General features: G+C 35.8%; 3 protein-coding genes across 7 annotated transcripts; 2 read left to right on the plus strand and 1 right to left on the minus strand.

Moving 5' to 3' along the window:
* Positions 1-9,705: 9,705 nt before the first annotated feature.
* CGGBP1 (CGG triplet repeat binding protein 1) lies at positions 9,706-16,554 on the minus strand. Of its 2 annotated transcripts, none has more exons than XM_033126123.1 (3): positions 16,378-16,554; positions 15,531-15,781; positions 9,706-13,652 (listed from the first exon to the last, which is right to left on the minus strand). In XM_033126123.1, exon 3 carries the CDS (start codon positions 13,631-13,633, stop codon positions 13,130-13,132), a length of 504 nt encoding a protein of 167 aa, XP_032982014.1. In that variant the 5' UTR covers positions 13,634-13,652; positions 15,531-15,781; positions 16,378-16,554; the 3' UTR covers positions 9,706-13,129. The 2 variants fall into 2 exon arrangements, with proteins under 2 accessions (XP_032982014.1, XP_032982005.1); XM_033126114.1 differs by having other exon boundaries at positions 15,578-15,781; positions 16,378-16,552.
* A 260-nt stretch (positions 16,555-16,814) lies between these two features.
* Positions 16,815-100,040, plus strand: ZNF654 (zinc finger protein 654). Of its 3 annotated transcripts, none has more exons than XM_033126133.1 (9): positions 16,815-17,075; positions 46,462-46,607; positions 64,177-64,258; positions 75,993-76,128; positions 78,814-79,016; positions 79,619-79,758; positions 90,628-90,769; positions 94,052-96,395; positions 96,992-100,040. In XM_033126133.1, exons 1-9 carry the CDS (start codon positions 16,887-16,889, stop codon positions 96,997-96,999), a joined length of 3,390 nt encoding a protein of 1,129 aa, XP_032982024.1. In that variant the 5' UTR covers positions 16,815-16,886; the 3' UTR covers positions 97,000-100,040. The 3 variants fall into 3 exon arrangements, with proteins under 3 accessions (XP_032982024.1, XP_032982031.1, XP_032982041.1); XM_033126140.1 differs by having other exon boundaries at positions 90,628-90,727; positions 96,992-100,027; XM_033126150.1 differs by lacking the exon at positions 75,993-76,128 and having other exon boundaries at positions 16,825-17,075.
* Positions 100,041-104,948: 4,908 nt separating this feature from the next.
* On the plus strand, positions 104,949-116,567 carry C2H3orf38 (chromosome 2 C3orf38 homolog). 2 transcript variants are annotated; one of them, XM_033088764.1, is made up of 3 exons: positions 104,949-105,455; positions 107,930-108,171; positions 109,735-116,567. In XM_033088764.1, the coding sequence occupies exons 1-3, from the start codon at positions 105,329-105,331 to the stop codon at positions 110,302-110,304; spliced, it is 939 nt and encodes a 312-aa protein (XP_032944655.1). In that variant the 5' UTR covers positions 104,949-105,328; the 3' UTR covers positions 110,305-116,567. The 2 variants fall into 2 exon arrangements, with proteins under 2 accessions (XP_032944655.1, XP_032944663.1); XM_033088772.1 differs by having other exon boundaries at positions 109,738-116,567.
* Positions 116,568-144,179: the final 27,612 nt, after the last annotated feature.

Genomic DNA, 144,179 nt, shown 5'->3' on the forward strand with positions numbered 1-144,179 from the left:
TCAAAAGATTTATTTAAAAAGAAACTATCAAAACTATATCAAAACTATAATTGGAAAACCCAAGTGATATATCCATGAATAGAAGTTAACTAGAAAAATAAGTGTACTGAAAATAAAACAATGTTATCAATTCTAAGGCCATATCAGTGCCTGCAGAAACTTCTAATCTGAGTATGGCTCATTTGTTGAAGAGAGATTAGCAAGAGATCGAGAGAAGCACAGTATATTATATATTTTATCAATATCTAAAAAGTAATCTTTTCCATTTTATAATTGTTAATTCTATTCTTGATTCTAATATTGTCAAAATTGTTTTGGTTTTCTTAGCATTTGATTAACATATCATTTTCAAATTTTTCATGCAATTTTATTATATTTGTAAGTATTTTCAATCACGGAGTTATTTTTTAATACAATATTCTTTTAATAAAAGACTTTTACATATGATAATGCCAGAGATATTTGAACTTATTCCTGCCATCTCATGTTTTATCTTTTGCTCTACTTTCTTCTTTCATTCCTTTCTTGATTAGTTTGATTGATTGAATTTCTTTTTCTAAATTTCTTTTTCATTACTGTGATTGGAAGTTATAATTCCTGTTCTTTCATTTATATACAAATTTATATTTTTAGTAATCCCTATAGCTAATTATAGAAACATCTAAAAATTTTAATTTTAGCAATACCTAGAGCAAACCTTAACACCGTTTCTGGTTTTATTTACTTTGGATATTGCCCTGTCACTTCATCGCAGTCTCTAAATCTTATTATCAGGAATTTTATGACCATATTTTTTCTCTGTGTTTAAGCATTATACATCAACAATATTAAGACTTAACTGTATATTTGTGTGCTGTTCTTTCCTATATACCACATCTTCTGTTTTCTTGTACTCATTTGAAATTTTTCTGTTTATATATTCTCATGTAATTATTTCAGAGAGGTTCTATGGGTGATACATTTTTGAGCCTATGCAGGTCATAATATTTATTTCTTTTTAATCTCACATTTAAATTCTAGTTTGGACAAATATATACTTGCATTTTCAAAATAATTCATACTGAACGTTTGGAAGGTGTCTTTGGAGTGTTTTCCAGCACCATCAAGCATTTCTCCAATTCTCAGTGGACACTGACTGGTTGTCTTATAAATAAACTCAATTTTGACAATATCTACCTGGAAATAGCATTAAATCCCACCAGTTAAGGGCTCAGTCCCACAAGATTGACTCCACATCAGATGCCAATCACAAGTACAGGTTGTCACTTGTGCTTCGGCCCAACTAGCTATAAATTAGAGGTCCCAAACCCCCTCCTCAGTTCTGTTAATTTGCTAGAGTGTCTCGCAGAACTCGGAGAAACATTTACTCATGTTTTACCACTTTTTTATAAAGGATAGACATGAATAGCCAGATGAAGAGGTACATAGGTGAGGTCTGGAAGGGCCCCCAGGGCTGGCGTGTCTGTCACCATGGAACTGGTGTAAGCCAGCCTCCTGGCATGTGAATGCATTCATCAACTTGGATGCTCATCATGTCTCCTTGGTAAAGAGTTTTTATAAAGCTTAGTCTGTGGCACCCTTCTTCCCCTTCCCAGAGGTTGGTGGGTGAGGCTGAAAGTTTCTGTCTTCTAAATACTTGGTCTTTCTGGTGACCAACCCCATCATCAGGCTATTTAATGCCCCACCCTAAGTCACCTCATTAGTAGATGTGATCCTGGTAAGAATAACCAAAGACACTTCTATTACTTAGGAAATTATAAGGGTTTTAGGAGCTCTGTGCTATGACCAGGGATAAAGACCAGATATATTACTTATTATACCACAGTATTAATCTATTGACTTCTGATACCCTTCTAGAATTAAAGCAGTTCCTGGAAGCATTTCTGACTTTGAGATACAATGCTAGACAATGTCATGGACATGGTATCCCCTGGAGTTTGGAACGAATCAATTCCTGTATGAATAGTATTTTTTCCTTTTGACAAGCTTTTAGCAATTATTCTGAGTCCTAAGAGTTCTGAAATTTCCCAAATAATTGTCTAAGGCAAATATTTTTTTGTCTTAATATTTGGAGCTGTTGAGTTTAAACAAATAGACCAACAGATATTTCTGCAGCAAAATGGGTTTATTTGGGAACAAAGTGTTGCAATTCGGCGCTTGTGGTCTAATGGCGAACTATGTGCACAAGTTCCTCTTTTATAGGGAGAAGAAGAAGTTGGGAGAGCTGTTATAAACATAAGTTGTTCCTGGTGGGCTCTGGGATCTATGGAGGGCGTGAGAGCTCCCCCTTGTGGCCTTCCAATTTCATTTTACATGAGGTTTTTGTTTTTAAATTTTATGGAGCTCTCTTGTAAATCAAAACATTTGTGGTTTTAGACATTATGGAAAAGTTTCTTCAGTTATATATTTGATTATTTGTCCCCTTTACTTTCTCTTTGTCTGTATTCCTGGATCTTTTATTTGATAGACAACATACATGCTGAATTACTCCTTTATATTTTTTAACTTTCCTTACTGTACTATCTCTGTGCCTTTCGCTCTACAACTGTAGAGAGTTCTGTAACTTTACCTTCCAAATCAATCATTTGTTATTGATTAACCATTTATTAAATTTTATTATTTTTAATTTGTAAGACATATGTTTTCCTCTGATTGCGAACTTTTTGTTGCACCCTGTTCTTGTTTTGTGGATAGTATTCTTTTATATGACATCCAATGTGAAGGTAATTAATTAATGTTTCAAGTCTTCTCTTTTGGTTCCTTGGGTCATCTGATTGGTCATCTTGGTCAATCTTGTTAGTACCTTTGGTTTTGTCAAATATCTGGTAAACTTTTTGACTGATGCACTAAGTTGATAAGTGAATGGTATTATGGGTTGAATTGTGTCCTCCATAAAGACATGTTGAAGTCTTAACCCCTGTACCTGTGAATGTGACTTTATTTGGAAATAGGGTCTTTGTAGATGTAATTAAGTTAAGAGGAGGTCATTAGGACATGCCCTAATGCAATATGACTGGTGTCCATATAGTAGATATAAACACACAAATGTATTCATAGCAAAATAAAGAGGATATGCTCATGACAATTACAATCCTCATTTCTGTAATTGGTCATGTGGTCATAGCTGGTATTTGTAACTACTTTCACAACCAACTCTGTCCTCTGTCTTCAGCAAGCTCCTCAAATGGTTTTGGTTTTTCACTTGGTGGGGTGACCAAAAACTTCATTCTTGAAGGGTCTGGGCCATTAGTAGTACTGCCTGTATTAAGTTATTGTAGCTTTCCATTGGTCTTAATTACAGGACACAGGAATACTAAGTGACACCCTTAAGGATCTCTGTATTCCACACATACTCTTGTTTACCTCCACTGTGGAGTAGTAGTCCAATTTCCCATTGGTAGTCAGGATTACTCACCCGAGCCAGCACAGAAACTCCTTTCTTTGCCTGTCGATTCAGAGACATGAGGAGCCCAAAGTAGTTGGGTGGCAGTCTTAACTTCCAGTTCAATTGAAAATCATGGTTGTGTCTCATGCTGGGAGCAGCCCTCTCTTTGGAACTAAGCCCTCCCTCTAGATCAATAGAACATAAAGTTCTGGGAACAAGATGCACAGATTTTGCTAGTGGGTCACTAGGAATAATAGTGAGTGGTACCATCACTGAGTGTGGGAGAAAGAGTACCATATATTGGATGCTGATTCAGAGTGTAGGGAGCCTCCGGGAGAACCTAGCCCCAGCTCTGCAAAAGGTAAGCCACCTAGCTAGCCATTTACCCCGACGTTTACTCAGAGCCAACATCTCCTGTTCTTCATATTTGTTCACTTTGAGCTTGCCATTTTTCTGGATCTGCTATGTATTCAGAAGTGGTTTTCTTCAGGATGTGGGTTTTTTTCAAAGCATCTGGGCCTTGGTTTTTCTCTCTCTCTCACTTCTTAATCAATCTAATGCAATCTACTTTCCATAGTCTGTACAATTAATTGTCCCATGCAGTCAATCTTTCCATCACCCAGATGTTCCTCAAGATGTCTTATCGATTTATGGACCCCTTTATTTTATAACGCCACTCTGAATTTCTTCTCAGATTTTAAGAATTTGAGGCATAAAGGGAAGCCAATACATGAGGTTGGCCTGTCGTATCTATCCACTTTCTGGCTTTGATGTTCAAATGTAACATATTGAGACCAGAAGCAAAGGACTTCTGGTTAAAAATGGTGAATTAACATGTTTTTATCTCTTTTCTCTCGTAAAACTTTACTAAAATAAAAATACATGACTTAAACACGTGTTTGTGTGTGTGTGTATGTGTGTGTATAAAACAAGGACAAATGAAATGGAAAATGACATAATGTATGAGAAAGTTTCTCATATGTATGAGAAATTTTCTTAACTTTCAAAAGATATAATTGGGTGGTAATAAGTGACTGATTGGAGTGGAGGAAATACAGAGTGAGTCAATTCACCCTGCAGAAACCCTCAGGGGCTCAGCACTCACAGGCAGCAGGGAGGCTCCCAGCGGGCTCCAGCCTGACTTCCCTAGACCACACAAGTAGATAACCATTTCCTCACTCACATATCCACACCACTCACCAACCAAGGGACAAGAAGGTTATTCTCTGGATAATTTGAACCAGAGAAGCTCCAGATTCAGGAAAGCCAGTTGAGTAGAGGATTATAATGAAGCAAGAGGCTAACAACATGGGATTAAAATAATTATTACATTTTTGAACCGTAAGCTCTTGTATTAGTTTCATCACACGGCTGTAACAAAGTACCAGAAGCCATAAACTCAGTGGCTTAAGCAATACAAATGTGTTGTCTCAGTCCTGCAGGCTAAAAGTCCAAGATCATGGTTTAGGCAGGACTGACTCCTTCTGAGGACTGTGAGGAGAATCTGTTTCGTATCTCTTAGCCTCTGACAGTTTGCTAGCAATCTTTGACATTCCTTGGCTTCTGCTGCATCACCTCAATCTCTGCCTTTATCCATGGCATTCTCGGGGTGTGTGTGTGTGTGTGTGTGTGTGTGTGTGTGTACCCAAATTTCCCCTTTACACAAGGAGCCAGTCAGATTGGATTAGGGGCCCATCGTATTCCAGTATGGCTTTATCTTAATTAGTTACATCTGCAAATGACTCTATTTCCAAATAAGGTCACATTCTGAGTTACTGGGGTTAGGACAGCAATATATGAATGAATGGTTGGGGGCGGAGGTGGGGAGAGACACAATTCAACTCATCATAGCTCCTGTATGCATCCTGTTCTCGGAATGCCAGTAACTGGGCAGGTTATAAACATCCTTGTCACCCTTCTCACTGTGAGTTTGAAGAAACTGAAAGCACTTAGATAAAAGATTTTCAAAAACTGACATTTGGAGTTCTTCAAAGATTGTGTTTTGCTTCTGATTATGCTACCTCTTGCCAAGTCCCACCCATGCACACAGGATTCCAATCAACAATTTAGTTCTGAAATATGCAAGAGCATCCAAGAATCACTAATAACTTAAATAACGTTCCCAACAGGGAAGAGAGAGACTGAAAGAAGCAGTCAGATGCAGAGGGGCCTAAAGGCAACAGAGACAATGCAAAGCACAAGAAAGCTTTTAAAAAATTACAATTAATAGTCACAGAGAGATAAAAGAAAATACTGCAATCATAAACCTAAAATGGGACGCTATGAAAAAGAAATGTTCGGAAGATAAGGAAGAAGTCTTAAAAGTAAGATAAAACAAATGGAGGAGAGTATACTGTCAAAGAAATAATATAAATATAATACAAAATAATACATATTCCATTTCTTTCCCTGGAGACCTTCCTTCTCAGCCCTTTTTCTTCTTGCTCCACTCTGAATCTGTTTTCTTCCAGGTCCAATACAGCGGTCATCTGGGATGTCTCCTTGCTTTGCTGCTTCTCTGGCAGTAGATATTATAAATATAATATAAAAATAATATAAAAACAACCATATAAATTAAGGAACAAGATTGAGAAAAGCTCTAGATTTCTTAATACAACACTAGACATTGAAAGACAAAGGAGCAATGCCTTAATTTTTTCAAAGAAAATTATTTTCAACCTTTTTAGCCAAAGTTTCAATTAATTGTGAAGGAATGATGAAGTTATTTTAGTCAAGCAAGATATTAAGAAATAAACCTTCCATGTATTTTTTTCTTAGGAAGCTTTTGGAGGATGTGCTTAAGCCAAACAACGGATTAAGCAAAGTACAGGTTGTGGAATACAGGAAAGGAAGGATCTAGCCAGAGAAGCAGCAAAGCAAAGAGACATCCCAGGATGACCACTATTTTGGACCTAGAGAAAAACAGGTTCAGATTTGAGTAGGATGAAAGAATGCTGAGAACGAAGGTCTCTGGGAAAGTAAATGATATGGATAGTTTGACATATTTAAGTGTTTGAAAGATATCTGCCATATATAGGTATATAGGTATTTGCCACATCTCTTAGAAAAAAGAGTAAACAAGCTAATAAAACTTGATAAAATGATAAAGGATAAAACTTTAATTAAAATAAAAAATACGAGGAGATAATCACAGTACAATATTTGGTTCAGTGGTGAAAAAATCATTTACATGGCCATAAAAATGGAAACATTTTCTATTGATTTTAACTACATAAAAATCCTATGGTGAGAAAAAGTATCGGATGGCTAGTGGAAAACAACAGGATCTTTATCTTTAAGCATCATATATTAAATTGATAAGTCAAAATTTTAGTATAAGCATGTAATTCAAAAATATGAAAATACAAGAAGAAACAGATAAAGGGTTTAAAGTAAGGTGACGGGGGGAGCTGAAGAATAGGGAAGGGTGAGAGGGTGAAGCAGGGATTACCGATTATAAATCATTTAGCATTATCTGATCTTTAAAACTATGTGCATGTATTATTTTGACATAAATTTAAAAAGAATAAAGCCGATAAAATGATACCAAAATATGCTAAATATAATTTGAAAACATAGCTGTAAATGTTCTTTCTTTCCTAAATGTAGTCTATTAATATTCCACACAGAGTTAAGAAAACAATTAAGTCAATCAGATGTTTATAGTATTGGCGTCATTGTCAATACCGGTTAACAAAAATCAATGTGACAGACATAATAAAAGACAGCTTAGCGAGTTTAAGGTTAATTGCAGTTAATTGCTGTGGCAGAGAATTTTATTGTAAAACCTATTTCTAAAGAAATGTAGAGTCTGGAGTCAGGTGCATGTATAACTTGGTGAAGATACTAGATACAGCTTTCTGGCAGTACTCGCAGTTTGAATTACAAAAACCCGCACCATTTTATGGGTATACCTAAAAATGTGTATTAATGACTGCAATGGATTCTAGACATGAACTTGCTACTTAAAACTCTTCTGATCTCTCAGCAAGTTGATAATATTTTGTGTTAGCCAAATGTGCAGCATTAAAATCTAGAAAGGGGAGAGCTGAAGAAGCGTTCAGGGAGAAAGAAGGAAATCAGACAGGAAAGAAAGCTTAAGAACATACGGCCATTAGTATGGAAAAAGATTGCACCTTGGTTGTTCTGTGTTACTACTGTACTGAGTAGTAAAGGCATTATTGTTGTGTCAGTAAGTAAGGAGATGCTAGGCCATCCCCCAGGAGAAAGAGTATTCAAAAGACGGTGAGTTCCAAAATAGCAACTTTCATGGGGAGGAATAGTTAGATAACAAATAATTACCAGATATGGAGTTCCAATCCTGATCTAACGCTGGTTTTCTGAAATAAGAAATTAAGGTGTTACAACTTATAAAGAACTACCTAATATTTTGACATTCGTTTTATTCCCATTAATCGACAGATTTTGAAACATGTCTACCAGGTTTTACAGTAGCAGTGATTAAACTTGTGCTTTTTATAGGCATTATTGAAGTACGGTGGAGTAATGTATACAATTACTGTGAAGAACTAGAAAGTTTAGGCAGTTTACAGAAGAAAAGTACAGGGACAGTCAAGTTATAGCTTTGAAATTGACTCCCATTACATATTTAGTAATGAATAACTTGGGAAAAAGAGGTAACAACTTTGTAAATGTGCAACTAAATTTTATGAAAGTAAATTTTAAAGAATTAAGATGTTTTTAAATATTTGTTCAGCAATTAACACTATTTAATATTCTCATTAACAAGGTAGATGAATTATGACATTGCTATTCTTTGCAATTTGGATGTATTGTGTAGTTTTCAATAAAAGTCTACTTTGTATTTGTGTGACAAAGATAACATGTGCTTGTTATAAAGAAGTCAATATACAGGGGTACAATTAAGGAAAAGACGAATATTCTCCCCTGCCCCAAGGTCACTACTTGCCTGTAATCTTAACGTATGGTGTGTGTCGATTAACTCATATAAACATAGTGCACTTATGTAGCATTGTTTTTTTTTCCTCAAAGGTGAGAAAATACAGTAATTCTTAAAAACTTATCAATATCGTAGACATCTCTTCTGATCTGTATTATCAGTTCACTTGACAGTTCCATATATGGATGTGTCAAGACTTTTTGGACCATTCCCCTATAGTATTTGTTTACTATTATGGTATTAAAATGAACTTCCTTTTACATATATCTTCACATATTCGCTCTTTTGTTCTGTAGACTATATTAATAAAAGTGGAATTTGCTGGATTAAAAATAATGCATCAAATTATTATTACTACTATTGAATAGGTACTACATGAGCATAGTAAGAAAAAACTCAAAAGAGGAAAACGGTATATAAAAACGTTTCTCATTACACACTGATTCATTTTATGCTTAAAGTCTGGCGAATCTATCATTTAATATATATAGCAGCCCAAGAGTTTGGATCATGATAACCATTACTGTGTGATTAGGTACACTAGTGACTATTTTGACTGCCACTACTCAATGAAGCTCTTCATTTACCATGAGCATTGAATTAAAATATGTGGCAGGTTCTTATTTTACAGGAATTTAAATCGATTAATCCTGTTACTTAAAAGATTTTAATCTGGAAATTATTTTGTGAATTACAGACTACCAGATTTTCAAAGGATATGCAGACCATTTAATCTGCAAATTTTCAATTTTTATTGCTGTTCTTGTACTCAATAATACTTCGAGAATCAAGATGAAACCAGTGATAACTATTTGGCTGGTAACTAGTCTCATGAGAAATGCTTAAGGAGTTGCTTAGGAAAAACAGTGTGCACCGTCCCCCACCCCCCCATATTATGACAACATCTATGCATTTTTTTGCCTCAAGCGGCAAATAATAACACAGCAAATCTCAAACCCAGTAAAACTTGAGATGCAAATTAGGCCCATCTTTGATAATTGGTATTTCTAAATGAAAAAAATCAAACTGTTTCTAATTAAAAGCACTGATAAAGCTTAAACATTACAAACATTACCTATATAATTTTTTGGGGAAGGGGTTATCTGTAGCTATCCTGTGAATCTGACATGACAGAATACTTGCTTTTATATCAGGAATAAGGACCAATAATCCCAGAGATATAACTAGTAGAAAAATAAAACTCAATTAGTAAAATTCTGTTGATCTTCTGGAATTATGAAATGTTTTTTACTCAAAAAACAAAATGTGCTTTCAAAACTTCTGAAACAAATTTTTTGAAATTTATTTCTAAAAGTCAGAGACACAATTTTAAAAGCAAGACATTTATACTAAGAATACATGCATGGGCAAAAAAAGAAAAAGCATGGGAATACAAAAATGAACATAGTAAAATTTTAATGAATACACTATTCTGGATACAAGTGAAATATGACTAGGTAAGAATTGCATTTACCTCAGAAGGCTATATGATAGTACGGATTGAGATAAACCAAGGTTTAGGATAGCCACCTCACTATTCACATTTTAATCGGTGTTGACCAGAAGCTAAAGCAATTTATTTTAGACTAAGATTTTCAATGAAATCAAAGAACAAATCTCCTATTTAATGAAGGTGATCTGTACTCATTTAAAGGCAGCTGGGGCAAGTCAAACCACGGAGAGCCCTTACAAAAACTAAGCACCAAATGATGAATTGTTTGTGGCTTTTGTTTTGGGTCACCTTAAATTTTATTTTGTTTAAATGTATTTTCCATTAACATTCATATACAAATTCTTTCAGGCAAGTTTTTAACATGGAATTTTCTGCTCAGATATCTTGCCAACTGTTACTTACAATAATTTTTAAGCAATGACTACTTCAGAACAATCCCAAACTTATACTACTTAATTCGTTACAATTCTAAGATGCAGAACTTTTCCTTTAAAGTTTTATGGTCCCTGAAAATTCAGTAGGGCCAAATGCATTAACTGGAAGTAGCATTTGTTTGAAAAAGAAAGTCTTACTCAAAGATGATAATGAATAAAATTTTTTAGGCTCTCATACACAATCTTTCTAAATTTTCACCCTGTAATGATTATAATGCCCTTCAGGCTTGCTATATGCCCCATAGAATCAAAAGAAACTAACGAGAAATTTAACATTTCAACAAGCTAGGAACTATTTACTGTAAGCATATAGTGAAATTCTGGAAAACATACTACCATACTTTGAAAAAACACTATTAACAGGAAAGGATTGTTGAAGAAGGCAGTTTATAAATGAAACATTACAAATCTTGTTTATGCATACAACTTATAAAATAGAAAAAAATGCTATTTTCCCAATAGTATAGCATCACACTAACACTATATAGTTAAGATTGAAAGCTTTGTACACACGTCCACTACACCTCGACAGCAGTATATGCCTCTCAGACATTTCTCATTTGTTATCTAACATATGCCAACTAGTTTCACGGATTTGTACGGTTGAGCAGTCTAAAACAATTATTCTGCTTTATCTATGTAACTATGAGACAAAGTTAACCAGTTTCAGGGAACGAAAAGGTTTATAATCAGTAAAGAAACATTAAACCTCCACAACAGGATGGAAAACGCTTCTAAGGACATGATATAATCCTAACAGGAGGATGGATTATGCCCCTAGATATAGTGTATGTGGGAATAGTTAGGAGCCTGGAGAAATACATTTACATGGGACCTAAATAATCATTAAGTCAGTAATAACTACTAGAAACGAAATGTGAATTATTGGTGTTTTTCCAGTGGAACATTATCCAGTTTACTGCTTTTCACTACTCAAAGCTGTTCTGCCACTACGTGTTTGCTGTCAGGTGCAAAATATCCAAACAACAGGGAGCGGTCTGAATCACAAGGAATTTTGAAAAGTTAGAATGGTTGTGTTATCTAACCTTATTTTTGCATTCCGAAAATAGTGTTGTAAGACTCACTTATTTTCCCAGCTTAGACCTTCTACATAGATAAGTGAAATTAAACATGGTTGCCTGCAAATTCTTTAGAGGAAGGAAAAGCAAAGTACATTTTGGTTGTTTCGCTGCTGGTCTCATGTGCTTCATTGAGAACACTACTCTAGGCATTTATTGTGCTACTTAACTGAACGTGAGAAAAACTGGTAGTTCAAATTTTGACAACTGATTTTTTTTTTTGGAGGGGGAAACAGAGAGGGGGGTCACAGGCTAATTTTAAAACACAAACAAAATATCCACATAAAGTCTAAAATCAGATGGGCACTTTGACAATCTGAACTAGGAGCATAAGTCTATAAAAGAAACTTAGACATGGAAAGCTGTTTCTGAAAAATATAAAATCTAACCTTGTTCATATTCACTTTGGCTTTTTTTTTTTTTAATGAAGATTTGTGGTAAAATGACCTCAAAGATAACTCCTGCTATCACATAGGGCATCATTTGTCAGTACTTTGTAATAGAAATATATTTTACAAGTATTTTAACTTGAGTATTTTCAAAGAATTTGAGATTTTTTTTTTTTTTTAAAGCTCTACTCCAAGTTTTCAGCTGTTTATTTTTTAAAAAATATAACTTGGGTCTCCAACAAGAGGACATAACTGGTTTAAGCTACTTTGGTAACCTTAAAAGATAGTGAGGTTCAGAGAGAGATCATTTCCTGAACATGGCTGACCCTTAACAGAAGTGATTATTTCCTCATCCAAACAGTTATGCAGGATACTGCCAGATCTCTACTACAAAAATCTTGCCAGTATTTTTTAGACAATTGTTTAGCATCCATTTAAAAACCTTGTACCACCAGAGGCAAAGCACATAAAAGTGAAAGTAAACTTGTTTCTAGTCTATTCTAAATAAACTCTTATAAAATCATATGGAAAAATTAATGTATAGAAAGTAATTTCCTTATTATCTATCGGCCAAAAATTACTTACATTCTGTAAAAACAGAAAACTCAATCATAAAATGTCTACCTGTTTAAATTACAATGCCAATCCTGAAGTCTTTTAACATTAAGACCTTAAGAAACAACAACAAAAACCCCCAACAACTTACAAATTCAAGATGATGCTTGAAATGAAAGCTATGGTTCAAAACTTTGTGTTTATAGTAAGAGACTAAAATCATGTCACTGCAAAATTCCCTTTGGCTTTTGGCACTGACATTAAAAGAGATTTTAGTCTTTTGGTCACTGGAAGCTGCTACTAAATACAACGATAAGCCTTTAAAAAGGGGAAAAAAGACAGTGAGGAACTGAAGGATAGTTGAGGTAACTACATCATATACAAGTAAAGCAGTTTGAAATAAACACAGTCACTTTCTGCTAGAGATCTGAAGATACAAGAACAGTTTCTCACAATCCCTTCCTTTTTGAAGAGAATCCTCTAATCAGAAATAATTCTTTTAAGTTACTGTGAGTGGTATTGCCTGGCAGCAGCTTCAATTTCCTAGGCTAGTCTTCAATCCAAGTAATTAAGTAATCTCACAAGGAATAATCATACATGGCAATAGGGTAAAAAAGCAGGGCAGTTCTTCCATGCACAAACATTTCAGGAGAAAAACCATCAATTTTAAAGATAACCATCAGATTTAAGGTATCCTAGCACACTCTAAACCCTAAGTTTTGCTTTACACCATTGGTGACTAAAATTAACAGTAAGTTTTACATTTTTTTTGCCTGCAACTATATACACATTGCAAAACTATTCTGCATCACATGATTTTAAATGAAATAAATATAAAAATGAACCACACAATCAACACATAACTTTAATACTCCACATTATTATCTTGATCACAATGGTAGTAACCTCCTTGTCAACAATCTTGTGAGTTGAGGAGTTGATTCTCATTCTCATATCCATCAGGCAGATATGCTCTCCTCAGCTGGTCTGACTTAGGTATGGAGCCTCCATTCTTCACATGGCGAGACAGGAAAGCACGGACTGCTGGGTGATCAGCCTTCTCAAGTGGGATGTTGGCTTCCAGGCACATTTTCACAAAGTCCTGGATAACACTGACTTTCTCTGTTTGCGCAGTACTGTTGCACTGAAGGGATGCAGTTAGGGGCCTCTGCTTCTTTCTCACATTCTGCTCTTCGAATTCTGCCTTCCTCTTGGTATGAGTCTTTGACTTGAGATGGTCACTAATGGCAGACTTGCGAACATGATTCAGAACCACATTGCAAGAAGTGCAGAAGAGTTTTCCTCCATCTTCGTGTAGCTCACCTCCAAACTCAGTGACTCGATCCAGGGGAGTCACATACAAAGCAGTCTTAGAACGGTTTCGAGCAGGTGGTGCTGTCACTACAAATCTTTCCATTCTGACTTTGAATAAGGTTCTTTCAAGACAAGAGAAACAAAGGTAAGTGTAGTAACAACAGTTCATTAGGGAAGCAATTAACAATAAAAGGAAAGTATAAACACTTTTAAGATTAACAATTACCAAACACTTAATTCAAATTAAAAGACCATGTGTCCATTAAGTCTTAACTTACCTGAAGTAGGTAAGGTAAGGCACAACCAGAGCAAGTTACTAGTAACAATTAGGTCCATTCCTTGATTTTGATGAAATTCGAATAAAACTATGAAAAAATAACTGTAACTATCTCAGATGTCACTATCTTTTAGAAAAACCTAATCACAGGTCAATAGTTAGGTTATTGATTATATTAATTTCATCCAATTTAGATGTGTATTTAAATTTAAAAGAGCTTCTTTTCCTTCACAGCTCTGGGGCAACTGCTTTTAGGAACACAATTGTAGGGAATTGTAAACAAAGTTTGTTCAAACAGGTGGGTAACTACACTGGCATAATTCTATATGAAGATTAATATAAGTTCCAAAATTGCTGAGAAAAAAAGAAAAGAAAGGTAAAAACTAAGACAGACTAAATGCAATTAATATCAATGACTTTAAATGTTAAAACCAATATAGAGTTCAAAGTAAGTCACTTTTTAATGCGTATTTACCTCTACTAGGTTTTCCAAAAGGTGATGATAAAAATATGCAAAGTGCTTTTTCTAACACATTTTCCATGAAAGACTACTACTTACATTTGTTAAATAGTTATTTCACATATTAACTAGCAAGTCAGAACTAAGAACTTATTAACATAGTGCCTAGTATGATAGATGCTCAATCACAATCTGATGATGGAATAAGTAAATGATTATCTTTGCTATTTTTCCAAATATTTAACTTAGAATCTGCTTAATAATTCTAATTTTATCCTAGTAACAAACTTTTATGACCATTGCCAAAATCATGTTATGGGCACTGAAAACTTGAGATACTGAACAAATGTTTCTTATGGTGACCATTTGTTCCCTGGGGCTATGTATTTGGGCTAAGCTCTTCCATTAATCTAGACATAAGAAATTAAAATTAATTTGATGGAATTCAAAATAGAATTGTTTTGTATAAATATGTTAGAGACAAATTCCTAAGTATGCTCTGAAAAAACTATGCTTTATAGGTGTAATCAGAAACAATGGCGTTAATCCATACTAGAGAATTCATAGCTGGGTAACATGTAATCTCTCTCAGAAGAACTACAAATCGCCAATGGGTTAAGACATCTACGGACATAAACTCAGAGAACTTAGTATTTCACAGAAATTCTGTCAAGTATTATAACGTTTAGGTTTTAATAGGTTTAACTCTATTTTTTTCCCATTAAAAATCTGTTTAATGCATGGCTGTCATGTGCTAAATATCGTGTTTGGCTATTGGTTTTCAATGGCAGATAAGACAGATATGATTTTTGCTTAATAAAGAGGGATTTACCATTACACGTTTGCACTTTAATGGCTTGTATTTTATACTCCTATAGCAAATCAGTCCCAATTATGACAAATGGCTCTGAACTAGTTATGAAAAACATATATTTGTGCCCAGTAATGCCTAAATCTTTCTATGTGAAAAGACTTCTGTCTTTAAATATATGGATTTCAAACTTAAAAAAAAAATGTTCGTTATTCTCTGAAGCATAAAAAAATGCTCAATCACTTGTAATAACGCGAAAGGCCTATACATTCCAGTATCTTGTAACTTTAAAAAGTTTGTTTGTGTTACTCCAGAGGCAAATATCCACCCAGTAGAGGATGCTCGAGTTTACAGAACCGAAGAACAAAAGTGTTTTCAATAGAAGATAAAGATATTTTAAACGCGGAAGTTAAAAAGAGCAGGAACTAGTGAACAAACAGCAAATCACTTACTAGATCAAAATAAAAGTCATCAGAAGTTTTCAAGTTTAAATGTTTACCCGATTAGTTTCCAGTTCTTTTCGTCTTGATACTTAATAGTAAAGGGTTCCCAGCGCAAAACCTGAGACACATGAAATCCTGGCACTTTCCGTTTGTTCAAATCGGAGACGCTTTCAAATCAGTTTTTCAACAAGTGGTGGTGGGGAAATAGTTTCTGGGCTTGCACCCTGTTTTCCCTGTGGTGCCGGGAAGTCATGCCTTTACTGTAAAACACGAAAAACAAACGGAAAGAAAAAATGGGGGACGAGGAGGGAAAGAAGGGTGGACGAAGAGATGAACGTCAACAGCCACCATGCAGGTGTCTTTAAGACCGCTTCCTTTAGGAAACTCCAGACCGCATATCCCAGACCAACGTTTACCCCCACACTCCTCAATCCAGCCCCTTCTCAGAAGTCCGCCCCGCTTTGCACCACCTCGCGCGCCCCAGGCCCAGGGTTCGGGAGGGGGAGGGAAAGGCGGGGCGCCGGACGTTCTGGCAGTCTAGACTCCCTCCTCCCGCGCCGACACTAGCACGTCGGCGCCCCACCGCCCCTGCCCCGCTAGCTGGGCAGGGCCGAGTCCCAGCTGCCGGCAGTGGGCCCGGCAACTCGACAGCCGAGTTGGCGGCAGTCTCAGGGGAGGAGGCAGTAGGCGCCTGACGAAGGCGGCCGCTGTCAGGCTTCCCGTCTCCTCCCTCTTCCTCCCGCCGACAACGGCGCCCCGGCTCCGCCCCCGGCTCCCGCTTCGGGACAGAAGGCCCCGGGCCCAAAGCCCGCACCAACGGCCGGGCCCACCCTCGGCCTCCCTAGTTTCTCGGTACCGTAGGATCCTGGCCGCCGCTAGGGGAAGTGGACGAGACCCGGCCGGAAAGGAAAGGAGGAGGAAGAAAAGGAGGAGCAAGGGGGTAAGGAAGGAGGAGGACCCGTCGCCGCCGCCGCCGCCGCCGTCGCAGCCGTAGCCCGGTCGAGCCCCGCGGCGGCCGCCGTGTCCCCCGCCGCGCCCCGTCCTCCTGCGCCGCCTATGGCAAAGCTCGTAGGCGGTCCCCAGCAACCGCCGAGCAGAATTAACCAATGGACAGCGGGTCTATCAAACAGACGGCTCAGTTGGCCAATGGTAGTGAAAATGCGGGTATGTGCATGATTGGCGGCTAGATTTATCCAATAAAAATTGGGGGCGTGGGTGGGCGGAGCCGGAAGTAGAGCCAGACGAGAGGCCCCTGTCGGCCTGAGGGGGGGTAAGGGGGAGGGAACTAGAGGAGGAGGAGGTTAGCCGAGGCAGCTACAGCGGCGGCGGCGCAGGGGCTGGTACGCGCTGGGCGGTGAGAGCCTCATGGCGGAGGAAGAGAGCGACCAAGAGGCCGAACGCCTCGGAGAAGAGCTCGTGGCCATTGTGGAGTCCCCGCCAGGCCCTGCGGGGTTTAGAGTTGCGGGCGACGTCCAAGGCGGCACTGGCGGCAGCAGCTGCAGTGGCGGCGTCGTCGGGATCAGCAGTAGGGATTACTGCCGACGCTTCTGTCAGGTGAGGCGCCCGTCGGCCGCTCGGACTTGTCACCCGGGTTCTGGGCCTTCCTGCGTGTCCTGGCCTTCTCGTCCTCGAGTCAGGGCTATGTCCGGTGGTTGCTCCACCAACCCAACAAGGAGAGTGAGGGTGAAGCTCCCCCCTCCACCTATCCAGCTTGGGGTGGGGGGCGGGGAGCGGGACGGGGATGACCCGCGGGTTTAGGGTTGCTGAGAAAGTGAGAGTTTGTCGGAGGTGGAGGGGCTGGAAAGGAGGGTCAGCTGGCTGGAAAGCTCTGTGGTACTGACATGCCTCCTCTTCCCTAAACAAACCCTTCTGCCCGAGGGTCCCGCCTTCTTGTGTTTCGTACCCTGTTCCTTCTCACCTCATTTGGAATCTGGCAACATTTCCTGCCTTCTCCTTTTGCCCGCCCCTTGCCCCCCGTATTCTCCCCTTTTTCGGAGATAGTAGGAAGCATGCCATCTCTCGCCGGCTCCCTCTCCTGTCATCGCCACCCCTCCCCCTCTGCTAGGGTCTCCTGTCATCCCCTCACAAAATACCGCTGGGCCAATTCTGTTGGTTTAGGCGCTGACCCACGATGATTTAGTTACTTTTTTGGAAGGTGGGGTTGAGACAGTGTGATTGTCATCTTTCTTTTTTTTTCCTTAGCCCCTTCCCCCGACACACGCACTCTTTTCTAATTTACTGCTAATAGAGAAAATAATTTCCCTTAAACTATTGCTCCAGTTACATCACCACCCCCCTCATTCTTTAAATTGCAATGTATTTATTTAGCCTGTAAGATAGTGTCCGAACAAAGTGACAGTAAGTTATTTACTTGGTCGACACTGCCACTACGATTTGATGTAGTTTAAAATGTTTGATGATAATCAAATATTGTAGCACCAAAGTAACTCATGTAGGGATAAAAGTGTAATCTTCATCACATCTATGTAGATGTGATGTTTATTTATAGTTTAAACATTTTGTTCTCATTCACGGTAGTCTTGTTTTGCAAGCTGTTTTGGAAAAAAAGTTTTACTCCTTTTTCACCTCATTCCTTTTTGTTTGTTTATTATCTTGGATGTATAGAGTTCATATTATGGTTCCCTAACTTCCTAGTTGTATTACCTTGGACAAGTTACTTAAACCTCACTGTGCTTTAGTTTCTTTTTCTGTCAAATAGGGATAGTGATTAAATGAGTAAATATGTAAAGGGTTTGGATCCTTTACGTATTAATTAAAGTTAGCTATTAATTTCATTCTGGTAACAAGTAGGAAATAAAGTTAAAAAGAAGTGGGCATCATATTTGTTGAAATTTGAATTTATGCATTTCCAAGCATTGAAAGAAAAAGGATGGAGTTGATAAGTTCAGGTAAGTTTTAATACTTTAAATTGTCTTTTGATTTTGATTTCTCCCCCTCCCCATCGATAAATTGGCTTGAAGGTGGAAATTATCTTCGTGTAAAGGATGTGAGGATGTTGTCATTTTTCTTTGGCATTGCTCTCTATTTAGTGACTTTCTTGAAAATGTATTCTTGCTTATTTTTTTGGTATGGCATTCACTGGATTTAGAGGTTCGTTGTCTTTTACAATACTTGTCTGCTATATGTTTTACATCTAGATACATACATACAGATAACCATGTTATCTGTAAACTTTGTATCTGCAGGAATTTTAAACATTTTAGCATATTCACAGACAAAGTATTTTTTTCTGTTTTGCTTTTGATATCATTAATGAGAAAGTTGGTTTTACCTTTAGCTTTAATTTACTTGATCAGACAACCCTTAATTGGTGCAGAATTTGAAATTTTATTTGAGGGCCAGAACATTTTGGAGAACTTTAACTACTCTTACTCTATTTTTGAAATAAGTTTTAAGAACAAGTGAATAAATTTAGCCTGTGAATTGAACAGTGACAGTGAATTAGTTTAAGAACAAATGAAGTTGACTTTAAAAAACTCCACTACCTCCCAAGTATACAAGGAAATAAATTAAAACTAAACAGGAAGAACTTAACAAATTTTTATTTTACATTGCTAAATTATGAGTTAAGTTATACTGACATACTTTCATGTTACCAATTTTTACCTGAAACCTCTTTACATATATTATAATACTCTGGATTAGAAGTAGATCTGTTCTTAGGGTTCCTGTTCTGGTTCCACCCTGCAGGTGAGCTTTATGAAGTCCTTTTTTGTTTTAAAACTTTAATAAAAGATTTGTATTAAGTTGAATTTTATCCATTGATTAATAAAATTCTAGTAGTATAGTAGTTCTGTTTTATTAGTAAGTAAGGGAAGAGTGGATTAATAATCTAAATTCCTAAAGATTTTTTTTTTAACATTTAATTTCCTAATATTTACTAAGGGTAATGTTAAGTAACTTGCATTCATTAGTAAATGACTTAAGTAATCCATGAAATAGATAACATTCACTTGGGTGGGTGACAGTTAACTGAATATATGACTTATACACACACTGAAAAGGCTCCAATTTATCTTCTGTCTTTTAGAGAGAAATATGAATAAAAATGTCTTGTCAGTTAGTGGAGTGGCTGAAGGGAGAGAGGAAGGAACACTTCTTTTTGAGAGAGGTGGTTATAACTTTTACCACAAAGAAAAGTAAAACAGAAGACAACAGATAATATAAATGATAAATCACTTATGCACTCAGTGCATTTGATGATATACTTCTCTATTTGAGAAACAATACCAGTAATTATAAAATCTCAAACTAAGGGTATAGTCCCTTAGGCTTCAGCTGATTTTTGTGATGATGGATTAGGAAGAATGCAAGTGTTGATGTCCAAATAGTTACATGGTATGATTTTGGAGAAACTGCCCCTATCACATCCTCCCTTGGCTTTTGTCAGTAGACTCTCAACAAATGCTTAAGTACAATTGGCTCTTAATTGATATTTAATTTACTTTGAGGATAAAAGGAAGGGTAAATTAACTTTTACTGAGGGCCTACTAACTCTTAAGGCCTTCAGATAAGTCGTGTTATGCAGGTTGCACAGTTGAAATTGAGCCCTGAACAAGTTATTTTGTCTTAAATTCTGGTAGGTGGATAAACTGGGATTTGAACCTAGCCTTCAGTTTCTACTGACAGGCAGATTGATATTACAAATGAATTCTCAAATAACTATAAAGTGAATTGTTTTTGGCGAGTTATGCAAAGGGGAAAAAAATTACTGGAAGTACTCAGGGAAGCATGGATGAAAAAATTTAAAAGTACTCTTTCATTATGCCACAGTATAAAAATTTTTTCCAGAAACAGTCTGATAATTATTATTTCTCTGACTTGTTAGGTGTGGTGAACATTTCCCCAATTCCTGAAAGTTGTAATAATTCAACTTATTTTGTTGCTAGATAATGTTGAAATGTTTTGATCATAAATTGATTGTAAGCTAAGCAAGTTAAGGTACTTTCTTTTCAGTTCAGTGCCAGAATGAATATAGTGAAAAGTATTTCTGGCAACACTTTGATATGTTGATTAAAATAGACTTTAGAATTGTTTCTTACTACAATGGGGTTAATAATCATCTCATGAGAATGTGATGAGTATAAAATGAGAGAATGAATATGAAGTGCCCAGTACTATACCTGGTAGCACCTAGATAGACTTAAATAAATAGACACTCTTAATAGCCCTCATGTGAAATCCTCTGAAGGTTTATAGTTTTATACTTATAGTTTGTATCCCACAATAAACTGTAGAGAAAATTTAGAAATGTTGTAATTCTAAAATTCTGTCATTTAACTGGAAAAGCCAAACATTCCTGATAAAGCACTAAATGGTTTGCAAAAACAATTATATTTTCTCAGAGATTTTGTTTCCAGCAGGGGACATTTGGCAATGTCTGGATATATTTTTGTTTGTCCTAATTGGGGGTAGGGGATGCTACTGGCATCTAGTGGGTAAGAGGCCAGGGATGCTGTTGAACATCCAATAATGTGCAGGTCAAACTCAACATAAAAGAATTATCTGATCCAAAATATTGATAGTGCCAAAGTTGAGAAACCCTGCTTTACCCTTACGTTGGAATTCTTAGTGGATACTTTGTATCTGTTATGCTGATATATGTGGCAAAAAAAAGTATTTAATGATCCCCAAATAAATTCAAACAACTAATGTGTACCAGGCACTTTAATGGCTGCCTAAGAGAAATCTAACAGAAAAAAGGGTTTGCCTCACCATTTTATAACATACATGCTAATGTCTCTTAACTTAGAGAAATTAAAGTTTAATTGTTTTAGAAAAATACCATCCTGATCACTTAGTCTTGGTATAGAATTTACATAATATTTATAGTTCTTTGAGCAGTTTCTTAGAGTATAATAAAACATTTTAACCATTATTGCTATTCACTGGAATTATTTTAAAATTTACTTTTGCTTTTTATAAATGTTTTATGCATACTTAGTTTAAAAAAATCATGTGAGACTTACATATCAGGAATTACATTTTGCAATAGCAACCTGAGTTAAACAGCTTAAACAATAGCATACGTTTATTACTTATGTGAAAAGATAGTGTAGGGATGTTATGGTGACTTTGTCGTCATTGCACTGTCATTTGCTCTTTCTTTCTTACCAATCAATCTTGTCTTCTTATTGCGTTTGCTTCATGTTCCAATATAGTTGCTGGAGTTCCAGCCATCACATCTGAGTTCCATGTAGCAGATCAGATTATTTCTGGGGTAAGCCCAAACATCCTGCACTAGATTTTAATAAGTACCACTGTCAACTTGTTAGTTATCCCCATGTGAACAGAATATTAGGATTTTTTTTTTTTTGTATTTTTCCCCCTGATAAACATATGTGCATGATTCTCTTAGGAAGGAAGAAACCAAGAATGGATATTGTAGGAGCAACCAGTTATTTTTTCCCCCAAAAGCTTATAATAAAAAATCAATTCATACTCTATGCCTTTCCTTCCCTACATATGCCCCGGAGGCAATCACTTGCAACTCTTTTAGCTCCTATGGTATTTACCTTTATGGCTATAAATATTTTTTTTCTAGTTGTAGATATTATCAGTTAGCCTAGTTGACAGAGTAGGTGGGGACTACCTTACCATTTTACTGTTCAATATGTACACTTTGATTTTACCCTGTGTTCTGTATATCCCCTTTCCTTCTCTCCAGCCCCTTCCTTCCCTGCCCCATTATGGTTCAGCCTCTCCAAAGAATTAGGAGTTTCCGCTGACCTAATAGGGAAAGGGATCAGAGAGAAATGTTCATCTGACTTTTCTGGTTTTGACTTTACTTTCACCTCCACTTTTAGAGATCTGTGGTGTTTCAGATTCCTGAGATTTTTTGTGGGTTCTTCAGCACAAATCAGCTTGTTTTTGAACTCCCTCCTTCCTTCCCAAATAATAGCTACCCAAATGTTGTCATCTCTCCTTTTTCATTGTTTTCCTCTTTTTGGGTTTATGTCTTTTAAAACTAATATATTTTTACTGTTATTGTGGAATTTTTGAGTGAAAGCAGAAGTAAATGTGTGTTCAATCTGCCACATTTAACTAGAAGTCTCAAATTCGTTTTTTAGCTCAATAAAGAACAGTACATATCAGAGACAACGAAAAGTATTGAAATTAATTCACAGTGATTTATTTACTTTTGAAAAAGAGTATCCTACTTCCTGATCTACTCTAGTGAATATTCAGACCTAGAAATAATTTCATCACAAGTTTACTATGTGTTACTTTTAGTAAAATTGTTTTTATTACAAAATTGTAAATTAAAATTTTAGTTTTTTTAAAACCTGTTTTCAAAATTTGACATAGTGGGTTTAATTCCAATGTTCATAAAAGGTGAATTCCATGGGAAAGACATTAACTTATTTATTATAACTAGGAAAAATAAAACAAAATGTACCCTAGATCTTGGTGGCTGTATTTGGGGATCTAAATGCTTTTGTTGTTCAATGTTTCTTTAGGTTGACTTTCAGAACCAAATTGTACTAATTGTTCATAATGATATTATTTGTAATAGGAAATCATTGAAAGTAACCTTAATGATGAAAGTTAAGGGAGTTGTTATGTATAATGGAATATACTATGTTCTCCTCTTAACAATGTTTTAAAAGAATATTCATGTGGGAAATTGTTCATGGTGTAATAACTACTGAAAAGACATAGGAGACACGTAATTTCACTTTTGTAAATAAAAAAGACTGGAAAAAATATACCAAACTGTTAAAAGTTGATAACTTCTTGGTGATATATTTATAGCTGAATTTTATTTTCTACACTTATTTATTTTTTGTGTTTTCTTGATTAAACCTACTGCCTTCATAATCAGAGAAAAAATAAAGTACAATAAAAAAGTACATTTTGTTTTTTTCTGTCCCTCACAGATTGCTTATTTTCTGTGAATAAATGCAAGATTATTTTGAGTATGATGAAATTTTAACTACTTTGTTTCTCAAAAATATGTGAAATGGTGTTTGGTTGTGTGTACTTATGAGGGTTATTTTAGGTTAACCAATGAGATCCTAAACTTAAGTAACTTCTTTATGCACAATCTTGCATTAGATACATGTCCATTATTGCTTCTGAATTACCACCCCATCACATTGGTTGGGGAAAAAAAAACTAACTCAGTTTTCATTTTGTAGAGAAAATGGTAGGGGAAAATATATTTACATTAAGTTCACTGCTTTTAAGTTCTTTAATGATACTATCATTTTGCAGTTCTGCCAAACAGAAGTAAGGCACCAGTTGTACTATTACTGCTGGCACTAAATCTTTTTGAGTTTTCTGCCAAAATATGCTAAACTTTACCTTAGCAATTACAAACAAAAGCAAAACAGAGCACTTTAGGTTAAATTTAAGAAAGCTTTGAAAAGTATATGTCTGGTGAGGTATTTGAAAAAATAAATCAATAAAATATGGTTAATTGATATGCCATTTTAAAGGTATATTAATATGTAATGGTAAGGATATTAGGCCATTTAAAATCTAAGGTAATTTATTTAACTAAATATTCTAACTATGTTGTAAATCAGTTACAGTAGTATCTACTCTAAATTAGAGAGTATTTTTAAGTTTTATAATTTCTGGTAATACAAGATAACCTTCAGCTTTCATGTAATATATTACATTGATTCCTTGGCTCCCTTTTTCTCTGACAGGTTAGTTCATCGTTTCAGCAGTACTCTCTATTCAGTATGGATCTGCTCTCTAAGATGAGACCCAATCAGCATCACATGGTTAGAACCATGATGGGTCCCTGGTAGCAAACTAAATATGAGAGGAGGTCGATTTGTATGTGTTACATAAGATCCTAAAATCCAGTACATTGACACTCTGTAGCAAACACTCAATACTCAACTCTCCAGAGCAGCAGTGAATATGAAAATAGCCGAAAGACTGTCCATCTAAGCAGTAGAAAAATGAGTCGTTGATGTTAGGTTTGAGGCTTGGGCATACAGTTGTAAGCAAAGAGGCATTGCCCCTGTTTCTGTGTTACAACTTTGATAAGTTCTATAAAGAAAAGGTGTACAATATAATAGTCCCCCCTTATCCGCCGGGGATACATTCCAAGACCCCCGGTGGATGCCTGAAACAGTGGAGGGTACCAAGCCCTATATATACCGTATTCTGCCATGTGTAATGTGCACTTTTTTGCCCAAATTTGTGAGGGAAAAATAATGATGCGCATTATACATGGGTAGTACTAATTCTATATGTATATAAATGTTTTTAATTCTTTTATTTCTGTTTATGAGTTAAAAGTGTAACTCTAGAAATCAATAACGATATCCATATGCAAAATAATATCCTGGAAAATGATAATCGGTTTTGTTGAACTTATGATGAACTTGCAACAACGAAGAGTTCTTGGCCTTCTGTGATGCGTAAATATAAATTATCACCAGTACATAAAATTTCTTGTACCTTGTATCTGTTCTTGTGTTTTGTAATTGTTTGTTACATAAAATTTCTTGTACCATAATATGTTAAAAAGTAAATGCTAAAATTCCTTTGTAATACAAAAAACAAGTACCTAAACGTAAACAATAAAAATTTGAATTAAAAAATTGTAACAAAAGATTTTTTTCCCCCTGAAATTTGGGCCAGAATCATGGGTACGCATTATACCTGGGAGCGCATTATACATGGCAAAAGATGGTACTGTGTTTTTTCCTATATATACATATCTACAGTAAAGTTTAATTTATAAGTTAGGGATAGTAAGAGATTAACAACAATAGCTAATAATGAAACAGAACAGTTATAGCAATATTTTGTAATAAAAGTTATGTGCTCTCTCAAAATATTCTTAGTGTACTGTACTCTCCCTTGTGATGCTGTGAGATGATTCAGTGCCTATGTGATGAGATGAAGTGAGGTGAATACACTGGACAAATGGATGATCTACATCCTAGGCGGGAAGGTGCAGGACTGCAAGATTTCATCATGCTATTCAGAATGGCATGCAACTTAAAACTTATGAATAGTTTATTCTGGAATTTTCCATCTGATAGTTTCAGACCACAGTTAACTGTGGGTAAACTGAAACCGCAGAAAGTGAAACCCTGGATGGGGGGGGGATTGCTGTACATAAAATGGGGGCTAATAAGAGGCTTGCCTGTTTTTGGATTCTTGGGCACGTTGCACTCTGCTAAGATTCTTTGGTTTAGTTTGAACATGTTGAATTTAAGGTGACATTCCTCATCCGAGGCGAGATCTTAACGATAGCCGGATTTACAGAATCCAGAGCTCAGAAGGGAGGTCTGGTCATCGAAGTTATGTGGATGGTATTTGAAGTCACGTGTATGAATGAGCTCACATAGACAATCGTGGGAAAAGAAGCAGCTTCAGGAATTCCACTGGGTTAAATGATTGCAGGAAGTGTTGAGTCTTCAAATTAAGTCTGAGAAGGATTAGTTAAAGAGGTTGGAGAAAACCAAGGATCTGTGCTGTCACAGAATACATGGGAAGAGAGTGTTTCAGAATGGTGTAAATGCAAAAGCCATTGAAATGGAACCATTGAATTACATGGAGGTCTTTGGTGACTGTAAGCAGAACCGTTTTGATGTTGTGATGGGAGCAGGAGTCATACTGGAGTAGTTTGAGGAGTGGGAAACAAAGAAATAGAGACAGTAAGTATGTATATGTAACTTATGAAAGAGAGGGAAAGATATGGGTGGGAGCTGGAGAGGTTGTGGATTGAAGGTGAGGAATTGAAAAAAAATTGGTGAGAATTTGGCATGTTTAAAATCTGATGAGACTGATTCATTTGAAAGGAAGAGGTAAATCTACAAAAGAAAGAAGAGAATATATAAAATGAAATTCCAAACAGGGAAGAAAGGATAAGATTCAAAGTACAAATGGAGACGTTGCTTTATAAAGGAGCTTTGGAGTAGGAGGAAAGTTTATCTGTTGAATACCTGGGGCTGGTGAATAGAAGTCTAAAATAGTAGCTTCATAGAGAGGTAGATTGAATTGACCTACAGAACCATATGAGTGCTGATTATAAATGTAGAATGAACACTAGTCTGTACTTTTGTTCAGCAGAGTTTAATCTAGGAGAAGGCATGGAGAACATGATTAGCTATGGTCATTCAGTGTTGAGCAATATACTCTAATTGCCTAGTTAATTAACTTTGAGAAAAAAGGGGACAGGCTCATTTTCTGGCTCCAATCGTGGTAAAACAGTACAGTATAGAGAAGTAAAAGGAGAAATGAGAAGGAAGGGAAGTGGTTCTATCAGTAGATATTAATAGATGGGTACACACCATTGCTCTGTGTACTGTGAAAATATGTGTGTATATATATATATAATGCCCCAATAAATCATGTACATAGTTTATTAATATATGTTTCTATAACTGGAGTTTACTAAAATTAACCAGTATCTGTTTTGGTTACCCCAAAGTTGAACTGTTTTGAATACTCACTAATCACTGTCGCCAATGATTCAGTATGTGTGTGTTATGTTTTTATACCTGGAAGATTTATTTTATTGGAATGCTCTATAGATGTGTATAACTAATATTTTGAGTGTTTTCCATGTATCAGATACTGTGATAAGTCCTTTACCTGTTTTATTTCATCTAATCCACGACCCTACAAGATACGTGCCATTGTTCTCGATTTACAGTTCAGGAAACTAAGATGAGAGAGATTAAATGGCTTGACTAAGTAAACAAAGCTAGTATGTGATAGTCGGATTGGAATTTGGCCAGTCTGACTGTCAAGAACCCGTGTACTTAGCTATTCCAATATGTAATACACATTATATTGTGTTTAGGAATATACATTTGGTATCTATTATAGCATCTGTGTACATCTGTTCAATATATACTATAGCATACTAAAGCAGTTATTGACTGAATAGAAGTGATTTAAAAAGACTCAAGGCAGAACAAATTAAAGATGTTCATGAATGTAAAAGAGAGAGAGAAAAATGAAACCTAAGCTCTCATAAGTTCCTTATAAGAAGTGACTCAGTCCTTTGAGTGGGATATACTTCTCTCAGAAGCAGTGGCTCACTATAGTAGTTATTCTTAAAATGCAAGAGTTATGATGATATAAACCAGTAGAAGTTATTTTATGTTATTTATCTCGTGTTCTTGCAGAAGTGTATGGAATATATTTTAGATGGTTATCTTAAATAATTAAATTTTAAACTTTCAGTCTCTCTATAGTATTTAGATTTAACCTTGAATATCTGGAAATCTTACTAATCCAGAGTACAATGGATATGTATTTAGACTTTATTATCTGTCCTTTTTCCATGCTTTGAAAACACTTGCCAATAATTTCTCAGTTTATAGAACTCATTAGTAAAGTCTAAAATTTATATTCCATGCGCATGAGGGTAGTGAAATGAATGTCTCATTTTGGGCTGGTGGGAGTAAATATCACAGCTTTTCTGAAGTGTGATTCTTCAAAATACATTAGAAATGTTAAAAATAGTTTGTACCTTTTGACTTAGTAATTTTTTATAGCATTAATTTCTGATGAAATACAAATTTGGACAAAGCTATTTGTCATAGCATTGATTATACTTAATAAAAGGAATTAATGGAAAATGGAAAAGAAACCAAAACATCTAAAATGGTTTAGAACTTCTCAAAATTTGGACATAAAGCTATTTGTCATAGCATTGATTATACTTAATAAAAGGAATTAATGGAAAATGGAAAAGAAACCAGAACATCTAAAATGGTTTAGAACTTCTCAACCCTCATAAACTAAAATGTTATTCAGCCTTAAAAATGCTATTTTCAGTGACTGTATATAATGACGAAGGAAAATATAATATAAAAAAAAATGAGACGGAAAAATTTGTTTGTAACAGGATAACGCAATTTGAATGTAGGCTGGTCCATTCCCACTGCACTCACATGCATTTTAGAGGAGCAAAGTGCTGTAAAGAATAAGCTACTTCACTAGGAACAGGATTTCTTGATGATAATCCTTAGGAGCCATTCTATACTTCTTGAAGTCTGTGAACTCTGAAATTACGTGTATTTGCAAAAAGTTATATTTGCATCCTTGGTGAGCAGGTATAAGGTTGCTGTTTTTTATCAGATTCTCTTAAGAATCTCAAAACTTGCTAAACAAACACAACCCAACAACAATCCAAATACACCAAAAGATTATGGATCTTTGCTGTAAGTCATTGTGACACAAGCAGCACTGCCTGTTTTTGCAAATAAAACTTTATTGCTACTCATTTTTATATATTCTGTGTCTACTTTCACGGTATACCAGCAATGTTGAATAGTTAGGATGGAGAAAGTATGGCCCATAAGCTGCTTTAAGAAAAACTATGTCAGATTCTAGATTCTCGTTTATTCTTTACAACAACCCTGTGAAATAGGTACTGTTTTTATCTTCATTTTATGAATGATGCGTCTGAGACTCAGAGAGGTTAAACAGCTAAGACCAAGACATACAGCTAGAAACGGGAAATATACCAAGATGTTAATAGTAATGGTTATATGTGGGTGGTACAATGATGGATTTTTTTTTCATGTATTATTCAAATCTGCTGTGGAGAGTGTACATATGAATCAAGAGGGGAGAAAGTTGTAAAAAAATAGGTAGAACTGAGTTGTGAGAATCTTAAAACTCACTCATGCTTTCTTATTATTTTGATTTCCTACTGTGTTATCCTGTGTTTGTAAACTTAGAGTGGATATACAATTTTTGCTTCCCTTATTGGCACTTAACTCTTACTATACAGCCTCTTAACTCTTGACTTTATGAAAAAAATATTTATACTTTCTTAAAAACTTTCTATATTAACTGAAGCCATTTTGTCTTTTAACTCCTGAGATTCTTTGTCCTTTTTTATTTTGAAGTTAACTTGAACAGCTATTAAGTGCTCATAACTTAATAGGGGCTTATAAAATGCTGCATGTGTCTGTTTGATAGTATTAATATGTAATTTACTTTTTCTTAGTATCAATCAAGTGAATTATCCTTGATTATTTTAGGTATAGATCTGGACAAAGTATAATAAAAGTGTTGTAGAAGGTATTCCCAAAAGAAAAAAATTGACTGTGTACTGTGTGAAAAGTTTCATTCTAATGATTATAGGAGATATACGAGGAAAAGGTCACAAACCCTGCCCTCAGGGAGCTGAATCCTGTATTAGGGAGAAAACGCATATCTGACTACCGTTTTTACTGTTACAACTTTGATCCAAACCACAGTCATCTTTCCCCTGGATTATTTTATTTCCCTGCTTTCAGTTTTTCTGTTTATTCTCTCCACAGCCAAAGCGACGCTTTTAAAGACAAGAGTGAGATCATTTCTAAACCGTCCATGCTTTCTATCTCAGAGTCAAAGCCCAAATCTTTAAAATGGACTGTAGGACTTCATGATCTGGCCGCTGTCTAGCTCTTTGACTGGTCTCCTATTACCTTTGCCTCTATTACTTACCTTCAGTTATGCTAGCATTTTTGCCCCTCCTTCAACTTGAATAAGTGTGCTCCTGCCTCTTGGCTTTTGCACTTGGCTGATGTTTTGTCTGCCAGAAACACTTTTCATTTGGATATCTGTGTGGTTTGCTTTAGGACTTCCGTGCTCAAGTATCCTTTTTTAATGAGATGGAGGCCTTCTCTGAACACTCCAGAGAAAGTATAAAGTAGTACTTCACCTCTAGCATTCCCTTTTCCCCTTGCCTGTGTTGTATTGTTTTTAAAGTACTTAACACCATCCAGTATATATTTGTATGGATTTTCCTTCAACTAAAACAAGGCATCAGGGTACTTGGTACATAGTAAGCACTCAATAAGGTTTGAATAAATGAATGAATATAAATAAACCCTAAAACAGGGTTAGTGATTAGTGCCACTTAAACAATATATATTTAAAATTTTTTTTTCAATTACAGTTGACATTCAATATTTTATATTAGTTTTAGGTGTCTAGCATAGTGGTTAGACATTTATATAATAAAACGATGTATAGTAAGTCCTCTGAAAGTTCACTTTGGGAGAACTTCTAATAGACATCATACACAGTACTCCTAACAGAGATAGATAATTTGGGAAAGTTTTAGTGGATGAGATAACTTTTGAATTGAGTCTTAAAGAATTGTAAGTATTAAAATGGAGGCATGAAAAAGAAAGTGGTGTGAGTAAGAGGACATTATAAGGAGAGCAGATAATTTGTGAAAAGGTAGATGGTATGGTGTATTTATGAATGGAGGTAGTTAATTGTCTAGAGTTGTGGTTCTGAAAAGTGTGATTCCCCAGACCAGCAATAGGAGCATCACTGAGCACCATTAGTAATGTGAGGTCTTGGCTCCCTCCCAGACCTACGGAATCTGAAACTTGAGCTGGAGCCCAGCAATCTGTGTTTTTCATAAGCCTTCCACATAATTCTGATGCATACTAAAGGTAGAGAACCACTGGATTAGAACATATATTCAGAAAATTATTTGTGGGTACTAAGATTAGAAAAATTAATTGGTCCAGATCTTGGTTTTAGGAGTTTGAATTTTGTAGGAAGATATGTAGGTTTAAGGGCAAAGCAGGGTCATCATTAATCTTAAAATACTGTTTTAAGATAGACTAAAGGAGGTAAGGAATGCAAGCCTAGATAAAAAGGGCAATGATTGGAGTATTTCAGAAAACAGGTAATTGAGGGCCTGGCTGGGTAGTGGCAATGGAAATGGAGACACGGAAACAGTTTCAAGAAATATGGAAATGAAGTATTTAGCATCTGGTTGAATGTGGAGACAAGGCACAAAGAATTTTATGAAATTGTATTGGGTTTCTAGTGTAAATGACTGGCACTATGGTTGTGGTATTAACAGTAAATGGTAGAAGGAACAATTAAGGGATCTAAATGAACCGTAGAGTTTTGACTGTTGGGTTTGAAAAATGAGTGCATTCTGAATAAAACAAAGAACGGAGATAGTTAATTGTTAATTATTAGCCACAATGGACATTTTTATTAATCTTGAGGATACTCATCCCCTATTTAAGAATAATGCATTTTCAGGTAACTGATGATAAAGCTTATGGAAAATAAAGAACTCAAAATTTATCTCTTTTTGTCAGTACTTAGAGTGTAAGGCTTTTTAATAGAGGCTGCTTCTTTATTTGAGAGTTATTTACATATGATAGTTTACAAGTTTAAAATTTAATTTTAGGTTTTAATTTAGGGACGGGACCAAATATCCATAAAAATAATAATGTATCAAATTAAAGTCTAGAGTCTAAAGAGGTTCCCCAAACCCTCCTTTCCCAGAATATTGCTTAGTCAGAGCCAATGGATCTCTCATATGTCTCTATGGTTAGAGCTGGGGATTTTCCAGGAGCTGTAACTTGGGTTGTTTTCCTCTGATTGGGAGTGGCTTCTTTTGTACTTCTAAAGGATTATTTAACCCCCAATCTCTTTTGTGTCTTTCTTAGGAATCCAGAAGTCAGTAGGGTAAGCATTTATTACTCTACTCAGCCCAATGCCCATTAAATTTAGAAACACTAGTAATTTCTTGAACTTAGTACAGTTGGCTCTCACATTACTTTTTTTTTTAATGTTTCTTTTTTTTTTAAGATTTTAATTAAAAATATAGCTAACATACAATAATATATATTAGTGTCAGGTGTGCAACATAGTTATTCAGCATTTATATACCTAAAGAAGTGATCACCATGGTAAGCCCGGGAACCATCTGACACTGTATATAACTATCACAGTATTATTGACTATATTCCCTATGCTATACATTATATCCCTATGACTTGTTTTATACTGGGAAATTTGCGCCTCTTATTCCTCTTCACTTTTTTCCTTTTTAAAATTTTCAATTCCAGTTGACATTCAGTATTATATTAATTAAAGGTGTACAGCATAGTGGTTAGACATTTGTATAATTTAAGAAGTGATCCTCCTGATTAGTCTAGTACATACCCAGCAGTATACGTGGTTATTACCATATTATTGACTATATTCCCTTTGCTTTACTTTACATCCCCATGACTATTTTGTAATTCCCAATTTGTACTTTTTTTTTTATTAGTTTGAGGTATACAAAGCAATGTAACCATTAGACATTTAAACCCCTCATAAAGTGATAACCCACCCCCCAAGCTACTACCCCTCAGACATTTTATATAGCTATTACAATACCATCGACTATCTTCCCCTTGCTGTACTCCACATCCCGTGACTATATATACCTATATATTTAGTTATAGTTCACCTTCAGTATTATTCTACTTCAGCTTCAGGTGTATAGCTCATTGGTCAGGCATCTACACAGTCTATGACGTGATCCTCCTGATATATCCAGTGCCCATCTGGCACCTTACGTGATCTTTACAACATTGTTGATTATATTCCCCATTCTGTATTAACTTTAATTTGTATTTCTTAATGCCTTCACCTTTTTCACCCTAACCCCAACCCCATTCCCATCTATCACCCTGATAGATCTAGTACCTATGTGGCACCATACCTAGTTATTACAGTATTGTTGACTATATTCCTTATGCTATAACCTACATCCCCATGACTACTGTATAACACCCAATTTGTTCTTTTTAATCCCTTCCCCTTTCACCCATCCTTAACCCCCCTCCCATCTTAAAGAAGTCTCTCTAAGAGTCCTTGTAATACTGGTTTGGTGGTGATGAACTCCTTCAGCTTTTTCTTGTCTGGGAGGCTTCTTATCTGTCCTACAATTCTAAATGACAGCCTTGCTGGGTAGAGTAATCTTGATTTTATGTTATTGCTTTTCATCACTTGGAATATTTCCTGCCACTCCCTTCTTGCCTGCAAAGTTTCTGTTGAGAAATCAGCTGACAGTCTTATGGGGGCTTCCTTGTAGGTAAGTAACTGCTTTTCTCTTGCTGCTTTTAAGATTCTCTCTTTGTATTTAACCTTTGGCATTTTATTATGATGTGTCTTGGTGTTGGCCTCTTTGGGTTTATCTTGTTTGGGACTCTCTGTGCTTCCTGGGCTTGTATGTCCGTTTCCTTCACCAGGTTAGGGAAGTTTTCTGTCATTATTTCTTCAAATAGGTTTTCAATTCCTTGCTCTCTCGCTTCTCCTTCTGGTACTCTTATAATGCGAATGTTGGTACACTTGGTAATGCCCCAGAGGCCCCTTAAACTCTCAATTTTTTGGATTCTTTTTCTTTTTTTTTTTGCTATTCTGGTTGGGTGTTTTCTGTTACCTTGTTTCCCCCAAAATAAGACCTAGCCGGACAATCACTCTAAAGTGTTTTTTGGAGCAAAAATTAATATAAGACCCTGTCTAATATAATATAATATAATATAATATAATATAATATATAACATATAATATAATATAATAGCAGGTCTTACATTAGTTTTTGCTCCAAAAGACGCATTAGAGCTGATTGTCTGGCTAGGTCTTATTTTCAGGGAAACACGGTATTTTGTCTTCTACATCTCTGGTTGGATCCTCTGCTTCATCTAATTTACTGTTGATTCCCTGTAGTAGTCTTTTTTCCATTATTGTGTCCTTTATTTCTGACTGGTTCTTTTTTATGGTTTCCATCTCCATTTTTAGGAGATCATTGAGCATTCTTATTTATTTATTTATTTATTTTTAAATTGGGGAATTGTGGGGAACAGTATGTTTTTCCAGGGCCCATCAGCTCCAAGTCAAGTCTTTGTCCTTCAGTCTAGTTGGTGGAGGACACAGCTCAGCTCCACGTCCAGTCCCTGTTTTCAATCTTTAGTTGCAGAGTGCACAGCCCACCATCCCAGGCGGGAATTGAACCGGCAACTTTGTTGTTAAGAGCTCATTCTCTAGCCAACTGAGTCATCTGGCTGCCCCTCCGGCATCTCAGCGGCAGCTCGTTGTCATCAATCTAGTTGTGGAGGGTGCAGCTCACTGGCCCATGTGGGAATCGAACTGGCAACCCTTTTATTAAGAGCTTGCGCTCTAACCAGTTGAGCCATTTGACTGCCCCATTGAGCATTCTTATAACCAGTGTTTGGAACTCTGCATCTGATAGATTGCTTATCTCCGTTTTGCGTAGTTCTTTTTCTGGAGCTTTGTTCTGTTCTTTCATTTGGGACATGTTTCTTTGTCTCCCCATTTTGGCTGTCTCCCTGTGTTGTTTCTATGTATTAGGTAGAGCTGCTATGTCTTCCAGTCTTAGTAGAGTGGCGTTATGTAGTAGGTGTGCTGTGGGTTTCAATGGCTCAGTCTTTCTGGTCACCTGAGCCACGCGCTCCAGGTGTGTCCCTTGTGTGGGTTGTGTTTGCCCTCCTCCTGTAGTTTTGCCTTGGTTGATAATTGCACATCAGTGTGAGGGACTGACCCTTGGGCTCACTGGTTGTGAGGACTGGCCTTGACTACAGTGGAGAGTTGTTGTGCAGGGGCTGAACCTACAGAGCAGGATCTGCCTCAGCAGGACCCCAGTGCCTGCCCAATCTGCCCCCTTGGATATGTCGTACTTGGAGACGGCTAGGTGATGCTCCAGCTCGTTTTGAAGCTGGCCACTGGGGGGGGGGTGCCAGCCCAAAGACCACCTTGGAAGGGATCCGCTGTAGGTCTACTTCAGCCACAGCCCATGTCCCACCTGGGGCCACCTAGTGGGAACTAGAAAGAAATTTGCAGATATCTGCCGCCTGTGCTGAGCTTGGAAACACCTTGAGAGGCCAAGCCGCAAACCAAGGCCACTAGTGCTGGCTTAGGGCTGCTCAGCCAGAGGTATAGGACATGCTCAAGCCAGATGCTGCTGGTTTGGGTTCCATGAACCTTTGAGAGACCCTAGGAAAGTCTGCAACTTGATGTCAGGGCAGGCGGCCTGCATGAAAAAGCCACTGAAAGCGGCCTGAGTGTGCAGGAAAGTTGGGTGGGGCCAGATCTCAAATTGCCAAGGTGGGGCGACCAGTGGAGATTCAGAAATGGCGGCAACCTGTGTTCGCACGCCGGGAAGGGGGAGGATTGAACAAAGAAACAATGGCCTCCGCCAGCTCCCCCGTCCAGGAGAGAGACTCTGCTCCAGCGCCCATCCCAAGCCAGGCAACTCAGTTCTCCACCATTTGTCCCTGCTGCCTTTCCAGCTGTTGCCCCAGTGCTGGAGCTCAGAGCGAGTGATTCCACTGGTGGGTAAGTCCACGCACAGTCCCTTTAAGAGGAGCACCTGGGAGTGCAGCACTGTCTCACTCAGTCACGAGCTTCGCTGTTTTTCACAACCAAAAAGTATGGGGACTTTTCTCCCTGGCACTGGGACCCTGGGCTGGGGTGGGGCTGGTGTCTCTCGCTCCTTTAGGGGTTGGGGGGACCCCCACAGACGAAATAGCTGTTCCGATCTTTAATGGTCACATGTGGGTGTGAGACCAGCCCGTTCTGTGTCTCTGACCTTCCTTCCAGTCTGGAGGTGGCTTCTGCACGTCCTTAGTTGAAAGGCTTCAGTTCAGCTTGACGTTAGGCGATTCTCAATAATGGTTGTTTTATAGTTTAGTTGTCATTTTGATGTGGTTGTGAGAGAAGGTAGACACAGCGTTTACCTACTGCACAGTCTTGGTTGTCTCAACTCACGTTAATTTTTGCCAGTAGGAGTTAGTGATATCAGAGGGAAGATGGTGCACAGAAAACAGGTTACTAAATCAGTTTTGGTTTCAACCTCACCAGGGTGCCAGTCAGTTGTGCCAGCTGTTGAAGTTTATTACTTGTACTTAAAGTTTTACTGGGAAAATTCAAGCTGTTAATCGTGCCACTGTATGTTTACCATACTCTTTGTGGGGTGGGAGCACTTCACCCGAACATATCTACTTCCTGAAAGTTTTATCTGAATTTCTGTCTTGTAGAGTTAAAAAATTTCCATGGCTATCAGCCCTTGGCACCGGGTCTTACTTGATGTTTCCTCCTTTAGATTTCCTTCATATTAAAAGGTTTTAATGTCCATTTCTTCTGTGTTGTCCTGGTACTTGTGTGCTGCAGTAGGTGTGGATTTCATTTAGTGGCCCAGCTTCTGTACTGCATCTTGTAAAGAGTGTATCACTTTTAGTGTATAAAAGCTCAAACATAATCTCCTCAGCCTCAGTGTTCTGCCCTTGTCTTTGGGTTTCTCTGTCCCCAACCTTGTGCTGGGACATTTTTAGTCCTGCACTATCTTGGTTTTTGCCACTATCCCTGAAAGTTTTGGGTCTATTGAGCTAAAATCATAAAAGCACTCCTATAGTGCCCCATATTTGTATTATTCAGATAATAACTATCAACGGGTACCTGAAATAAAGCTGCTTTTAATATTTCTGACGTCTGCTCAAATAGGAGCCCAGTGAAGACAATATCTCTTCTGCTACTTGCTCCTCTAGACTTTTTTTTTAAACTCTTTTTTTTTTTTTTACTGCTTTAGGCCTTGAATAATTTCTTCTACTTCATTGTCTGTGTAAACATTCATTTTTCTCATATTCCTTTCAGCAACAGTAAGATATGCTATTTCAGGTAAACATAGCTAGTTTTTGTTTACATTTTAGCCCATTCTTAAGTAGGTCCCTCCTGTCTTCCTTTTCCTTTCTCTTTGCTTTTGGGTCCAGGTTTTAATATTATTTTATTATCTCTTATGATCTTACGTAATATCAGAGATGAAAATCAAGGAATTCTTAATTTATCAGAAAACATTCATTATCAAATAGATCTTGCCCACTCTCATCTCACTGACTTAAGAAAATATTACCAGCTCAACATCAAACCTAAGACTGATCTATTTTGTTTTTTTCCATGTTGTTTTTCCTTATTCACTCCCAGAGACCTAACTGAGTTGCTGGGGCACTTTCCTTTGTGGCACCTGCCATATCATACATTACTCCCTATAATAACTACAGACGGTTCCTGACTTAGCAGTGGTTCCACTTAAGATGTTTCGACATTAAAACAGTGTAAAAGTATCGTGCATTCTGTAGAAACCATGCTTCAAACTTTGATCTTTTCCTGGGCCAGTGATGTGCAGTAAGACACTCTCCTGTGGTGCTGGCCAGTGGCACGTAGCCACTCCTTCCAGTCACCCATGTGATCACAAGGCTGAATAACTGAGTCTACAGTGTATTGTGTTGCCAGTGCTTTTTGGGTGGCGTGTTTTCGCATCCCATCATGTCTGCAAAATGCCCATCTATATGCCAGTGTGCTTTCAGGTGTATGTTACTGATGAGTAGCCACACAACCGTTCTGTTTTTCACTTTCAATGCAGTATTCAATAAATTACATGAAATATTCAATACGTTATTATAAAACAGGCTTTGTGTTAGGTGATTCTACACACTGCGGGTTAAGTTGTGAGCACATTTAAGGTAGTCTCCTAGTAAGCTGTATGTGGTAAGTTAGGTGTATTGGATGAATTTTCGACTTACAATTATTTTCAACTTAACAATAGGTTTATCTGGACATAACTCCATCGTAAGTCAAAGAGTATCTGTAGTAATTTGAAGTGCACCTGAAATGCTTTAGTAATTTGAAATGCACCTGAAATTCTTCAGGTATTTTAAGTAATCTCCCAGGGTTTTTTTTACCTTTCAAATCTGTACAGGCTTTATGTTAGCTTCTTTGGCCGTCTCAGTTATGATTTTTTTACTTGCTCTTATTTATTTTCTATTTGTTTAAAAGAGCATCTTGCCATAGTTGGATTTCTAATCTGGTTCACTCTGAGATTCCCATCCTACAGTTACCTTCTTATCCCTCTGTTAGGTACCTTTGAGAATAGTCATCCTTCCTTCCTTATGAATAACAATTAAAATACTTCCCCCACTTCCATTTTTAAGAACACATAGTTCTAGTATATATATTTCTTTTTTCACCTCTGCCTAGTTTCTAAAAGTGAACTTATTCTTAAGGAAGTCTCTCTCCTATCTTAATCAACATGACCTCCTTTTATTTTTTTTTAACTCTCTCCCACTGCTGTTTTAATTGTAAGTGTATCATCTTTTTAAAACAAATTTAGTTCTTGAGAATGAGCAAACATGGTACCCAAAGTTAGTGTTTGAGGCATAGGCCTTTTAAATTTACCTTTTGGTCTTTGGATTTGTAATAGTTTCACTTCTACTTCAGCCTAAGAAACTGATTTATGCCCTCTTTTAATAAGGAACTTGACCCTTCTTTATCTGTTCACGTGATAAAAATCCATTGGCTGTCTTTGTTGAACAGATAAAATCTTGACATCTACAGCTTTGATTACATATATAATATAGAGGGTGCCAAAAAATATGTACACATTTTAGGAAAGGAAAAAGCTATTAAAATTGTAATAATATATACCAATAACAAAAGATGTATACAAGTCACATTTGACTTCTGCAATTACAACAAGAGGTGCTCAAAGTGGTTATCATCAGAGTAATTTTAATAGTTTTTTTCCTTTCTTAAAATGTGTATACATTTTTTTGGCACCCTCTGTATACTCGTATACTTCTCAATCTCAGAAACTCACTTGAGAACGTATTATGACAGTGACTCCAGAAGTGGTTGAACAAGTCACGTGAATCCAAGAGCTGCTCTTTGAGAACAAAATTAAGAGAGAGAGGGGGACAGAATTAGGTCAACTGATCTAGGACTAATACTAATTAATGGTTTAAAGGCCAGACATTCACACACTAGTGTTATAAAACCCAAATGGAACTTAACCAACTTTTCAGTTTAATTCTCTGGCTTGTAGGCTTTGTTGAGAAGGACATTTCTTCAACCTAGATTTCCTTATGCATATATTTTGGGGTTCCCTTGTCTGTGTGTCAATTTTAATGTTTATGAGGGAAGCATTTAATGTCTTACTGTCTAATGAGTTTGGAATCAAATGAAAAATTGACAGGGATCAGAATTTATTTGAAGCCTTTAAAAATGAGCCTCCTGCTTACCCTCTTTGGACCAACTTTAGAGGAAAGTGGAGTCGTTCAGCAGATACTCAGGCAGCCACGTGAAGGACCCTGGCCTGCCTTACACCATATGGATGCAGAAAACTCAAGGAGGGGAGAGCCTTCTGGGAATGATACTGTAATGGATATTCCTGCTGTGGTCGGCAGCTCCGACTAGATAATCTTGAAGACTCCTTTTAATAGTATGATTACATGGAATATTAAGATGTAGAGATCCTTACTCTGTTTTTCATTTTGTAAAAGGTTTAGTCTTATTACATTCACAGAACCTATTAAAAACTTTTAATGTTACAGAAATATGAACTAAAGGAGTAGTGAGCTGAAAAAACAGTATGCTTTATTGAGCCCCCAAAAGAAGTGGGTTTTAGGTTGCTAGCTACTAAAGACTGTGCCCTTTGCAGATTCCGAACAACTTTAACTTATTAGAATCTACTTCTAAAGCATTTTGGTGTTTTTTTTTCTTTTTTAATATGACTTTAATTTTAGATCTTCTTTACATGATTATCATGATAGAAAATGTCAAATGACAAGTGACTCTTCTTTTTTTGAACAGAGCTTTTCTTTATGAGCTTGATTTTCAGTGTAAAACAAAAACAAACAAAAAAAAGAATCCTCAGGTATCTGTTCAGACATGAAGCATTTTATTTGTATTGCTGTGTCTAGGATATGCTTCATTTGTCAATGAGTATTGGACTAAATAGCTGAAGCTCAGCAGTAGCTTTTGCATAGATTTTATTGGCCTGTCTGCTTGCCAAAAGTGAGTAAAATTTGTTGTAATTAATCACACTTGGATACAAATAACTAAGCAGTTCTGACTGATGCAATGAAATAGTTACCAAAGTAAGCCTAATCTCATCATTTTCTCAAAGTGTACTAGTAGTAGTAGCTCTTGTTTGTTACGTGCCGGGAATTACCCTAGATTTTAATATATATCTTACTTAATTCTTCAATAACTCTGTGATTAAAGTGATATTAAATTCATTTCATAGGAAACTTAGACTGAGAAGTAAATAGCTCTGCTAATGTTACACAGCTAGTAAATGGCAAAGCCAGGTCTGTTTAATTCCAAAACCTATACTCTTTCCACAGTGTTGCCAACCTATCTGCTTTATTTTTCCATCTGATTCTTAAAAAATATCCATAGGCAAGTGTAAATCTTGATGTGTAGTCAGGTAACAAAGTAGGGAAAGTAAATGCAGAATCGTACTTATAGAATAGCATCCAGAACATAAATGAGAACCTTGAAATTTGAGGGAAAAGGTTGGAGCAAAATAGTTTTGTTTTTAAACTTTAAAAAATTTGAGCTAATTTTATACTTATAGAAAACAGCACAGTTATCAACAGGAAAATAATACTGGTGTAATATTCACCAAATTATAGACCTTATTAAAAATTTACTCGTTTTTCCACGAATGCTTTTTCTGTTCCAGGATGTTCTTTCTGATTTCACTTGTATTTAGCTATTTCTACTTAGTCTCTTCCAGTCTGTAACAATTCTTCAGTTTTTCCTTGTCTTTCATGACCTTGACACATTTGAAGAGTACTGAGGAATTTTCTTGTAGAATATCCCTCAGTTTTGTTTTGTCTAATGATTTCTCATGTTTGGAATGAGTTTATGCATTATGCCATTGTGTCTTTCTTGGTGCATCAACAGATTTATGATAATATACCTTGATGGCTTGGTTCAGTTTGTGTCTGGAGTTTCTCTACTCTAAAGCTGCTATCTCTTTGTAGTTGATAAATGTCTTGCAGGGAGATACTGTGAGACTACAAATCCTGGATCTCCTTTTGTCCGCTAATATTAACGCTGACCCATGGATCTTGTCTACAACATTCATTACTGTGTATTTACCTAACGGTGATTCTCTATTTCTTTTTTTCGTTCTGTGTTTATTGGGCTTCTACTGTAAGGAAGAGCTGTTTAATCTCTAAGCTTTATGTATTTATTAGATTATTTATTTGTATCCGTATGGACTCATGGATATTTAACTGGTTCCATGGATGAAATTGTTGATTTTGTTGCTCAAATTGTTCCAGCTTTGCTAGGAGCACTTTCAGATTGACTGTTGTGTTCTTATAACTCATCATTTTTTAAACACTTCATTACTTTCTGATACCACAAAATGTTCCAATCTCATCTTGTATTTTTCCCGCTCCAGCCCTGCTGGCGGAGGGTTTTAGCCCAATCTCCTTACACTTGAGGAGCCCAGGTTCCTTTTTTGGGAGAATAGTGTTTGGAAACCAAGATTTGGGCCCTAAGTGTACATATTGCTACTGGACTTCATTGCTCCTAGGTCTTCTCAGTGGACAGAACTAGGAAATACACACACACACACGTTTTATATGGAGAGAGAGAGTAGCTACAGTATAAATGAATAATAATCATACTGAAGGGGGTAGGGAAAAGACTTAACAATGTTTATTACAATGTTTATTTTAGGCATTTAGAAAATTAGCAAATTTATTCAGTGTACAGATTGTATTAATCTTTGTTCAACAGATTAATACAGGCATGTATTGCAGTCATTTTTTGAATCTCAATGGAAGGTAATAGTAACGTGTCTTCTGGTTTGTTTGATCAGATTTAGAAAAGTGGATGGATTCACTGTAAACAAATGATGGCATTAACATTAGTGAACAGCTTGACTGACCCCTTGTGAAGTCAGTGAGGTGTTTAAAATATTGCAAGTTGATGACAATAGGAGAATTCAAGGAGGAAAATCACAGGGATGTGAATGGCCAACTAATAGAATATAGTAATGCTTGATACTCTGTTAATGATCTATCTGTTGTTACCTGGATTTAGAAATCAAGAGGATTGTTTGTTCAGTGGCAAACTTGTATTTGGTAGTCTTCATTGTTATTTTAGAAAAAGAAGGAAAGCTCAGTTAAAAGATAACTATATTTTAGTTGATCACTTTATGTTCTCTTTTTTGGGTTCTTAAATTGCTACATTTGTATTATTTTTATACATTTGTGTATTAGTCAGCTCCATTTGCCATAACAAAATACCACAGATTTGGAGCTTGAACAACAGAAATTTATTTTCTCACAGTTTGAGATTCAGGGTGCTAGCATGTTAGGATTCTAGTGAAGACTCTCTTCCTTGCTTGCAGACAGCCACCTTCTCTTGGACTCTTTCCTCAGTACATGCATGTGGCGGGGGGGGGGGGGGAGAGAGGGAAAGAGAGAGAGAGAGAGGGAAGGAGAGAAAGAGAGAGGGAGAGAGAGAGAGAGAGAGAGAGAGAGAGAGACACGGACGGAGGGAGGGAGGGAGAGAGAGAGAGGGAGGGATCTCATCCTCTACTTGTAAGGCCACCAATCCTATCTGATTAGGACCCCCTTGGATGACATCTTTTAATTTAATTACCTCCTAAAAGCCCTATCTCCAAATACAGTCACAGGGGGTTTAAGACTTTAACACATGAATTTTAGGGGGACACATTTCAGTCCATAGTACTTTGGATGATGTATTTTAACATTCCTAAATAGTGAATGTAATTTTAGCTTAATAGGTTTATATTGAATCTGTGTTTTGACAGTTTCGACAGAAAGAATCTGTGTTCATTCTCACAATAATTTGCCTTGGTAAATTAAGACAGACAGTGTATAGTATAGCTATATCTCTTTTAGAGCAGGGTATGTGCTCTTGTAAATGAGTGCTGAGAAAGTGCTGTAGGATTATTGGAATATTCCAACACCTTCCTTTGGCAATAAGAGCTTGCTCTGCCCTTCTCTTCAGCTCACCTTATGTGATGGCATTCTTTTGGCCTTGGCTATAAATTCTTTCAGCAGTATTGATATAGTTTCTACAATTTATAGTAAATTGCATTGAAGTAATCTTTGTTATGCCCTTCAAAATGGAAAAAAAAATGTTTCTACCAATCCCTGATGGACTGCTGATGTTGATCTCTGTGTCTTAGTTCATTTTCTTGGAGAATTTAGAACTGTAGTAATAATTGATTTTAAAGGTCCACGTAAATACTGTTCCTTTCTTTGCAGCAACTTCAGCATTATTCTGACCATTATGTTAAGACCTTTACTTATTAGCATACAAAATAAAAATAAAAATGGAAGGTATGTTGCTTGCTGGCCAGGTGGAGCACATTCAGATTGTGATGTCCAGCTTCCAGCTCTCATTAGCTGAGGGCTTATGATAGCACTCACAGCACAGGAGAAAAATTCAATGTAAAAGGGCAATGTAATGTATAGTATTACATATTATAAGGAATATTTAAAAGAAATAAGGTTATAGTAAATACAGTGTTATGTTAATGTTATAGTGAATTAACAGTGTCTGGTATGACATTAAACCGTGTAAGAAGTTATGCAAATTTCAGCCAATTTTGTTTGTGTCCCTTCAAGGGTATTGTGGCAAACATATTGTAGGTGTTGCCCGCAAGGACTTTTATTGCGTTAGGTTTGGGCTCAGCTAGATCAGGCAGGGTATAAGTAGCTGAATGTTGGTGAGTGAGGGAAGCTACAATGAGAACAGAAGCTGAAAAGGTAGAAAGCTTCTCACTAAGGATAAACCCAGCCTATAAATAGGAAGTGAATAAGGTTGTAAGTAGATACAGATTAGGGCGAACTACCATGTTTCCCCGAAAATAAGACCTAGCCGGACAGTCAGCTCTAATGAGTCTTTTGGAGCAAAAATTAATATAAGACCCAGTATTATATTATTATATTTTATTTTATTATTTTATTTTATATTATTTTATTTTATTTTATATTAAAGACCCGGTCTTATATTATAGTAAAATAAGACCAGGTCTTATATTCATTTTTGCTCTAAAAGATGCATTAGAGCTGATTGTCTGGCTAGGTCTTAATTTTGGGGAAACACGGTATTTGGGACTGAAGACAGGAAAAATGTGAGACTGTTAGGTGACTATTTCTTATGTGGTACCAAAATGGTGTTGTGGTGGCCAAAAAGAGGCAATAAATAAACGTAGTCAAACACTTCAGTGAAGAGAAAGTTTAAAACCAGGGAACCACTGTTTATCTACCATTCTTTTTTGGCCCGTGGTGATTTAGAAAAGTCTGTCCTACTTGGGGTTATCATAGTTAGTACTAGTTTTTACTTTGCATTTAGTAAGGACTACAAGATATGGAAGGGATACAAGTACACAGAGATAATACTCGTTAGCTTTCTTTTTCATCCACACGTGGTCCTAGAAATATTGGAGACATGTGCCAGCAACCTGGTATTGCAATTTAGATTTGTCACAGAATCGTGAAGGGTCTGACAGTTTATCTAAGCCTGCCACAATTTCATGGATGCTGGCAGAAGACATGAATCTCCTGGGTGAGAGATAAAGGACTCGATTACTCATGGCACAGCAAGCAGCGTGAGCTACGTGTTCATGAGGGTTCCCCTTGCCCCTCAAGTCTCACAAAGGGGTTGGGAATGGCTCATGTGGATCCTGCTCTCAAAGTAGGTTTTCATCACAGCTGAGGGACCCCAAGCTTTTATAATTGGTCTGCAAGCATATCAGCCTGACCTTAGATCCAGAGAGAGACGACTCCAAAATTATACTGGACAGCAAAGAGGCTTACCAGTCTGCAGGAAGACATCATCTCTAATTTTCAAGATTGTTTCCTATAAATACATTTGAAAGATAAAGGCAGTTAAAGCCTCTTTTTGAAAAACTATAGAAATATAATAAAATAGACCCATGGAAAATTGTCTCCCAACAGGAAGTGATTCATGTGAAAAGTCCTTGAGTACCACGTGTTCTTGGCTTTTTTACTCTGCTCTAGTTTTCCCAGCTTTTAAATCAACATTGGAAATCATTTTCTGTAAAGGGGCAGATATTAAATATTTTAGGTGTTCTGTCATTACTATTCAACTTGGCTGTTATAGCAAGAAAGCAGCCATAGGTAATATGTAAATAGATGAACCTGGATGTGTTCTAATAAAACTTTATGGACATTGAAATTTGAATTTCATATGGTTTTCACATCACAAAATATTTTTTTTCAACCATTTGAAAATATAACATCCATTTTTCACTTGTGGGTTGTACAGAAATGGGGCAGACCAAATTTTGATTGCAGGCCATAGTTTGCCAACCCATTTTATATGATGAATTTTTAAAATATAATACATTGTTTTAATGTAGCAGTCTTGCATATGAGAGCACAATTTTATAGATATACACTTATAGATATATAATATAAATCAATATTTTGTAGAATTGATAGTTCTAAAATGTTTTCTCATAAATTATCCCAATTTAACTTCAGAGTAAATGTGCAAGGTAAGCATTAGTATCTCCATTTTATGGTGAGGAAACTAATGCATAGAGAAGTAAGATGGCCTACCCAATTCATAAAACTAGTTAAGTGACAGAACCAAGACTGATTATATTCTGGACTCTTCTCCATAATATGGTACAGTTTAAATTGTCATAATCATCATCATGCCACTATATCTTTAATACTCATATGTTGCCAGAATGCTTCGAGTTCAGTCTTATAAATAATGATAAAATGCATACTCATTTCTAATTTTCTTTATTATTATATTCTGCTGTCTAGCGGCTATTTTAATATTTGATAATTGGTATTTTGACAAAAGCTAAATATAGGAGGTGAAGAGTGTGTGTTACAAAGTTTGGTAAAGATTTGGCAGCTGAACAGTACAGTCATTCATATATTTCTTTTCCACATTTTCAAAGATAATAGTTAATTTTTTTCAGATGCATAGCATGAAAATAAACAATAAGGAATTCCCCTCCAAATCATTTGTGTTCATGCTTAACTAATGCAGAGGATGCCAAAAAATGTGTACACATTTTAAGAAAGGAAAACTGTATTAAAATTGTAATACTCAATATATACCAATAACAAAAGATTAATGCAAGTCACATTTGACTTCTGCAGTTACAGGAGGACCATCAGCATCCAGACACTTCTGATTATGGCGAACTACTGCTTGAGCAACGTTGACCAAAGTGTCCACTTGTATACATTATTTTGGCACCCCTGGTATTTTAATTACTTAGTAAGTTTTATCCAAATTATTAAACTTGAGAAATTTTCTCTAATTACTTTTTGGATTGCTTCCCTGTCAGGTGGTTGAAGATTATGCTGGAAGATGGCAGGTCCCTTTGCCACAGCTTCAAGTTCTTCAGACTGCACTTTGCTGTTTTACATCAGCCAGTGCATCATTCCCAGATGAATGTGAGCACGTACAATACGTTTTGAGTAGCCTTGCTTTGTAAGTACTCTTTACTTCTTATAAACTATCATTTTTCTTGACGTATTTGAGAATTGGTTTCTGATTGTTTTTGTTGCAGAAGGCACCTTTCCTAAAATCTTCTCTCAGAAAGAAATTCCCATTTCATTTAAGTATCTAGTTCATCCCAATTTTACTTTTAGTTTTAGAGTTAAATGGAATTGTTATATAGATTGTTATGGTCACTACAAGCACTTTAACTTTTTAATTCCCCAGGTTGTCTTGGTAAGCTGTGATAGTCCCAGAATACAACTATTCAGGCCATCATAGTTAGCAGAAGGATCTTAAATTAGCCTGGTTTTTAAAAATACTTGTAGAGGACTTCAAGTTAAAGATCACAAATTGAGTACTTGTGTTTATTCTTTTTTACCCTCTGAAAATTATAGTAAAGAAGTAAAAGAGAAATACAGTGAAAAGAAAATAGAGAAAAGTCATCAGTGAATGAAAGATTTCAGCAATTTTCTGAGGGACAGAAAACAGACAGATGAGTGGTCTTTTAAACATAGCAGAGCAAGTCACCACATTTATTTTTTTGTGCCTCAAATTGCACTCACATCACAATAATGGGTTGTGAAATCATTTATCAACCTTACAAAATAAAATAGAAAATATGAGTATGTCTCATAGGATAAGTATTATTTTGTGAAACTTGTTGTTTTTCATATTTATCTTTATGTACAGTCATGTGCCGCATAATGATATTTTGGTCAATGACAGACCACATGCATATGGTGGTCACATGAGATTATAATGCAGCTAAAAAGTTCTATTGCCTAGTTATGTAGCTGTCATAACATTTTAGCGCAAAGGTTGCAAAAACCGACAGGGCTCTGGTTGAGATGGCAAACAACTTTAACCCGGGTGTGGATGAGAATGACATCAGGAGCTCCTACATGGTTCCTGAGGAACTGATGAATGAGGAATTGTTAGAACCGGAACAGGAATGTATAGCTGAAGAAGAGTCAAGAGAAAAGGAGACTGCAGAAGAAACAGAAAAACCCCCAAGAAAATTCACAGTGAAGGGATTAGCAGAAGCTTTTTCAGACCTCATCAAGCTCCTTAAAAAATTTGAAAACATGGAACCCAACACCATAAGGTTTTCATTAATAGAGAGGAATGTTCATGGTGCCTTATCTGCTTACAAGCAAATCCATAAGGCAAAAATAAATAAATAAACCAAACAAATCACCACGGACATATTTCTGTAAAGAGTGAGACCTCCTGAAGACGAGATTCAAGCACGTCCTCCTGGAGATATTCCCGAAGGCATTGTTATCACAGGAGTTGACAGGTCCATGCATGTGATTGCCCTGAAGACGGTCCAGTGGGACAAGATGTGGAGGTAGAGACAGTGATGTTGATGGTCTTGACCCTGTTCAAGCCTAGGCTAATGTATCTGTTGTGTCTTAATTTTTAGCAAAAACATATAAATGGTTTTAAAAAAATAAAGATTTTAAAAATAGAAAAAAGTTTATAGAATAACGATATGAAGAAAAAAATAGATTTGTACAACTGCACAGTGTGTGTGTCTGTGTGTGTGTGTGTGTTTTATACTGTGTTATTACAAAAGAGTTAAAATGTTAAAAAATTAAAAGGTTTATATAGTAAAGCAAAAAAGTTACAGTAAGCTAAGGTTAATTTATTAAAGAGAGAAAATTATTTTTTTAAATAAATTTAGTGTACCCTATGTGTACAGTGTTTATAAAATCTACAGCAATATGCTGCAATGTCCTGGCCTTCACATTCACTCACCTCTCACTCACTGACTCACCCAGAGCAGCTTCCAGTCCTGCAAGCTCCTTTCATCGTAAGTGCCCTACCTACCCTACCTAAGGTGTACCTACCATTTTTTAAAATCTTTTTTACTGTACCTTTTCTATTTTTAGATATATTTAACTACTTAAATACTTACCACTGTGTTATAGTTGCCTACAATATTCAGTACAGTTACATGCTGTACAGGTTTGTAGCCTAGGAGCAATAGGTTATACCATACAGCCTAGGTATGTAGTGGGCTGTACTATCTAGGTTTCTATAAGTACAATCTGAGATGTTCACACAATGTCAAAAATCGCCTATCAATGCCTTCCCATTGTTAAGCAACTCATGACTTATTTGTAGAACACTTTTTAAAACTGGGTGGCAATTAAAATTATCCTTTTCCTTATAAGATAGGAAGACAGACTGTCCTTTCCCCTCCTCCCAGAATCCTATAGTGGTGTAGAATTTGCACATAGAAGGTGTGAAATAGTAGGGAATGAGATACTTTGGGAGGATGTAGATAAAGGAGTTAATTGCAGTTTTTCCATTCAGGCCAATCACCTGGCCTTAGGGCCAAGAGTGGGGTGCGGAAACGGAAACAGTATTGCTATTTTTTTTTTTTTTTTTACATTCTGGCAATTAAGGGTTCCTCTTTGAGACAGTTAGCAAAGAAAAACTCATCAGTCACCAAACTCTAGACATGCTCCCAATTCATTTGTTTATGGTCTTATTCTTAAATGTTAATTGCTACTCAGGAATCATGAGACACATGAGGAATGCCTTCAACATGAAAAGAATACAGTAAAAACAAATAAAAATTCTGGAAGAAGTAGTATTAATACTGAAAACAAAAAAATTAAAAGAGAAACATAAAATCTATAATTAGTATTTTTCAAAGAGAGTTGAGAAGATATGCATAACATTAAAATATCAACATATCATGCTGTATGAAAGGAATAATGAGATACCAAAAATGAGCTTGTGGAAATTAAGAAAAAATGATGGTTAAAATTTAAATTTCTCTAGGAAGTTTGGAAAGTAAATTGAAGAAATAATAGGGACTGTAAATCAAAACCAAAGAGAAGGAACGTGTCAGAAAAAAAAAAAAAAATGATGTTATAGCTCCGTATATGAGATTTGTTATTTAACTAGTTGGAGTTCCAGAAAAGAACTTAGAGAAAATACATTGGAGGAAATTTTCAAAGAGAATTTAAAAGGATTTCCCAGAACTGAAATTCATGAACTTCCAGGATGAAAGAGACAAATAAATGCTCAGCACAATGAATATGAAAGCTACTCGGCTAAATACATCATTTTGCCATTTCAAAATATCAAAAATGTAAAACAGATTTAAACGTCTTCTAGAGAGGAAAAATTAGGTCACCTATAAAGGAACAAACATCAGATTGATACCCGTCTTCATACAACTAACAGTGGGTAGTAGAGTATAATTAATCAGTGTCTCTAAAGATTTGAGGGGAAATTACTTTCAGTATAGAATTTTATACTCCTTCAAAGTGTCAGTGGACTGTGAGAGTAGAAAGAACATTTCCAGGCATTTAAGGACCTAAAAGATTGACATGTCCACATTCTTTTTCTTGGGAAGTTATTAGAAAGTATATTCCAGATGAGGGTGTAATATAAAAAGAATAATGTAAATGATGTTTATTAACTTTAAACTTTTAGATAAAGTACAAAAATAATTATAGTTATAGAATAGAGGGAAATTATTAACCTTTCAATATAAGAGTATTTAATAGAAGTTGAGTTGAAAGTGAATGACAAGGGCACTAATATCTTTCATTACATTTTTATTTTAGAAATTGGAATATCAGTAGTCCATGAAACCATAAATAAAGGTGTAAGTAATGTTACAAAGATAAATAATAGAGGAAATAAAAGTAATGATTAAAATTGGAAAGGTGGAATTTGTTGTGTGAGGAGTTAAATTCTATTCTCCCATAGTAGGAAGTCAAGAGATAATATTTAAAATTGGTAAGTCAAGAAATATTAATGGTTTATTATCAACACCTATTAAAAATATTGAAAATTGTTAATTCTAGGGCATTGGACTAATGGGAAAAGGTTGAAGCCTTTCTTTATAATCAGCGTTTTTAAATCTTGAAAATGTGTTAATTTCATATGTTTGAACTATATTTGTTGTTTTATATATATAAATTTAAAATAGCATATGTACATTGTGCTTCTTTAAAAGTTTATTTGCATATATTTAAAATTGTAGGAGGGAACTTTGTGAGGTGATGGATATGTTAACCATGTTGATTGTGGTGATTATTTCACCATCTATATGTATATCAAAACATCAACTTGTATACCTTAAATATATACAATTTCTGTTGGTCAGTTATACCCCATTAAAGCTGAAAAAAAATTGTAGGAGGGAAGGAGAGTTTAGAATATAACATTACTTAGATTTGTAAGAGTGAGGCAGTTAAAAAAAAAAAACCTATATTAATTTTATATTTAGTTTTATCACACCTAAATAAATATGGGAAACGTATTAGGGCATTTTTGTTATAATTGACAAAATTCTTACCCAAGCTAGTTTAAGCAAAAAGGTGGCGTGAAGGTAGGAATTTATTAGATGACTAAACCATGAAAAAGCAAGAACTAAATTAACTAGTTTCGGGATTTTCGGAATCAGAGAATAAAATATCATCTAGAACTGTTCTTTCCTTTCCATCCTCTTCTGGCTTCTTTCTCTCAGGGCTGCAGAAAATTCTGGGACTAAGCTTATTTTATTAATCGAGGGAAGAGAGACCCCCTCCTCCCACCTCTAATACCCAAAATATTTGGGGGACTCAGGCTCAGCAGAGTTTATGTGCTCACTGTTTGGATTAATCCTCTGTGTTGAGGAGAGTGTGGTAAAATGTTTGTCTCAGTCTGATGACAAGCCTACCCCGTGGCTAGGGGAAATACTGCATTGGCACCCCTATCGGAACCACAGAAATGTTGGCGGGATAAGCAGTTCTCTCAAGAAGTGAGTGAGTTAGTGTGAAGAGAGCTGGCCAGGTAGACAGACATAATAGATGTCCACTACAGACATTTTTTTATATGTTATTTTGAAAACTGCAAAAGTGGTTTCAGTTATTTTCTGACTTAATACAAATATGTTATTTGTAAGCAAGAAGTATTATTCTTATTTCAGTGTCTGTGGATTTTTTTACCCTTCTATATCACCTTTGTTAACTTTAGTGTTGTATAATGTGAAAATGCTTTTAAGTCTTACAAAAGTACTTCTTAAAAAAAAATTAAATCATTTGTTGACTTCTGTTTCATTGCTTGCTAGCTTTTTCACCACTGCTCATGAAAAGAAAAATGTATTAAGCAGAAGCAAATCTAATCTAGCATGGACAGTGCTAGGGAAAAGAAAGTAAATTATCTTAGTGGTTTGTCAAATAATAATGTTTCTCACAAAGAAAAGTTTCTGCATTATTTGAATTTACTTTAACAGAAAATTGTATTTTTAATACCAACATAAAAATGGGAAATAGCAACATGGTGGTATTATTAAAAGAGTAGTAAATCTCTAATTCTATTTTATTTAAATAAATATAAAAGCCAGTAAATTCTTCTAACAGTTATTCCATAATCATTCATTCGTTCATTCATTCATTTTCTGTGCTTGGTTCTAGGGATAACATAGATTATAAGATAGTTAAGTCCTTGTTCTCAAAGACTTTTACAGAGCTAAACTATATTAAAAAGGTCACATTATTATGTAATGTAATCATGAAAGAATTACAGGGTACTGTGAGCAGTATAACAAGGGACTTGACTTGGTCCTGGAAGTCAGGGAAAATTTGCCGAGTGAGCTAACCCTTGAGCTGAGCTCTGAAGGAATGATAGCAGTAAATTAGAAAAAGGAGCAGAAGAACCTCTCAGGGACGGCAGACAGAATGTTCAAGGTGCCTGGACAAGATGACAAGATGTTAATGGATTTCATTATAATTCATATCTATTTGTAGAATTCTTGTTTATGATATATTATCATGTATTTTTAATTTTTTAATCACTTGACATACTAAAAATTTATAGGCCAGCTAAAGGATTAACTTAACTAATATCTAAAATATTCTGTATATAAGTATATATATATATATAACATATATATGTAAAATATATGTTATATGTTAAACATATAAGTTACTATACTCACTGGTATTATTGTCTGGTCCATATGTCCACCTTCATGAAAGCTTATACCCATGTCCACTTGCATAAATGCTTATACCCACCTTGTAAATGATACATATGTGAAGATCTGCCTTGTATATAAAGGCTGGGAGACTAAAAACTACAGTTTTGTGAAGGTGTTCTTCAGAGGGAAGGAAAGTAGATTCTGTTTTTATTTATAATTGAGTGTTTTTTAAATTTTATGGAAATGAATAGTGATGTAGAGATTTGTCTTAGATCGACTAATTATAATTTTACCTGGGATGACTCTCCCTGTAAACTGTATTTTCTAAAGAAATGAAGATTTTGCTATCTGTGTATGTATGTATTTGCACTAAAAACAACCTCGAATTAATTCTCTTTTATAAAGAAGAAAACAGGCCTGAGATGTTAGGAAACTTGTGAAAATCTGAGTTAAGTTCTGAATTTTTTCCTAGTGTTTTCTTGTTTTAGATTGGTTAAATAATTATTCCTGAGTTTTATAGGTAGAACAAAATCGAACACCTTGAAACTAATTTAACCTTTAAGGCAAAGAACATATACTTTACCAGTTTTACGTAAAATAAAAGTAAACTTTAATGCTACGTTCCCAGCCTCCTTTTGCCCAATGGAAAGTAAATGTTCATAGATTTCAGCATTCTAGGCAGGCTTCAATGATGGATAGTAATAAACTAATTCAGTAAAGTTTCAGGATACAAAATCAAAGTATAAAAATCTGTTGTGCTTCTATATACTAATAATGAACTGTCAGAAAGAGAAATTAAAAAAACAATTCTATTCACAATTTCATCAAAAAGTGTAAAATACCTAGGAATAAATTCCACCAAGGAGATGAAACACCTATATACTGAAAACTGTAAGCTGTTGGTAGAATAAATTAAAGAGAAAAATAAATGGAAAGATAATCCATGTCCATAAACTTGAAGAATATTGTTAGAATGTCCATAATACCCAGAGCAAACTACAGATTCAGTGCAATCTCTATCAAAAATCCAATGGCATTTTTCACAGAATTAGAACACACAATTCCCAAAATTTATATAGAACCACAAAAGAACCAAGGCAATACCGAGAAAGAAGACCAAAGTTGGAGGCATCACTCTTCCTGATTTCAAACTGTATTACAAAGCTAACCAGAACAGTATAGTATTGGAATAAAAATAGACACATAGATCAACAGAACAGAATAGAGAGCCCAGAAATAAATCTATGCATATATGGTCAATTTATTTACAACACAGGAACAAAGAATGTTCAATGCGCAATGGACAGTCTCCTCAATAAATGGTGTTGGTAAAACTGGACAGCCACATTTAAAAGCTGAACCACTATTACACTAGATACAAGAATCAACTCAAAATGGAATAAAGACTTGAGCAAAAGACCTGAAACCATAAAACTCCTAGAAGAAAACTTAGTAAGCTCGACATTGGTCTTGGGGGTGACTTTTTTTTTCATTTGACAACAAAAGCAAAACAAAACTAAAAATAAACAAGCTGGACTACATCAAACTAAAAAGCTTCTGCACAGCAAAGGAAACCATCGGTCAAAATTGAAAACAAATCAAAACCACAATGAGATAACTGTTGCCCTGAAAATAAGACCTAACCAGCTCTAATGTGTCTTTTGGAGCAAAAATTAATATAAGATCCGGTCTTATTTTAATATAATACTGGGTCTAATAATATAATTAATATAATATAATATAATAATATAGTAAATATAATATAATTAATATGTATAATAAATATAATATAAATACTGGGTCTTATATAAATTTTTGCTCCTAAAGACGCATTAGAGCTGATGATCCAGCTAGGTCTTATTTTTGGGGAAACACGCTATCATCTCACACCTATTAAAATGGCTTTTATAAAAAAGATAACAAATAACAAGTGTTGGCAATGACGGGGAGAAAAGGGAACCCTGTTCATTGTTGGTAGGTGTGTAAATTGCTGCAGCCACTATGGAAAAAAGTATGCAGGTTCCTCAGACAATTAAAAATAGAGCTACCTTATGATCCAGCAATTCTATTCCTGACTATGTATCTGAAGGAAATGGAAACACTAACTTGAAAAGGTATCTGTACCTCTGTGTTCACTGCAACATTATTCATAGTAGCCAAGACATGGAAGCAACGTACGTGTCCATCAATGGATGAATAGGGAATGGATAAAGAAAATGGGATACATCCATATATATGTAATGGAATATTATCACTCATAAAAATGAAGGAAATTTTGCTATTTGTGACAACATGGATGGACCTTGAAGGTATTTTGCTAACTGAAATAAGTCAGACTGAAAGACAACATTTGATCTCAGTTATATGTTGAATCTAAAACTAAACAAAACTCAGATTCAGAGAACAGATTGGCAGATTCCATAGGTGGGAATTGTTAGGGGGGCAAATGGGTGAAGTGAAGGTGGTCAAAAGGTACAAACTTCCAATTATTAGATAAACAGGTCTTTGGGATATAATGTACACCATAGTGACTATAGTTAATACTGTATTGTATATATGAAAGTTGTTAAAAGAGTAGATCTTGAAAATTCTGATCACAAGAAAAAATTGTGACTTGTGATTGATCGATGTTAACTGGACTTGTGGCGATCATTTTGCAATATGTGATGTTGGACAATTAAGTTTGCGAACTAACCCTAGAAAAAGTGCTACATACCTCATTGCTGAATATCACTACGGTCACTTTCGAAGTAATCCCCTTTGGGAAGCTATGCACCGACGCCAGCGCCTAGTCCACCTTTCAAAGCAATTTCGGAACTTTTTCTGGAATGGCCATCAGAGCTGTATTACCCTTGATGTCCTGAATGTCATCAAAATGTCTTCCTTTCAGTATTTCCTTTATCTTTGGGTAAAGAAAGAAGTCATTGGGGGCCAGATCAGGTGAGTAGGGAGCGTGTTCCAATACAGTTATTTGTTTACTGGTGGAAAAACTCCCTCACAGACAGTGCCATGTGAGCTGGTGATGCAAGAGCCATGAATTGTTGGCAAAAAGTTCAGGTCATCTAACTTTTTCATGCAGCCTTTTCAGCACTTCCAAATAGTAAACTTAGTTAACTGTTTGTCCAGTTTATACAAATTCATAATGAATAATCTCATTGATATCAAAAAAAGGTTAGCAACATCATTGCAACAAATTCACAAACTTAATTGTCAGGCCTCATATGCAAATATCAAATCATTTTGTTGTACACCTGAATCTAATATAACGTTACATGTCAATTACAGCTCAGTAGGAAAAAAAAAAGTCCTGCAGGATCAAGGCACCAAGACAAACTTACATATTTCTAAATATTTAATAAAAATAAATATGTGACTCATGTTGGCTATAGCCTGGTTATAGTTTTCTTGAACCATGATATTCTGAAAAAGTTTTGCATTGCAATTTTGCAAGTGGGGACAAAAAATAATTTCCTGTTCGTCTTGTAGGAAATGGTCATCAATAGATTTATTTTTGGTTTTTCATTTTTTTGATTAAGATATATATTTTAATCAAAATCTAGTTAGGGAAATGTAAGTCATGCTGGATAATTCAGTAGAGGGAATTTAATTCACAGAACCTCTTTCAAAGTTGTTAGAAGATCTGAGAGAATAGACAAGGAGAGGATGGTGAACCCAGACTTAGCACTCTAGTAAGGTTGTTAGCCCTAGAAACGGAAGGACAAAGGAAGGAGGAGGTATTGGTAAAGCCCAGAGACTGGAGATGGTTGATGAGAGGAAGAAGCACTGACATATCAGAAGGGATATAATTACTGCTGCAGAGGACCCCGAAACCACAGATTCAAGAAACTCAGAGAACAACAAGCAGGATAATTTGAAACACACACACACACACACACACACACACACACCCCTCCCCCTACCACCTAGATAACCTAGGTGCATAACATTAAAACTCTGAAAATCACTGAGCAAATCTTGAAATAAAAAGGCACTACCTAATTTAGAAGACTGAAGATAAATACAGCAGACATCTCAGGTACTATGCAAGCCAGAACACAATGAATTGACCTCTTTAAAGTGCTAAAGAAAAAAAATCTTTTAATTCTCAATTTGAGAAGGAAAAATAAGCAAGTTTTCAGGGAAACAAAAACTGAAAGAATTCATTCCCAGAAGACCTGAACTACAAAAAAGTACCAGAAATATGATGCCAGGTAGAAAATCTACCCAAAGAAATGGAGAAAACTGGAAATGATAAAACCTGAAAATACATATAAAATGGAATTTTTCTTACTTTTAATCACTGTGAAACATAACTATCTAAAGCAGGGGTTGGGAAACAATTTTTTAAAGGGCCAGATACTTTTCTACTTGCAGACCACAGTGTCTGTTGTAACTACTCAACTCTGCTCTTGTAGCACCAAAGCAGCCATAGACAATACATAAATGAATGTGTGTTGCTGTTTCCAATAAAACTTTTACAAAACTGGCCATCATCCTATGGGTCATATTTTCTACTAAGTGCCAAAATTAAAGCAAAATTTGAAGTGAATTAATATTGGTTTATAGCATATTTTAAATTAAAGTGAATGACAAAAGTAGCACCTAAAGCAACATAATATTTGAAGGTAGGCTGGTACTTATTAAAGATATATAGTCAACCCTAGGGTAATCACTAAAACCATAGAATACAGAGGTGTATATATGAAACCAAAGTAGAGAGAAAATGGAATCAAAATTACTCAGTCCAAAAAAGGTGGAAGAAGAGGTCAAACAGAACTATGAACAGATAGAACAAATAGAAAATAACTGTTAGGGTAGTAGGTTTTAATCCAAGCATATAAAAAAATACTCTTAAATAGTCTAAACCAATTTAAAAAGACAGAAATTAGTTGGATAGAATAGCAAAGATTCAACTAACATATGTATCCATATCATATGCCCTTTTAAAAATAAACATACTTACTTTACTCTTTTTTCATTTACTATTATATCTTGGAGATCACTCCATAGTGATATAGACATAGTTCAAATTCCTTTTCACAACCCATAGTAGTCTGTTTCATAGATATATACCATAGTTTATTCAATATGTCTTCTAATGATACATATTAGTATTGTTTCCATTCTTTTCTAATTACAAATAGTGCTATTATTAATATCCTTTTGCATGCATCTTGTATTTTTGCCAGTAGATTTTTGGGATAGGTTCCTAGCATCTGTGTCAAAGGATGATTAGATACAGCTTTTGCTAAGTAGTCCCTAAGATTCTTCTATACAGCTTGTACCATTTTGCATTTTCACCCACAAAAGAGGCTTTGTTTACCTTCAACCTCACTGCAGTTTTGTGTTGTCAGTTTTGTTTCTCTAATAGAAATGGCAGCACAATGTAGTTTTAATATGTATTTTTCTTACTATGAGTGGAGTTTAACATCTTTTTGCATATCCTTAAAGAACGTTTGTATTTCATTTTACATAAGCTACATGTAAATATGTATATCTCAAGTTTCTGTAAGTTGGACTTTTTCTTTTCAGTTTTCATAAGCTCTTTAGGTATGAGGGATATTATTAACCCCTTCCCATGATGTAAGTTGCAAATATATAGTTTTTCATTTATCTTTTGCTTATGGTATTTATATTTTTAGACATTTTAAATGTAATTAATTTTATCAGTGTTCCTCTATTGCTTCTGAATTTTGAATCATAAAGAGCTCTCTATAACGAAGTTATATGGGACTTTTTTTCTGATATTTGAATTGTTTAAGTTTTTTATGTTTAAGTTTTTTTATCTATTTTGAATGTTTTCTTATGTTTGGAAGTTGGAGTGAATCAATTTTGTCTTTTAATATTTGACTACCCAATATGAAGAAATCTTTTTTTCACTACTGATTTGAGATGCTGCTTATGTCATGTACGCACTTTTCACATGCAGTTCATTTATTTTTGGCTTTTCTGTAAGATTTTATTAGGCTATTTCTCCATGTGCCAATACCATGCATAGCGATTCAATTATAGAGGCTTTGACAATGTCTTAGCCTTGGCTACTTCTTTTCATTACTCTTGCTGTTTCATGGTTTCCTTAGATATTCAACTTTGTAATCAACTTGTGTATTTCCAGAAAAACTTGAAGGTGCTTTTATTTCATGTAAATTTACAAAATTAGTTAAGGAGAATTTAGTGCTTAGCTTCCTGAAGCATGTACTTTATATACTCTACCTTCTTCCAGTCTAAGGACACTGGTACACTAATATTGAAACTTCTCTTTCTAACTTAAATGCTGTTGATGTCATGTATTTTTGCTATATACTTTTTAAAGCCTACATGAGATTATTATTTTTGCTTCACTCTGTCAAATTTTATAGCCTATATATTTTTGTGTCTTAAATGCTTCTTGCTAATTTAATTTCCTATTTCTTTGTAAACAGTCTATATATTTTTCTCTGGTTGTTTTATACATTGCTCTTTGTATTTGGTATTTTGTAGTTTACTATGGTTAGCTAGGTGTAGATTTATTTTTATTAGTCCTTAGGGATTTCCTGGGTCTGAGGATTGGTATCTTTCATCAGTTTTGAAATTCTTACCCAGCTTTTGTCTTTGCCTCATTCATTGTCTTTTTTTCTTTGTAGAAGTACAATTAGACTTGTTAGACTTGTACATTCCATTCCCGTGTCTCTAACTCTTCCTTGTATTTTCCATTTCTTTGTCTCACTATATTACGCTCTATATTGGTAAGTGAGACTCTTGTATTTCAGTGTGGAAATTATATGCTACAGAGACCTCAAAGAGAATAGTGCTTCTGATTATAATTACTGAAAAATCTCCTTTTGCATTTCTGTGTATTTTAAGAAAGTCTGGTATCTTTTCACCGTTTGTAATATATGGGAAAATATGGTCTGACTTCCAAGCACCCCAATGACAGAATATAGTTTGTTTCATAAATAGGGACTCTAGTGGTACTCTGGTTATTTAAGCTTACATAGCTAATAGAAATATACTGATTGATGAAAGTCAAATAAGAATGATTATATATGGTATAATTTTTTTAAATTCAGAAAGCATACCATCCATACTGTAGTTGTCCCATTACAAATAATTTGTTTTTATATAAATCATTTTGTTTAGGTAATTCTGTTTTGAATAATTTAGGTAAATGAACTGTACGTAACCTATAAACCTATAATTTGGACTGGATTAATTATAATTTGACTAATGTATAGACTATTACATATTAAACATATTAAATATGTATTATACAAACATCTTAAACATATTCAACATTAAAACTGTTATAAACATACAATAATACATTTTTGGAAAGAAACCTTTTTGATGAATGTAGTCAGATATCTTAAAAATCTTCATAATTTGAAGAAAAATTCATGACTTGTATTTCAACAAAATTGACACATATACAGGTGAGAAGGTCCTGTGTTTCCTTTTAGATTGTTGAAGGAAACTTGGATGGCAATATTGATAATAAAAATATTAGTACCATATTAGGAAACACCTGTAGCACTACCAGCGCTTGTTCTCAGTGCTTTACAAGAGGTAGCTACTGTTATTGTTTCTATTTTATAAATAAAGAAACCAAGGCAAGTGACTTGCCCAGGGTGACATATCAAGTGAGTGGTGGAGTTGAGATTCAACCCAGTGTGGGTCTAGACCAGGGGTGTCAAAACTGCGGCCCGTGGGCCAACTGCGGTCCGCAATCCATTGTTTATTGGCCCGCAGCAAATTCCAAAAATATATTTAGTTTACTTAAATAAACCAGGTGAGGCAATACGTACTTCACCTCGAGTGAGTGGCCCGGCTCTTTGTGTATTTTACCATATATGGCCCTTGGTGTAAAACGTTGAAAAAAGTTTGGACACCCCTGGTCTAGACAATGGATGAGTAAAAGGGCCAGATATTTTAAGCTTCGCCCATAAGATCCCTGTTGCCACCACTCAATTCTGTCATTGTAGTGGGAAAGCAGCCAGTCAATATGTAAATAGATGGGTGTAGTGTGTTCCAATAATACCTTATTTATTGAGAATGGTATTTGAATTTCATGTAGTTTTTACTTGTCACGAAATATTACTCTTCTGATTTGTTTTTTAACATTTTAAATATGGCTAACTCTTTTTACCTCTTGTATTATACAGAAACAGGTCTTCTTTGACCTGTGTGCTGTAATTGGCCAGCCAGCTCTAGACTGCTATGTATAGTTCTGGTCTTACTTTGTTGTATTTTGGACTCATTTACCCTGCACCTTGTAGAGTTTTCTTCCATGAGGTCTAGACAACTTGATTTCAAAGCATTTAATTGATCCTTTACACTACTAGTCAATAGGAAATACAACAGGTATGAAACATGAAGTTTCTACGTCTACATATAATCTAGCTTTATTTTCCCATTATGATTTCACTACTGCATGAATTCTTATTGACTTACCTGAATCTTACCCTAGGGTAGGGCTAGCTAGACCATGTTATTTTGCCTTTATTTACTCTTCACTTATTGTGCATGTTTTTTTTTTCTCATTTTAATATCATTACTATGGAGTTGGGCCTTGTAATTGAGGTAGCTGATTGTGGGGCATACACAGATCTCTCCTTTGGAAAAAATGTTGGCTCCCTTCATGTTCACATGAAGCAGACATATAATTTATATATTTGTTTGATTCTCTACAAGATCATGTTGGTCTGCATACTCATCTCTAAATTAACTGCCATAGCACATTTTATTTCTATTAATGACCTTCGTATCTCTCCCTTTTTCAATACAATTCATTGCCTACCAGTCAATGCCATCTACTCAACATGATGATGAAATCCCACTCCTACCTACTGCAAATTTAATGCCCCCATGTTTCAACATGATATATGCAAAGTTCAGTACTATGATAGTACAGAAGAATCAGCCATTTATTTGTCTGGAATGAAGGAAGGAAGTTTTAGGCGTAGTTCCTAGGTGAAATTGTATAAATAGGTCTTGAAGAAGCAACAGATCCAACGATCTTAAGAGCATAGGAGTTTTAGGGAATGAGAAATTTGCTGTGATTGGAGAGCATGGAACTGTGGTAAAGGCTATGTGTGTAAGAGCAGTTTGGGATCAGACATAAAGGTTCTTATATCATGATGAGGAAATTGAATTTCCTACTCTAGATCAGTGATCACAAATACGTAAATAGGATAGGAAGGAAATACAAGTAATGAGTGAGTCGAGGCACTACGTTGGAGAAAAAAGAGAGGTGGGTAGAGTCCGGAAAACTGGAAAGGAGGTTCATGCCCTGTAGCTGCTCAGCTTATCTGCCATGGAGATGCAAGCCCTGTTATAGGGGTTCCTGTTTCTCAAGAGCTCAGAGAAATCTAGATTTAATCTGAAGCATCACAGATTTTAAATACTCGCAACTGACTAAAATAGTTTAAAACAATATCCAAGAAAAACAAGTATGTCAACTGAAGGTCTTTGCTTTAGGTGGTGCAATCCACACAGCTTTGTAAAATCCGAAAGTGGTCAGATCATTCTGTGTTTTAGGAAGATAACAATGGCAGATGTGTGGAATAGCAAGACTGGAGATAGGAAGGGCCTGTTAGAAGTTTATAGATAAGACAGATGTGAATTAATGCTTTGTTAATAGGGATGGAGAAGATTACAGAGGTACATTCATGGGGCTTTTTTCATACTTACTGAAAGTAATTAATTGCAAAAGGGTTAACGACCAATAATTCTTTTCATCCCTGACCCCTAGTTTCCGTATCCCCTGTGTAGAAGCAACTGCTTTTACCAGTTTGTTGCACGTCCCTCTAGATGGTCTGACGATATGCATTGGTGTATATGTCTCCTCTACTCCCTCCCTCCCTTTATACAAATGATAATATAATGGATATATTTCTGCATCTTTGCTTAGCAATATATCTTGGATTTTTTTCCCTGTATTCATATAGATGTATGTTCTCAGTAATATTTTTATTAATATTTGCATTATATTACATTGTATGGCTGTATTGTAATTAATTATCCAGTCCCCTGGGGTAGACATTTAGTTCTTTTGCCACTACAAACCACCTGTGGATACATATCCTTATATATACATCTTCAGATTTATGTTTGTATATTTGGAGGATTAAATCCCTATAAGTGGAATTGCTAAATCAAATGGTATATATATAAATTTTAAATTTTGATGACTATTAACGTGTTGCCTTTAAAAAAGATAGCACCATTTATTATCCCTCCAACAAGATACTAGAGCCTATTTCTCCACATTAGAGAGCCATCACAGAATACATCAACATTTTCATTTTTAAAAATATGGAGAAATGGTATTTCTTCATAAATTTTCATTTATTTAATTATGAGTAAAGTAGAGCATCTTTTCATATTTGAAAACAAAATCCACTTGCATATCTTCTCTGTGAAGTAGTCTTCTCCCAGTTTTCTACTGGGTTGTTGACTTTTTAAGAAAATGTGTAAGCTTTTTAATTAAGAAAATCAGCCAAAATTCTTTCTCAGTGTATCATTTTGCTTTTGACTGCATTCATAGTTTTTAGTCTGTTGACATTTAAAAATTTTAAGTAGTAAAATTTATAAAAATATCAGTTTATGGAGCATGGTTACTATGCTATATTTAGAAGGGTCTTTGTAATTATTGTGTAATACTTAGGTCTTTTATATACATTTCAAAACAATATAATCTCAGTTACTGTTTACATTAAAAAAAACTTGCAGTCTTTATTAGTGATAAATTTTGACCAAAGGCAAAAAGTGTTTATAAAAACTACAACTTTAGGTTTTCCTAGTTCAGTTATCTTCTACGTAATTAAAATTTAAAGATTTTGAGTGATTTTTCATTTGTGCTTCTTTAGGATTGCTAAGTAATATATAATTTTATAATTTTCCATGCTTATGATTAGAAAATAAGTCATATTTCTTCCTGTATGAACTCATGAATTATTAACGACACAGAAAATATTTGGTAATAGTATTTTCTAAATTTATTTAAAAATGAGGAATCAGAATTTGGGCAGTTTGTCATCAGTGGAATAATCAAGGTAAGCTTAGATTTTGAGGATCCATGTGTCATTAATTAGATTCATAAATGATGATCCTACTATTAGGTTGGTGCAAAAGTAATTGCAGTTTAAAAGGTTAAAAACAATTGCAAAAGCCACGATTATTTTTCCACCAACCTAATACGATTGTTGACTGAGTTTCATAGTAACTTTAATTTACATTTTTGTGTCAATTTATCCATCCCTTATATCCCTCTGAAAAATACTAGATTTTGAATTTTCTCTGGGGCCCATTGTACTAGGAATATGTGCCAAGTTTAGGTCATCCTCACATGGGTAGCTACATTTTTAACACCCAGTATACTGTTGCATTTTTTTTTTTTTGAAGTGAACGCTAAAGGGCATGAGTAATGTAATTGTTCATTCTGTAGTTCTAGAACTCTGTTTTCCTTGAAGATACTTGTGTTATAATTTTACTGAAAACATAACGTGTATCCTAAATGATCAATATGTTTCAAAACCAACTGTTTTAAAACTAGATATCTAATATTACATTGCTATTAACTCTTGGGACTCTTAAATTGGGGCAAAAAATCAAAGAAGCAATGAAAGTTATCATTCACTTATTTTTTAGGAGTTTCTTTGAGTTGCTGCTGTTCTTTGGAAGAGATGAATTTTCTGAAGAGCCCTTAAAGGATATTCTTGGATCATTCCAGGTAAAAGAATTTACTGCTTCACATTTTCTCTGCATTTAAAACAGGCCTTTATTCATCCCTAAAAATGGTATATTGGTTATTTGTTGCTTATAAGTTTTTATATTTACTAAGATGGCAATGCTTAAGGATCCTATTATACTAGTGGAAAGAGAAAATTTCTTAAAATGAACTTTTAGCTGTATTTCTAAGCAGTTCCAGTTCTACACTTGGTATCCCAGAGCCTCCTGCCACATCCTTGTAGATTCCAAAGCACATCTTGGACATATACTCACTTTTTTTTTGCTACAGGCATTGGTTTCAAAGCTCCATATAGAGCTCAGCCCTAGTGAAAAAGGACTCTTCTTACCTAGACTAGAATTAGGCTCTCAGTCCCATGCCACTTGTTCCCTTGACTGTACCCTGATTTTTTCATGTTTTCTCAACAGCCTTCCCAAGACAGGAGGCAGATTTTTCGCATTCTATATGAGAAAAGAGAGTAGAAAAGATCCAAGACCTCTCCTCTAAATGGCAAGAACATTTGATATTTTTACTACTGTGTTTCCCCGAAAATATGACCCAGCCAGATAATCAGCTCTAATGTGTCTTTTGGAGCAAAAATTAATATAAGACTCGGTCTTATTTTCAAGGAAATATGGTATAACACCTGGTCTTATTTTCAGGGAAACACGGTAGTACTGTGGCTCACTAATGTGTCCTTGGCATGACCTCATCAGCACTTCTCTGGATATAAGAAAGGAAGATGGGCTTTGAACTCCGCCTAGGGGTAAAGTGTTTAGACAACATCTCTTACATTTACTCCTATGGTGTTAAAGAGGCTGATGGTCAACCGGGATTGCCGTCCACCTTGGGGAAGAGATCAGCAGAGTAACAGAAAAATAATGCATTGCTTTCTTTCACCTAGAATTTTTATTTCAGATTATTGAAAGCAAGCTTTTAGACTGAATAGAATTTTATGATTGATCACTCTGGTGCATACCCAAAATAGGAAAATTATAAGCGAACGTAACTGGCTAAGGTTTATCTAAAACTTCTTCACATTCAGAATCTGACTCTGGAAGTGCTTTTCCTCTCAATCATTAGTGTCTGTTTTTCTATACCATTTTGTCTTCAGTGACATCAAAAGTGGTAGTGAGGTAGCATTTACTAAAATAGGCTCTATTTAGCCTATTTTAAAAAATAGCCTAAAAGAAAAGCCTTTGGTACTTAACTTGGCTTTTAAAAGCTTAAGCTGGTCTTTTGGTTCTGTTTAGCCAACTTTTGACTCCTGCTTCAGGGGTGTTATTAAATTAGATTAATTGCCCTACACTCATTTCACACTATTTGGTTCCCAAGAGTTAAAAAAATGTTCTGCTAGTCTCAGATTTTATTCTGAGTCATCGATATACCCTTTTGCAAGTTTTCGTGCTGTCTCTTTGAATGTCCATGCAAGCAGAGTAACAACTACATCATGACCATTGGCAGGCTGATGTGGATTCTAAGATATCACTGGATATACAACATATTCTGATTTCAGAGTTGTACAAATACGAAAAAAAAAATGCATGTTAGAGTCAGTGAAAGTAGGTACATTATCTTGAACATTACACTTTCTTACATTCAGCAAAAGAGGTAAAAATACCTGTTCTCATGGAGTTTACATTTTAATTAGGGACTATCTTCAAGTACTTAAAACTTATTCATTTTCCATTCAATTTTTTCCTTTGACACTTGTGTTCTTGGCAATCCACTTTTGAACTTTCAGCAAATATTTATTGAGTCTCCACTATGTGCTAGGTACTAAGCTCTGGAACAGACAGTAGTAAAGCAGAAGCAAAACCCCTGGTGTTGTGGAGTTTATTAATAATTCTAGTGTATAAAACAAAGACAATAAACCAAACTTTTGTAAATTAAGGATATTTTAGAAAGTGACAGGTGACTTCGAGAAAAATAAAGCAGGCCAGAGAAATAGGAGTGCTGACATAATGGCATTGTGGGGGGGGATTTCCCTTTTAAGTGGGTGGTCAGGGGATGCCTCATGGAGACCTGGGCTGAACACTGACGGTGGGAACCATGGAAGTGTCTGTAGAGTAGATGAGAGAATCTGTTGTTTTAAATATGTGAAATAACATTTTGAAGGGATATATCCTTTTTTTTTTTCTTCTGAGCAGGGTTTCCATTCAGTTATCAAAATAATCATTTCCTCAAATGAGAGTTCATGGTTTTTGCACCCTTTTCTATCCCGTTTAAATTCTTCAGTCCACTTCCTCTCCTCTTTGTTGTGTTTTTAAAAAATTTACCTGCCATTTCTGTTGCTGTGCCTTCTTCCTGCTCTGAACTTTCTTGAGCCTCAACTCCTGCCTCCTAGGAGAGATTTCATCTTTTGTTCCACTTTAGCTTTACCTGGAGCATTGTCCTGCATTTTCTGAACTGAGCTGTCGCTGCTGGTGCTTCCCAGGTCTGTGCCCTTAGAGACCCAGGAAGGACCAACATGTAGTCCATGTACATCCCCCTCAAACTTTACATGTATTAAGTTTTGTGAATTCTCCGGGCTTTTGACTGACCTTTGGTATTACCATAACAATCGCAATGTCACCTTTTGAAATTTTAAAAATTTTATACTAGTAATGCAAAAATTTACCCCAACTGGTTCCTTTCTGTCCACCTGTCATACAGATTCATACCAGCTTAAGATCATGCTCTTTCTCCTCTACCATATACCTGGGGATCTTGTTAAAACGCAGATTATGATTCCCAGTAGTTCTGGGGTGGGGCCCGAGGTTCTTCATGTCTAACAAGCTCCAAGGTGATGCCTGTGGCGCTGTTCTCTGACCACACTGAGTCAGCAACGGACTCACACTCTTTACTGGATTTTAGTTAATTATTCCTTCTGTGCCCACCCCCACCCCCACTCTAATACTCCAAACATGAGTATCCCAGCTTTGCCACTCATTCTCTGTCATCTTGGAAATTTCTGTGTCAGTTTCTTCATTTGTAAAATGGGGACAGTACTGTACTTATTGCATAGGGTCGTCAGCTTGGTATCATTCTTAGCAAAATGATCTGGCTTAAGGCAGGTCTTACAGCCTGTCTGATGAAGCATGTGGGCTCTGAAGTCATACTACCTGGACTTCTGTTTTCACAATAAGAGTGAAACCCAGCCCTTAATTAAGTAGATTCTGTTCTTCCATGAATTTCTGATCTGGCAATCAACAGCGGATTAGCTCCAGGAAAAACCAAATCAATGAAGGAAATGACCTCTAAAAATTAATTTTCAATTCATAGTTATGTGCAGCCATATCTTGTTATCATCTTCAGTTTTCAGGATAAAGGAAAGTTCCTACAAATGCAGGACTCATGTAGAACAAACAGGATTCCCACAAAGGAAAAAAATATGATCAGGCTAGCAGTGAACTCCTTTTCAACATAACAAATGCCAGAATAAATAGATAATGACTAGTGAATTTTTCAAGAGAAAAAGTATTGTTTAATAATACAGCTGCCAAGCCCTATAGTTTATGAGAGAAGGCAACAGAAATAAATAGCCCAAATACTTGGAAAATAAACCAACTACATGTGGGCACACTTCATTTGTCAGGAAAACAAATGAAGTATACCAGCTGATTTAAAAATTACCAAAACAAAGAATTTACAAATAGAGTTATTGCAGAATAAAAGAAATAGGACTAACCTGAGGAAACAAGTTAAAATTAGTAGGTTATTGTTAACATGGCTGTTATGAAAATTCTATCAATGTCAGAAATGATTCTGGAAGAAGGAATTGCCCCAAGTTTTAAATCAAAGCACACATAAGAATCTAGAACTAAAATCTCAGATTATGGTATTGATTGGATGGGGGTAAGGAAGATAGAAGAGAATCAAGTATATTTTTGGCCATCTAAGCTGAAGTAACCACACAGCACAGGCCATTCACTAAGTGAGCTGTGATTGATTTTAGGGGAAAAGAAGGATATAGAAAGAAAGTAAGTTCCATTCTAGACACAGAGCATTAAATTTATTTGGAATATCCAAGTACTAATGCCCAGTGATGGTTAGATCCATGGGTCAATATTTCTACCTTCTTAGTTTTTGTTTTGTTTTGTGTTTTTTTTTTTTTAACCAAGAACATGTATTACTTTTACAAATCAAGAGAAAAATAGATGTTATAAAGGGTTTTTTTTTTTTTTTTTAATTCAGAAAAATGAAAGAGACCTTGGGGTAGTCTGCAAACTGCCAACCAGTAACCTAGAAGCCTTATTGCTAGAGCTCTGCAAATGTTTTAATGAGCCTGTCCTCCCCTCAGAGAAAACTGTCCCCATCCCTAGTGATCAGTGTGTAAGTCACAGAGATCTTTTCTGTTCAGATCAGAAGTAGGCCTTAGTTAAACTCGCTTTCCTGGGACTCCCCCTAATTTTTTAATCTGCTTGCCCTCCTTTGCGTGAGTTGGGAAAGGAGGTGTGAGATGGTAGGGGAAATAACCTCCCAGGGACAAGGAGGCCCAAGGCTAGTTTAGTGCAGTAGCATCATGAGAGAGGAGCATCAAATAATCAAAAATAGAAGAACCAACCGCAAGAGAGGAGGTCAGATAAGTTGTTGTGCCCACCCTGCTTCGCTGGGTAAGTGCTTATCTCGCTTCACAAGTTAGAGTGTGTGTTCATGGGCGTCATAAACCAGCACACCTCACAGGTTGCATTATTTTTAGCTAATACGAAGAAATTTAGCACTATTGACTTTCCACTAAAACCTTCAGGACCATGTTTCCTCCCTAGACTTCTTGGAATAAGTTGCCCAAAGACTTAATTTGGCAAAGTCCTAATCCTGGTATTCAAAACCACCTTTGTAGTCATAGTTTACAGGCTTTTAAAGAATATAACCCTATCAGCTCAATAGCATGAATTTTGTGAGTAGCACTTTTAAAATTGTGTTCCCGTATTTTCTGCTCTAACAGAAGTTCTTTTTTGTCTCTGCCTAACACCATTTTGACTGCATATAACTTTTCTCCCTTAAATTTTCCCTCTGTTACCAAAACACTAATCCCTCTAAATTCTTTCTGTGATTTGATAGTCTCTCCAACTACGCTGGCATGTCTGGTGGGCAGAGACTGACTTTTATCCCTCTGTCTCCAACACTTAGTCTTCGTCCCTTAGTATGATGTATTTGCCAACACAAAGGAAGGATAAATAACTTCACAGACATTTCTATCTGATGTGTACTATTTCTTTCTTTAAAAAAAAACTTTTTAGAAAACTCTGAAACACAAACAATGAGGCATATTGTCTGAACCTGTTTACCTCGTGGTCCATTGGTTACCACTGTGTACAGTGAGATGGGGAGAGATTAGTAAACGTATTCATGGGGTGAAACATCAAATATCTACTTGTAGATTCTAATTTGACAGTATATAGAAAAAAGAGAAATTGAAGTATGCTTAATTGTATGAAAAGTATGATGGAAAATATTTCACTGTCCATGAAAGAAACATACTTGACAAGTGTGCCCCATGTTTAGCACTGGGAGTGAAAAGGATTGATGTTAAAATTAAAGTTTCAGATTCTGAAATCATTTTGTAAAGACTGTATTCTTTAGAAAACTCTTGTGTTGAAATGGGTAAAGTTTTGGTATTTTTCCACTGGCATTTATCATTTTGAAATTGTTACTCTTGATTAATAATTCTTGTATATCATGACCTCAGAAATGTTTCTCTATATTTTTAAAAATAATTTGTTTGAGAAGGAAACACCTTACTTCAGTTCAACTGTTGAGGTTCTGTAATCACTTTGAAGAGATAGGACAGCCAGAGTTATTTCAAGCTTAAAATAAATAATAAAAAAAACTTGAGACATTTAAGCTCTAGGGACCAAAGAACAATCCTCCAAAAGATAGCGCTGCAGCATCAGTAAGTTTCAGGAAAGGTCACTATACTCTGTCACATGGAACAACAGTCATTTAAAAGAGGGTACTAAGCACGGTGCATTAATACTTACTCACACCACATAGCCGACCATAAACAAAGATCTTGTATTCTAAGCATTTTGCAATCTTTGTTGTCAGGAGCAGGCATGTAGGTAGGTTGGACAATTAAGTTCGTGAACTTTCCACCATGTAAGTGCATGGTGGAAAGTTCGCGAACTTAATTGTCCGACTATTGTGCTTTCAAAATAAATGATAGGATTAACACTTTGAAACCAGCTTTGAAAACACATCAGGATCAATGAGGCAGTCATTATTCACTGAAAGCTGATTCTGTAGTGTCCTAATACATAACTGGAAGTATCTGCATGCTAGTGCTTGAAGTTGTTTATATTTTCCCAGATAAAATATTAGATCATAGAAAATTTAGCTGTAAAGTACTGTAGAGGGCATTAGTCCAATTTAACTTTTTAGGAAATGATGAAACCTAGGACTAGCGAGATTCATTCATTCACCCATTCAACAATATTAGAGATTAAGTATCTTCCTAATTTGTAGCATAGCTACTACTGTGACCTGTTCTCTTGACTGACACCAGTGCTCTTTCTACTGAATCAGATTTTATATTTATTTCTTTGTGTGAGAATCGGTGCTCAGATAAATCTCGCATACTCCTTAATTGTGCTTTAGGGTCTTAAAGTTAGAACTGTAACAATAGCACTTCTCTATTGGCGATATTATTTCATTACTTATTTAAAACTGTTAATGGAGGGATGTGCTTTCATTAGCATGGCAACCACCAATTAATTTTGAAATCTGATTATGCTCTCTGTTGATGGCTTTTAAAAAAAGTTTGAGCCCATATCCCCAATATATATGTATTTGTTATTTATGTACATGTACTAATACTATATACATTACAAAATATAAAAATACATTTAAAAGAGAGAAATAAAAATGTTTTAACAGTGTAAAAACTTTAATGATACTAATGTGATTGAATATGCTTTATTTTTGAAAAATTTTAACACTTGGTCATGTAGTGATTCAAAGTCTTAATTTCAAGTTCAATACTTTGATACTTGGTTTTAATAGCTGTCATAGTTGGAAAAGATACCTTTGGTAGATCCGCATGGCAAAACTTTTGTTTCTAAATTATGATTCTCCGTTGTAAATGCCCTTGACCAAATATACAAAGTTTTGTTGAAATTTGAGTGCTGAATTTCCAGCATTCCGGAAGCTAATCAGTGTTTCTTGAATACTAACCATTTTTAACAAATGAATTGAAAACTCATTAAAATGCTCCAGTTGAAAGATTTTTCAAGACAAAATTCTAATTTAAGCTTTTTAATGATATAGATACAAGCATTATAGGTGGCATTGATTTTTGGCAACAACAATCATGTAATGATGCAAACACTTCCAAACATTCATTTTAAATGATTTTCTTCATAAGAACTTTCTTTTGAAAAGCAGTAATTTTTTCATTGTTATACTGTTCTCTTTATATGGACAAACTCAGAATGTTTATTTTTCAAAAACATGAGGTAAATACTCCATAGGAACTTAATCACAGAAAAGAATTGCAAATTTGTGATCATTGTCTTTTTCTAAAAGAAAACTGCATAATATCTTTAAATTTTACAACTGATGTGCTTTGCCATAAGATAATGAATGAAAATGTAATAATAAAAGATACTGATCACTCATCTCCTTTCAAAGTATTGTAAATATTTTATTGTATTTTCAAGGCTCTGTTTTTATAAGATTAACCACATTGAAGACCTTTTATATTTTTGCTTTGATTTGCTACAATAGCTTGCTTATGAATGAATAAGACTGGTATTCTATAATTTTCTTCTGAAATTTACATTTCATCAAAAGTAAGACATATTGCATTGTGCTTCTACTTACACATAGTTCCGTAGAACCCTATTTTGATGGAAAAAAGCACTTATTATTGAGAATGTATCTTTAGTGTACCTTTCCTTTCTTGACTTTGAAGAAGCTTTAAACAACATAGGAAGTAAGATGTTAACACTAAATAACGCAAGGCCTGTCTCTTATATGAGAAACACCAGAAGAGTGGACTGGTAGAGATTTTCAATACTGCAGGAGAAAGAATGAAGTTTATTATGGATCGAGGTAGCTAGCGGAGGCTTCTCAGGGAAAAGTGGGCCTGTGGAAAAATAGTTAGGAAAGGGTTTAGATAGGTTTACAGGAAGGTTTAGATAGGTTTATAGGAAGTTGTAGGACAGGGGTGTCCAAACTTTTTTCACCAAGAGCCATATTCGGTAAAATACACAAACAGCCGGGCCACTCACTCAAGGTGAAGTATGTATTGCCTCACCTGGTTTATTTAAGTAAACTAAATATATTTTTGGAATTTGCTGCGGGCAAATAAAAAAGGGATCGCGGGCCGCGGTTGGCCCACGGGCCGCAGTTTGGACACCCCTGTTGTAGGAGAAAGAGCATGATGTGAGAAAAACCATAGGCAAGAAGTACAAGGTGAGTTTGAGAAATATGGAAGAGACCAGATTGGAGAAAAGACTTCCTGAAGTGTATAACAGATGAATGAATGAGTAGGTAGGTAAGTACAGAGGTCCTTATATATGAAATTGGAACATTAAGACTTTCATCCTGTGATAAGTTGTCAAAGGGTTCAGATTAAGTATGTAGAACAGTCAGAACACTGATCTGCAGTTTCATAGACATGTTCTAGTGGCCAGATAGAGCTTAGCAAAGTGGCATCGAGTTCATGGAAGAAAAATCTTCTAGAATGAAACATTAAGCCCACGCCACATGGATTCTAAAAGAGTGAGGGAAGGAGTTGCGTTTTCTCTACCTCTGGCAGTGACACAGGGTTGAATAGAAGTTTCTGAGGGAATTATTTTTAGCGCAGTGCAGTTGGTATCAGTGACAGCAGACAACTTAATAAAGGATTAGGTTTATACACAGGTCAAAATCTTTAATTAAGTAAACCTCCTACAAAATACAATATGTATGTACTCTAGAAAAGATAAGTTGTGTATTCTGCAGTGATTTCAGTGCTTCCTTTTTCACTTTGGAGGCTTTTTGGTTGAATATCATCCAAAAAAAAACATCATACTATTTAAGGAAGGAGGAGCCAAAAGATACTTACAAACTTACTTGTTTTCTTTCGTCCTGTGTCTTTTTAAATAGGCAAAAATGAAATGTTTATTTCATCTGTATTTCCTATCCAGAGCTATTTCTCATAGAAGTGGTCTCCAAAATATGATGTACTTGACTTAAGAAGTACACACACAAAAAACAAAACTCATATTTTTTTTTAATTTTAGAAAGATTAACTGAAACTAATTTACTAATTTTTAATGGAAGGATTTATGGGAATACAATTATATAGTTTATAGTATAAACATTTATGAAAGTATACACTAATTGTAGGAGGTGCAATCAATAAGTATGTCAAAATTGACTATGGCATAGGGGTTATTACATTTACAGATCATCAGTGCTTTCCCCTAGAAATTTTGATTCAGTAGGTTTGAACTGGGGCCTGGAAATCTGTTAACAAGACCTCCAAGTGTTTCTTAGTTTCATCCAAGTTTAGGAAATTATCAATAGACCCGTTTCACCATGTCTTAACTTAGGCCTAAGTCCAGTTCTAAGCCCGCAAGTGCTAATGGCTGCATGAGTGATTGGTGTCTCACTTACTCTAAGACAGTTAGGAAGATGGGTTGTCCAAGGGCCCAGCAGCAGAGCTAAAGTTAAAGCTCCCCAGGTGATTCAGGGGCAAGCATTCAGCTCACTTGATTTCTTGTGCTTTGATTGGATCAAAAGCCAGCTTGAATGTTAGGGGCACCAATATGTGTGTGTGTCTAGTGTAATTTAGGAGTTTGTTTACCTTGAGGTTTTAAAATGATGATTGTTTTTAACCATGAATCTGTTGCCACAGATAATTACTATGTTCCATGTATTTAAAAAAGCATAGTTGATCAATAACTTTATATCTTATTTTTATGAATGCTATATAACATGCTGACACATGGAAATGTAGAAATTAATTTTATACTGAGGCAATTGGGTGCCCTAAAATAAAATATTTATTCAAAATTTTAAAAAAATACTAGAAGAAATAATAGCTAGCATTTATTAAGTGCTTACTACGTGCCAGGCACTGTATCAAGCACTTTTCAATACTCTATATTATTTAATCCTCACAACAATCCTATGAAGGTGGTGTTTTTAGTATCCTTTTTGCAGAGGAGTTAACTGAATGAGCACAGAGAGGTTAAGTAACTTGCCCATTGTTTATAGGGTTTTTGTTTGCTTGCCTGCTCGTTTTAATTTGGAAATGTCCTAAATGACTTCCAGAAGATACTTTCATGTTTTGACTTAATGGTCCTTTGACTTCTTTGACTGAATGATGATCATGAAATTTGATTTCTTCTACTGCCTCCTCGTATAAAACAAAGAAAACCTTTTGTATATTTTAACAAGGAATGAGAAGTGACATGTAGATATCATTTTGGAACGTTCAAATGAAAGAACATAAGTTAATAAAAAGAAAGTGTTTATTGTTCCTTTGAGTATGTAGCTTGGTGATTTATCTGATAAGTAAAATTTGTAAATATACATATATTGTTTTATCCTGAAGCTTTGCTTTAAAACTGTTATTAAGTTTTTAATGTCAGGGAATTTTTTTTGAGCACAGCAAGAAATTCTGGCAATTATTTGTGTTTTAATTGATGTGCAATTTATTCAAATTTTTATTTAACATTGCCAATTTTAATATCTAGTTTTTTCTTAAGGCTTTAAATTCAAATTATGCATTAAAAAATAAATCTATTCATACTTTCACTAGGCCTTCAGTTAATTTTTTTAAATTACCAAATTAAATACCCTGAAACATTTTAAAACACGATACTAAATAAAGTATATGACAAGTTAAAAAAGCATAATCAAATAATTCAATCTTGTAAATCTAAATATAATAAATCAATTTATAAATTCAGTAAACCAAGTTCTCCGTAATATTAAATATTGCTTACAAACTACACTGCTGTCACATAATTCATATTACAATCACAAATCTAAGATAAAATTCTCTAAAAACATTTCAAATATCTTTTTTAAAAAATCCCAGAAAGTGCATAGACAAATTATCAGTTAATGCCCAACTTATCAATACATTTTTACCTTAAACCTAATGCAAAGTCTTCTTGTTATAGGTTGGATTCATTCCTTCAGCCTGTTTTTCCTTTATCCCAAGACTCCAAATCTACTTGTACAATAAAGTGGAATAGAATTTCCATCTTGCAACCTTCTACCACAACTAAGATTATATATACATTTGGGATCAGGTCAGGCCACCTACATCTGTCTACCTGCCAACCAGTCTGCATTGGAGCCCTCTACCCGCTTCTTATCGTCAGGCTCTTGCCTGTCGTTAACAGAAACTTTATGATCCCTCATGTAAATTTAACTGAACATTTAAGTTTTACATTTTTGAAGTCTGATTCTTTTCCTAGAAATGACATCCCTTAAGTTTTTCCCTTAGGTTTTTGCAACCTGGTTCTTTTCCTAGAAATGATGCATCCCTTAAGTTTTTCCCTTAGGTTACACTTCATCCCTGTTATGATGGGATTTCCTAAGTCCAATTATGTACAAACTGTGTAACCTTTGGCATTAAAGTCTATTTGTGTACTAATGGGGTTTGGACACCCTACTTAGGTTACTTAGCAACCCTTTCTCTTTTATAATTTAATAGCCTCACTGGCCATCAGTCATTTTATTGACAATGATGATCAAGTTTAGTTTTTAACCCCTTTAAATTCACAAAGCCAAAATGATTTTTCTCTCCTAGGAATGCCAGAATCACCTCCGCAGATATGGAAATGTGAATCTGGAACTGGTGACTCGAATCATTAGAGATGGTGGCCCATGGGAAGATCCAGTGTTGCAAGCTGTTCTTAAAGCCCAGCCAGCATCTCAGGAGATAGGTACTTCAGGAAACTCAAAATCCAAACCAACATTTGTGAGAAGTGAACACAGTTTCATTTTCTAACTAGAGCAGTAATAGTGATTCTTCTTTATTTTATAATACTGAATAAGAGTTACGTATTTTCACATGAAGTGTGTTTAATTTGTTGTACTAAACTGCCCTAAGAGTGATTTTTGACACCAGATTAGGTACATTTATTTCTAGTAATTTCCCATTCTAATGTGATTCAGTGTGTTAACACTTCTACTGTCCAGATGTTACTTACCTACAGAAAATCCATTTGTTTTTGTCATTTCAGTTTGTATTTTTTAAATCTATTTAAGTAGGAATAGCTTTATAAAACAAAACAAATCACCCTGCGTAAGCACGTGGGATCTCCCTTATACAGGAAACTCGTTCAATTTTGTTACCACTACTGTTTATCCTACACCTAGCCCAGTGCCTGGTACAGAGTAGGTGCTCAATATAAATATTTGTTGATTAAATGAAGGACCACATGATGACTGCATAAGTGAATGAGTGACGAACTGAATAAGTAAGTTTCAATTCCAAATACTCTAGAGTAGTATTTCCCAAACTTCATCCATTAATAGAACTTAAATTTTCTCTCACTCCCTTACCACCTGCACACTTCTTTGACATCACCTCTTCTGAACCTTAGGTCCACAGGGGTTCCTGTGGGCCAAAATTTTCTTGTGAGGCAGACGGCTCTGTCAACTTTTAGTTAATTCTTTTAAAAAATATTTGCCATATTACTCCTGAGTCACAAAACATTGTGGATCACCAAAACTTAGAATGTAAGCTCAGACATAGCGAATAAGCACAAAACTGTGGAAAACATTTGAAAGGATGGAGAGAGCCTATGGAGTGCAATTATAAGATGGCCAAAGGGAAAAGACAAGAACTTCCAGTTCTGGAACCATTCAGACCTTGGTCTGGTGAGGAATACACTTCACAACACAGGTTGTGCTGAGCAGGTTAGGATCTTTCCATTTGTTCCAGGTTAAGGGGTGGGGTGGATTGTGAGTAGAGTTGAGTGGAGACGGGGCTGAAGTTCTTGGGCTTACGAGTAAGCTGACCTCAAGATGCAAGTGTGGAGGACTGCAAGGGGGAAGTGAGAGAAGACGAAGAGATGGGGCCAGGAGAAGTAGTGCAGAGTGGTGGGATGAGACTGGCGGTAGGAACAGACTAGGAGGAAAAGGCTAAAGTATGTGACAGTGGTGGGGGTATATACCCAAGGGATACAGAGGAGATTGACACTTGATGTGAGAGTCTGGGGAAAGATAAAAAAGCTGAAGAGGGAGGCATTTAGAACTGAGGTTGGAAGAGTTGGAATGCCGAGTAAAAGTATGAAGAGACAAATATAAGGAAGGCAAGGGTGACAGACTGAAGGAAATATGAGGAGACTGGGGACTGAGGCCAGAGGGAACGGGAGCTAGACAAAAGCAGAGCTTCAGAAGGAGAGAAAATGGGGGAAGAAAGGTTGGGCTTTTAAAGGGGAGCTTTTAAGCTTCTCTGAATAGGAGCTAGAACAAACGTGTTTGGGTTGGTGTGAGGGCTGATGGCCTCAATACATGTATATATATAGGCCTTCCTACAGTCCTTTCCTACTTACACTAACATACCTCACTCTGGGAAAAGCTGCTCTAGAGCCCCCTTCATACTGGTGACTCTCCTGTAGTTGGTGATCATTAGGTAAAGACTAGTCTGAAGTTTATCTTTGCATGAACGGTACAAATCAGTGTCTGCTTATCACAGATTGTAAACAGAATTGCAAGGCAAATGTTGAAGCCCAAATAAAACCTCACTCATAGCATTTTAGAAGCTAATGATTAAACATATATAACTAATTAAAATACATTGGGTTTGAAATCATGAAATATGGGTTCCAATTTCTGCTCTGTCACTTAAGTTTTGTCTTTGGGCAAGTCATTTGACCTCTCTGAGCCTCAGTTTTATTATCTGTAAAACAAATACTGTGATACCTGTAATAAGATTGTTGTTAGGCTTCAATAAACATATGTAGATAAAGATGTTTGTATATTTTAAATTGTGTAAAAGCAAGTATTTATTAGTTATTATCCTTAGCAATACAGGAGCATATATTAATAAGCAGCCCTAGTTGGCACTACTTTTGGCTTAATCTTTTGTTGAAAAGTAATGAAATATATTTCTTTTGCAGTTTTTTTTCATTAATTCAGATTATATTTCTGTAATTAATCTGAATTAATGTGGTTGAATCAATGTAGTTTTAAGGACAAATCAGGATTCTGCCTTTTAACCTTTACAATAATGAAAATATTGGGCAGTAAGAAGATGAAGTACATAATCTTAGACTAGAAATAAATTCCAGACCCCATGCTATTTGAAACATATTTTAACATATTAATGAAATGAAAAAATGATTTCATGGTTTTTTTTTTTTTAATTTTTTTTCTTTTTAGACTGAGAAGAAATTGACAGTATTGTTTTGGTGTCGCTCTTAATTCCATTTTCCAGTCGTGTAACTGTATATTCTTTTCACAACTAAATTCCAACTAAGAAAATGCTATTTAATTAAATAACTAGTTAATCAGGCAATTTAGAGATAAAGTTTCAAAGTTAGAGATAAAGTTTCAAACAACAGAGTTTGAGAGAATCTTTTCTTGAGAGTAATAAGAGTCTGTTTTCTTTTTTAATATAGTGAACAAATACTTAAGTTCTGAAAATCCACTATTCTTTGAACTACGTGCCAGATACCTAATTGCTTGTGAACGCATACCTGAAGCAATGGCTCTTATTAAATCTTGTATAAGTCACCCAGAAATCAGTAAAGACTTATACTTCCATCAAGCACTCTTCACATGTCTATTTATGTCACCTGTAGAAGATCAGCTACTCCGGGAGGTATTGTTTAAGATTTTTGTTTTGTTTGCCTATCATCATTTTAACCTTACAAAAAAAAAAGAGAGAAAAGCCCATTCTTGTTAAGTTCCTTTTACAGTAATAGCAAAGGTTTTAGGATTACATTATCTAGGTGTGTGCTCTTTGGCACCATTCTTTAAGCTCATGTTGAATTAGACAGAATCTGATATTAAATGATGAAATTAACAAAATATTCATTAATAAGCATTTATGTTGAGTTTCTGGTGTGACAAATAAAAACTGAGAAGCATTATGATTTTGCCTTTTAAATAAATAAATAAGAACTTAAATGTTCATGTTTGTTATTTTGTTTTTTCAAGATGAAAGAATTAATCTTTTCCTAATACTATGGACACTACCTACCTACAAGTTACAGATTTTAATAAGATTAAAAGTAGTCATTGTAAACTGTAGGTGCTATATAGTAAAACTACCATATGAAACCATGAGAATTGTTCTGTACAAGTCATCGTCTTTGTAGAAGAAAACTAGAATTATTTTTTTCTGAATGTTTAAACATTTATTGCAACTAACTTTTTAGATATTTTTAATGATATGAACTAACTTTTCTTTTCCTCTTATAGCATTTATTGAAAACTGATTGTAAGAGTGGAATTGATATCATCTGTAACACTGAAAAAGAAGGCAAGACTATGTTAGCCTTACAACTCTGTGAATCTTTTCTTATTCCACAGCTCCAGAATGGGGATATGTACTGTATCTGGTAAGTGTTCCTAATATAGAAATTGGAATGGTAATATGAGGAACAGAAGGAAGACTGGTTAGCAGAGTTTGGACTTTTATATTTTTAAAAAAGTTATGGGAAAATGTTAAACAAGAAACAGTAATAGTTTGTAAGACTTAAAGATTAAAAAAAGAAAGATCATATGCCAGTACTAGATAGTATAAATGTTTAAGGTATGTGTCATAATGAATCAATTATATTTTAAATTAAATTTGGAGTGTAATAAAGACACTCCAATTTAGAGCCGTTTTAGGTTTACAGTAAAATTAAGAGGGAGGTACAGACATTTCCCATGTACCCCACTTTCTCAAATATCAGTATCAGAATGGTACATTTTCTTTTATCAAGGATGAACCTACACATAATCACTTCAAGTCCAGTTTACCTCAGGGTTCACTTCTGGTGTTACAGATCCTATGGGTTTGGACAATTATATATATGATGACATGTATCCATCATTATAATATCATACAGAGTATTTTCACTGCCCTAAACATCCTCTGTGCTCTGCCTACACATCTCTTTCCCCAGCCCCCACCTCTGGAAAGCACTGATCTTTTTTGTATCTCTATAGAGTTTTGCCTTTTCCAGAATATCATGTGTAGCCTTTTCAGAATGGCTTCTTTCACTTAGTAATACACATTAAAGGTTCTTCCATGTCTTTTCATAGCTTGATAGCTCATTTCTTTTTAGTGCTAATTAATATTCCATTGTCTGGATGTACCACAGTTTATATATCCATTCACCTACTGAAGGACATGTTGGTTGTTTCTAAGGTTTGACAATTATGAATAAAATTGCTGTAAACAACTGAGTGCAGGGTTTTGTGTGAACATGTTTTCACCTCCTTTGGGTAAATACCAAGGAGCAAAACTGCTGGAATGTATGGTAAGAGTGTGCTTAGTTTTGTAAGAAACTGCCAAAGTGTCTTCCAAAGTGGATGTTCCCTTTCTTATTCCCACCAGCAATGAGTGAGCGTTCTTATTGCTCATCGTCACCAGCATTTGGTGTTGTCAGAGTTCAGCCATGCTAATAGGTGTATAGTGGTATCTCATTGCATTTCCCTGATGACATATGATGTGGAACAACTTTCATATGCTTATTTGCTCTCTGTATATCTTCTTTTATGAAGTGTCTGTTGGCCCATTTTTTTATTAGTTGCATGTGTACAAAACACTGTAATACTTAGGCATTTATCATTTATACCCCTCACAAAGTGATAAGCGCCCTCCCACATTCTACTAGCCCTCTGCTGTTTTTTAAAATCCACTTGCTTGTTTTCTTACTGAGTTTAGAGTTTTTTGTCTATTGTGGGGAACAGTCCTTTATCAGATAGGTCTTTTATAAATATCTTCTCCCAGTCTGTGGCTTGTCTTTTAATTCTCTTGATACTGTCTGTTACAGAGCAGAGGTTTTTAATTTTAATGAAGTCCAGCATATGAGTTATTTCTTTCATGGATCATGTCTTTGGTGTTATGTCTAAAAAGGCATCACCATACTCAAGATCATTTAGGTATTCTCTTATGTTATCTTTTAGGAATTTTATAATGGTGCATTTTATGTTTAGGTCTATGATCCATTTTGAGTTAATTGTGAAGGGTATTAAGTGTGCATCTAGATTTTTTTTTTCAGGTGGATGGCCATTATTTCCAGCACCATTAGTGGAAGAGACTACCTTTGCTCCATTGTATTGCCTTTGCTCCTTTGTCAAAGATCAGTTGACTATATTTGTGTGGGCCTATTTCTGGGATCTCTGTTCTGTTCCATTGATTTACTTGTATGTGTCTTATTCTTTAACCAATATAACAGTGTCTTCATTATTTTAGCTTTATAGTAAGCCTTGAGGTTGGGTAGCACCAGTCCTCCAGCTTTGTTCTTCTTCAACATTGTATTGGCTATTCTGAGTCTTTTGCCTCTCCTTATAAACTTTAGAATCAGTTTGTCAATGTCTATAAAATGACCTGCTGGGATTTTGATTGGGATTACACTAAATCTGTAGATCAGGTTGGGAAAAACTGGTATCTTCCTATCTCTGAACATGGAAAATCTCTCCATTTATTTAGTTCTTTGATTTAATTCACCAGAGTTTCGTATTAGGTTGGTATAAAAGTAATTGAGGTTTTTGCAATTGTTTTTAACCTTTTAAACTGCAGTTATTTTGTACCAATCTAATAGTTTTCCTCATGTAAATCTTGTACATATTTTGTTAGATTTATACCTAACTATTTCATTTTTGAGGTGCTAATATAAAGGTATTATGTGAATATTTGTGTTTTTAAACATTTTAACAATTACTTAAGTGCTATTAGGTGAAACCATGAATAATAATTATAAAAGATTCTAATAACTTCTGCCTCCCCTCCAGTACACACACACACACACACCACCACCACCACCACTTTGACATGTCATTAATTCTTAAGGGAAAACTAGGTTTCATTTATCAAACATAATAATCTGAAATGACATGGCCTATAAACATTTTTTAATCAATGCTTTTGAATTTTAAATTCGTAATTATTTAAAACAATAGTTTGAAGGAGGATTTAAAGCAAAACTCATTTAATATTCTTGTTTTATAGATTAAAATCTTCAGACTAAGAGAATCAAATAATTAGTAGCAGAGCTGAGTCTAGAAACTAGTGGACTTACCTTCTAGGGGAGTATACTTTTAGTTCGATTACATACATTTTATTCAAAAGTTTACCCTGTCAATTGGAATTTCAAATAGAGGAAGGGATCAGGAGGCAGTGACAAGACATACACTTAAGTATTACCATTTATTGATACGTAGTTATTCCCAAAAAGAATACAGTCATGACTGTTATAGTAGATCTTTTCCTATGGGGATAGGAATGTTATTTGCCCTTGGCTGTATTAAACTATTTATACAGGATATCTTTAGTGTTTTATTTTAATGTAGTCTTAAGTAAACCGGAATGAAGTGTAAACAGCAAGAAGCAGGAAAACATATTTTCTTCTTTTCTTCGCTAACCAATTTCTACACTTTAGGGAGGGACCTTAAAAATAGAACAGTGCCTATCTTTCCTGCTCCTGACCACAGTCACCCTCTAAGAATAGAAGCGGGGTGTGCGACTCCCAGCTGCCTAATTGGAAAGGAATCTTTAGCCTGCTTCTCTGTCCTTCCGAGTAGGCTGAGTTCTGATTGTCTGCCTTCTTATGCCTATTTCTTCTACCTCCCATCTGTTTCTGAATATTGGGATACTTTTTCTTGCTTCTAAAAATTGGTTTTTACTGTAACTTGAAGAGCAGGATTCTTTCCAGCTACAAGGTCTGTGAACCACCTTACCCTTTATCCCCCCTCTTTTAGGACAGAACCTGATCACAGTTCAGTCTTGCTCTATCTCACGCCAGTTGAGTAAGCTACTAACCCCATTTCTCTCACCATCACTAAATAAATAATAATAAATAATACAGTAATAGCAGCTGCTAATAGTTGCTAAGTGCCTCCTATAGTCTGCTTTATATGTGCATTATCTCATTTATTCCAACAATTTTATGGGGTAGATAATATTATGCCCAAGCCATTCAATAGTAAATCATAAAGCCAGGATTCAAACCCAGGCAGCCTGACTCACAGCCTCTACTGTTAAACATTACTATAAATGGGTCAAGTATGAAAATAAATCTATGTTGTAAGGATAGCTGTAGATCCTGTTATAGCTTGTTCTCTGCAACTCGATAACTTGATGATTTTTATTAGTACTTAGCTATCTGGGAAATGTGTTTGTACACCAAGTTGGTGCTGTTTCCTGGAGGACCTTCTGTTTGAAAACATAAGCTTTATTAAACATTTCCTTAGGTCTTCACAAAGAAGACTATCAGTGGTTTTTAGGGTGTTTAGTTTTTCCTTTTTTTTTCCCTTCAAGACCCTGTATACAAGTAAAACCTGAGACTCCTTTTGTAAATTCAATCAAAATGGAACTTCATATCCCTATCTTGAGATTTCTGCTTTCCCTGCTAGAAAGCTAAAATCCGTACTGGTAGCCCTCTCCTGGCAAATCTATTAAGAAATTAGTATTACATTTTGTTTGCCAGGCTTCCTCCTGAATTAACAATGACAAAGGGAAGTAAGATTTCTCTCTTCAGAAAAGGGAAAAAAAAATATTGTACCTTGAGAATGTATCTCTAAGGAGTCTCAATTTTTTGGAATAAGTTGGAGAATAAATATATTCATTTCTAATGTGTTAAACATTCATTTATGTAATATTGAATATTTTCCCATAATTTCCAGCTTACTGTTTCTGTCTTTAAATCATTTGCAGATATGCCACATCTCTTTAAACACCATTGGTCTGTTTGCCTTTTTCCATCCATCTCTGTGTTTATAATACAGTCCACCGTCATCTTTCACTTCGTTCCGTATCTGCATTTCCTTTTAATACACTTCCTCAACAGGCTTCCTCTAAATGCTTTTAGCATTTAAGAACACCTTTTTTTTTTCAGATTACTAAGAAATATTTATTGAATAAATCTCATTGCTTGGTACAATTAAGATTATAAAGACAAGGAAAGAATACAGGAAACTTGTTCTTTTACTAAACGTCAGTATATACCACACATTTTACCTAGGTATTTTCACTTAGCTCTCTTAATTCTTTTTGTATATAGGAAGACTGGATAAGAGATAAAAGTCACACAGCTACTAACAAAATGAGGTTGGAATTTATGCTAGTCCGCTTGTATGTCACAGCAGTTGAGGGAAAATGTAGTATAGGCGTACCTCAGAGATACTGCAGGTCCGGTTCTCGCCACCACAATACAGAGAGCATCGCAGTAAAGGAAGTCGTAATCTTTTTACCCGTGGAGGGTCTTGCCTTCAGTTTGTAAAAAAATTGCAACATCTATGAATTGCAGCAGTGAAGTACAATAAAACGAGAGATGCCTGTATTTATTGAAAGGATACTGGGGTATGACATGAGCCACAAAAAGGATAGGGATACACTTGGTCCTTAAAAGAGAAGTGCTATCTGGGACAATGAGATTGCTAGGATTTTTAAAAAATTTGTCTCTCTTTTGTGCCAGTTGGTTCCAGTCTCTCCCACTGCAGACCAGAAGGAATGCCAACAGTCCCCAGACTTCATAGTTTAGAGTTGAGAACATTCCAGGGACTCTGACTGGGGTCCGTTTCCTATTCCTAAATTAATATCTTAAGGAGAGCAAGGAGAGTCACATAGGAGACATGGCAACTGGGGTTCCATCCAATCTTGTATATTAGGGCTATTGCCAGAAACGGGTACCTCACTGTAAACTGGGCAGTGCCATTGTATAATGTCCTATTGATATTTAGGTTTCTCTTATTCTCAGTCTCATATTTTTGCCGCTTCTTCCACTACACAATGTGTCATTGAAGAGATGTATAATGTATTAATAGTTGGGGAAATAGGACCTATAAAATAAAGCAAGGAAGTATATGAAAGGCATGAAATCAAAAGAGGGATAAGATCTGTTCTGAAGTAGTTGTCACTTTAGTTTGGGGTATTCATGAAGAAGAGGCACTTGATACGGACTTTGAAAAAGATAAGCTTTGAAAAAGAAATACTTTCCAAGTACAGTACTCAGCATAAATGAAAGTGAGAATAAATGAAGCAAATGAACTGATAGTTAGGAGACTAACCTAGAATAGTGTCCAGGATTCAAATCCTGATGCTTCTGACTTCAAAACCTATGTTTCGGTTGGTATTGCCACTATGCCACATACTGAATAAGCACTAAACAAAATGACCTGGAAGGCTAAAAACATTGGGTTTCTTTTTTTTTTTCTTGTATTTTTAAAAAAGATTTTTATTAAAATATAGCTAACATACAATATTATATTAGTTTTAGGTGTATATCTTAGTTATTCAACAGTACCCACCTGGCACTATATGTAGTTATTAACACATTACTGATTATACTCCCTATGCTAAAGAAGTGATCGCCATGATAAGTCCAGCAGCCATCTGACACTATAACATGCTATCAATATTAATGATCTTTTCCCACCTTTTAAAATTTTTCTATTAGTTGACAATATTATTTTATATTAGTTTCAAGTGTATAGCAGAGTGGTTAGACATTTATATAATTTAGGAAGTGATGCCCCTGACTAGTACCACCTGGCATTATACATAGTTATTACCATATTATTGATTATATCCCCTATTCTTTAGATCCCCATGACTATTTTGTAACTACTAACCTTCACCTTTTTACCCTGCCCCCAGTGCCTTTCCCATCTATCACCCCAATAGATGTAGTACCCATCTGACACCATACATAGTTACTATAGTCTTATTGACTATATTTCTTATGCTATACCCTATATCCCATGACTACTGCATAACAACCAATTTACAGTTCTTAATTCCTTCCCCTTTTCACTCACCCCAACCCTCATCACATCTGGCAACCATCAAAATTTTCTCTGTATCTATGAGTGTGTTTCTGTTTCATTTGCTTATTTTGTTTAGATTCCAATTATAAGTGAAATCATGACATTTGTCTTTTGCTGTCTGACTTATTACACTCAGCACAGTACTCTCTAGGTCCATCCATGTTGAAGATGGCAAGATTTCCTTCTTTTTTATGGCTAATATTCCATTGTGTATATATATGTATATATGTATACATATATATATGTATACATATATATATGTATACGTATATATATATGTATATATATATATATATATATATATATATATATATATATATATATATATACCACCTCTTCTTTATCCATTCATCCATGCAGGGACACACACTCAAGTTGCCTTCATATCTTGGCTTATGTAAATAATGCTGCAATGAACATATGGATGAGCATGTGCCCTTGAATTAGCATTTTGGGTTTGTTCAGATAAATACCTAGAAGTGGGATTACTAGGTCCTTCTTTGTCTCATTATAGTCTTTGTTTTAAAGTCTGTTTTGTCTGGTATAAGTATTGCTCCTTTTTGTTTGTTTCCATTTTCATGAGATCTTTTTCCATCCCTTTCAGTCTGTGTGTCTTTCGATCTGAAGTGAGTCTCTTGTAGGCAGCGTATGTAAGGGTCTTGTTTTCTTATTCATTCAGCTCCCCTACCTTTTGATTGGAGCATTTAATCCGTTTACATTGAAAGTAATTGTTGATAGGTATGTAGTTATTGCCCTTTTATTGTTCATATATATATATATATATATATATATATATATATTTTTTTTTTTTTTTTTTTTTTTTCCATCTTAAAGAAGTCCTTCTAAGATTCCTTGTAATTCTGGTTTGGTGTTGATGAACTCCTTTAGCTTTTTCTTGTCTGGGAAGCTTTTTATCTGCCATTCCATTCTAAATGATAGGTTTGCTGGGTAGAGTAATCTATCTTGGTGGTAGGTCCTTGCTTTGCATCAGATTGAATATTTCCTGCCAGTCCCTTCTTGCCTGCAGAGTTGCTGTTGAGAAATGAGCTGACAGTCTTATGGGGGCCCCCCTGTTGGTAACTAACTGCTTTTCTCTTGCTGCTTTTAAGATTTTTTGTCTTTAACCTTTGGCATTTTACTTACAATGTGCCTTGGTGTGGAGCTCTTTGGGTTCATCTTGTTTGGGACTCTCTGTGCTTCCTGGCCTTATATATCTATTTTCTTCACCAGGTTAGGCAAGTTTTCTGTCATTATTTCTTCAAACAGGTTTTCAATTCCTTGCTCTCTTGCTTCTCCTCCTGGTACCCCTATAATGTGAATGTTGGTATGCTTGATGTTGTCCCAGAGGCCCCTTAAACTCTCCTCAATTTTTTGGATTCTTTTTTCTTTTTGCTGTTCTGATTGGGTGTTTTCTGCTACCTTGTCTTCTACATTGCTGGTTAGATCCTCTGCTTCATCTAATCTGTTGATTCCCTGTAATGTATTCTTCATTTCCCTTATTGTATCCTTTATTTCTGACTCATTCTTTTTTATGTTTTCTATCTCCATTTTTACGTTTTCTATCTCTTTAAGTTTTCCCTGAGGTCATTGAACATCCTTATAAACAGTATTTGGAACTCTGCGTGTAGTAGATTGCTTGTCGCCACTTTGTTTAATTCATTTTCTGGAGCTTTGTTCTGTTTTTATTTGGGACCCATTTCTTTGCTCCCCGTTTTGGCTGTCTCTCCGTGTTGCTTCTATGCTTTAGAAGTAAGTTAGGTCTGCTATTTCTCCCAATCTTAGAGTGGCTTTATGTAGTAGATGTGCTGTGGGGCTCAGTGGCACAGTCTTCCTGATCACCAGAGCTATGCACTTCAAGTGTGTCCCTTGTGTGGCCGATGTGTGCCCTCCTCTTGTAGTTGAGCCTTGGTTGCTATTTGTACGTCAATTGGCCCTCAGGCTCACTGGTTGTTGAGGACTGCCTCTGACTACAGTGGAGGAATTGTGGTGCAGGGGCTGACCCTACAGAGCAGGATCTGCCTCAGCAGTGTTCTGGTGCCTGCCCAATCAGCCCCTTGGGTGTGTCGTTCTTAGAGGCGGCTGGGTGATGCTCCAGCTCATTTCAAAGCAGGCTACTTGGGGGCGCCAGCCCATCAGCGATCCTTGGAAGGGATCCGCTGCAGGTTAAGTTCAGCCACAGGCTGTGCACCACCCAGGGCCACCTGGCAGGAACCCCAAAGAAATCCACAGATAGCTGCCACCCGTGCTGTGCTTGGAAGTGCCTTGAGAGGCCAAGCTGCGAACCAAGGCTGCCTGCTGCTAGTGCTGGGCTTAGGGCTGCTCAGCCAGGGGTATGGGACATGCTCAAGCCAGATACTGCTTGTTTTCGGTTCCGCTAACCTTTGAGAGACCCTAGGAAAGTCTGCAGCATGAGCTAAGGCAGGCGGTTTGTACGAAAAGCCACTGGAAGCAGCTTTGGTGTACCCGAAAATTGGGCACGACGGGGCCTTGAATCACCAGGGTGTGGCCAACACACGGCAGAGACTCAGATATGGCAGCTGCCTGCATCTGCACACTGGGAAGAGGGAGGACTCAACAAAGAAACAGTGGCCTCAGCCAGCTCCTCTGTCCAGGACAAAGCTGCCCTCTAGACCCTGTCCCAAACCAGATACTCAGTTCCCCACCATATGGCTGTGCTGCCTTTCCAGCCACTGCCCCAGCACTGGAGCTCAGAGTAAGTCCTTGTGTGGTCCCTTTAAGAGAAGCGGCAGCCGCCCTCCGTCTCACTCAGTCACAATTTCCGCTGCTTTTCACAACCAGCAATTATGGGGACTTCTCTCCCTGGCATTAGAACTCTGGGCTGGGGTGGGGCTGGGGCCTCTCGCTCTTGGGGTGGGGGAGGGGTCCTCCACAGCCGAGATACATCTCCCAATTTTTAATGGTCACACATGGGTGTAGGACCAGCCTGTTCCGCATCTCTGCCCCTCCTGTCAGTCTCGAAGTGGCCTCTCTGTATGTTCTTAGTTGTAGGGTTTCAGGTCAGCAAGATTTTAGGTCATTCTCAATGACAGTTGTTTTTGCAGTTTAGTTGTAATTGTGATGTGGGCCTAAGAGGAGATAAAACACAGTGTATACCTATTATGTCATCTTGACCGGAACTTGGAAGCATCGGTTGATGTTACTGTAGAAGTACATATGTAAAATTAAAGGGGACTAAGGTGGTTAGCATTGAGAAAGAATGGTATGGCTATGGGGAAAAATCTAATTAAAATGTAAAGCCTGTGGAAAATAATCAGGTTAGAATCAAACAGGTTAGAGGAAAGTTTAGTATCATTGACTAATTTAGGACAAGATAATTTTACAGGAATATCATTTGTTCTAAGATGGTTAAGGTGATAGAAAGCAATCTAAATTGAAATATACCCAGACATGGAAATTGATAAAGAAGTCAGAAGTAGAGATTTGGGAGCAAGTTGTGAAACCCAGTATATGTTTTATAAAACTGGAGTATATGTTTTTAAAAAAGTGGGTGGTAGACTAACACTTATGAACACCACACAGCTAGTATGAAATGGAGGTGGAACTTTGGTTTTACTTCCCATCATTTTGTTTTCTGTATTGTCTAAGTAGACTGTGAACCTTCATGATAGTCAAGCTGCCCTTAGATTTAATAGTTGTATGTGCTGGACTCAGGGTACATTACTCAGTAAATCACTTTTTTTTTTTTTTTAACATTTTTCATCAATTATTTTAATATTTTTTAGATTATGATACTGTATGTAACTTTAATGACACATTTAAAGAATTCTAATTTGTTAAAATGTGATATCCAAATATATCAGTTGTGTCTTATGAGTTCTTTGCCTCAATACCCACTGCTCCTACCCTGTTCATCTAATAACCGTAGCTATATTTTAGAAAAGAATCTACCTGTGAAACAGTTTAAGTAGTCCATAGCTTGTCTATTTCAAAGTACTGCATTTTAATGGAAAAGCAGGTCATCTAAAACATTTCAGAATTAGTACTATAATATACTTACACCTGTAATTTGTAGTCTTTGCTATCTTAATACATTGAAAATAAAAATATGAACCATTTCCTTTTTGCAGAAAGTGTATTAATTTCTAAATTTGCAAGTAGGATATTAATGGCCAAAGTTTATTTTTTTAAATAATATCATTAATATTAGTACATGGGGATTAGAATTTGTTTTGATCGTGATGTCTTAGATTTGTCGGCATGTGATTGGAAGTCATCCCTTACCACTACAAAATTGCAATTTCTGACCTTTTCCCATAGCTTCTATTAGTCCCGTATAGGTAGCAGAAGTAGCTTGGGATTTTACATAAAATCCATTTATGCCCAGTTTGTACACATCTCAGTCAGGGCACTATAGAATCAGCAAAAGATAGGTAATGTCTGTATTTGAATAAACTGTGTTTTTGATATTTCTCTTTTCTTCTCATTTACAGGGAGTTGATTTTCATATGGAGTAAACTTCAGCTTAAGTCTAATCCTTCAAAACAAGTTTTTGTAGATCAATGCTACCAGCTTTTAAGAACAGCAACTAATGTGAGAGTCATATTTCCTTTCATGAAAATCATTAAAGATGAGGTAAATAGGATATGTTTACCCCTTCATTTAAAATGAAAATTAAATGACAGTTCACTGAAACTTGAATCTCTTACGATAATCTCTTACAATATTTATTTGACTATAAAATTGAAGAGAAGGAGGAATTTAAGGCCACATTCTCCATATATCACACCCTCCCCTCCACCTCAAACTCCCAACATGGTACAAGGATATACATAAATAAAAATAACAAAAAAAGGCAGAGAGAAAAAGCAAATTTTGTGTTACTTAAAATTTAATATGGTAACACTTTCTTCCAAGAAGCTATTTTCTCTTTTCATTTAATTAAATAAGTTTGTCACTTTTAATGGTATCCTAAGTCCTGTTTGTAGAATCATAACTGATTTGCAGATGAACTTGATATAATTTATACGCAATACCCTTTCACTGTTACAGAGAAATACAGTTCATATTTTAAGTCTGGTTTTTAGGTGAAAAGGAACCATGAATACTGAGGCATTTTTGAAACTTAAGTATAAAATTTAAAGTGTTTATTTGAAGTAATACAAACCCATTACCTGTTTTTAAAAATAGTTCTAAAGCAAATTTATCATGGGCCACTTACAAGTGAGTACAATTCTACATATGACTCTTACATAGACATGAAAATGGATTTGCAGATCCTTTAACTTTTCCCCCTCAAGTATTAACAGAAGTTTGAATACAAAGATAGGAAAGATAAAGGTACCCTATATTTTACCTGAATTTTTATGTGGGTTACTTTTAAGTATATAAGGAGGCATCCTTCAAGTAATATATTTTAATTTTTCTTATGTATTTATGCATGTACCACATTCATTATCACATCATTCATTAGATGTATGACCATTTAGTGACCGTATTCCCATGATACAATGTTGGCAGCATTGTATCAGGCTTTGGTTCTTATGGGTTTATTTCCTATTTTGCTAACTGCATTAATAGCTTCATTATTAAATAGTGAAATGTCATTCAAATGCATTGTCAAAGTTAACCTCTCTCCACACCAAAAAAGGGGAGAAAACCAAGCAGACTATGCTGTAGAACACTTTTTCAACATTTGAAGTGTATCAGAATCTCCTGTAAAACTTTTTTAAAAATAAAGATGTATCTATATTTTTTACATATGAGTATGATTCTCATTTGCACCAAATTATTGAGACTTTGTTATAGAATGTCTACAATATAGGTGAAGATCAGCCAATATCATAAAGCTTCCTTATTTTCACAAGTCTGGTCAACCTAAGAATACATTACAGGAAGAAAAATTCAAAGATGAAATAAATAGTAAAAATATGCTTGTTTATTCTCTACTAAAACATTTTTATCTGATGGAATACATCATTTATATGCCTTGGTGCTGTGAAAAGACAATGCAGTATGAGTTCAGAAGAAGACAGCACAGATGGCATATCTGAAAAGGCTTTACAGAGGAAGATGCTTGCAGCTGAGTTTTGAATGATAGAAAAGGATAATACTAACATTTGTAGAGGATTTTGTATTTTACAGAGCACTTTTGCCTCGTTTTAATATTTGTTTCTCACAACTGTCCAGTGGCTTTCATAGGGTAGCAGAGAAACCTAGCGGGAGTATGTAAGAGATCAAACTAATAGGAGGGACTACATGGATGGGTGGGGTGCTGGAGATTCTAAGGGACTCGAATGACACACTAAAAGTTGGAACTTCAGTCCATAAATATACTGGAATCAAAGGATTGCATGTAAGGAAGTATCATGTTGCCTTTTGTCCTTTGTGGTGATCCTGAAATTTTTAAATTTGGGCAACTGGGTAGATTATAACTTCATGATTCAAGAGAAAATGTAGACAGAACATAAAAGAAAGAGAAAGAATTATTATGAAGCAGTGAATTTTGAATTTGTTTTATCTGGGAATATCTAATTGTAACAGACAATTAGAAATAGGAAATTTGAATTCAGAAAAGGATTCCAAGCTGAAAATGATAGCTTTACAGGAGAAAAGTAAAGTCGGTGGAATAGATCTGATCCCATTCATTCTGTAAACATTTGCTCAAAGGTCACTATATGCCAACTTCTGTGCTAACCATAGGTGTATACAATAAAATGAGATACTGTATAATTTAGGAACTCAAAGTGATTCCTAGGAATTTAAGAATTCAAAGTAAGAGGTATTGTTTTATAACTACATGTTATAAAACAGGTAGTTATAAAACAATATATACATGTTTTTTAGAAATAAGTATAAGTTATTCTCAGTGGGAAAAAGAGGGAATGATTAATGTTACCCCAGGGCAGGGGCCAGAATGAATGGTGAGAAAAACTTTCAGAGTAGAACCGATTCTCAAAGAATGAACAGAAGATGGGTAGGGATTTACCACAGATAAAGTGAGAGTATGATATGCAAAGTTCAGGTCTGCTTATGGAACTGACAGTACTTAAGCAGGGTTATAAGGGACTAAGAAGACATGAGGATGGTAAAGTAGTCTTCCTCTCTGTCATGTATAATACCCCATCGGCAGGCAGTATGATGTACACACACACACACAATTTTAAAGACATACTACTTTTGTATCTTTAAATAAGCATTTAGATTATTCCAAATCACTAATGGCATTGTTTATAACTTGAGTTAGTTATAACTCACATTCCCGAGTAAAAGTTGATGCAGTTATTTTTGAGTCATCAGAAAAAGTTTCAAAGCTTGAATAATTTTCAGGTAACTTCCAGTAGGTTCATTATTCTGATACCTTATTAAATTTGGAAAGATTGTAATTGCCCTCTTCATGTGGCCTACCCTTCTTCCCTTATTTTGATAAATATTATTACTTAAGTAAAAATAGGCAATACCATTTAATGCAGCTATATGAAAAAGTTTCCATAAGTAGGGCTTAAAAAAAAACCAAAAACTAGTTATTTTTTAACATAAAAATTAATGTGTTTAAATACATAAAATTTAACCCTTCAACAAAATGTGAGGTTCGTACTTAAATAATAAACAGGTCTAGATTTGTAAGAAACTTTAATCTTCATAAGTATATGAAGCATTTTATACAATGGTTAGTAGGGCTTGACAAACTTGAAAATTAAATAAATTGGAAGCGAAAATGCTATTTTTCCAGATTTTTCTCAAAAAAACTTTAATTATATATTTTTAAAAAGCGTTAAGGCTACCCATTGAGAAAAATTCCACATTTGAAATAACTGTGTTTATTTAGCTTTCATTTCAGAGTTGTATTTTAAAAAGATAAACTAGTTAATATTTTTCCAAAAGGTATTTAATAGTAATATTTTTTTCTTTTTACAGGTTGAAGAAGAAGGCTTACAAATTTGTGTTGAAATATGTGGTTGTGCTCTACAACTGGACCTTCATGATGATCCCCAAACTAAATGTCTGATTTATAAAACAATTGCACATTTTTTGCCAAATGATTTGGAAATCCTCAGGATTTGTGCACTCTCAATATTTTTTCTTGAGCGTTCCTTGGAAGCTTACCATATTGTTGAAGAGCTTTACAAACGTCCAGATGAAGAGTATAATGAAGGCACCAGTAGTGTTCAAAATCGTGTTCGTTTTGAATTACTTCCAATTTTGAAAAAGGGATTGTTTTTTGATCCTGAATTCTGGAACTTTGTAATGATAAAGAAAAACTGTGTAGCATTACTGAGTGATAAATCAGCGGTTAGATTTCTAAATGAAAGTACACTGGAAAATTCTACACGTAATCTGAAAAGGGCTGTAGAACAGCAGGGTTTAGATGAAGGGCTTGACTCTCTTACAGATCAGAGTACTGGAGAGCTTGATCCTGATGACATATCTGGAATGCAACCTAAAGGTCATAGTCATACAAAGAAAAACCTTTCCGCTCCGAATGCTTCCAAAGTAGACCACAACGTCCCAAGGCATCGGTGTGTGTTATGTAACAAGGAATTCCTAGGTGGTCACATTGTAAGGCATGCTCAGGCTCATCAGAAAAAGGGCAGTTTTTCATGTGTAATATGTGGTAGGAAATTTAGAAACAGAGGACTTATGCAGAAGCATTTAAAGAATCATGTTAAGAAAATACAGAGACAGCAGATTGCTGCAGCTCAACAGGACGATCAGGAAATCCCTGCTTTGGAAGAAATAAATTGTTCGGATTCTTTCATTTCATTTGAAAATGGGAATTCTGATAAGGATTTGGAAGTACAGGCTATTGATGTTTGCAGTGATGGAAACAAAGAAGTCATCCCTGCACATGTGGCTGAATTCACTGAAATTCCCGTAAGTGTATCGGGAGATGTTACTGAAAACGTTATTGAAAATGGCAGTCCTGATACTTCTTTAAATAATGTATTGGAGCCTTTACCTCTATGTGAGGATGACTATGAGGAGGAAGAGGATGAAGAAGGTGATTATGAAGAAGATGATTATGACCTGAATCAGGAAACATCAGTGCTTCATAAAATCAATGGAACTGTGTGCCATCCCAAAGACATATATGCTACAGATCAAGAAGGAAACTTTAAGTGCCCTGCTCTTGGCTGTGTCAGAATATTTAAAAGAATTGGATTTCTAAATAAACATGCAAGGACTGTTCATCCAACTGACTTAAATGTGCGGCAGACAGTAATGAAGTGGAGCAAGGGAAAATGCAAATTCTGTCAAAGGCAGTTTGAAGATTCTCAGCATTTTATAGATCACCTTAATAGACACAGCTATCCAAATGTGTACTTTTGTTTGCATTTTAATTGCAATGAGTCATTTAAGCTGCCATTCCAGCTTGCTCAGCACACAAAAAGTCACAGGATATTTCAAGCTCAGTGTAGTTTTCCAGAATGCCATGAGCTTTTCGAAGATCTTCCTCTGCTATATGAACATGAAGCCCAGCACTATTTAAGTAAAACACCAGAATTATCTGCACAACCAAGTGAAGCAATTCTTTGGGATGTTCTTACAGACTCAAATCCTAATCATCAGGAAAAAGACTCATCAAGTAATGAGAAACAAGCTGTTAGTCTGCCAGTTTCTACTAGCAAATCAAAAAAAGATTCTACAGAACCAAAGACGTGTATAGAAAGTATGGAAAAGAAAACAGACAGTTTAGTTCAGAATGGAAATGAACATTCTGATGACACTGTTTCTGATACAAGCTTGACAGACCAAAAGATGCCTGACATAGAGCCAAATTCTGAAAATACTTGTAGTATTAGTGATTTAGTCAATGGACATAGTGGAATAGAGCAGTCACCTTTAGTTTCATCTGATCCTGCTTTGAAAATTGATACAAATAGAATCAGGACAGAAAACGGTTCCATTTTACCCAGTGTTGTATCACAAGAACACAGTACCCTGCCAGTATCTCAGGCACCTTCCAAACCAAATCCGACGAATGAACATACTTCATATGGCTTAATTTTATCAAAGCCATATGTCAGACCATTGCCTCCCAGTTACCTTGATGAACGGTACCTCAGTATGCCAAAACGCAGAAAATTTCTGACTGATAGAATAGATCCCTGTTCTGATCAAGATAACGTTTGTAAAAAATCAATGAAAAGATTAAGATGTGGTAAATGCCTGACAACCTACTGTAATGCAGAAGCACTTGAGGCTCACCTTGCACAAAAGAAATGTCAGACACTCTTTGGATTTGATTCAGATGATGAAAGTAAGTCTTCTATCTTCTCAGTAGGTATATCTGCAGAAAAAGAATAGGCCATAGGTCTTTGAGGTTAAAAAAAAAATGACATTTGTATAGCACAGATAGTAAGACACTGCCCTATACATCATTACCTTTAATCCATATAACCGTTACGAGGTGATGTTATTACTCCTGTTTTATAGAGCAAGGAACTGAAACTCACAGGTTAAGTAATTTGCACAGGCACAGACAGGCTTATGAATTTGTGGAAGCCAGAATGTGTACATAGGTTTTTCATACTCTTTGATTATACTCTTTCATTGTATTTGAGGCTTTTCTTCATTCTAAGTTTCATGCAATAAAGTTCTAGAAACAAAATAATTATGATGGAAGTTTTTCATCTGTATGCCAGAATATAAACGAAGTGAAGTTGAGCCTCTATTACATAAACAAGAGAATAAAAAGATAACTGAAAAATAAAATTTGAGCAAAAGAAGAACTTGCCTTTCTACTGATATTAGTGATTTTTGAATGAGTAAGGATATAAATAAACAGGAATCTGACTTAGAATTCCAGTTGAACATCTATAAAATTTGAATTAACAGACATGTTCTGTTTTACAGGTGCCTGATAAAAACGTTTCAGAAAGATCTGTCGATCAAGCAGTAGTGTGAAAAAACACTACAAGAAACGCATCTTCAGTTTGCTATGTCCCTGATGGCCTTAATTTTAGAGCGGTCTCGGATTACTAAAGATGAAGACAAAGCACATTGTCTAGAATGAACTCACAGAGGGGATGTGCTGGTTTAGATTCAAAAAGGGTTATTAGAAAACTCCCAAAGTACCAGTTATCCAGAAAACCAGTTTTAAATAAGTTCACGATGATTGATAGCAGCATGTTCAGTTTTGCTTATGTGAGAAACATGTTCAGGCAACTTAGAAAGAAACCAGCTATGGCCTTACAGAAAGGGAAGTTAATCCATTATTTAAAAAGGGAGAGGGATTGGTGTATCAATAAACAAGTATTTTATGGGATTTGTTTTCTTGTCATGCATAATCAGATTATGTCCTCCCTTTTGGTTAAACATCGTTTAAGGAATAACTACTATTTGGTTTATTATAATTTGGAAACTGATACATGAAAATATAACTTGACTTATCACCAATATTATCCATAAAAGATTGTAACTTGTTTCCAGATAGACAGGTCAAAGTTCAATGAATGGCATGCCAGCATTGAAAATTAAACAAAACAAAACTGCTTAGATGGAACCTTCCACTTGCCATTTTTGTAATACCAATGAGTTATATTTAAAAGACAGCAATGTCAATTAAATAGAAAAAGTACCATCAGTAACTCTGGGAAGAGATGGGAGGAATCTAAGACCATTAAAGGCTATCTAGTTGAAGGAAAACACTGAATTGCAAATTCCTCAATGTGAATAATGGTATAAGCACACTGGGATATTTCTATTTGTATATAGAGTAGTGTTAGGACATTGCTTGATGATTCATAGTAAGGTCCTTTAGACATTAATGTGAGTTATCTAAGTATCGTCCTATGAAAATAACTGGCTATAAAAAAATATGTAAGCTAAGAATCAGGTCAAGACTTCATTGGTTTTATTCAATTAGAGTTAATTATAAAAATAAGCCATACTTCTCATGCTTTCTTATTTATTAGTGATGAATTTGGTCTGAATAGTAATTTTTTTATATATGAAAGGAAATATTTACCAAAAATTTGCACAAGAACACAATAAGATATATTGATGCATTTATTTTCCTTGAGGACCAGTAATTTTCCTAAGATTGTAACTTAATACTCAATAAATTGTTAAAACAAAAAATGTTTTTTAAAATACCCTCTCAGATGTGTTCCACTTGTACATTCTTTAAAAGAGGAAGCTTAAAGATCTCCTTTTACCTAATAGCGTGTTAATCTATAGCAGGGAAAAAAATGAACAAAAATGCAAAAGCAAATTCTTCAAAAACTGAGCTACCAATGTACCAATGTCAACCAAATATTCCAGTTATTCCAACTAACACATTTTTGTTCAAAGCAGATAATCTCATCAGGCACTACTATTATAAATTTTTGGATATTAAAGCTTCTTGAATGAAGTTACCAAGAAAGTGGGACATTTCTACTAGGGTAGCATCCAGACTTTATTAAATTAGGACTTCTAGGTCATGACAGATCAGACATCTGAAAATAATTTTCCCAGTCTTATGAGTTTGTCATTGGCATTCACTACTATGCAATTGATAGTCATAAATCCATTCCAATCAAATTCAGTTTTGCTTTTTTTTTTTTTTTATGTAGCCTACATTAGGCTGTGGAATTTACATTTAAATAACTTAAGTAAACACAATTAGATTTTTCAGTTCTTTGTCAGCTTAAAAATAAATGTCTCCATACTTCCTTATACTAAAAATATAATACTTGAGTTCTGTTTCAGTTCAGTCTAAAATATGGAATAAAAAGTCTGTTTGGAAACTAGTTCACTTGGACAATGACTTGTTTTGAAATATAATTTCTGCTTTGTACATTTTCCAGAAGTTTAAAATTATAACTTAACATTCTATCACATTTTTAACTTTATTTTTTGTAAGATATAACTATCAACATAAATCCATGTCTGCAAATTATTTTTATTCATTTTGCAGTTCATACCAAGATGTTTTAAACATACTCCACTTGTTATTTTTTTGTTTTTAACTTGAGGTTTTAGTTCTACTTTTGTGTTGCTAAGAGAAAACTATTTCTGAAAGACTGAGATCAAATCAGTTTATACATAATAAGTAAAGGAATGTTTTATAAAATTCTATTTGACCACACTGTTCTAACCTATTTGTATACTTTTCAAATAATTGCTATTGAAAGAGTGTACATTTTATGTATGTTTTATAGAACATAAACTTACATCAGTTTGCTTTTAGAGGGTGCATAAAGTTCCAACCGTTCTAATTTGGGATTCAGAGGAAAAGAAAGCTTTCTTATTCTTCAGATTCTTCTCTTTTTCTTTCTACTCCTATTTTGAGGATGTGTGTATTTTACATGGACCAAGTTTCAATCCTTTGTTTTTAAATAATTTCCTTCAAAACAGTAAATATTAACTTTCTGCTGTTTCAATAAGGTCAAGAAAATAAATCTAAATTTTTGCTGCTCAGATATTATGGGGGAGGTAGAAAAGGAATCTCCGTGGACGAGGACACTGGTACTTTGGGCTTTAGCCATATTCCTTTTTTAAAAACCATCAATTATATAATGAGTAGATAATTTATAACATTGAACTTGTGATTCTTCTCAAATCACTTGAAGGTTCGGCCCTACTCCTTTCATGTTTGGTTTAAACAGTTGTATGGATGAAAAACCTAAAAGGGATGATAGTGTTTATTTTTTAATTTATTTGGTACTGTAAAACACCTTTTCAGAATGACTAAATGCTGCATATGCATTTTGGAATTGTTAATATGTGAAAGATTAGATTCAGCAAGAAAGGAAATTTGTGCTTCCTTGTTGAACATTAAATTATTTTACTTTGCATTTTATAAGAGTACAAATTAAAACTGAGCCATTGAACTGCAATAAATCAACAATAGTGTCTCATTTCAAGAAATTTTTTGTACTGTACATAGATTTGTTCAATAAAATGTCCTTGTTGGTAACGAAGTGTTCAGTTTTATGTAGCACAATGCTTCAGTGGTAATTAGGCTTAAAGTATATATTAAATAAGAAATTTCTATTATGTGTCATAAGAGAATGAGGTAGTTCAGTTAGTATTACCACATTCAGATTGAGTGATTTTAGAAAACTGTAATATAGAAAACAAATTTACATAAAATAGACCTTTTTTAGAAATTATTTTAACTAATGTCCATATGCAGGAATTGCACATTAATAGAACGGTGGTTACTAAAGTCATTTCAGGTAAATGGTGTCAGTGTGAGATAGTGCCTTCTGCAAACTTAGGTGGAAGACAAATGTGAGAACTCTCAAAAAGCCACACAGTGGATGGATTTATCTATGTTGGTAATTCTTCAAAGGGTGAGGAGCCTCTGGTAGAACTTAAAACAAAAAAACACAAAGACTGTGAAGTCACCTGGAGATAAAATGTAAATGATGATGAAAATTACTACCTATAAAAGCATTTCAGTGGGGAAATGTCTAAGCCAATTAATCTGTATCTAAAGGTGAGGTCGTGGACATAAGGGCTCTTGTTGGTTCTCTAAACAAAAACCCCCTACACTATTTGCTATAACTTGCAACTAGAAAAAAATGGGGTGATGTAGAAAAAGAACCTCTTTGATGCGATGAGGTAGGACTGCAAATGAAAGAGTAGATACTGTTACATACAGTGATTTGCACGTATTATCAAATGTTACGCTTTAAAAAAACACTACGAGAAAGTTATTGAAGCATTCTAGAGCTGAGATCTAGAATTCTTAGTCTAATTTATGGTCATATGATCTTAGACTAGCACATAAATGTATTGAGGTATTTAGATAAAGTTATTGGGGTTATCTACACTTTCCATTTTTCTTTTCTGAAACCTGAGGAATTCTGGGATGCAATCAAATATTAGTACGCTTCCAAGATAAACAAATTAGGTTGCTTCTCATAGCATAATTTAATGTAAGATCCATACTGATTTCAAGAATCCACTGATACAGAAGTTTGGGCTATAAAGATTTGAAATGGAGGCAATACAGCAGTACATGGAATAAAAACAAAGTGGGAGAGCCTTGTTTATGGCTGCTGCACACTAGAGAAGAAATGGCTTCTTGTTTTACTAAATTACTGTGTACCAGCTACTTTATATGTGTAATCTGTAATTGTTAAACAATGGCAGGTAAGAACACTGCTCTTCAGAAACCAAGGCTTCAAAAGGTTCAATAACCTGACTGAAGTCACACAGCTAATAAATAGGTGGAACTGAAAAATCAGATGTGTTCTTCTAAAACCATAATGCCACGAAGTTTTCCCTACAAATGTAGACCACGAATGGATCTCATTTACCTAAATTGAGAGAGCCAGACTTGCCTGATTTCAGAGACAAAAGATGAAGTCGGCCACAGACATAGCTGACTGATGTTTCATTCTCTTCTACCAGCAGTGATTCTTACAGAGTGGTCCCCAGAGCAGCAAAATTGGCATCACCTGAGAACTCGTTAGAAATGCTAAATTTTGGTCAGGTGGAGGACCAGTCTGTCTTGACAAGTCCTACAGTTGATTCTGATACACGCTAACCTTTGAAAACCACAAATCTAAAGCACAAAGGTTCTTCATATTTCCCTAGGAGGCAAACTATTTCCCCTTAAATTCATAAAGCCTTCCTAGAAACTTGCAGTTTCCAGGAAATTTTAAAAAGTCCCTTATTAATAGGCTGCTTTTTGGTGAATGGATATTTTAATAGTAAGATCTAATACCCTAAACCACTCTAATCTGGAAAACTTTTTTTCTCAAAAAGCATTCAGTAAATGAAACTACCAGAACACGATTTAATGGAAACAGTTCAAAGAGGTGTGGGGATCAGTTGTATTCAAATTCCAGCATCACAGTTTTATGCTTGTGGAGCCTTAAGCAATTCAGTGTATTCCACTGAACTCAGACTTCCACATCTGTTAATAGGGGAGAGCTGTTATTGCAAGAAGGTTATAAGAATTAAGTCTGTGAAGGGCCTGGTGCTGAGCTTTTACTGTTATAACTTTATTAAATTTCTCTTCACATCACAGCTCCTGTGCTGTCTGGTTCCAGCCAAAATCAGCCATGCGGTTTTCCATGCATTTTTCCACTACTGCTCCCTTTACCTGTAATTCTTCACCCTTTTTCTGCCCCACACCTTATTTTTTGCTTAATCCTTCTTAGGCATCACCGCTTTCTCCAGAAAACCTGAATTTCTCTTGATAATTCCTGGTTTCTTCATTGAAATCTACTTCTCCCTGTCTTCCTCCTCTCCGTAAATGGTAACTCCACTTGCACAAACCAAAACCTTGTAGTCATTCCTCACTTGTTATCACATCCTCCACTCTAACTCAATCCACTATCTTCTCTCACCAGAATTATTGTAGTAGTTTCCTAACTAGGCTCCCTGCCTCTACTCTTGCCCTCTTGCAGTCTGTTCTTCACACCAGCAGCCAAAAATGTTCCTGCTTGAAACAAGTCAGATCATGCCACTCCTCAGTTTAAAATCCCCCAACGGCTTTACAACACATTCATTTATTTAAAAAATACTTATTACATACTGTGTGCCAGGATCTGTAATAGAAAATAAAAATAAAACAGATAAAAATCCTTGGCACACAGAACTCACATTACTGGAGGGCAACAAACTATAGTGTTAAGTGTTACAGAGAAAAAATTAAGTGGGTAGGGAAGGTGTAAGTATGGCAATGTTGGAGATTATTTTAAACAGCATGATGACGTCCTCTTTGACAAGGTGATTATTGAGCATGGACCTGAATTAAGTAAGGGAAAGAGTCATTCAAGTATATGAGAGAAGACTGTGCCAGACAGAATAGCAAGAGCAAAGGCTCTGAGACAAGGACCTACATGGCAAGTTTAAGGAACAAACAGCACTGTGACTAGTCTGAAGTGACAGTGAAAAAAATAACAGGAAATGAAGACAGGTAAAAAGTCTATGAAGGCCTGCCAGGCTCTAGATCGGCACTATCTAATACTGTAGACACTAGCCACATGTGGCTATTCAAACTTAAAATTCAAATAAACCTTAAAATTAAGTTCTTCAGTTGTACTAGCCATATTACAAGAGCTCAACAGCCTCATGTGGCTGGTGGTTACTGTATCGGACAGCACAGATACAGAACATTTTCATCATCTCAGAAAGCACTTTTGGACAGGTGGTTCTATATCAGTAGTTCTCAACTGGGGTGATTTTGCTACCCAGGAAACATTTGGCAAACTGGAGATATTTTTGGTATCCACAACCTGGGGAAAGGAGGTGCTACTGGCATCTAGTGCTTAGAGGCCAGGGATGCTGTTAGAAATCCTACAATGGCATAGGACAGCCCCACAGCAAAGAAGTATCCTGCCCAAAATGTCCATCGTGCTATGGTTGAGAAACCCTGCTCTGGATCAGTCCTGACTACAACTCGAACCTCACTGCTCATTGTCTTCTCCTTGCCAAGCTGCTCCAGTCCCCGCCTCCTAACTACATGCCAAGCACTCTGTTCCTTCCTCATAACCTCTACTGTTGCTTCTCCTAGACACGTGTCTGTGGTTCACGCTCCCATTTCCTTCAGGTCTTTCCTTCAGTGTCCCCTAGAGAAGCATTCCTTGACAGCCATATAATATAGCAACATCCTCTCCATCACCCTCTTTTTGATGTACTTTTCTCCATAGCATTTCCTGACATCGTATATAGTTTATGTTTATTGTCTTTTTCCTCCCACTGGAATGCAAGCTCCAAAGGACTTGCATTTGTTCCCAGCATAAAGAACAGTGCCTGGCAAGTAGTTAGGTGCTCAATAAGTACATTTTCTGAATGAATGAATGAATGAATGAAAAAGTTGGGCACGCCTTCCATGTGGTACCACACCAGCATTATGAGCTTGTCATCTCTTTACTTGCCAAACTCCCAAAAATTCCTTAAAGAAAGGCCTGTGTCATTTCTCTGAATCTTAAAATACCTAGTATGGTAGGCACTCATTAATGTTTAATGAAAAATGAAGAACTGGTATTTGTTTAGTAAAATACCCCCAAATAACATCCACTGGCAAATTAGATTAACCATGCTTCTAATGCTTGTTTTAAAGACGATATTTACAGTGTATTTTATGACTGATACTTAGCTGTGATTTTTTTAAATGTTAAATTTGCTTACCAGATCTGCAGACCTGTGCGTTTCAGCTACTACCTGGCAATACCCTAATTAAATGTTAACAAATGTAAAACACGCTTAAAAATGGAAGGAGAAAGAGCCAAGTGTTTTAAGCATGATTCCTAAAACGGACTTGGTCCCGGAAAGCATGACAGTTTCCCTCTCGTGAATGTGGGTTGCTGTCATATTACTAGTAATAAAAACAGCTAATATTTATTGAACTCTAAGGGCCAGGCACTGTTCTTCACCCTTGACCCCCACCCTTCACCAACAACCCTATGAGGAGGGTAGCTCTACTAGATTCATTTCAGATAGAAAACTGAGGGACAAAAAGGCTAAAGAGCTTGCCCACGGTCACCGTTAGTAAATGGAGGAGTAAAACCCAGTCCCCAACCTTAAATTGCTACGCGATACCGCCCCGCTTAACACCAACCCCGCGAGGACCAGAATGGAAGGAAGCGACAGCCGATCCCAGGTTGTCTGAGTTAAGTCAGGCGAAGGCGGGCCGGCGTGGCATAGGATAGGTGATTTAAAAAACTTTCCATAGTACAACGCTGAAAACAAATTATTTTAACAGTAATATGTATTTAAGACTATCAAACTACAAGGGCGCCCAACTCAAAAATAGCCACAGAAAACTTTCAAGCGTTCCCGGGGACCGAGCCGGCGGGCGTGTAAGTGATGCCTCCATTGGCCGGCCCCGCGGCATCATGGGAGCTCGTCGTACACTGGGCGCTGACGCCCGCTTTCCACGCACCTGCGCAGCTCTTGCATTTCGCACTTCGCAGGAACTCCTGAGGAGTTCGGGGGTTCGCTTTCCGCCACCAGCTTCCTAGTGGAAGGTCGATGGTCCTGGTGTAAACGCGGTGCTTCCCTAAAGTGAGATCGGGGGGACGCCACTCCGACCCGGCCAGCCCGGAACCACAAGTTGGAGCACCGCGTTTCCTGATTGCCTCATTGGCTACCACTTCCGCCCAGGGGTCTGGAATACCGAGACCCTTCAGTGGCGAAGAACAGGAAAGGCACTTCCGGTGCCTGTTGCCAAGGCGCCGGCCCCGTGGGCCTAAAGGAGCGACATTATTGGCGTCGTCCTCTCCCCCCTTCTTAGGGGTCGAGATGTCGGGGCTTAGCCAGCCAGAGAGAGAGGGCTGTCGTAACCTGCTTGGCCTACTGGACAACGACGAGATCATGGCCCTATGCGACACCATCACCAACCGCCTGGTGCAGCCTGACAACCGCCAAGGTAAGGATAGACCCTTCTCCCCAAGGGCGGCCGCCCCTCTCCAGGCTTCACCTGGCCCCCAAGTTGCGGGAGCGGCGGCGTGGAGGAGGTGTGAGGCCTCGCCTCCGACCTGTCCCGGACCGCGCTGGGGCGGAACCTGGGGAATGTCGGCCACCGCCGCGACGCAGCGTCCGGCGGCCCTGCCGCGCCATGTTCCCGGAGGAGGTGGTTGCCCTGCAAAAGGTGCTACTTCTAGGTTTTCTCCATTGAATGTTAGAGGCAAATGCTTGTCTCGAGGATTCCGAGTCCGTGAATAGTTCTTTTTTTTTTTAAATTTCCGGGAAACTAGGGTGTCTTCCATTTCGTTTGAATCAGCTGAGGCGTGTCAGCTGCTGCTCAGGCATTTTTCATCAAGCTTGGAGCAGAATATCAAACATTTTGTTATCAGTCTCCCAGGTAAAACAACTAGTGGAATAAAAGCAGGTAGTTCGAATCTTTTTTTTTTTTTTTGGACCTAGATTTTTTTACTGAGATGATTTTGTGTAATAGGAATACATTACTTTCAGAGCCAGATAAACATTTCGGTAGAAGAAATTTCAAGTGCTAATTAATATTCAGCCTGAATGTAACGAGTCCATACAAAAGTGTAATAAGTAGCTTAAACGTTTATTTCATTTTGTATATCACCTGGCTTGCTGAATTTTACTTTAAAATATGAAAATCCCAGCCCTCTATATTAGTATATGACTTATCCACAAGATTCTGCTTTTTAAAATTTCTCTATTTAAGTCAAATATACATTGTTGCCATTTAAGAAAATCTCTCATTTGAAACTTCGAACCATGAACATTAAAAGAAGAAATGCTTAAGCGTTTGGACTGAAAATGGTTTTAGACTTAATGTAGTTCTTCAGCATTTATTGATACATATTTTACATGCTAATCACCTCTAACGTCGAGGTGAATGAATTTAAAATTGTAATAGATCAAAATGATGCATCTAAAAGCAAATAAAAAGAAACTTCCCAGTACAAAAATATCAAATGATTTGAAGACGTTTCTCAGAGAGGAAAAAAAGTAATAAACATGAAAAGGTAACTTTAGAAAGCAGTGAAATGAAAACCGAAACACACCAGTCAGTCTTCCTCTTTGCTGTGTTACTAAATGTATAAACTAAAAAAAAAAATGTATAAACTTCAAGTGTTGGTGGTCAAGTGAAGCAACTTTTTGACAACTACTGGAGGAGTGTAAATTAGAACTTACAGTTTGGAGAACAAGTTTGACATTATCTCCTAAAACGGAAAATTTGCTTTTACACACACGTTCTATATGCATGAGCTTCTCAATCTTGAATGTGCTTGTGAATCACTCAGGATCTTGTTAAAATGAAGATTCTGATTCAGTAGTTTTGGATTGGGCCCAGAAATTCTACATTTTTAACGAGTTCCCAGGTGACGCTCACACTGCTTGACCCCTCTGTGCACTGGGAGACATATATGAAAGTAATTGTGTTTTTAGTTGGACACACAAGAGAAGTCTGTAAACAAGGATAGACATCTTGTGATATATAGATGTGTTATTAACTATGGTACAACAGTGAAAATGAATTAACTAGAGCTACATATATTCACATAGATTAATCTCAGAAACAGCATTAAGTGAAAAGCTGATTACAGAAGACTGTATATTGATGGGTTGAATTTATGTAGAATGTTCAAAAATACTAACCTATATTGTTCAGGGAAATATAGTTATGCTGTAAAACTATAAAGAAAAGCAAGGGAATGGCAAGCAACCTTTAGGATAATAGCTGCCTGTAAGGTGGGTGGGGGGAGGGAATAGTGTTAAGTAGGGAGGGGATAAAATGATGGTCTCAAAGATATTAGTAATTTACTATGTCTATACTAATTACTAATGTCCTCAATGATATTAGGAATTTCCTGTGTGGTGTGTACCTCACACATGTTAAAAATGATTTTTGGCTTGTTGTTTAATGTAATTTTTTTTAATTAAAAATACACAAGTCTGGATTCTGCCACTTCTTAAAAGTGTGATTGTTGACATCTCAAGTTTCATTATCTGTAGAGTGAAGAGGTGAGGTCCTTGCGCATCTAAAATGTTGTAATTTTACCAGTTTTAAGGATTGTAATTGAATTTAGGTCCATTGGCCTTATTAGAGGAAAGCGATTTTTTTCTCTGGCTCAGATTTTTTCTTAAAACAAACCATACTTTAAAAGAAAATACTAAAATTTTACTTTAACTTATGAGAAGTGAAAGGAAGAGGGAATACTAGATAGGGAAGTTTGAAGCATAAATAATATATTTTTTTAAACCCCAAATCTGACAACCCACTTCCTGTTTTTTAAAAATGATTACCAAATCATGCAAAAGCAATAATGCCATGACATGAGTTTATAAATATTATTTGATAGAGTTTCTGCTGACCCTAGACAAATTTACAAGTGACTCATGATTTTCTTTACAATTTCCTTCTAGATGCCATTCATGCAATATTAGCATACAGTCAAAGTGTAGAAGAACTTCTGAGGCGTAAAAAAGTCCATCGTGATACCATATTTAAATACTTGGCATCACAGGGGGTTATTATACCTCCAGCTACTGAAAAACACAGTCTTATTCAGCATGCAAAGGATTACTGGAAAAGGCAATTACAGCTGAAATTGAAGGAAACACCAGAGCCAGTTAAGACCTCTCGGGACATTAGGCTCTTTCAACAGGTAAAATAGATTTTATAATTATATCTTGAACCATAGTTCTGTCTCTGACTCTTTAGATGAAATCCTCGATCTGGAGTAACATGGTTAATTTTTTTTTTTTTTTAATGATTTTAGCTTTACTTCATATGTTTTGCGTCCTAAAGGAAGACTAGTAAAGCAAACTTTCAGTAAGAAACCAGTAAGAAACTAAATTTCTGACCTTTAACAATGTATATAAAATATTCTGTTGATTTGTAAGGGAAAAAAAGTTTTTATGCCCTTACCAAATGAGGACTATTATATTTTTAAAGACAGTGGATAGACTGCAGGGTCAATTTAATTTTAATTTAACCTCTAGTTCTCTGTAAATTTTTTCTACTTTAAAATAATGCTATCGTAAGCCCTTTCTTTGTCATTTTGAAAACTTTCTTTGGTATTAAATCACAAAAATTCCATGAAAGAAACTTAAATATTTTTTACATTTGATTTTTTTCTTTTTTTTAATCTAGAAAAAATACTGTTGTAGTAATTTCCTCCTGCTGACATTGGCTGTTCCTATTTCTTTATATCTCCACTGTACATTTTAGTATTGTGTGGATTTTAAAATATTGATTGAATGAACCTCTAGGTCATTGACAGATTTTTAAACTATGTACCACACACTTTGAATTAATATGTTTTACAGTGAGAGTTATTTGCCTTTACATTAGGAAAGGATGTTCTAAGGGCTTTCTTAATGTACTACTGAAAAGAACATTGATTTTGAAATCATACAGATGTGACTTCAAATTAGGGTCTGTCATATACTAGGTGTGAACTTGCTCAAATAACTTGACTTTCCTGAGCCCTGTTTTCTTTCTCTGTAAAATGGACATGATGATAATATCTATATTATATGGCTTGTGAAGATAGAAGGAAATAGCACGTAAGTGCCAACCACAGTGCCCAGTATATTCAATAGCGGGAGCTCAGTAAAGATCTCATACCATGTAAATGAGACACGTATTATGCTCTGAAATAAATAGATGGATAAAAATCTAGCCTCCCAGGTATATTTTTGCAGTAACATTTTCTTTGAAATAAAACAAATAATAGTGTAAAATTAATCCCAATCATAGGAAGTAACCTATTTCAATCATATTAGAAGTATCTACTTACACACAATGAAAACGATTATCAGCTTCTTGTGGTATGATTCATGTGTTGCAGAATGTATCCATTTAAAGCATGTAGTTTGAAGGTTTGAACATTTTTTTCACACTTGTGGAACCATTGCCACAATCAGGAGAAAATGCTTTGCAAAAATCATTGTTAACTGTTCGTATTGATATTTTAAAAGGCTTTGTTAAACCTTAATTTCTTAGCTGAATTTTTAGATATTTAAGCTAGGAAATTAAAAAATGATTTTCCCCCTTTTTGCAGAAAGAATTTACTATGCATGATGAGTTCAGTGCGTTAACACGTAGTTCATTTCACTTCTGCTTATAAGCAGTACATTAAAACTTAGCTCTGAAACTGGCTAGATAGAAAAATAGATACGAGAATTAACTTTGGTTTTTGTTTTGTATTTTTTATCTTAATCAGCAGGAGAAAGAAGATAAAAAAGCTGAGAAAGTTGATTTTCGTCAGTTAGGAGAAGAATTCTGTCACTGGTTCTTTGAACTTCTTAATTCTCAGAATCCTTTTCTGGGACCACCTCAAGATGAATGGGGGCCACAGCACTTCTGGCATGATGTCAAGCTTAGGTTTTATTACAACACGTCTGAACAAAAGGTGATAGACTACCATGGAGCAGAAATTGTGAGCCTTCGTCTGCTGTCACTAGTGAAAGAAGAATATCTTTTTCTCAGTCCCAACCTAGATTCCCGTGGACTGAAATGTGCATCTTCTCCCCATGGTCTGGTTATGGTTGGAGTTGCTGGAACCGTCCACCGAGGGGACACTTGTTTGGGCATTTTTGAACAAATTTTTGGACTCATCCGCTGCCCTTTTGTGGAAAATACTTGGAAAATCAAATTTATCAACTTGAGAATTATTGGAGAGGCTTCCCTTGCTCCTGGAACATTAATGAAACCAGCTATTACATTTGAACAAAGTGATCTGGAGGCCTTTTATGGTATAATCGCTTTATGTGATACTAAAAGTATTACGTAATGTAAGGCAGGCATTGGATAATAGATCTGGGACCAAGCTTTCTGTAATGGAAAGGAGGCATTGTTGAACAAGAGAACTGAGTTTAAGTAACCCTCTGAAGCGTTGAGCACTGTATGTGAGTCTATACAAAAACTTTCCCAAATACTACATCAGTAATGTCTAAGTGATTTCAGATGCGAGGATTGATATATTTTAGTTGAAATATCCTTTTTGACTACAGACCAACATATTACATGAATATTTGCCTCTTTCTACTTGAGTTGTAGCAAATGTTCTGAAGGCTTAATGCAGTTCATCAAATAAATCTCACTTTAGATGTTATAAACAGTGTGCCTTAGAAACCAGGTAATATGTTCATTTTACTCTAAATGTTCTGCTCATGTGTGTACTTTTCATATGGGGAAGGAGAAATAGTGTTCAAGGTTTCCCCTTATCAAGGTTCTCATTTACTTTCATCTAAATCTGGATAATTTTGCAAACGTATCTCATGACAGTATTGTTTTCAAAATGCATATTTTAGAGATATTTAAACTCAAAATTCTTATTTTAGAAAACTTGGATGACATTCTTAATGCAAAAAGTGCAATAATTTAGCAGGTGGAGAAAAAATTACTTTGCCTTTGTAAAATTTGAGGAACAGTTTTCAAAGTTATCTGTTGTAGTCCAAGCTAAATATCGTAGAATCTGCAATATTTTCTGAACTATTTTGGGCAATGATAAGTGCTATTCTCAAAACAGACCTTATTCTTATCTAAGGCTTCAGCTAACAGTTTTATAGAGCATTTATTGTAAAATATAATGAAGCATACTGTTGAAATTTTTTAAAAAGTTGTGCCCAGTTCCTAACTTTTTATTGAATTACTGTTTTCCTTCTTGCTTTATCTTGGAGTAGGTGACCAAAAAGGAAAAAGTAACAACACAAATGTATAATGTGAGCATACATATGTACATACATATGCATGTACTCCCACATCATAAATTAAAATTATTAAGATTCTTTTCACCTCTAATTTGTTTTACTAGATTTGAGTTACAAAGTTAAGTTACCAGCTTAATTACACAGTTGCTTTAGAGTTTAAATTCCTTATCACCCAGCAGCTACTTGCTGATCCTGGATTTAGTTTGTAATTTTAATTTCCAAAAATGCCATTTGGAAGAAAATTCAGCTGGGAAATGTGATGATGTATTGTACACGTTAACTGTTTGCCTTTAACACTGCTTGTGATCGATCATCTAGGGTGACTGAAAATTTTGAAAATAGGAAAAAGCTCTTCTTTTTTGTTTAATGCCATGCATCTTATGAGGAGTACAAATTAATATATCCAAAAATAAAAACTTAATAAAGGAGGGAAATCCCTTTTGTCTGCTATAAGAATAGTGTATTGTTTAGATTTAAAGTCACATTTTCTTGATTTGGAAGTATTATAACATGTAACCAATAAATATCCCGAGTAAAGGATAAATGAAAAACTTTCCAGTTTTCTTTGTGCTGTTAATGTCAAGTACTGCAGAAATACTACTACAGATACTCAGGATGGGCAGAAATTGCCTTTAGTTTTTTTCAATATTGAATTTTGAATTCATGTAATGTTCAAGTAAAACTGAAATCCATGCATGTTCTTTTTCTTTTAATCACCCTTAACAACTTGAAATCTTACAGACTGTATATTGGAGCTATGTTTTATTTCCTGTGAGTCTCCGCAGTTGGGCACACCATAAGTCCTGGTGTTTTAACAAATGGGTGAAAGAATGAGCAAAAGAAGCTTACATTTTTATAAAAGACTCTGTGTCTAGATTTTTGTCTTTGGTGCTTCTCATCAGTGGTGGTTTTTTTTTTTTTTTTTTTATCATATCGTCTGTTTTGAGTTTTATATGTGGATACATGGAAACTTTTAGGCCCCATACTAACTCAGATTTGGGGAAATTTTTAACTTTTCCTTTAAAATTTACTGAATTTCAGAAGCCCGAGGACAGAGTGGCATATACTAGGAGGGCCATAGGACTACCTAGAAACTATTATAGGGGAAGTGTAGATTTCCCTGTTTGGAGAAAGAAGACCTGGAGGAATTGAAATTTGTTCACAAAGCTTAAAGGTTGGTCAGGCCTCTGAGAAGGTCCAGAAGTATGGTGCAGATTGAATTCTGATTTCACTACTACCCACTGCTCTGTTTATATTAGCGAGAGGCAGAGACCCCACCCCAGCCTTGAGTCTCTTGCTTCATTACATTCAGGAGGTATTTGGAAATTCTATGGAAGCAAATGGTAAAGAATACAACATTCTACACACATAATTCATAATAATTGGGTGGTCAGACCACGGGGGCACCTTGGTTTTATTTACTGTAGGTTGATTTGCTGTAGCTTAATAACGGTATACATAAATATTGATAGTTATATCAGGATGTTTTATTAGTATCTAGAATGCCTAGAAACATTTTATGTCTTACTAACTAACAATACCAAATAGAAAAAAGCCATCTCTTTTATATCAACTTGCAAATGGCAAGTACAAGTCAGGAAAATGTTCCTCGGTTTTCAGAATGGTATCAATTTTATGCTGGTTACCTAGTCCTGGTAAATTGTGATAGCACCAGAAAAGGATTTAAAGAATAGTGGTTTAATTTTTTTAAAAGCTAATTAGAAACATGGTGTTTTAACAAATGGCTTATGGCTAAGTAGATCATAAAAATGAATGAAAATCATACCTTAACGTTTTTCTTAGTGTCTGTTTGCTCAAATTTAGATGCCCTTTTATTCACTGGTTCTTAATTTGAATTGTGTATGTGTGTGGTGGCGAGGTGGGGAGAGAAGTCATCGACCTTTTGAAAAATGAGAGTATGCCTGTGTCTTTTTCAGAGTCTCTAAGCTAGAGTGATAAACCTTATGAATGAATGATCGCTAGAAAAATCTGTTTATGATAGTTGTTGACTTGTGAATTTTGTTTTTCCAAAAGATGTCAGATGTTAAGACAACCTACTGAAATACTGTCAAGTGAAACAAAAATTGATTTTATTTTGACAAGATAAATTTAATGAATAATGAACATGCTTGGGAGAAAGTGATAAAAATGTGAAAAGCAATCTTTTCAAAATTACATTCTCAAGACCTTTACAAAAACTATCCTAAGAAGATGTTTATTTAAAATGATTGGATATTGCTAATTCTGTGAAGAATTTTAAAAATATGAATATTTCCTCTGAAGGGAATGTGATCTGCTTGTACACCACTTCTCTCTCGTCTCCCCACTCCAACATTATTCATAACCTGTTTTATATAGCCAGTTGGAAAGCCGCACAGTGGCAGTGCTGGGAAATAAGACTTTCTAGATCTTTGTTCTCTTTTGGCATATATTTATAGAGCATCTACAATTTGTAAGTCACTGAATCAAGTGCAAGATAAAAAAATCCATTAAAAGGTGATTGACCTAAATTGATGTTGAATTCAAATCTCGAAGTCTGGATTTAGATAGTTTACGGTGATAAGTACTTTAGGCCCTTGGTAGACGGATTCAGTAATATTTTCTTATGTGGTTAGAGCAATAAAAAACATTTTATTATAATTTTAAATAGTTACATGGTTCTAGCTAAGTCAGATTTTATCAGTGCAGATACAGTATTTTGATAGACCACTTTATTTAGAGTTGGAAGGAAAATATTTCAGAACTGTAGCAGAGCGCACTAAATTTTTAGCTTCATTTATTCTAGTTTGAACCTTTCCAAGTCTTTTAGTAAAACAATATTAAAATTGAATGTAATGTTTACTATGAGTCATAATATACCTCAAAATATTAAACCAGAAACTCCAGAATTACTTGTTAGAATCATTGGCCTAGAATTTTGTACCACGTAATTTCTGTTCTCAGTACTGCCAAATTTAATTTCCCTTTTTAGTGAGTCGCTTAGTGTGAGGGTTCTTTGGTTAGCAGTTTTCATCTTCAGTTTTTAGACACCCTTAATCTCAAGTATGAAATTAGTCACATTTGAATTAGTGAACTTAAAGATTGAAGGAATCCCTTGCTGCCCGCTACCAAATTGTGTTGACTTGTCCGATCTGATGTTTTCTGAACAAAAAATTAATAACTACTTAGAAAACCTTTTTTTTGAAACACTTAGTTGCTAAGTTTGTGTTATATAATCTTTTTCCTCTCTCATCTTTTACTATAATAATGGTTAGTATGAACACTTAATTGTTCTCAAATTGTTACATGTAAGTTACTTTTGCCTGCCTACATAGATGGTAAATCCCTAGAACTGGTGATTCTTACTTATTTCACAGTCTTTTCCCCTGTGCCTTGCACAGGATATATAATGGCTAAAATTTGGGTGCTTTTATATACCAATTACTTTGATGTGCATGTCGTGTTCACAAAGTACTGTGGGCAGCTGAGTGAGGTCGATATCATTATCCTTCTTTTACCAGAAAACAGGATTGAGTAACTTCCCAGTTTTCAGAGCTAATGGTAGAACCTGGATTTAAACCCAGGTATGAGAGCCTGAGAGCTCTGACGACTATACTATATTGCCTCTTACATGTAGTAGGTTTTTGATGAATCCTTTTTGACTAATTGTCTTCAATATGAAAGTCATCATTTGCTGGCACTTATTTCCAAAGCAAAGATGCCTTTCCTCTGTATTTATGTAAATATAGAGGGAGTGTTAATGCATACTGTATCCTCTTGTAATTATACCTCTTAAGTTGCTCCTTTAGTGATTTAAAACCGCTTGGAAAAAAGATAAAGAATGTTCATGTATGGCAATATTACTTAGGAAAAATAAAAATGGTAATTGGGTAATATAAAAATATAAATAATAATTTATGTTAAATTTCTTGAACTCACTGTCACAGCACAATCTCTAGTCCCCTTCCTGTTAATGGCACCGTTGTGCTTTCAGCCTCAGAATGTCTGTTTCACACATTCAATTTCTTGCCACATCTGGATGTAGCATATCTATAGAGTATTGTTTTCTATTTCAGCTGCTGCTGTAATTAGACTCTCTTTACAGAAACCTACATTGTTAATATCATTAAGGGGCTTTTCCTTGATTTTAGGTGCCTTGCTCAAGTGGCATATCTACCACTCTCTCCAGTGTCTTGAAGAGACATCCCTCCAGGTCCATAATATGAATTGTAATGTCAAGGAAATAGATTATTTTAAGACTACATGACTCCTGTGCAAATGGCTCAGTTCTGCAGAGCTTCATTCCCCTGCCCCTTTTCCAATCTTATTTTCTTGGCTTACTGAAGAAACCTGAAATGTTTGGGGACTTACTTAAAATCACGTCCAAAACTTAATATGAAAGAATACTTTCCTGAGCTAAATGCAAGACAGGTTGGGAATCCATTTAACATCATCTGCAGGTAGATTTTTCTTTTAATGATTCTAGATAAGGTTATTGTGAGAGAAAGTATATGACTAAAGAATATATGTGGATCGATAAGAAAAATGAGTTCTGTAAATCACATGCCTATTCTTAGAACATCAGAGCAATGACCAGCTTCCTCTTTCTATATGCACATAGTAATGTAGAACAGAATTGTGGTGGGGAAAACTGCTTATATATCATTCTTAGGTTCAACAAGTTGTACACTAAAAGCTTATGCTGACCGGACTTTTCTTTTTAAGCGGTAATCTTCTTTTCACACACACAGTTTAACGGAAAACATCACCTACCTGCATTTTCTTTTAGCAAGCATTCAATGCCCTTATTTTCTGTCCTTTCATAATCCTGCTGTTTTTGGCAATTTGTCAGTGATCACTTCACTGTCCTTTTACTTTCCCAAATGAAATTTATTTTGAAACATTTTCAGTACTGGAGTGAAAAAAAATTATTTTAAACTTTTCATATTCTATGAGTAACAATTATTAATGACATGCCATTTATCAATGGATAGTATTTTAGAAGTATGTAACAAGGACATGTTTATGCACAGTATATTGGAGGAAGGAGAGAGTTTCATCAAATGACTTTAATATTCTTTATTACTTCCTAGCCAAAATAATGCTTTTATTCATTATTATAATTAGTACATAAATATGTCATATTTCTATACCTATATTCAAAAGACTTGCTATGATCTTCATTTTATAGGCTCGTCTTTGTAAGGCTGGTTATTTTTGAAGCTTTCAGACTTGCACATCACCACTTTGCATAGTGGTGAGTTTAACTTTTACCTCTCCTAAATGTAGCATGCCAGTAAGCAGGGTCTCAAGATACGTCAAGTATAGTGAACACTATAAATATACAGCACTCTTTTTTTTTTTTTTTTTTAGGGAAACAGGACTTTATTGGGGGACAGTGTGTATTTCCAGGCCTTTTTTCCAAGTCAAGTTTTTGTCCTTTCAATCTTAGTTGTGGAGGGTGCAGCTCAGCTCTAGGTCCAGTTGCAGTTGTTAGTTGCGGGGGGCGCAGCCCACCATCCCTTGGGGGAGTCAAGCCAACCTTGTGGTTGAAAGCCCACTGGCCCATGTGGGAATCGAACCAGCAGTCTTTGGTTTAGGAGCACGGAGCTCCAACCACCTGAGCCACCAGGCCGGCCCCAATATACACCACTCTTGGATAACTAAGCAATAGCTGATTTTTTTCAAGACTAAGTGAACTTGAATTATAAAAGTTTTTAGGGGCAGCATAGAACTATGTAGATGAATAAAGAAGTACATTGCATTTTCTAAGGTACGTTTGCTTTAATGGATAGGTTTATTTTTATCCACAAAGTTCTAATTTTCTGAGGATTTTAATAAAATGTTTGTTTGCAAATTGTTCCATTTTAGAGTACCTATTTTATTAAATTTTAATTCTATTTAAACATGTTTAGTGGACTGCATTTTGCTAGAAAAAAGTTTGTAAAGGCCCAAGTAGCATGAGGTAATATTGCAAAACTACCTTGCCTTTTATTTTTTTTAATTAAAAAAAAATAAATTTATTGGGTTGACATTGGTTAATTAAATTATATAGGTTTTAAGTGTACAATTCTATAAAACATCTGTATATTACATTGTGTGTACACCGCCCAGAGTCAGTTCTCCTTCCATCACCATACATTTGATCCCCTTTACCCTCTTCTACCACCCCTCTCCCCACTTACCCTCTGGTAACCACTAAACTGTTGTCTGTGTCTATGAGTTTATGCTAAGTGAAATAAGTCAGACAGAAAAAGTCGAGAACCATATGATTTACTCATATGTGGGATATAAAACTAAAAGCAACAAATGAACAAGACAAGCAAACGAGCAAAAACTCCAACTCATACCTTGCCTTTCTTCATCATCCTTTCTTACCCATCACATTTTTTCTTTTAAAATTAAAATCAAGGAGACTTTATCCTCCTCTTGTTAAGGACCCTAATCCTGTTGCAGATGATTTTGAAGGAAAGAAGCTTGCAATTCCGTCTTCAAGTGGGATTTTAGTGACATCTGCTGGCCAAGACTTTTCTCAGCGTTCTATGTCTACCATAGAATTGGCTTTAGTAGTGGACTTCGAACTAGAAAACCCTTAATTCTGAGGGTACCTGAAGACTTGCTGAAAATTTAAGCTGGTATAAAGACTTTTTAGGCAATTAATTTTCTTATATGCTCAGTCTCCCTCCATTTCCCTAAACTACCTAGACTATGCTTGTGGTCTAGGCACTATATCATTTCTTTTTACATCCTTCCTTTTGCAATTACCATTCAAAGACCTACTTTTCACCCTCCTGAGCCTCACTATCATGCATTGCTCCGTGATAGCAAAACTTCTGGGTGCTAAACAGGATTTTGAATTACTGGTGGTGGTGTGGTGAAACAAAATCACTACAATGATTGTTTAACAATAAAGCATGTCAAGTCAGGTGGCTTCCTTTAAAATTATGTGGGCTCAACAATTACTTATTTGGTTTCAACAAAATTAAAGAAAAAATTAAGTTTTCATCTGATTACTCACTGAAAATAAATCTTGGCAATAAATCACTATCTGATTTTTTTCCTTTTGATGTAAAATTTACGTACGCCAAAATGTACAAATCTTACTTAGGAATATGTTCAAAATATTAGGTGATAATTTCATTCCTGTCTACTTACTAATGTAAGCATTGTATCAAAAAAAAAATTGATGACAAGCTCTGACTTATACAATCAAACCCATCTTATTAAATGATGGATTTCCAATAAAATGTGTGAAATGGTTATGTTGTTTTGAGCAATTATATAATACTAAAAATTATAATAACTCAGTCCAGAAAATAATTTTAGTACTTAAAACATTGTAGGGAAACTACAATGATATTTTTCTTGCATGGAAATGCACCATGATCAATAAGTCTTTCGGGAGCAAAGTATAACACACTGTGAGTATATAATTCAATGAGGTGTTTGGATGCATTTTAAAGACAATACTTTTATTTCAAAAAATGGAAATTACTCCTTTTCAACTGTTTAATAATGTAATGAAATACTTCAGCTGTCAATTCAAAATTTGTGAGGGGATGAAGTTTGCAAACATTATTTTACAGGATATGCAAGCAAACAAGTTTGGAGAGCAGGACTTTATATTATTTAAATTGGCCTTAGTTCATTGATTCAGATAGATAATGTTTGGGAGGAAAATCACTTTCATTGATGCTTTAGATATGTGGTAATATTTTCCAAAACTATTAAATTAGGACAAGATCTGAATAATCTATAGAATATTTCATATCAAAAGCATATCCCTAGATCTAGGAAGCTGTGGTCATTATAGCATAGGCTGGAAATTAAAAGAAAAATTTCCAGGAGAAATTTTTTCTTTTCTGATGAGAAAGTGTCCTGTATTTGCCTGAATGTAAGATTCTACTGATAATAAGCTGCTCCATTGATTCAATGACTTTTTGGTGCTAAAACTTAACATCATACTCAATGGATATAATGGAGTTAGAAAAAAAAAATCCAATGCAGAAATGTTAAAATAGTGTGTGGGTGGTGAGGAGGTCTCTTTAAAATTAAAGAAATGATCTATATATTTTGTGTGGCAAGGTTTAATGTGATGTGACTAACATCCACATTATCTTTATCAAGAGCAAACAGTAGTGGCCTGAGGCTGTGCCGGGCACTGGGTTTACACAGCAGTACAGAATATGGTAAATATTTTTACATAAACAGAAAAAAATAGATAGGGAGAGGACAGCACAGTGATACTACCAATCTGGAAGCATTTGCAGAGTGGACGGAACTATAAACAGAGCAGGACTTAGCCACGAGGAAGAGAAGTGGGCAGACGAGGGCCCAAGAGTCAAAGCCTGCCCAGCACGCCCAGCATCTGTTTTTAGTGTAACACCTCGAGCTAAGGATGGTTTTAATATTTTTACATGGTTAAAAACAAAATAATATTTGGTAATAGCTGAAAATTATGTGAAATTCAAATTTTACTGGAGCTCACCTACGCTCATCCATTGATTGTGGGGCTGTGTTTTGCTCCCCAGGGCAGAGCTGAGTCGTTGGGACTAAGACTGTCAAGGCATGCAAAGCCTAAAATATGTGTTACTCCTTGATCTTTAACAGAAAACGTGTGCCTGTGTCTGATGGAAAGAAGCAACTTGACAGGCAGAATCAGTGATGCCCACGAAGGCTCAGTGTTGAGAGTGCAACGTGAGTCAGTGGAGTAGATGTGGGTTAGGGCCAGCGTGAGAGACTTCATGTTAATAGGCGTTGAGATGCCTCAGCAATTTTCTGAGCCCGGGGTATGATATTCATAGTGCTCTTTAGAAAGATTAATTTGGCCGGAGTATGTAGAGTAGATTAGATAGAAACAGTAGCAGTGGGGTAGAGAAGCAAGTTAGCAGATTACAGCAATGTATAAATGTGAGGCTCAGTGGTGATTTGCGAATGAAAAGAACAGATACAAAACATTAACTAATATTTATTAATAGTTAATGCCAACATGACTTTAAAGATCTCTTAATCTGGATTTTATTCCAGGGTTAGTAAACATGATTTGATCAAAATCTGTTACACAGAACCTTGTAAATAATAAGATGCTATTGCAAATGTGAAAAACAACCAATCGCAAAACCCCCTCTTGAGCGCATTGTTAACTTACTCATCTATTCAATCATTTATTCACTAAGAATTTATTCTGTGCTTGCTATGTTCTAAGCACTGTCCTTGGTGGTAAATGAAAGAGCAGTGAACAGAAGAGAAAAAAATTCCAGTCCTCATGGAGCTTACATCCTAGTAGGGCAAGAAAAGAAAGAAACAGACTAGATGGTGCTATTGGGGGAAAAGAGAGCAGGCAAGAGGGTTATGTTGTGAAGGAGAATTTATTTTTTATATAGAACAGTGAGGGAAAACTTCCCTGAGCAGGCAAAGTTTAAGCAGGGTTGAAAGTGTTGTGGGAGTGCATCGTGGTCCAGGTAGAGGGAAGAGCAAGTACAAAAGCCTTGAGTCAGAGCATGGTTAGCAGATTTGAGGAACATTAAGGACACCGATGGCCAGAATGAATCAGTGAGTAAGAGGTAGAGTAGCAGAAAATTAGAAGTAGCAAGGTGCACAAAGCTTCAGCCTTACAGGTCATCGTAAGAACTTTGGTTTATACCCTAAATACCATGTGAAGCCATGGGTGCGTTTTGAACAGAGAAGTAGTGTGATCTGATTTTTGAAAAGTATCCTTGGGATGAGAATGAGTAAGGGAGGGCAATGGGTGGGTAGAAGCAGTAAGACCAGTTAGGAAGTTATTTGCAGTAAACCAGATGAGAGATCATGGTTGTAGGTTAGATCAGGATGGTAGCAGTGGAGATTGTGAGAACTAGTGAGACTCAAGATATTGTTTGAAGGGGGAGCGGACAGAATTTCCTGATGCCAAGACAAAGAGAAGACTCCATGATGACTTCAGTTTCTGGCCTGAGCACCTGGAGGATGGGCTTGCAATGAACTAAGATGGAGGAAGCTGCAGGAGGAATAGAGTTGGGGTAGGAGTGATGTGGAGAAAGACCACATCAGGAGTATTTTTTGAAATATGCTAGTTGGAGATGTTTATTAGATATCTAAGTGGAAATATTGTTTGCAATTGATGATGAACTGATACCTCTGGATTTTCTTAAGTAGTGTCTGAAACTGTCAAGAAAGCCTAAAGCATGTGTTTGGAGAACACACTCCAATCAGAGGTATACATTTGGAAATCATTAGCACAACAATGTTATTTAATGCCAAGATGCTGGCTGAGGCCATCGAGGTATAAACTTAAGTACTGAAGAAGTCTGAGACTGAGTTCTGGTCCAATGTTAAGAGGTCAGGGAAATGAAGAGTCAGTAAGGGAAATAGAGAAACAGTGGCCAGTTAGATACAAAGAAAAGCAAAGAAGGGTGGTGTCCTAGAAGCCCCTTGAGGAAAGTGTTTCAAGGAGGGAGTGAGTAACTTAAATAAGTCTTTGGGTGGCCTTGACTAGGGCCACTTCAATGTAGTGACAGAGGGTAGAAGCTTAAATTGTATGAGTTCAAGAGAGAATGCAAGTAGTAGACACTCTTTACAAGAGTTGTGATCTAAAAGGGAGAAGAGAAATGAGGTAGTTTGCGAGAGAGGGAGGTGCATGTGCATGGAGACAGAGAGAAAGCAAGCTTTCTGGTGCCTTCTTATGAGGGCACTCACTAATCCTGTCATGGGGCTCCACCCTCACGACCTCATCCAAACCTGATTACCTCCCAGATGCCCCATCTCCAAATACCATCATATTAGGGGCAGGGCTTCAGCATATGATATTTGGGGGCACGCAATTCAGTCCATAGCAGATGGGGAGAGAGGGCGGGATCGGGATCACTGGAGCAGAGGAGGACAAGGAAAGGTGTAGTTATTGGTTATTGGAGTGATCATCTGTGAAATCACAGGAACAACGTTAGAGAAAGAAACAGTGAGCCAGGATTTAAAATCCTTAAAGACGGTGAGTGACCTAGGATCTGTAGATGATTGCAATGAGGAGGGTGTAGTTTGACATTATCTGATGGCAGGAGACTCAGAACTGAACATTTTCAGGAAGGAGTGAGGAAGAACGGTCACACTCGTGCCCTCTGATCAGAGGAGCATGGGAGAGAAAATAGCTTCTACTGGAGGAGGCTGCCGAGAAGGCAAAGTCCTCAAGTTAGACTGAGCAAGAAGGTTAAGAGAGTACAATTCATAACAGAGGCCCAATGGGACATTTGCAAAAAAATATGTTTATATTAACCTAAGTACAAAAATCTTCATTGGCCTCGAGGGGGCAAGTTCAACATTAACTCGGGAAGTCTTAGCTTTGCTTTCACAATTATAGAAGAATTGCCTCATTGTCTGATTTCTCTTCTATCAATATGTAAGTTCCCGGGAATTGTGTATAAGTAGACTTTTCCTAAATAAAATAAGAAATTAAGAGCAGTAGGAGAGTGTATTATTTAAAGAAGCACAATGGTAAACCTTCCTGTGAAGTGCGTGTCTTCCCGAACCAGACTGCTCGGGGTCCCTTTTCACTGACAGGTCCACCCCAAGGAGGAGTTAGGATGTGATGAGGTGAATCGTCTCTGCTTGTGCAGGGAGGGCTGGCTGTGCAAGGACGGGGGCAGGGCGGGGGGAGCCAGGGGGAGTAATGGGGCAGATGCTGTGCTGATGGCTACACCAAGGGGAATTTTGATCACTATTCGGGAGGAGGCACGGAACACTACTGGACCCAGACCGGGAGGAATACTGAATCAGCATTTCTTTATTTTTTTGGCACACGTGGACCCCGTTATTATCCACATCTTTTTGGTTTCACTTTTCCAAATTAATGTTTTCTGGGTTGACCTGACATTGCCTCTTCGTTAATTTTATACTGATGATGGATGACGGCTATCTGCTGAAAGGACGTTCTGGAATGCCACTCTGTCTTATGCTAATCTGGGAAAAAAAAAGTGCTTTTTGTTCATCACACTTAACCATTACTTTCCTGGAAGAGGATGTGTTCTGGAAGAATGGCTAACAATTTCACATGAATGAATAGAAACTGTGTAGCTTGTCACGATGGTGCAAGTGAGGGGGGTGTCAAAGATTTGTAGAATGTAAAGGTTTAGTGGTCCGCAATAAGGTCAGCAAATACATAATTCCAACCCCCTGCTCTCTCCTTCACCTAACCATAGCGGACACCAATCATCAATCTTCTCTTTTCCCACTGAGCTCAAAGGAGGTCGCACATTCTTGAGTATATTGTTCTAGGCACCATTCCTAATCAATTGGCATTGGAAAGAGGTAAAAATCCAACCATATCTCAGGTCTAGATGACGGCTGTGCTTTATGGGAAATACAATCTCCTTGTTATATTCTTCAAAGGGAGCAATGCCCTTGAACCAGAAAGGCAGTATTTGCAAATATGGTCAATTATTCAATAACGTTTATTTTATATTCTGACTATGAAGTTTACTGTGTTCCAGGAATGTGGAATATATCCTTCAACAGTTTGTAATGTAGATATATTTATGTAGTGCCTCTGATATTGGGAGATGATTGTTTGGCAGTAAATCCTCAGTGGTGATTATTGTGATTATACGTAAGATTTGATTCTATAGTTTGAAAACTGTATTTCTAATATAATTATATAAATAGACTTCTTAGATAATGAAATGTCTAACATTTACATATGAATAGGTATTTATATTTTTCTACTACTTGTGATTTCAGTGAGAAATTTATCTTGCTAATTTAAAAATCTCTAAAGTCCCATTTAATATACATAATATATTTCATCATATTAATTATATGGCTTAGAGTTTGGAGAGATCTTAGAGATGATCTATTCCTCCCTAAAAAATAATGCAGAAATTCCTTCAACAGCATTTCTTACAGATAATCACTCAAATTTCTTAGCGCATATTCAATAAGAGGGAGTTCACTATCTCCTAGATAGCTCATTTAATGTGGGGGGCAACTATAGTTGTTAAAGTTCTTTCTTTTTTAAGGAAAATCCCAGACATGTTATTTTACCCTTAAATACATCAACAATTTTTTTTTAATGGAGGAGAGATTTTTCTAGCAAAATTATATTCATGTTACATCTAACCAAATTTAAAAAGGGAAAATAGATTTAATAATTATTGAAAAAAAATTATGGTTGTGAGCTGTAAATAGGGACCATTATGCTTTCTAGTTTTCTGTTTGTTTGGAAATTTTCTTAATGAATTTATTTTTAAAAAAATATTACTAGAAGTAATTGAAAGAAAATGTCTATATTTCATAAAAAAAAAAACAGTTTTATATTGAGTGGAAATCTTCCACTTTGTAACTTAAACCCATTTCATCCACTAAAGTAGTGGTCCTCTAATTTTAGTATGTATTTAGATTATCTGTAGGGCATGGTGTAACAACTTCAGCCCCCCCCCCAAAACTTGCATTTCTTAGTCATCTGGTGATACTGAGGTCTAGGGGCTCATATGACTTTTACCACGCAAATGAGAATTTAAAAGAATTTCTATACTTTTATTGGTGTAGCAAAACTCAATTATTCTAGTTCCTGAATTTCACTGGGATGGATAAATAATTGTGGGATGGTAAAATCTTCCTGGGTTGACAAGGTTGCCGCCTCTATAGGCCCAGTAATCATTTCAGTGTCTGTTACATTTGCTACCCACTTTTACTCCTGGAAAGTCATTTACTCAGCCTGGAAGACATAGTAAGTAGAAATATAATTCAGAAATGATACATGCATTTTTCACTTCTGTATTACTCAAAGGGTTGAAGGAAGTTTTCCCTCACTGTAGTCTCAGATCAGAAACCGAAGGAACTGGCTTTACTCATAACTGGCAAAGCATATAAAATACTGAGCTTAGGCATCGTTCAGGATAAGACATTGTGAGGAGACTTTCAGGCCTTCGTCAAATTCATACTGAGTACTGTCTGTGTATAAGGTATTCTGGTAGTATATGGAGTATGAAAAGGCATGAATCTTGCTTCTATGGTACCAGTGAGTAAGCAAGATACAATATGTGTGTATAAATAACTTCAAATTATCTTTCATGATCAGAAAGCTCCACAAAAGATGCTGGTTACTGAACTGAAAAATGTACTCAACATCTGAAAATAAAGCTATCATTAGATATTCTCAATTCTACCTTCTTATTTCTTTCCTGTCACACCTAGTGGACTTCTGTAAATTACTCTGCATTTGTTTCCTTTTCTTCCTTATCTTCCATTTACTTCTTAACCTACAGCAATTTGGCTTCTACTCAAACTATTTCACTGAAAATTCCTCTCAACAAGGTCATCACTGATTATTTTAACTGTAAATTTCAAATGTGTTTACAGATTTTTAAAATTTTACTAGATCTTTTGGCTGACTTCGTAAGTTTTCCTGAAACTTTTATTCCCTTGAAATCCATGATATCCTGCTGTGCTACTTTCTTTTTTTGTTTGTTTTACTCTAGGAAACTATAGCAACCTAATCTATTACATTTATTTTATTTTTGTATCACCCAACGCTTGGCACATCACAGGTTTGGTGTCCTCCAGGAGATTTTAGGACAGCCAGCCTTGAGTCTTCAACAGCAAATGTGTTCTGGACGTTTTCTTTATGCAAGTATTTTTTAAAGGCACTATGGGGGACAAAAAATGAGGAGGATATACATGTATTTTAAAGGAATTTACAAACTATAAGATACTATGTAATACTATGTATAAACTATAAGATACTAAATAACCATAATTAGGAAGTTTAAGGTACAAGCTATAAAAGAAGTAGCAAGTACAGTTTAGAGTTTCTTTTCTGGAAATATGGCCAAAAAGACATTACAATCCATTAGGAGGAGGGTAGAGATTGACTAACTAGAATTTATGTAATTATGCATGTTACAATTTTAAGGGTGACCACTAAAATAAATTGAACTTACAATCTTTAGGAAGTAAATGAAGGGAAACATGTAGTTTACAGAAAATGAGGTTAAAGTTCATGAAGAAAGGACAATTAGAAAGCACAAAATAAAACATTAGGAATAAGTGTAAATATATCAGTAGCTATGTAAATGTAAATGGATTAAATTGTCAGTTTAAAAAAATAAGGATCAGACTTGATAATTTTTTTTTTCCAGTACCACTGATGATCCATATGGAAACAAATTACCACTCCAACTCCTATAGGAATCACTTCCACATGGTTTAATGAACTAAATAAGAAAAGCAAAACTTTCCATCTCTTAGGGGAAAATAAAGAACACATATGACCATGAGATAAAGGCGTATTTTTTATACAAGACATAATAGTCCAAACAACAAGATGGGGAAGATGGGTAAATGGACTACATTTGCATAAAATTGTTTAATTTGTGTGGAGCATAATTAGATAATATTAGCTATCATAGTATTATTTTAAAAATTCTGTTCATCCAATGAAAATATAAAAAAAATCTACATAGACCAAAGTTGATCAAGATATTTGAAAGTATAAGAGTGATAAAGGCTATACATCCAGAATTTTAAAAATATCTTAAACTATGTATAAGAAAAGGCAATTCAATTGAAAAATTGGTAAAATAGATAAATAGGAATTTGTAGAAGAAAAATCAGTGATTAATAAATTTCTTGAAGTTTATATATAATCTGGAGAGTACAAATTAAAACCACAATAAGAAACAATTCGTATCTCTCAATTTAGCAAAAATTAAACCCCCCCCTCTGAAAATACCAAGTTTGGGTGAGTATATGGAGCACAGGTAACAATGCTGGGAGTAAATATTGGAACAAATCTTACAACTCACTTATTTAACTTCTAGGAATATAAACTCAGAAAAACCTCTGGAATATAGGTACAACGAAGTGATTTTAGCAATATTGCTTGTAATACTAATAAAACAGTGGAAGCAATTCAAATGTCTATCAACACAGAGAATGGATGAAATTATTACATATTATGATGATGGAATACTCTGTATTAGTAAAAATAAATGAGTTAGGTTTACATGTATCAGCGAGACTAAATGTTGAGCAAACACCCCTTCCCCATCCATCCCTAAGTTATAGGATAAGATGTGTAGCATGACATCATTTCAACACATTTTGAGAGATGAAAAAAATATATATTTAAGATCACATCCATACATATAGCAAAATTATAAAGAATGCACATAAAAGAAAAAATATCAAAATTATGGTCATGTCATGGTTACCTCTGTGAGAGGGTGAGAAAAATTCCTTTGGGGAAGGGTACACTGAGATCCTCACTATGTTCTTAATTCTTTATTGGTTAGTTGTATCCCTCTCTATGCCTTCTTATATATTTGAAGTATTATAAAATATGTGGGTGTTTTTGAAGGACTATAAGAGTTAGGGGAGGGTGGGGAGATCAACTTTGACTGAAGGGAATCGGTAACAGTGAAGTTTGCCAAAGAAGCCAACGGACGAGAGGTAGAGATGGAAACGAACAGGGCACTGCAGTGGGAGGAAACACGCTTCTGCCCAGAAACTGGGAGCAAACTCAGAGAACCGAGGATCACCCAGTTCCACCTGTACATGCAGAGACCAGGAGGAAGAGAACAGGAGGGAGTGTAATGTAGGATGCTTCAGGAAAAACGGTGACTATGAGGGTTTTCTGTTTTGTTTGTATACAACAGAAAGATATTTAGGGTTTATTAGCAGGGAATTACGTAGAAGAGTTTGGGTGTGCTTTAGTAATACTCAAAGGGTACAGAATTAACCAAGACTTGGAGTATGAAAAGGATGAATTTGATATGTGAAGATACTGCAGAAACTACTGCAATATTCCAGGCAAAAGGTGATGGAGACTTACCTGTCGCTGGGAGGGTGGCACTGCAAGTGGGCGTGAGATGTAATATTGAGATAAGAATGAAGAAATTCAAAGTCAGACAGAGCATGGGGTGTAGGGACAAGTAAAGCTTATAGATAACTCCAAGTGTTGGAGGCTAGATGGCAGCATAGTTATGGCATTAATAGAAAAAGAAGTATCAGGAGAATGCACTGGTTTTAAAAAAAGTTCAATTTTGCACACATTGAATTTCATATATTCCTTATAGAGGTATTGAGAAGGCAGCTGAGAACCATGTATCTGCTCAATGGTGATGTTAGAAGACATGTACAGCCCTCCATATCCGTGAGTTCCACATCCACGGATTCAACCCACCACAGATTGGAGAAAAAAAAAAAAGTTACGTTGTTGCTGACATGTACTATGTACTTCGGCCTACGATGGTTACATCTGTATTGAATATGTACAGATTTTTTTCTTGTCATTTTTTCCTAAAAAAATAAAATATAACAACTATTTACACTGTATTAGGTATTATAAGCAATCTAGAAATGGCTTAACGTAAATGGGAGGATGTTCATAGGTTATATGCAAATACTGTGCCATTTTATATAAAGGACTTAAGCATCTGCAGATTTTGGTATCTGCGGGGAGTTGGGGGTGGTCCTGGAAGCAATCCCCACTGGATACTGAGGGATGACTGTAGGTATGATTCCATCTAAAGGAAACAAAGGAAATATTAGTGGGAAAAGAATCTTCTAGAATGACTATTTTTAGGATGCTGGAAGAGAACCAGGAAGACTTTCATAACCAGTGCTAAGAAAGGGACTAAGTAGGTGGTCACAGTATCAGGCCCAAGTGAGGTGAAGGAACTTGGACTGAATTTAATGATTCATAGGTCATTGGTGCCTATCGAAAGAGTGGTTTGGAAAGAATGGTTAAAAATGTAATGCACTGTTTAAAAACTCTAACGAAGTTCTGATTATAACTTAGTTTTTAAACATAAAATTTCTCATGCTATTATACTTTAATTAATCGTGACATTTGGTTCTAATTCTCTGACTGATTGTTTCTTACTTCCATTTCTATTTATCATTGTTCTGGGGACTTTCTCATCTTCAGGGCATTTACCAAACAATCATTTCCAGAAATTGTTGCAGGACAAATGAAGTGTAGTGAAACAGTCTAGCTTCATTTTATTCCATTGACGGGCATCTTACAAAGCCCTAAGGTTTTGTGTGGTTTTCTTTTTTTGCAGTTTTCATGTGCTTTTAAAAAATGATTTTTATTAAAAATATAGCTAACATACATTATTATGAGTTTCAGCTGGACACCATAGTTATTCAATGTTTCTATACCTAAAGAAGTGATCACCACGATAAGTCCAGCAACCACCTGACACCGTACCACGCTATCACAATATTATTGGCTATATTCCCCATGCTGTATGTTATATCCCCATGACTTACTTGTTTATACCTGGAAATTTGAACCACTTATTGCTTCCTTCACCTTTCCCTCCTCCCTTTTTAATTTTTCAATTATATATGACATTCAGTATTATTTTATATTAATTTTAGCTTAGACATTTACATAATTTAAGCAGTGATTCCCCCTAACTCGTCTAGTACTCATTTGGCACTATACATAATTATTGCTATATTATTGACTATATTCCCTGTGCTTTACTTTACATCCCCATGATTATTTTGTAACTGCTTTGTACTTCCCAATCCCTTCAGTTTTTCACCCTGCCTCCACATTTGGCCATTGTAAACACTGCTGCAATGAACATATGGATGCACACATCCCCTCGAAGCAGCATTTTGAAACCCCCCAATATTTTTTCAGATAATTACCCAGAAGTGGGATTACTGGGTTCTTCTTTGTCTCTTGTTATAGCCTTTGTTTTAACGTCAGTTTTGTCTGGTAAAAGTATGGCTACACCAGCTTTTTTGTTTTATTTCCATTTTTATGACATACCTTTTTTCATCTCTTTACTTTCCATCTGTGCATGTATCTGTTAATCTGAAGTGATTCTCTTGTAGACAGCATATATGTAAAGCTTTTATTTTCTTATCCATTCAGCTCTCCTATATCTTTTGATTGGAGCATTTAATCCATTCACATTGAGAGTAATTGTTGATAGATACGTAGCTATTGCCATTGTATTATTCATAATTTTGATTTTTGTTTTTCCCCCTCATCTTAAAGAAGTCCCTCTAACATTCCTTGTTATACTGGTTTAGTAGTGAGAAACTCCTATTAGCGTTTTCTTGTCTGGGAAGCATTTTATCTGTCTTTCAATTTTTAAATAATAGACTTTCTGGGTAGAGTACCCTTGGTTGTACATCCTTGCTTTTCATCACATTGAATATTTTGTGCCAATTCCTTCTGGCCTGCAAAGTTTGGTTGAGAAATCAGCGGACAATTTTATGGGAGCTCCCTTGTAAGTTACTAGTTGCCTTTCTCTTGCTGTTTTTAGCATTTCCTCTTTGTCTTTAACCTTTGCCATTCTAATTATAATGTGTCCTGGTGTGGGCCTGTTTGGGTTCATCTTGTTTAGGACTCTCTGCACTTCCTGGGCTTGTATGTCTATTCCCTTCACCAGGTTAGGAAAGTTTTCAGTCATTATTTCTTCAAATAGATCCTCAATCCCTTGCTTTCTCTCTTCTCCTTCTGGTACCCCTGTGATGTGAATGTTGTTATGCTTAATATTGTCCCAGAGGTCTCTTAAACTATCTTCATTTTTTTGGAATCTTTTTCTTTTTGCTGTTCTGATTGGGTGTTTTCTACTACCTTGTCTTCCAAATTGCTGATTCAATCCTTTGCTTTATCTAGTCTGCTTGTGATTCCTTCTAGTGCATTCTTCATTTCAGTTACTATATTCTTCACTTCTGACTGAATCTTTTTTATGGTTTTTATGTCCTTTTTATGCTTGCACTCTCTTTGTTGAAGTTCTCACTAAGTTCCTTGAGCATATTGATAACCATTGATTTTTTTGTTTGTTTTTTTGTTGTGTGTTTTTTTTGGTTTTAATTTAAGTGTGTTTTTCCAGGACCCATCAGCTCCAAGTCAAGTAGTTGTTTCACTCTAGTTGTGGAGGGCGCAGCTCACAGTGGCCCATGTGGGGATCGAACCACCAACTTTGTTAAGAGCACCGCGCTCTAACCAACTGAGCTAACTGGCCTCCCCTGATAATCATTGTTTTGAAGTCTGTATCTGGTAGGTGGCTGCTTCCATTTTGTTTAGTGCTTTTTTATGGAGATGTCTCCTGTTCTTTTATTTGGGACATATTTCTTTTTTCCTCATTTTGGCTGCCTCCCTGAATTTGTTTCTATGCATGAGGTGGATCTATTATGTCTCCCAGTTTTGGTCGGGTGGCCTTATGTAGTAGTTGCCCTGTGCGACTGTGGCACAATCTCCCTGGTCACCTGCTCCAGATGCTTCAGGAGTGTCCCTTGCGTAGGTTGTGTGTGCCCTCCTGTTATAGTTGAGCCTTGATTGCTATTAGCATGTCAGTTGGTGGGATTGACCCTTAGGCTGACTGGCTATGGGGTTTGGCCACATCCTCAGCTTATGGGCTGCTGTGTGGGTGTCTTACTCCACTGAATGGGATTCACCACAGTGGACTCTGGTGCCTGTTAAGACTGCCCTTTGTGTGTGCTTGTGGTACTAACTTGTGGGACTAACTTGTGGGACTAACTTGTGGGACTAATTGGGTGGTGCTCTGCTGTGGTCTGATGGTGACCTCCAGCTATGTTGGTTTTGGGACCTCTAGGAAGGCGCTCCGGTGCAGGCCCATGTCACCCACTGCCTGTGACCAGTTGAGGACTACCTGGTAGGAGTTACAAAGTGATCTGTGGTTTTTTGCTGCCTGCGGTAAACCTGGAGGGACGTAGAAGAGGCCACACTGTGAACCAAGGACAGCTGCCACCAGTACCAGGCCTCGGGTAGCTCTGCAAAAAGCCAGGACACTCTGAATACTGCTGCTACCTGCCAGCTCCCTTTAAGTTCAGTCACTGATAAAGCCTCATGCGGTATGCAAATTGGATGAGGCAGGGTGTCAGGGAGTCACCACAGTTGGGGGTGTGGTGGAAGTTGGGGGGACAGATCCAGGAGAACAGTTTCCAGGCTCTCGACCTCATGTGGAAAGGTGCTGGCTTGTCTAGTAGATGGCCATCAGCTGTGACTAGTTGGCCATCAGCTGTAACCAGTTAGCCATTAGCCACTGATAAAACTGCCGTGGCTACGCTAGAAAGGGCGGATTACAGCTAGCAAGTGTTGGTGGGTTGGTTGGCAAAGAAGCAGATGCGGATTGTGCATGTGGAGCCTGCTTCCTGTATCTCTAACCCAGCCACCAGCGAGAATATAGTGGTATGAACCCCCATCCATGGCTCCGTTGGTGTTCCGTTTTGGCCTCACCACATCCTGCATTCTTATGTGGGGAGCGGGAGCTGAGACCGTGCATGACAGAAGAGTTATGATCACCAGGTTAATTTAGACTCTGGTTTGGTGCCAGTGTTGAGCCTGGAGCCACTCAGCAAAAGTCTCAGAGCACACCTAGGCGAGTCATCACTCCTCTGGGTCCCATGGACTCAGATGGCTTCCAAGAAAGAGTGCAATATGGGCAGGGTTGGATGCTCTCCCAGAAAGTGCCTCTAAGGCTGGGGGAGTTGGGTGGGGTAGAGTCCCAGTAAGTCATCAGGGTGGAGCCCTGGAGCTCACCAGGCCAATCAGATTCAGATTTGGCTGTAAGCACAGGGGGAGGGCTCAGCACATTAAAGGTGGTGCTGCGTGCTGGCAACACTGGAGAAGGAGCCCTCCCAGGGAAAGTGGGACTGTCCTCCATTTCTGGCCTTGAAGCCACATACCTCGTTCTGCTCCCCGTATGCCTCTGACACCCCCGAGCCACCATCCCTCCGCTGGAGCCCAAGGTGAGTGCCTGTGAGTCTGTGCATGGGCCTTTTAAGAGAATGTCTGGATGTCTTGCAGTCTTTTGTCCCACCTGGATGGTTGGAATCCCCACTGTTTTTCACAGGCAGATATTGGGGGGGTTCCTCTTCCTGGCACCAGTACTCCAGGCTGGGGACCCTGGAGTGGGGTTGGAGTCCTTCGCTCCTCCAGGGGGAAACTCTGGGGCCCAGGTATCCCTCCCAATTTTTACCCACCACATGAAGGTTTGGTACCAGCCCGTTTTACATCTCAACCCCTCCTTCCAGTCTCGACGTGACTTATTCTTCATATTCTTAGTTATGAAACTTCTGTTCAGCTAGACTTCAGCTGGTTCTCCAAGTTGACTGGTCTATAACTTAGTTGTAATTTTAATGTGTTCGTGGAAGGCGCAGGCACAGTGTTTATCTACTCCGTCATTTTGGATCTCTCAATCACAAAGCCCTCAGGTTTTAAAAATGATTTCATTCAGTGATTTTAGTGACAATGCCTGTTATGTTTACTTATTTTAGCTATATCCTTTGAATGGAATCCGTTTGTTTTTCTTTTTAACTACAATAATCAATCTGTTCAGCGTATGACATTCCTAGTCCCCCAGATATAACAATATAATTTTGGTATTCCATGTACTCAAGTTCTTTATTTAGAACATTTTTATGGTCTAATTTATGTCTTTACAGACACACAGCTGCTGTCTCCTTAAAGTATTTTTCAAAAATAGAAAACCCTAGTAAATCCTAAATATTTGGCATTTGGTTCAAAAATTTATATTTGTTTAATTATTATTTTCACATGAAGAATCATCATAGAATCTTAAGTATGAAAGGGGCCTTAGAGAAAATTAACCTGTTTCATTTAACACGTGAGAAATGAAAATCCCAGAAAAATTATGGGGCTAGGTAAAAGTCACATGACATGTAACACATCATGCATGATTCAGTTATACTCTTACAAGGACCAACACATAATAAAGTAATTTTTAAAATGACTTGCCTATTTCAGTGATTCTGAATATTAGATTTCACACTGGACATCAAATTATGTTAGGAGCTAATGAGGAAACAAAAGGTGGTGATAACATTGTCCTGTTCTTCCTGGAGGTACATACTTGGGGACAATCTTTGCTGTGCCATCTACAGATTCTAACATAGAAAGTTGTCAGTGTTGGATAAAGGAAGAATGGATGAATGATTTTAGCTAACAAAATGTCTTCTATTATATGATAAAATTACTAACAAACAAGCCAATGAAGGGAATTTATAGGTTAATATTTTTTAAACAAAGCAGTCGAACATTATCACGTGCCAGATGCTTTGAGAGTTCACTTCAACCAAAAACATTTTGCTGTCAAAAGGTGGGACCAAGGAGGACTGGGACATTTAGATTTTTCTTCCTTCGTCCTTTATTTAGGAAATCTCTTTACTCCTCCCTCAATACTAGAAAAAGAGAGTTGTGCACAAAAGCATTTTGAAGTGAGTATACCTGAAAACAATAAATCTTATATATTTAATCTACTGGCACAAAGTTTTGGAAAAAATGTAAAATTTAAGCTTGACTTAGGTTAGCATCTTAGGTTATTGTATATTAGCTAAATTTTGTGGGAAAGTGGTAATGATTAACAGGAACTTACTGATAAAATAGAGGAAGAGAAATATAGTTCCCTCTTTATTTCCTTCTAAATAATGCATTTGAGGTTTAAAAAAGGTATGTTGGATATGTGTAGGATGGAAGGGAGAGGAATGGACCATTAGAAAAGTAGCCACAGGAAACCATGCCCGCAGATGTTCAGCCATGATGATTCAAGGATACTAATAAAATACCGGACTGAGATTAATTTTCAAGAAACTATTCAAATTACTTTCATGTAGTATTGAACAAATGTTTGGCTACATTATGCTTTCCTAAGACCTGAAATGCATGCTTTCCCACAGAATAGTAAATGATTCTGGATCTGGCCACAGTGTGGGGATGTTGCAACACAGATTCACCTTGGCATGCCAGAGGAATGCTGAGTTCTATTGGAACGTGGATTTCCACTGCCTGCGTTTTTCTTTTCATTTTATAACATCTTATCATAAACTAGTGCTTCCATTTTCTAGTATAAATTCATAAAGGTATGTGACACACTTTTCTTTCTGGAGGAAACGTTGGAATTTCTATGAATCTGGTACCCCTAAAAGTTCACCTGTAATATGTTGCGTTTAACTGATTCTCCATACTACAACTAGGAATCCATGTAATGCTAACTGAACCAATTTCGATACACAGTGTTCTTAAAAGACCCACTAGAGCCCATAAAGGAATAGCAAATGCCACCACAGTTAGTGGGTTTCATTTAAGAAATTGCATTCATGGTAAACAGCATTCATGAATTCACGTGCAGATCTAGCTGTTCATTCATTCCACAAATACGAAGTGCCTACTTTTTGCTAGGCATACGTCCTGAATATGCGGCGAGAGACAAAACAGACTTGATACCTTCCTATTGGAATAGAGTGACATTAAAAAGGTGTACAAATACACAATTAGTATGTGAGATAAATGTAACGAAGGGAAAATAAAGAATATAATGAAACGTTATAAGCTGATTCATATGGGAAGAAGAAGGGAAGTGACAAGTTACTCAGATGTACCATGTTCCCAGGCAGAGGGAACAGCATTTGTGGAAGTCCTCAATGCGGAAGGGGTTTGGCAAGGTCAACAAATTAAAACAATGTTACTAGGTTAATAGGGCTTGAACCTGTTGAGCAGGGAGGGGTGAGGGTGGCAGGAGATGAACTGCCAAGACATGAGGGACCAGAACATTCAGGCGAGTGACTGAAATGACAAGGATTGTAGTTTTTATTCCAAGTTCTCTGGAAAGCCATTGGAGGATTTGTAAGAAAGAGAACAAGAAGATTTGCTCTTTGCTTCCTGCTATACTTTTTTTGTTAGTTCAGGTTTGATAACTATGAATTTTCTCAGCTTTTTCTCTGAAAAATTCTTCATTTCACTTTTGTTTTTGAAAGATATTTACTCTGGATACAGAATTGTAGGTTGACTTTTTGTATTATTTCTGAATTTTAAAGATGTTGCTCCATTCTCTTATTTCTGACAATTAGAAGTCTGAAAGCATTTTTCCCCTCTCTGGCTGCTTTTAGCATTTTATCACTTGTTCTCGACAATTTAATTATGATGTTCTCAGTGCAGTTTTATTTATTTATTTTTGTCATGCTGGGAATTTGTTAAGCTTTTTGAATCTGTGGGTTTATACTTTTTTATCAAATGTGGAAACATTTCTGCTGTCATTTCTTCAAATATGTATATACATATTTATTGTACCCTTCCTTTCCACCTTTTTTTTTTCTGCTGAGACTGCAATAACACATAGATTAGAATTCTTGATATTGTCCCATAGGACAGTGAGGCTGTGTTGTTGGTTTTTGTTTTTTCTTTGTTTGTTTTTTTCATTTTATTTTCTTTGTGCTTTATTTTGAACAGTTTCTATTTCTATGTCTTCTAGTTTACTTCTCCTCCCCACCACCTCCTGAAGTGTTTAATTTGCTGGCAGCCATATTCAGTGAAATTTTCATGACAGATAATGTGTTTTTCATTTCTAGAAGTCTCATTTGATTATTCTTTATATCTTCCAGTTCTTTGCTCATTATATTTGTTCTCTTTTAAAATTTGACCATATTTACAATATTTATTGTAGCTGTTTTAAAGTCCTTATCCATGAACTACATTATCTCTGTCATTCCTTGATCAGTTTATAGTGATTAATTTTTTTTTTTTCCAGGGTAAGGTTGATATTTTCCTGCTTCCTGGCACACTGCCTAATTTCTGATTGGGTGCTATCCATTGTAAATTTCTCATTGTTGCTGGAGTCTGGATTGTGTTGGATTCCTTTACAGGACTAGTTCATCCCCAATAGAAAGGGTCATTTTTTCTGGGTACTTTACAGACTCCCAGTGTAATTAATCTGCTTGAGCTGCCATAACAGAGTCCCACAGACTCGGTGGCTTAAGCAACATATTTCTTTTGTCACAGTTCCAGAGTCTAAGGTTAAGGTGCTGGTAGAGTTGGTTTCTGGTGAGGTCTCTCCTCCTGGCTTGCAGGCGGGCACCTCAGTGTGTTTTCACACGCTCTTTTCCCTGTGCATGAGCTGTCTTTCTGTGCACTTTCTGGTATCTTTTCCTTTTATATATGTAAAGACATCAGTCCTGTCATATTAGGGTTCCCGCCTCATGACCTCATGTAACCTTAATTACTTCCTTGAAAGCAGTATCTTCACATCCAGTCACACTGGGAATTAGGGCTTTCGGCATATGAATATTGGAACACACAATTGAGTCTGTAACACCCAGCATATTCAGTGAGGTTTGTCCACTCTGGCTGGTGGGAACTTGAATGAATGATATTTAGCCCTGTATGAGCTGTCAAAACTTCTTTGTCTTATGGTTACCCAATAATTGTTCTTTCCCTTAAGTTTTTCTTTGTTTGTTTTTTTGGCCTAGTTCTGTAGAGTTTTACCTTACATATGCTCATATGATTTTTTTATTCAAAGACTTTAGGAAACCTCTATGTAGATTTCTGGAGCCCTTTTTCTGGTTTCATCCTCTATCTCATAAATTCTAGTTTTCTTGGTATCCCTGAACACCATTCTATGTTTTCTCACATCAGTTGGACTACCACACTCTACTTGTGTTCTCTTCCCTGTGCTGTGCTTGGAAACTGCCTAGAGGCAGAAAGCAAGTATGGATGTAGGACTCCAATTGGTTCCTCTCCTCTCAGGGTTCACATTTTTTTTCTGCCTATTGTCTAGTCTCTGAAAAGAATTGTGTCTCATATTTTTCCAGGTTTCTACTTGGTTTTGGCAGGGGATAAAATCTCATACATTACAATTAGTCTTTCATGGGCTGAAGCAGAAGTTCTTTTAATTTATATTTGTAAAATTGAAGATTTGAAACTACTTAATTTTTTCATAAATGGATAGTAATAATATTAATAGAACTTGCCTTTTAGACTTATCTGTTTATATTCTAGATAGATAGAAGGTGAGTCATGCCTATCTAAAAGGCAAGATATATCTATCTTGTCAATCTAAATATATGAGGTCATACTGTGGTTCCAATTGCAGTCCCCCAAACCTAAAAACTCTATGCAATTAGAATCTGATATGAAATCCTTATCAAGTAAAATTCAACCTCACAATAGTGAAAATACTGTGCAAAAATTGTCCCCAACTGAGCACCACTGATATAATGTATCCTTAGATTAACCCATCGTGAAAATAATGAAGCTATTTGTTAAGTGATTGCATTTCACCAATCTCATGAACATGTTATTGCGATGTCACTCAATCTTCTGTGCAAATGAGAATTACACAGAGGCAAGTGTAGGGAGTGTATCAGAATTTAAAAAGTTGTGCAGGAGATAGTGATGCACGTCAAATGCGAGAATTACTATTCTAGAGCTCAAACTTGAGTGTGCATCCAAATCAACTGGAGGCCTGTGAAAACAGATTGCCAAGGCTCACTCCCTGAGACTTGGAATTAGGTCTGACAAGAACCTAAGATGGTGCATTTTTAACAACTTCCCAGGTGATGCAGCTGGAACCATACCTTGAAAAATCCCTGTTCTGTAGCATAGTTATTTGTGCTTTTTAACTCTGGCAATAGTATTTTTCAACAAAAGATTTTATTAATAATTTGATCAACTAAGATGACCATGTAGTCAAAAGGAGTATGGAAACTGGGCTTAAACTGAATACAAAACACCTTGGTTCAGATCTTGTTCAGTCTTTAGTAGAAAGTCATTTTGTCTCTGAATTTCAGATTATTTATCTGTAGAAAGGGAATTATATATACTACATGATTAGCGACCTTTCATAAGTAACACATTTAAGTTAATTAATATTAATAATAAACTACTTTTACTCCACCTCTTTACTCATATAAACTTCACTGAAAAAAAATTATACTGTCAACAGTGTACAGACTCCTTTGAACAAAATAGCTCTAAACAATTCAGGAAAAAGTCACTTGGAGGACCCTTTATCAGGGGATCTGGGGCATAATCATCATTTTTATCTTCTTGGTCAATTCTGGAATAGTCCCTAAGAAGCACAGTTATCCCTGAGTTCGGGTGGATAGATTACATCCTGGACCTTTTAACCTCTTCTTGGAATACACAAATTCTGAATTTACTTTAGAGTAAGCAGAATTTTGAGATTCTACTAATTTGAGGCAGCATTATGAATATATCCACCGTGATTATTTCAGACTGAACTAAAAACATTTCTGTCTCATTATTGGACTTTCTGGTTTACGTTTGGTCATTTATAAGAGATGAACATGACTTCACTGGACAGTTTGCTTGAGTGCTTTTGCCAGTAAGATGCATCAGTCATTAGGAGGTTGCTTCTCAAGATAGACATGTTACCCAATGTTGTTTACTACATTTTCCTGCTGGGAGGATGTGTAATGTATGTTACCACTTCTGTTATTAAGGGTATGGATCTTGCTGAACATGACATTTTGTGGCATCCTAGTTGTGTGGTATATTTATAGGCATCTCGCTGGATGAATAACATCTGATGAGTTCAAAGCACACACATTAATGGGAGCAGGGGCATCTTTCTGAATAAACTACAAAAACAAATCCAAGTTCTGTGGTAATGCTTCCATCTGTCCTATGACATTCATTATTATAGAATATCGTACAGTGGTGGTGTCGCAAATGTTATGTCTCTGGAGCATCATGTAACCTTGGGAGCAGAAATTTCTGAAGAACCAAAGGAGAATAAAGGCTATAATTAAAAATAAGCCCCAAGAAATAGTTTCCATGTGGTTGCGAGAAGCCCTTGAGCACAGCTGGAAAATTTCAGGCTGAAATATGTTGGAACAATAGTTTACAGAGGAAAGTAGCTGGGTTTGTGGTTACACTTGGAAGTGAAATTTCCTTGCTTGGTTATAATAGCAAACTAGCTATAAAGTTTGGAAGAATATTCCCTAAAGAAGATTGTTACTCCCTGAATTACAAAGAGAAACATAATAGAAGATGATTCCTTAAATGAGAGTATGGGCTTATACTCACATTAAGAATAATTGATTACACAAATAAAAGTAAGTTTCAAGGTGTAAAGGAAAATACAGATTTGTTTAATAATAAAGTGTTGAAGAATCTAAAATTCAGGAGAGGAGATTAGGATTTAGCATAAAGTTGTAAAACAAGGTTACATGTTAAATTTTGTGGTACAAATCTCTCCTTTCAGAATTTGAACAAACATCTCAATATATCTGAAATCAACTCATTATTTTTTCGCAGATTCACTTCTTCCGGATTTCCTTTTGTTGTTGTTATTACTGGCTTCATTTTCCTTCAAGTCATTTACTCTTGAAACTTTGGCATTAGTTTAAATTTCTCCCTCTACTCATTTTCCATTTTAAATCGATTGTTAATTTCTTTCAGTTCTACTGCTAATAGGTCATTCACATCCATATCTATTTATTAAATTGTTTTAAGATGTTGGGATTATTGAAAATAGTCTTAAAAGAAATGCCAGACCAGCAGAGAAGTACCGTGAAGTTGAAAAGCCTTCAGGTGTGCAGAATCATTTGGAAATGGGGGGAGGGGGTGGCAGAGTGGTTAATTTGTGGTTGATGAAATTTTAAGAAATCAGTGCATTGAAAAGCTAGAGTGGAATCCAGGAGTAGGGATAGGAAAGCTAAAAACAGATGTGTGGCAGGCATATGTGGGTAATCATGAATAATACTTTGGATGATAGGAGTGAATTTTGGAACAAGAATGTATACTGCTGCTGACAAGCTATATTATCAAACTATAAAAAATGATGCCAAATATGGGTCTATCTGGGGTGGAAACAGAATCTCCCTTTTAACAAAGCAGCTTCAATCAGTGTTTCTTCAACCTTCAGACATACAATTAGTAAGTTGTTTAGTTCTTAGAACATCATGCTGGAAATTTTGTTCAAAGTTTTTCTTTCAAATAATGGTTAAAAAAAAGTTTATTGCTACCAAAGAGGAATTTAAAAGCCCAATGCCATCTATAGTTGTATGAATGTGCATGCTGGCTTCATGGTGTGGATATTACCAAAAGACAAATTTAAGTGCTTGAGATCTAAATCATAATGTAAGGTTAGTAAGTCACTAGATGGATGCTAGGATTGTTCCTTGTTGTATTAGTTTTCTATTGCTGTATAACAAGTGACCACAAACTTAGCAGCTTAAAAAAACCAAAAAACCCTTTTTTACTCACCGTTCTGTAAGTCCGAAGTCCAGGATGGAGTAACTAGGCTCTCTGCTCAGGCTTTCACAATGTTGAATGCAAGGGGTCAGCTGGCTTTGTTTTCATTTGAAGCTTGATGTCTCCCCATAATTCCTGCTATTGGCAGAAATCAGTCCCTTGCAGGTGTAGCAGAGAGGAAATCACAGTTTCCTTGCTTGCCATCAGTGGGCAGCTACTCTTATCTCCTGAAGGCCATCCTTTCTTGCATTCCTTCTTAACTGGCTCCTTCCATCCTCACAGCAGCAAGTCTCATGCTTCTGAAGCATTCTCATGCTTCAGATCACTCTGACTTCCTCTTCCACCATCAGGTAGAGAAAGCCCTCTGCTTTTATGGGTTCATGTGATCAGATCAGATCCGCCTGGATAATCTCTCCATCTTAAAGTCAGCTGTGCCACAGAGCATAATATAATGACAGAAATGATATCTCATCATATTTCTAGGCTCTGGGGGCTAGGGGGAGACATTTTTTGTTCGTGTGTGAGGGGGTGCATTTTAGTAGTTTTGCCTGCACACCTGTGTAATGTCAGCAGTGGGATAGAAAGGTTGTGGGTTGTAAATGCAGTTCTGTAGGAAACACAGACAGAATGAAAGTCTTCTTCCTATTGGGTCTGTAGGTACACTCTTGTTGATTTAAATAAAAAACAAAACAAAACACAAATTGCAGCAGAGAAGCAAAACAAAAGATTTCCAAGACCAGAATCGCCTGATTAAATGAGAGTTGATAATGCAGGAATTAATAATTTTGAAAGAATTAAAGTAAAATTCTCTTAAGATGATATTTAACAAAATGAATACGGAAACATTTTTGGTAAATTTGAAGTCAATGCAATACCAGCATTTTATGCAACTATTCTCATAATGCCAATCAATTGTACACATGTTGGCCAAAGAACTGTAAGGAGATAAAATAATTTATCATTCTTAGATATTTTCAAGGAGAAACATAAGAATAAAACCTTGGATTGACATGGTTATCTATGATTTAAGGAAAAAACAGTGAATTGGAAATATTGCTTTCTTAAGAAAATATTTCCTAATAAAATTAGTGGGTTTTTTCTAAGATTTCCTTAGCAACAACCCTTGTCCCCTGCCCACATTGTTTTCTTATGAATGCTACTAAAAAATTCTCATAGAATTTTTTTTTGCAAAAGCATTGGACAAAGTATACTTAATTATATAAATTAAACCATTAGATTATATGGATTATATAAAATTCCATATAAGGCACATTCAAATGCAAACATGATTAAATCCCATAAATAAGTCATTTGGGAATGTTAATGGATGTATCATTTTAAGAGAAATTATGAAATTGAGTTACCAAAAAAAAAGATGAGTAAATCAATTTCTGGATTTAATCATAAATAGAAATCTATTTTTTTCTGCTTAGCAATGGTGAATAATTAATTTGAAATATTTTAAGATACTGAGCTGAAATTGAGTGAATTCTCATTTCTATTTTCTCATAGGAAACTTGGTAGTAACTGAAAAAGACAAGTTATTAAAAAGTTATGAAAGTTAGAAAATTATAGACTATTGGAAGCTCCTTATTATAAGGTGTATCAATCATGATTGTGATGTAAAACAAACTAATTTTAATGAGATTCAATTTACTATTCTTAAGGAATGTTGTGTAAGCATTAGTTCTTTTTAGAATTTAATGTTGTTATTATACTGGCCCCTACAAATCTAGTGTATTATCCATAAATTTTTTTTCTAGAATATTGAAGCCAAAGCCAAATTATATTATGAACTGGCAACATGTCATAAAGGAACAGAATCCTGATCCTTCTTTTCCCTTTCATTCTTAGAGAGATAACTTTTTATTTTTTTCACAGATCAATGTTTTTTTTCTCATAGTGTATAATACCATGCATATATTTCAATGCATGAGAAATTTTATTGAATTATCTCATTTTAAAAATGCTTATGTGAACGAAATTTAATGATTTAGTTGCATATATAAATCACAAGTACAGAAAAACTCATTAATCAGAATGTCATTAATTCAAAATGTATAAACACTCAGCTTGGACTAATTAGGATTAACCTTTGTATGATCTGTTAAGAGTTAATTAATGCATTTTATTTTTATAAGGAGCAGGCATTGAAGTAAGGGAAATATTTAGCTTCACATAAAACAATAATTTTTCTTAGTTCTTTCATATTCTACTATCTTATCTTTCAAAATATCTTTTAAAATATATAAAATATATATAAAATACAGAACATCACATAGAAATGTATTATCTTTCTCTAAAGCAATGCTTAACTTTTGTCATTCATTCATCCAATCATTAAATACTTTCTGAGCACCAACTGTGTTCCAAGCACTGTGCAAGAGGCAATAATAATAATAGAAATACTGATGGAAAATATTTATTGAGCAGCTGCTACATGCCAGACCATTTGCTAAGCCCTTCTCATGCATTACTTCATTAATTCTTTCCCACAACCCTATTAGATCGGTGCTATTATCGTCCACATTTTTGTGATAAGGGGACTGAAGCATGAGAGATTAAATAACTTGACTATAAGCTAGTTCTAGATCCAGAATATACATCAGGTAATTGATTCCAGAGGGAAAACTTATCACGATTATACTGAAAATAGTGAAAGAAAAAAATAGTATACCTGCCCTCATCAAACTTACATCCTACCTATCATAAATAAAATGAAGAAGCAAATATACAATTATAATTAGTAATATGTTGGGGGTGCCAAAAAATGTATACACATGACTTGTATTCATCTTTTGTTATTGATATACATTGAGTATTACAATTTTAATACAGTTTCTTCCTTTCTTAAAATGTGTATACCTTTTTTTTTGGCACTCTCTGTATTTTGTGAAGAAAAATAATAATTTTCTATGAGAAAGAATTATGGGAAGACCTAATTTAGGTAGAGGGAGGTGAGTGAGGTTGTCTCTGAGGCCATGA

Source organism: Rhinolophus ferrumequinum, chromosome 2 (genome assembly GCF_004115265.2).
Source record: "Rhinolophus ferrumequinum isolate MPI-CBG mRhiFer1 chromosome 2, mRhiFer1_v1.p, whole genome shotgun sequence".
Classification (NCBI taxonomy): domain Eukaryota; kingdom Metazoa; phylum Chordata; class Mammalia; order Chiroptera; family Rhinolophidae; genus Rhinolophus; species Rhinolophus ferrumequinum.

Bases quoted from the DNA above. Each gene is read 5' to 3' on its own strand.
- C2H3orf38 (XM_033088764.1), top strand. From the start codon at position 105,329: ATGTCGGGGCTTAGCCAGCCAGAGAGAGAGGGCTGTCGTAACCTGCTT. The intron at 105,456-107,929 runs GTAAGGATAGAC...ATTTCCTTCTAG, and splicing joins GCAGCCTGACAACCGCCAAG to ATGCCATTCATGCAATATTA. The intron at 108,172-109,734 runs GTAAAATAGATT...TATCTTAATCAG, and splicing joins ACATTAGGCTCTTTCAACAG to CAGGAGAAAGAAGATAAAAA.
- ZNF654 (XM_033126133.1), top strand. From the start codon at position 16,887: ATGGCGGAGGAAGAGAGCGACCAAGAGGCCGAACGCCTCGGAGAAGAG. The intron at 17,076-46,461 runs GTGAGGCGCCCG...CTTCCCTGTCAG, and splicing joins ACTGCCGACGCTTCTGTCAG to GTGGTTGAAGATTATGCTGG. The intron at 64,259-75,992 runs GTAAAAGAATTT...TTTCTCTCCTAG, and splicing joins ATATTCTTGGATCATTCCAG to GAATGCCAGAATCACCTCCG.
- CGGBP1 (XM_033126123.1), bottom strand. From the start codon at position 13,633: ATGGAAAGATTTGTAGTGACAGCACCACCTGCTCGAAACCGTTCTAAG.